Source organism: Ylistrum balloti, unplaced genomic scaffold (assembly GCF_031769215.1).
Source record: "Ylistrum balloti isolate Yb309-2 unplaced genomic scaffold, AGI_CSIRO_Ybal_v1 Utg370104, whole genome shotgun sequence".
NCBI lineage: Eukaryota > Metazoa > Mollusca > Bivalvia > Pectinida > Pectinidae > Ylistrum > Ylistrum balloti.
In genome coordinates, this window is record NW_026782129.1 from 1,547,873 (window position 1) to 1,692,051 (window position 144,179).

The 144,179-nt window shown below is 34.2% G+C and overlaps 3 protein-coding genes across 7 annotated transcripts; 2 read left to right on the forward strand and 1 right to left on the reverse strand.

The window, feature by feature from the left end:
- Positions 1–5,413: 5,413 nt before the first annotated feature.
- Positions 5,414–89,388, forward strand: LOC132550057 (CAP-Gly domain-containing linker protein 1-like). Of its 5 annotated transcripts, none has more exons than XM_060214056.1 (30): positions 5,414–5,497; positions 8,796–9,037; positions 9,912–10,035; positions 16,324–16,942; positions 17,527–17,782; positions 20,802–20,840; positions 28,815–28,874; positions 31,939–32,037; positions 32,849–32,994; positions 33,304–33,364; positions 35,336–35,440; positions 35,796–35,948; positions 36,427–36,543; positions 41,991–42,048; positions 42,514–42,597; positions 44,496–44,563; positions 47,102–47,190; positions 60,823–60,988; positions 61,654–61,869; positions 62,439–62,642; positions 62,782–62,940; positions 65,069–65,163; positions 66,461–66,581; positions 66,970–67,022; positions 72,327–72,444; positions 73,437–73,641; positions 73,889–73,941; positions 74,676–74,797; positions 75,388–75,557; positions 86,953–89,388. In XM_060214056.1, the coding sequence occupies exons 3-30, from the start codon at positions 9,912–9,914 to the stop codon at positions 88,275–88,277; spliced, it is 5,085 nt and encodes a 1,694-aa protein (XP_060070039.1). In that variant the 5' UTR covers positions 5,414–5,497; positions 8,796–9,037; the 3' UTR covers positions 88,278–89,388. The 5 variants fall into 5 exon arrangements, with proteins under 5 accessions (XP_060070039.1, XP_060070040.1, XP_060070042.1 ...); XM_060214057.1 differs by having other exon boundaries at positions 17,527–17,749; XM_060214059.1 differs by having other exon boundaries at positions 9,912–9,993.
- A 20,406-nt stretch (positions 89,389–109,794) lies between these two features.
- Positions 109,795–120,666, forward strand: LOC132550071 (ceramide glucosyltransferase-like). Its single transcript, XM_060214080.1, has 9 exons — positions 109,795–109,927; positions 114,948–115,086; positions 115,210–115,312; positions 115,495–115,596; positions 115,794–115,909; positions 116,205–116,383; positions 116,577–116,663; positions 116,879–117,068; positions 117,346–120,666. The coding sequence occupies exons 1-9, from the start codon at positions 109,827–109,829 to the stop codon at positions 117,505–117,507; spliced, it is 1,179 nt and encodes a 392-aa protein (XP_060070063.1). The 5' UTR covers positions 109,795–109,826; the 3' UTR covers positions 117,508–120,666.
- Positions 120,667–131,828: 11,162 nt separating this feature from the next.
- On the reverse strand, positions 131,829–137,208 carry LOC132550058 (uncharacterized). Its single transcript, XM_060214061.1, has 2 exons — positions 136,080–137,208; positions 131,829–132,925 (listed from the first exon to the last, which is right to left on the reverse strand). The coding sequence occupies exons 1-2, from the start codon at positions 137,155–137,157 to the stop codon at positions 131,862–131,864; spliced, it is 2,142 nt and encodes a 713-aa protein (XP_060070044.1). The 5' UTR covers positions 137,158–137,208; the 3' UTR covers positions 131,829–131,861.
- Positions 137,209–144,179: the final 6,971 nt, after the last annotated feature.

The window sequence follows — 144,179 nt, forward strand, 5'->3', positions numbered from 1 at the left end:
AGGTCGAACATACTCGATTCAATTATTACATGGTCTATCAGTGTATGATTTCCAGTTTGGGGACAGAATGTATAGGATGGACCAGAACACTTCCTTTGAACATTCACCGACATTAAATTAGACCTGTTTAAAAACTCTTGAAAACATACAGAACGAATGTTTTCTACAAATTCGCATACGAGGCCCTTTGATTTTCACATTCATATCACCAAGAAATAAAACTTTACCTCTCTCAGAATAAACTGAGTAAAGACATTCTGGCATCTCAACATTATTACTGAATACATCAAATGCTCTCGATGACGCTGGCATGTATACTACAAAACAAAATAAGGCCTTCAATGTTCCAGCACATGGTGCTTAATCTAGTCATGCTTGTGTTCATCAAGGAACACCGCTCGCGGAACCCACGGTCTCATGCCAATGTCATCAGGCCAAAAATGGCTGGCATTGATTATGTCGGCATCCTCAAATACAATATTCAACTGCGCTGAGGCTGTGGTCTTCCATCTATGTTCAAAATATCTTAAAAAGGTGACTCGCACCCCCGCTTTCTGTAGAAAGTCACGCATAGCTGACTCGGAAGCTATGTTCCTGTTTATACCATAAACATAAAAGCGGCTAATTTCACGACGGGTTTGTGTCTTATAACCGACCAATTTCCCAGACATGCTATGCCTATTTTTCCGAGTCGTATTGCAGACAGACGAGGGGAAGTGACCCTTTATTTGTTTATTACACTGTGACTTTGACCGTTCTGTCGTTATTTCCTGTCCGTTCATACCTACTTGTATTACCTGCACTATCTGTACTCAGAATCTCAAACCGATTCCTGCATTGAAGAGCCTGTTCTGTGGTCTGTCTCCTGTCCGCCGTAGAGTCGAAATTTACGTCTTGGGCTAAACCTGACGCTTGTGTTTTTGTCATATCATTTTTTCCTGTTTTACTATCCTTTCGAACGTCTTGTGAAAATCTCTTTCTTTAACTGTTACTTCATTTAATTCCTGTCGTAGATTTACAACTGAAGCTTGGCACTGTCCCACGTCGTAGTTAAGTTTATCAACCTGTTGTTCACCACACTTTGCTCTTTCAGTTACCAACTTAACAGACTTCTTGAGACTGACTATTCCATTTAACTTTTCATCGTCGAATCTTGACGCTATTTGTACGCAGTCACTTATTTTATCCCGTATTTGAGAGACTTCAGTACTCAGATTGCTCATCTTTTTTCCAAGTGAATTCTCACATTTCTTGAGATCGTTTTGCACATACGACACATTTATGTCCACGTTCTTTGCATATTTAGACAGTGTAGCACCTTCTTCTCTCAACTTATTGATTTCCTTTGCCATTTTTTCATTTTTTTTTTTTTTTGCAATAATCTCATCATTGCATACCTTTAGTGATGTTAAAGATTGACGTCGATCATCTATTTCCTTTGCTGTTTCTTGAATTGTATTCCTAAGTGTTTTTAATTCTGTTTGGTACTTTTTTGCTCTGTCTTTTGCTTCTCCCTTTTCTTTAAGAATGTTTCTTAATTTCTGTTTTTCCTGTTCATCTTTACTTTGCTTTCTCAATTCCATCAGTTCTCTTCTGATGATAGCGACAGCTTCCTTTAAAACTTCAACACCAGATACTTCCGGTCTCGGTCTAGATTTTACACTTTCCGCACGCTTATGTTTTACAGGCACTACCTCCATAAGATCCTCAGAAAATTCTCCTTCACCTGCCCGAAATAAAATGAAACAGTCACGTGCTAGTTTTTGTTCTAACGCCATAGCACCCGATTTACGAGCTTTGAGTCTTTTCCGTAGCTGTCCCTCTTTGACGGGAAAGTCATCCCTAGCGCTAGCGTGTTTGAAAAGTTCATATCTGAGCATTTCAAGGTCAGGGACACTATCATTAGTTAGGTTCCGGATATTGTCAATTAACAAATCTTTAGGCATTTCCCTGTTTTCGCGAAGAATGGCCTCATACCTTATTACATCGCTTGACTGTTCACGCACAGGCACGTATGCATCACACTGACTATCATCAAGTGTTCCATTATTATCGTAAAAAGTTCTGGACATTTGTCCGTTTTCCCAGTCCGACAGACCAACAGGATCCACCGATAGAAGTTCGGTATAGTGTGGTGTGTACTGCTCACTTTGCATGACATTGGTGTCGCTAGATCCCAATAGACTCATCGTATGATGTATGAAAACCCCATATTTTGGATCCATAACTTAGAATGCTATTCACGTGTGTATCAAAGACTGATTTTTATTGAATATTTCTGGAAGTTCCATTAGAATTAAGTTCCATGCACAACAGGTTAAATTAGTTTATAATTTCTAATTGGCAGTCGTTCTCGTCATTTCTCAAACTGCCACCGTTTCGAAACGTATTGCAAGTTAAGTCCCATTTTTATTTTTATTAATTATCTATCTATTTTTTTTATGTGTTTCTAAAGAATTTAGCATATCCTGTAAGCCTTCTGAAATCTCCGAGAATGTTACCATGTCATCTGCGTACATTAATAGGAACAAGTTTAGAGTAAGGATTTCAACCAGTTGTCAATCAAAATTTCATTTCACAATCATTTACGTACAAAGAAAGCAATAATGGTGACAGAATTTCCCTAGGGAGCAATCCATTTTCACAATCAAAATAATTAGATAATGAAACATTTTGCTTAACAAAACATTTAACACTACTATACAGCGACCTTATTAGCTTTAACAATTTTCCTTCAATATCTTCCCTTATTAACTTAAACCATAGATCCTGGTGATTTCAAATTAAACGCCGTAGTATAACCAACAAAACAACAGTACAGTCTTTTCTTATTTCTCAAAGTACGGTTAATTATTGCGTGTAATGCAAATTTAGCGTTAATAGCAGAATGTTTGAAGTCAAATTGAGTACCAGTTATTTTACTATATTTTAAGTCAAAGATCATCAATCTATCATTGAGCACTGATGTGGAAAGGTTTTGAAGACAACTAACAATAGTAATTCCATTGTAGTCATTTACATCATCAGCGTCCTCATTTTTGAAAACAGGGACAACATTCTGGAAAATGTTCATATCTAAGTAAACTTTTGAATAAAGTGATAAAGCAAAGCATTAAAACCGTCTTACATTTGATTAAAAACTCATTCAAATACCATCTGGACCACACGCCTTATTCGTATCTAATTTGTTAATTGCATTTAATATTTCACACTCTGTTATATCAACGTCCAACCCGTCAATTAATACATTTGGAACTTAATCTTCATGATCTTGCATAAACTCGTTAACATCATCATTCATATTTGGAATAGTTACGGCCAACGTTTTGAAAAGATTCAAGAAATCAAGCTCATTCAAATCACAGTTAATAATTAATTAAAAGTATATACAGCATATTTATGATCTCTATACAATCTCTTACATGTGATATTAAACCATGATTTATCCTCTTTGACTAATGCATTTTTTTTTACGTTACTGGAATTATTGCTAAATGTACATGGAATTCGGTAACGGTACTATTTATGCTATCTTCACTAGGATCAACATTACTGCGAACTTTTTTTGTAAATAAGTTTTGGACATTGTTGTGTAACGTTCTTTCCATGTCTTCAGCATTATCCTCGTTCCACTTAATCAGAACAGATGGTGCCATTGATGTTTCTGCCTCAGGGTGGTCATGTGGCGCAGAGGTAACGCGCTCGCCTTTCACTTAGCCGTCCGGGATTGTATCCTGGAACGGTCGTGAAAAGGTAGGGGGTCACGAGGGTTTTCCCCGTGTATCCCGGTTGCCTTCCACGGCAAAACCCCTCGCACGCTTACATCCGGGCCAACATGAGTGATTAGTATAAGCTGAAATAACCTATTTCGCAATTGTTGTAAAATAAATAAAGTTTATACTTATTTTCTGTCCCACACCCCTTCTCACACTATCTACTTTCACGCTTTGCTTTATCCGACCTATCTTTCCCAGCATTTCTCGTATGCTGTAAAACCGAATGCTTTTAACAGCGGTGATAAAGCCCGTGTTGTATTTGTTATATACAACTGAATCAAGTACTCAGTTATGCTGTTAACAGGTTTACAATGTTGGGAACTCTTTTCAAATAATTTAAATCTATTGTAACTAATAAGAAGATAGAAACGTCAAAATACTTGAGAAGTTCTAGACGAAAGATTCCATGTTTAAAACCATGTAATAACTTAAGTCAATAAACACATCAATAATTGATGACATCGGGTGATAAATTGTGACGTAAGGGAAAAAATAAATCATAAATCTAAATTACATTTACGAAAAAAAAATCTGAAGCAAATTTTATTTTTTTTTCTTTTCATTTCTTTCCCTTTTCTATGTTTTCGCCTATTTTACAATTAGTAAGTTGACCTTGCATATATAATCACATCACTTATTCAAATCATTCTCTTCATCGCCGAGAATCTATGTATTTCATGTAACATACCTATGTCTATTGACCATGATCTTAAGATTTTCAATGAAAGCAAAAGTTTGATACATTAAGATAGAATATTCTTAAAGTTACATACCATAAAACTGAAATAATTCAGTTCATGGACTTCGTCCGTTAGCAATGTAAGGAGACAAAATGTGAGGGCTAACATGATGGAAGGCAATATGGTTGAGGAAATACTGAAACATGTATGACAATTATATAGCTATATACGAGTTCTTATACTTCTTTGAAGTCAAGTCTGACTCTTTTCATAAGGCATTTATGGTACCTATGTTACCTAGTGTTTTGCTGGTTTTGTATTTACTAACGCGACAGTGAGTGATGCAGGGGAAGTAACTCGTAGAATATTTAACTCGTCCCAACAGCTATGGTGTGGCCAAGATCGATATACTGGCGTGTCGGTAAAATCGGGTTAATAAAATACCACCCCTATGATGTCGGAGAAGACAAGTTAATCAGAATTATTCTTATATCCATCCAACATCGGAGTTTATTCTGTTTGGTAGCATGGCCATGAAAAATCAAATTAATGCACATACATGCAGTAGTTGTAACGTTGGTAACGTCCATAAATCTGAGAGAGAATAAAAACGAAGAAAACTTTGTACATTTTATCGACATCTTCAATGTATTACTTTATATCCCTTATTCCATTTTTCCACCAACTTGATTATTTTCTCATGGCAGTAGTTTTAATACATGACATAACTACGCTATTAAACAGGTGAGTCATCAGCAATAACAGGGTTAGTGTTGACAATTAGTCTAACAAACGAGGATTGTTTCCAGACAGTCTGTCATGAGTCGATCACAAAAAATAGACTAAGAAAGCAGTTTTATTATTTAGTTACCTATCTAGAAACATATATCCAACAGTTGGACCCAGCGGAAAGACTTTTTTGTTTACACCGGAAACTACTTGATCGCATGCGCAACGACGAACTCATCTCTTGCAGCCATGATTCGTGTGAAAAATTCGGTAGCAGGGTAAAGGTAGGACCAAGAGCGAAATAATTCGTAGGTGAGTAGACCGAACACCTCTATTCTATGCAGTTGACAACTCGAAACCCTATGTTTCATTTGAATTCTAATTCAGAAGTCATCAGTGACTCAAACGGGACGAGACAACGAAAAACTTTTACAGATGTGGGGTCGGATGAGGAAACGGCCTCGGAGGTGTTCATCGAGAGAGGTCAATGAGTAATGTTCCTGTGGTGTTAGATTAACATGACGCAAATATTAGACTATGATTTGTATACATATTCAGCCAAATTTATTTTGGTCCAACTGTAAATGGTTTTATTTTAATCATTACTACACTAGAAAGTAAACAAATGTTAAGAGTGAAGTGACAGTTGTGAACTCATGACGTCAGCTTGACCTGTCGTCTGAGCATTCCGATCCTAACTTACATTACTTATGTACGTACAACGATATCACGTAAGTGTATCTACAACAGTGTATTATTCATGGCAGTACTATTATTGTCCCCAGAGCTGTCAAGTTCATCCTTTATCCTGAATTTCCCTTGTGGTGCCTCCGGCTATCCAACGGCTACCAGGAGCTATGTGATGCTAGCGACTGGAGAAAGCATGCCATTCATTGAGAACACGTCTCCTTCGCTGTTTATTAATTAACCCCACAACAGATGCTAGGAAGCTCTGCCCCAAAAAATAAATATTTCACGCAGTCATTTGTGGAGTAGTGGTACATGTGTTTTAGATGAGTCAAGCTCATTTTAAGCCATATGAAGGTTTACAGTGTATATGTTACTGAGGATGTTACAATGCAACAGCACCAGAGCTGTTAGCACTACCCCATTGCTAGTCACTCATGCACAAATACATATATACTCAGCTTCTATCATTCCTTATGTCATACTCTTTGGCTTAATTGCACCTAAACAGTGTAGAATGATTCATCCTTCTAGCTCTTTGTTTCATTGCACATGTATGTTTACGTGCAGTCTGAGTATATCAGCTGTGCTGCCATTACATAGTTAGCAGGCTGTCCTATTGCGATGCAGCAGTGCATTGAGATATTATTGTGTTACACACCGGTATTACAAAGTTCACATAGTATAGATATATAGGCCATAGTATATTAAGAAGATAATTGTTATCACCTAGTATCCAAATTCCTTTTGACCAATCGGTTTTATTGTGGTTTGTATACCATGGATATTGCATTTAGATTAATTAACAAAAGTGTAAACAAAACTGCTTTAATATAGTCAAATATACCTTGATTAAAGACACAGAATGATACCATTTTTACACTCTCATAAAAATCAAGTGCTGTTCAATTTCATAGCGACATTCCTACATAACTCCATTTTAATGTTAATAATCATTCCCTTTCCCATTATGTCCAGATGAATTTTTCATTTCACAAATGAAGTATTTAATCAATATGTTCTTTGTAATAATAAAAAGTAATAAAATACATTTCTGAGTTGCTTTGACAATTGAAGATATAAATTCTTTTTTTTTTTTTTTTTTTTTTTGCGTTTTCTATATTTGAAAATTCCAAGTATTCATTTTCATGCAGTCAGAATTTGTTTCCTAAGATCCTTGTTCAAAGTATACTGTTAGTTATTTATAGCACTTGCTATTTAACTACCAGGTATAATTACAATATCACTTCATGGGATACTAACAGTCATCATTGACGCTCATTACATGTGTTATAACAACATGTAAATATGCAAGGTAGGTCTAATTGTCAATTGGTTCGGGGATACACATGGCATGTTTTTACGCAAATTTTAATACCTGTTATTGATTTCTTTTGTTTCTTCTGACTAAATCTATGCTATTTTCATGACGTGATGAAAAAACAGGAATATCTTTAACAAATTTTAAAGAAAATTTTACTATATTTTTACAATTCAAGTAGACACGGTCTTTTGTAAAATTCAGATAGTTAAAACACTAGCTGTGTCTATTAATTATAAATTCTTTGTATTTTTTATTTTCTTGTGTAAATTTAGATACTTGATAACCCTTTGTCAATATGCTTTGTTAAACTCTTCATTTGATTTCTCTATATGAATTAAAAGGTCCCACTTTTATCTCAAGTTAAAAAACATTGTGGTTATGCTACAATGGTGATCAATCATGTATATGTCATTACTCGTGATCTGTATAATGTATATTATGTAGAATTACACAGTATTGCTCTGTAGAAAACCATATCAAGATTATGTATAATTAATGCTGCTTGCAAAACATTGAAATACTTTCTAAAATACACTTACATATTGCAATATATAAGTAACATTATATGTATATTTGTATATATGCATACAACAGAGAAACTACTGACAGTGGAGGATAAAATACTTTGGCAAATTTTCAAGGTGATCTACCTCTTTGTCAACAAGACAACACAAAAACTTGCAAAAGCAAGACATCAAACAATAGTTACATGAATCAGTAATTTTTTGTGTGATTTTTTTTGTGGTGAGTCCAGAACATAATTTTTATGAGTACAATTATAAAAAATATATATAATGTGGCAGTGTTGGTTCCCCAAATTTCATTGAGTTCCACAGGAAAAGCATGAAACCAGGGCTCAAATGTTTAAGTCTGAAAAATCACTGAATTGAATATACACAATATTCAATATCTTTCAATGTAAGTGGGTTTCATGTACATGTTCAATGCATTAGACACTGTTCACTTTTGCTCACACTTTTTCTATTGCATTGCTGTCTGATATCATATGATAAAAATGTTAACATTAACACCTCATTGTCTCTAACCATTATACCTACAAGCAACTCTGACCTGTGACACTGATTACGGTAGTATAATTATATATAATTGATTCACTTGTTCATTTAATAAATGACCAAAAATCATGGCCAGGCCAATTGTTTATATACCACAGGGAATTTTACACCTCTAATTGTGACTGTATGTGTTAATGATATAATGTTTACTCAGTATCGTTTAAATTTGCATTATATTATGACAGATCATAAGTCATATAAAGTTGTACCGTCTAAAAATTAACAGGTTACCTTCCAAAAGCAAAATTTTTAAAGTTGGATAGACTTCAGGTACATTTACATTGTACAATAGGACGACAGACTATTTGCTGAAAGGTATCTAGTTAAAGGATAGTTGTACCAGGTAATAGAAATGAATGTATCCTTCAGTGTCAGCTAGAATGACTGTTATAAGATAGATTATTTGCAGAAACAATAGTTGAAATGTATTTTTTGTTTATTTTGTGTCATTTCTGAGATATTAATTACATTCTGGATAATCTCAAGAAGTTTATGTTACATTTTTTTTTTTATTTCTTTGCAGTATTATGATTTAAACTGAAAAACATTACTGGGAGACAAAGCCTTTTCTCCACTGACCTGGATATACCTATAACATCTAAAAGTGCTAAGTGTGTGAGGTGGAATTAGATTTAAACCTGCTTATTGATGGTTAAAATTGATCTACCAGACCAGAGGTAGCTGCTACCACAAGAAATCTTGCCAAAACCAGACATCTTCTTGATGACATTTTCAAAATGATGGAGTGAAAAAAATTGAAAAGAGGTAATATTGCAATATATTATAACAATATGCTCATAATTCTTGATTTTATTTAATTCACGAAATAATTTTATGAAAATGTACAAAACACTTTGCTATATATTTGTTGATGATGTACATTGTATGTATGATGTACTGTAATTATATAATCAATTAATAATTATGATACTATGTCTTTTAAAAAATCAGATTAAGATATTATTAAAATCTTGACATTTTCAAATTTAGGTATTTAACAAGACATTGCTGGATTTGAAATGTTCAAAACAATATCTTAAGTGGTGTATTAATGGTGTAAGTTTGTGGAACGATATCAATTTTACTTGTGTTTTTGGAAGTGACTGATTTCAAACATTCTGGTGATGTCATAGATTGATTGAAAAGAAATTGCTGCAGATTTTTCTTATCTATTACTTATTTATGTTGGTTTTAATTCTGAAAAAATATGGATGTTGATCATTTCACAATCATATGATAACTTTTCTTCAAATAAATCTCAAACTGATTAGAATAAATTTCTGCAATTCAGTAAATAATTTTGATTTAGCAATATTTTTTCCATGTTGTGTGTCATTCAGGTCTGGCTTTGAAATTGGTTGAGATTTTCATTGTGATTATGCAGTGCTCTCCCCAGTAGTTAAAAATAAGCTAACTACATGAGTAAAGAGTGAGGTATTGCATAAATGCTTTACACAGCACAATTTATTTACTTATTTGTTTTGTTTTTTGACTGGAATCCTTTCAAACTATAATTTAATACAGACAGAATGTGAAATTGTACCTTAATTCTTGAAAATACTTCAAGAGGTCTTTGTTCGTTTTAAATTCACAGTTAAGCATATGGAAAGTAATCAGAATTATATGTTTCCTATTGCAGATGAGTTTACCTCGACCATCAGGGCTAAAAGCCCCCTCTAAGATTGGCAAACCTTCTGGTATGCCAACTCCACGTCCATCAGGTACAAGCATCCCAGCACCTGGCTCTGTGCATAAAGTGCAAAGTAAGCTTGCTCCTCCCTGCTTCTGTCTTCCTCTCCTTTGTTTGTACTTTCCAGTTCTACCTTGGATTACTTTCTTGCATCCACAGTGTGTGTTGTCACTTTTCGTGTGTTCATTTGCCATTGTTTAGCTTGCCAGTCAGTAAAAAAAACTTATTTAGAAGAAGCAGAGGTAAATAATCAGTATGTTTTTACAAAATATCAGTAAGACAAATAATAACTATTGTTAAGCAGATTTGCTAATGTTATGATAACTGTGAAAAAGATATTGCACTGCAAATTTTCTTCTGAACTATTTAAGAAACATATTTTTATGATAACATTTAAAGAAGTCAGATATTGAACAAATTTGATAAATCTCAAGCTGATTCTGTATATAGTTAAATATGCATGAATATGATTTTATATTTTTAAGATTTACAAAATGTAGAGTTCATGGTTATTTTAAATGATACATCAATATGATGCTAGAGCTATAGACATCCTTCGTCAAATATACCACATGTGTTGAATTATGAAATAATAGTTATGAACAGCCTGCATTGAATGTGATAACCTTGGCTTGATGCTATGAAAAATTAATTTTGATCTTAACAAGGAAAGAAAAAATACTTTTGGAAAACAACTGTTGTGTTTCAACTTTGCAATATACCTTAATTAAACTTGCCTAAAAGGACATCTCTAGATATACCTACATATACTTGAGGTCTCTAGTTTAGAGTACCAGTGTTACACAATTCATAACAATTAAATCAACAATACACATCCAACCTGATGTCATCCTGATATAATGCTCACCACACATATCCAGCAAAATAAAATCAAGCGCTAATGTTGCACCAATTGCAAGCTTGTAAGTGACCTTGATTATATATCCAGTAATTATATGAAGCAGTAAAGCACCAGTGATAAATTAAAGTAAACTGAATATCATTGTGTATTGTTTATACATTACATTGTGTTTATTATGTACAAAATTACCCGAGTATATGTAGTATATATTATCTAAAGTATTATGTCACCAATGAATATGAAATACATACGTTATCACAAGTATGTAATAGGATAATAAAATAAAATCATTTTACAATTTCTGATATATTTTCTTTCAAAGAACTAGATGTTATGAAGAAAGTGCTGCTCAAGTTTTCCTAAAAAAAGAAAGAACAAAAAATTTAAAAAAAAAAAAAAAAAAAAAAAAAAAAACGAGAAAAAGCCACGATGGAACTTAAACAGAATTTCATTATCAGTAATTGTACATACTAGCATGGTATCTTTATTGCAGTGGGGTTTTTGGTTGTTTGGGAAAAGAGAGTGTGTCTGATAAATGGGAATACATTAATGCCATTGTGTGTCTTGTTATATTAATATAGTGACTTGGTAGAAATACATACCTTAGGTACATCTTATCTAGATATTAACCCTGTAAGGCCAAGAAAGAAGACAAAAGGAAAAACAGGACAAGAAAGAAGACACAGGGGAAAAAAAGTTTGAATATGAAAAAAGTCAAATTGATGATTATTCATTTAAGAACCACAAATTTTAGGGGTGTCTATTGTCTTGTATTAGTTATTTCATTGAAGTCTTGCATGAAACTTGGTGTCGTAACAACAGGTTGTTGTGATAACAGCTCTTGATTAATTTCCAGCATTTTTCACAACTTCCAAACACTGAATTTGGCTCTAACCATTTTGTCAAGGTCAAACTGTAAATATGTTCTGGATTTTTTTTAAGGTATGATAAATCTGTTTTGAGATTGCTTTTTATAAAAAATTTATATGATTTATTTAAAAAAATAAAAAAAATGTAGTCATTTTCACATTCATTAGATTTTTTGTCCTTCCTCAGATTGAAAATTAAATTTTGAAATTGTGCCGTGTACCTTGCAGGCACTTGGAGAAAATTAGATTTTCATTTTCCTTTTTGATTGCTAAAATTTTCTTAACACTTTTGTAATTTCATGTCAGAAATTGAATGTACATATGACTTTGACAGAATGGGTTGTCATGTTTTCTAACTGTGTCTAATCCCTGCTGTATGTGTGTTGCTTGATTTGATTAATGCAGGTGCAATCGCTAAGAGTGCTCGCGCTGCAGGTATCAGTGCCGGAATTGCAGAAAAGTATGCTGCCGACGTCATGTATAACCTGAAAGGTAAACCCTGTCGTTGGTAGTCCTAAGGTAAACCCTGTCATTGGTAGTCCTAATGTAAACCATGTTGTTGGTAGTCCTAAGGTAGACCATGTCGTTGGTAGTCCTAAGGTAAACTGTGTGGTTTGTAGTCCTAAGGTAAACTGTGTGGTTTGTAGTCCTAAGGTAAACTGTGTGGTTTGTAGTCCTAAGGTAAACTGTGTCATTGGTAGTCCTAAGGTAAACCATGTTGTTGGTAGTTCTAAGGTAAACTGTGTGGTTTTTAGTCCTAACGTAGACTGTATTGTTGGTAGTCCTAAGATAAACCCTGTTGTTGGTAGTCCTAAGGTAAACTGTGTTGTTTGTAATTCTAAGGTTAACTGTGTCATTGGTAGTCCTAAGGTAGACCATGTCATTGGTAGTCCGAAGGTAAACTGTGTGGTTTTTAGTCCTAAGGTAGACTGTATTGTTGGTAGTCCTAAGATAAACCCTGTTGTTGGTAGTCCTAAGGTAAACTGTGTTGTTTGTAATTCTAAGGTTAACTGTGTCATTGGTAGTCCTAAGGTAAACAGTGTCATTGGTAGTCCTAAGGTAAACAGTGTCGTTTGTAATCCTAAGGTAAACAGTGTCGTTTGTAATCCTAAGGTAAACTGTGTTATTGGTAGTCCTAAGGTAAACTGTGTTATTGGTAGTTCTGAGGTAAACTGTGTTGTTGGAAGTCCTAAGGTAAAACATGTTGTTGGTAGTCCGAAGGTTAACTGTGTTATTGGTAGTCCTAAGGTAAACTGTATTGTTTGTAGTCCTAAGGTAAACTGTATTGTTGGTAGTCCTATGGTAAACTGTGTCATTGGTAGTCCTAAGGTAAACTGTGTCGTTGGTAGTTCTAAGGTAAACTGTATTGTTTGTAGTCCTAAGGTAAACTGTATTGTTGGTAGTCCTATGGTAAACTGTGTCATTGATAGTCCTAAGGTAAACTGTGTGGTTGGTAGTCCTAAGGTAAACCCTGTCGTTGGTAGTCCTAAGGTAAACCCTGTTGTTGGTAGTCCTAAGGTAAACTGTGTCGTTGGTAGTCCTAAGGTAAACTGTGTTGTTGGTAGTCCTAAGGTAAACCATGTTGTTGGTAGTCCTAAGGTAAACTGTGTGGTTTGTAGTCCTAAGGTAAACTGTGTCATTGGTAGTCCTAAGGTAAACTGTGTCATTGGTAATCCTAAGGTTAACTGTGTCATTGGTAGTCATAAGGTTAAAATGTGTTGTTGATAGTCCTAAGGTAAAACCTGTCATTGGTAGTCCTAAGGTAAACTGTGTCATTGGTAGTCCTAAGGTAAACCCTGTTGTTGGTAGTCCTAAGGTAAACTGTGTTGTTGGTAGTCCTAATGTAAACAATATTGTTGGTAGTCCTTAGGTAAACCCTTTCGTTGGTAGTCCTAAGGTAAACTGTGTTGTTGGTAGTCCTATGGTAAACTGTGTCGTTGGTAGTCCTAAGGTAAACTGTGTTGTTGGTAGTCCTAAGGTAAACTGTGTCGTTGGTAGTCCTAAGGTAAACTGTGTCGTTGGTAGTCCTATGGTAAACTGTGTCGTTGGTAGTCCTAAGGTAAACTGTCGTTGGTAGTCCTATGGTAAACTGTGTCGTTGGTAGTCCTAAGGTAAACTGTGTTGTTGGTAGTTCTAAAGTTTACTGTGTCATTGGTAGTCCTAAGGTAAACTGTGTTGTTGGTAGTCCTAAGGTAAACAATATCGTTGGTAGTCCTAAGGTAAATCCTGTCGTTGGTAGTCCTAAGGTAAACTGTGTCATTGGTAGTCCTAAGGTAGACCATGTCGTTGGTAGTCCTAAGGTAAACTGTGTTGTTGGTAGTCCTAAGGTAGACCATGTCGTTGGTAGTCCTAAGGTAAATCCTGTCGTTTGTAGTCCTAAGGTAAAATGTGTCATTGGTAATCCTAAGGTTAACTGTGTCATTGGTAGTCATAAGGTTAAAATGTGTTGTTGATAGTCCTAAGGTAAAACCTGTCATTGGTAGTCCTAAGGTAAACTGTGTGGTTGGTAGTCCTAAGGTAAACCCTGTTGTTGGAAGTCCTAAGGTAAATTGTGTCATTGGTAGTCCTAAGGTAAACTGTATTGTTGGTAGTCCTAAGCTAAACTGTGTCATTGGTAGTCCTAAGGTAAACTGTGTTGTTGGTAGTCCTAAGGTTAAACTGTGTTGTTGGTAGTCCTAAGATAAACCCTGTTGTTGGTAGTCCTAAGGTAAACTGTGTGGTTGGTAGGCCTAAGGTAAACCCTGTCATTGGTAGTCCTAAGGTAAACCCTGTTGTTGGTAGTCCTAAGGTAAATTGTGTCATTAGTAGTCCTAAGGTAAATTGTATTGTTGGTAGTCCTAAGGTAAACTGTGTGGTTTGTAGTCCTAAGGTAAACTGTGTGGTTTGTAGTCCTAAGGTAAACTGTGTTGTTGGTAGTCCTAAGGTAAACTCTGTGGTTTGTAGTCCTTAGATAAACTGTGTCATTGGTTGTCCTACACAGTACATGTATATCCACCACAGAATGCTATATTTTTTCAATACAGAAATAGAAAGCCTGTCCAAATTGGTCCCCACACCCTTAATTTCAACATGTTTTTCATTTTACTTAATACATGTAATCTTGAATATCTTACAATACACAGATTATCCTGAAGTAATGTTAAAGTCCACCTATAATTTATACTGCGGAGAAATTATGTGACAGAACTGCTACATAAACATCAATAATTTTGGTTAGGACAGTAGCCTGCTATATAATGTTAGTTATGGTGGAATGTATTACGTGCAGGCAGTTTGTTGAAACGGCAAGTGAAGTTTGCTAGTGCTTGAATTTCCTTTTTCCTGTGCATGTGGCTGTAGACTTTCTGTTTTCTTCAATGATGTTGAGAAAAGGTATTCTAGTGAATGCAAAGACAGATCAAAATGATTTGGCATGAAGAGAAGTGTTAAAGAATATGTAATGTTATATGACTTTACATGAAGATGGTTTTGAATACTTCTGACATGAATTTTAATTACTAATGTTAAGGCAACTTATAACCACATACTTTAATGATTTAAATCTGTACACAAATCAAACGGAATATTTCATAGTTTCAATAAATAAACATATGATATGGAAGGTATGTCATCAGTGATTGTGCAAGGCCTGCAGTTCATGATATAAGAAGTTCATTTGAAGGTGATGTAACAGGGATGATTGTAAATGGCATAATCAATATGACTTTGATAGAACTTGATCAAAAATTTTTAATTACAAATTAAATTCTTTGGAAATCAGTGTATAAACACTTAAGCCAAAATCAGAAATTCATTATTTATTTCATTGTTTGAATATTGTATATATTTCTTTGAATGTTGTTATTGAGTTATCTTCTAAATTATTTTCATTAAACAAATTTAGAAAGGAATTTTTACTTGATTTCAAAATTTGTTAAATTGATCACTGGTTAAATGAAGAACCTTAGTCAGGCATAATTATTTAGAAATATTCAGCCATGCTGTAAGCAGCCTGTTCTGATTTTTCTCTATTGATATTTTTTGTTGTATGATATTGGACATCAGTATTGATGATTTCACTGTGACATATTCAGGCCACTTGAGCATCTTGTTAGATACATGTGATATAATTAGTGATTATGAACAGATAATGTCCTTCACATCAGAAGTATAATTTTGTAACAGTTATATAGAAATATAAGGTTAAGAATAGAAAATAAATATATCCATAGATGAATGTCACAAATGGATTTCATGCTGGTACTATTACAGCTGATTTCTATCTATGACAGTAAAAGCCAACATAAACAAACAGAGGGCCAGGAAAAGCTTTGAAGTCTTAAAGAAATTTAACTAGTATAAAACATCTGTTATTGTAATATACATAGAACACTTGAGTTCACATACTGGGTTCTGTTGACTAACAGATGCATAAAATATAAATGTGCTTTTCAGATAGTGATATTTGGAAAAATTTAGGTTCATATTGGTTTATAGTGAGTAATACAAAGGTAAGTGTGACTTGTCAAAATATAAATGATTAACCATATTAGGGACTGTTGTTCACTGGAATTGAGATTTATTTAGGTGTAAGAATCAATTTCACCAAGTAGAGTGCTTTTGAACTTACCTGGTAACATTCTGTTTGCAGGCCCTGAGCTGCCCAACCCCCCACCTCCTGCTGATGACTTTATCATTGGGGACAGAATATGGGTGTCCGGCAATAAGCCAGGATTCATTGCCTTCCTTGGGGAAACCCAGTTTGCACCTGGAGAATGGGCAGGTGTTGTGTTAGACAAACTAGAGGGAAAAAATGACGGGTCAGTTCAAGGTGTTAGATACTTTCAGTGTGAAGCTAAACGGGGTGTCTTTGCCCGAATCTCAAAACTATCACGGACACCTAATCTGATGCAATCAACAGCTGCAAGGCCAGAAGAAAGCATGTCTGAGTCAGGACAGAATTCTGTTAAAGCAACACCAAACGGTTCTCACATGAGGCCCACGACTCCAAAATTAGGATTAACAGCAAGCAGAGGACCTTTAGGTTCAGCGTCTAGTTTAACAAAAGCACCAGCCATGACACTTGGAGGAAAACCAACATCTGTTGGGAGTAAACCAGTGTTAAAGATTGGTGACCGTGTGTTGGTTAGTGGGACTAAGATGGGCACACTCCGATATGTCGGGTCTACAGATTTTGCTAAAGGAGACTGGGCAGGTGTGGAACTGGATGAAAAGCAGGGTAAAAATGATGGTGCTGTGGCTGGCAAAAGGTAAGGTATATTTTCACTAAGAAATTACATTATAAACAAATAGCTAGTTCAATATCAGTATTTGAGTATATTTAAATTATTACAAGTAAATTCAGGAATGCCGGATTCCAAATACCTCATTCAGTATTTAAATGTTTGAAAACCAATAAGTGGTTTTCAACATTATTCTTAATAAATACTTGCAGTAACAAAATCTACTTGAATAATAAGTTAGAACATATATTATCTAATGGAATGTAAGCTTATCATTTTATAAGGCATTGAGTTGTATTGGAGAAAGTGTTGTATTATGTACATACCCTATTTCTAGTAATTTTCGGGGAACTAAATTTTCAAGGTTTACTTTAAAATTATCAAATTATATTGTAACAAAATCAAAACTGTGCAATCTGGACATAAAAGGACAAATATATCTCATTATTTCACTAATTAAATTTTTATAGTCACATTAATGTTAAGTGAAAAAATGAAAATATTGTTCCCATGAAAATAACTGGCTGTATGGTGGTCAATGGCTTTAATTACTTTTACAAGACAAATTCAGTTAAGTATTTTTGATACTTATGATTAATATTTGTTTACAGATACTTCGATTGCCGCCCCATGTACGGGCTGTTTGCTCCGTTACACAAAGTCACGCGCCTAACGTCTGGATCTGGGCCTGGCGTTGGTACAGGAAGCACCACCCCAAGCCCTCAGGCACGTTCTCTGATGAACACCAGTTTAAGGTTGTCTCGGGAACGAAGTGGGAGTCAGGAATCTGTCAGCTCCATCAGTTCGTCTGCATCTAGTGTGTCACGAAGCCGGGTAAGACTGGGAGTGACGTCCTTGAATAACCAGGTACATGCAGCTTCACTGATGCTTCTTTATCAAAATTCTCCAAAAATATCCTCAAAAATTTGATTAGGATCTGTATGACATCACTGGTTGTCATAGTAAGATCACATTCTAAATTGTAAATTTTTAAAACGTAGAAAAAATGAAAAAAGTTAATTTAATGATCTGTATGGCATCACTGGTTGTCATAGCTAGATCAAATTTTTGCAACATATATACCTCACACGTATGGATTTCGTCATATATGCTGATACGACACCAAATATTTCTTTGCTAATACTTTTGTGTCACTGTTGATGTGGAAGTAAGGGTTTGGCTCTGAACAGTAGTAGGTTTCATGGTTTGTGTTCTATGGAAAAGAATTCCACTAGTAGCAGCTGGCTCAGACAGATGTGTGGTTTTATATATGGTGCTTTCATGCATGATACAATGTATTATTGATATAACCACAGTTTGGTATTTTCTGTATCATCTTGCATAACTTCCATCATCATTCATCATTATATCATGGTTGAAGAAGTAGTTAAAAGGACAATTTATTTTGTAAGATGCATGTGAAGACGGTTCTTTTTGGAAGATTCACATGGAGTGTCTTTCAAACATAGTTCAAAAAAAAATTTGTCATATTAAAAAAAATTGTTTCGTAAGATACAGGATCTGATTCGTGAACAGCTTCAGAATTTTTTTCCTTCTCTTATCCTGTGAATCATTCAATGGAAATTACTTTGTTTTTATTAGTCTGTTTAATGATTTAAGGGTAAATGTTAAATATGGAGACTTGAAATAACATGGTAATTCGTAAAGCAATGTTTTATAGGACTGTGTGTGTTTAGGTTCACAGTAATATTGATAATCCAGCTAACACTAGTGTGTTGTTATACTATTGTGCCTGCATTAACCATGTATATATATCTATTGTTGTTTACAGCAATAACTTAGGATAACAGTATAAAACTAATCCGTGTGGATAATACATATTTATGATAATCATAAGCTAACAATGGTTTCACCATATTTAAATAACACTTTCATTTTTCATTGTGTTTAGTGAAATAGGAATTCTAAACTAGAAAAATGTTTGTCGATGCATGAAATGATATTTGTCAATATTTCAAATTAAGGAAATTCAGCATAAAGTTTGTTGAATTCAGTGTCGTTGAAAACTAACAATAATAATCCATTCACATGTTTGGCAATTATGTGTCAATCCCTTTTAGTGTAATGATGAACTGAAAAAATGCAAGATCAGCTGAAAGTGAAAGTAGAATGAATCTAAAATGAAAGTAGAAATTCTAGCTACTTCAGGTTTATATATCATCATCCTCACCCTTCATCATATATATGTATTTCATGTACTAAATGACCATCATTTCACACATATTACCTCACATATATCATCATCACCGCTATAGATTAGTGGTGTTTGTTGGGACCTACAACTTGCCGAGCCAAATCTCTACTTCCACATATATGTTGTAACCCTAAGATTCTAAGGAATTAATTAAAAATCAACCTCCTCTCACAATTTTTGAAATTTTGATTTCCGAAATGACCGTGTGTGTGGCGTGTGTAGAAACTTTCTCTCCTCACTTCCGGCCTATTTTCTTATCTTTGGACTGTTGCATTAGTAAGCTGCATGGCGTATATGTTGTTTTGTTGTATATAAACATGGTTTGTGAAAATGCATATAACTATTTCACAGCCTTGTGTAAAGATGTTGTGTGTTGAATGTGGCCTATATGTAGATATTTCTAGATAATTTCAGCATTAATAAGCCCACCTCTCCTCAGTCAAAAATTGATGGTGCACTTGCTTATTCTATTGTTCTGCATCAGTCTTGAAATTTTGTTACTTTTAGCACATATTACCAGTGATAAGTCCATATGTAATTTTACAAATAAAATAATTTCCAATAGTGATGCATTTTTAAGTATTAATGTTAAATCTCATTCTTTTCTTGAAATGCTTTTTCTTTTTTTATCTCCAAAAATACAGATACGCAGCAAATTTGATTTACAGTATGAAGTTTGAAAAATAATACGGATGACAAACTATTGTAATGATAGGAATATTGTATTTTAGATCCAACATGAGTAGAAATTACAAACTTATCACAAGGCAATATTCAGGAATCAGGATATTGTGCTTTTATTGAATACAATCAGTATTGGAATATCAGCAATACCTATATCCCTGCCCTGATAATAAGTATATATAAAGTGTTAGCCAGTCTCAACTTTTCTCCTATATATTGGCTGCATTAGAGGATCCTCATTGTCCTGGAGCATGTCATACTCAAATCAAAACAATTGAAATCATGTTTATTGTAAGGAAAACAAATTCCTATTATATTTATGTTATGCACATTGTACTCTTAACATATATAGAGATAGCATTTATAATGTGTACTTATTCAAGATAGCTTATATAAATGTATTTTGATGTGTATCATAACTAGATGCTTCTGAATTGATGTAGATCTGATGCCTTGTTCCTATTTCCAAACCTGGATTAAGATTTTGTACATACATAACTTTCCTTAAATCATGTATCCAGAAGTATGATTGAACGACATCTTGCTAATACATGTATATATGCTAGTATGCTATTTCTCTCTTTAAAAATATTGAATATCTAAAAAAAACAAATTCCTTCTGCATTGCACCAATAAATTATTTTCCTGTCAAATCTGTTTTCCTTAAGCTGATGTATGTAACTACACTCACAGTTTATCAGTGGAATTAGGTCCTACTTTCATCAAAAGAGCGACAATATTTTGTTATTTTTCAATTGACATCTACTGTCTGTATTGCAGTATTGATGCATAAGTAGTGATGTACATAAACCAGGATTCATTAACATTTTATACATGTAATACTTTCTCAGCATAGACTATAGTACTTGTCTATAAATATTGTATAGTATATTTTGTTTAAGGTATGTGATGCTGTGTTATCCTTCTGATCAATATGCTTTTTAGCTTGATATTTTGTTTATGAATGTTTTCTGTTTTATGAATCAGTTGCCTCTCCGTCATATCCAAAAAAAGTCACCATCACCGGTAATGTGTCTGGATACTTGTGGATTCTTTTATTTTGTTTATCTCTGGAGCAGTTTTGTTCTTTTTGTCTGGTTGCTTCCATGATCCTGCTGATGCTTTAACCTATAGATTGAAGGAACTGTTTGATAAGGATACTGTTGTGATAGTCATGGGAATTTGAAAAAAAATATATATACCTCTTTGAGTCTGATTAACAGCCAATTTCCTTTTAAGAGACCCCCCTCCCCAACACTCTCAATTTGTAATATAAATTGATATCCAAATTTTCATGGGGGAAAAAAAACAGTTAAACATTTTTTGTTTGGACTTTCTGTATTCATTTTCTAGTAAACATTTGAAGATTTCTACCAGAGCTAGGGAATGGTTGGGTTTTTGTCTAGACAGTATGTGAATATGTGACCTCTGCCAAAAATGATGAAACTCAGATGTGGCTATGTGAGTAGGTTCCCTATATGAAAGAAGACAAACTATGGCTTTACATAACAACATAGAACAGCAGTGTTTATAAATTGACTCCCAGTCAAGTCATCATAGAGATGTCTGGCTAGGCTATTGAAAAATCAGTTAGATCTACAGCATTGTTGTAACTAAGGATTCATGGTATCTAACTTCAGGTATGCAATACATTCCCTTCCTGTTACATGCAAAATTTTTTAAGTTCAAACAAAAATTAATCTTTAGGCTTTTTTTGTATAAGATGCTTACCATCTCTATGTATTTGACTTTTTAAATGAAAAAAATATTTGTTTTGTGACAAAGTGGTCTCCCAACAGACTCAATTTTATTTACATTATCTTATGAACAGTTGATGAATTAGGGTATACTTTTTCAAAAAAGGAAGTTGTGTTACTATCTTTGATTTGAGTTTTTTTGGCCCCTTTTCTCATCTCACAATTTTATCGTAATTTATGTGGTGCTACTAAAATGAAATTCCAACAGATTGTAACTTTTTCACATTTAATTAAACATATAATAAATAATGTTTTCAGGAAACACACTGTTAGAATATCCAGGCTCAGATTTATCTAAAGTCTCATTGTTCTTTGGTAAGCTCCTTTGTCCTATAGTAGGCATGCTTATTCTGCTGTCAGATTGGCCACATACTCTGATAGAGGTCTAATGTAAAGCTTAAATCTTAGACAGATGTATAAAATGTCCCTAATGTGAGATGTCACTTTTGTAACTTGAGACCTAGAGGATGCTACTGTTATATACATCATCCTAGATAGGTGTATAAAACCGAGCACCTGTTATCCACTACAGTGGAAACCAATCAAACCACCAACAGTATCCTTACTTCTGCATGTAATCCTTTGATATGATTGGTTGCTTTTAATGTTATATGGTTAGTGAAGTTGGCAGAGCCGACCTTTTTGCCTCTGGACAGACTTGCTAGCTATTTGTTTCAGTGCTTTTGATTGTGGAATGGTTTTATACCAGTGCAGCTAGTGCAAGGGTACCAATAAACTGTAAGACATAGAGTACAATATCTTCTTTAATATACAATATGTACATATCTGGTATGTTGTTGTCAATGTAATTCTATAGTACAATTGTACACACACTGAACCCTCCTCCATTTACTCAGCTGTAATTAGGCCTTTTTGAACCTTTTCTTCGTCCCTTGAAATTCTTTCTGCTGATAATGTGAAGATGGTGAGAATTCATTAAATCTAGAATGGAATTTGTTCTTCTGCTAATATAGTTACTGTGAAGACTATTTCATTACGATATTACAAGCCTTTATTGCAAGTAAGTGTTACAGGTGCTTGTAATGATGGTGCGAAATCTGGTCAAACCTCACAACCTATTTCAAATTTCCTGAACTGTATATATAAGACTCCCTCTATATAAGGTAATTTTTGCTAAATTTGTTTCCCAATTGTTGTAAAATCTGTAAAGTTTATATTTTCATAAAGTAGTTCCAGATAAATCAGTCAAACACAGATAACTTCTTTTGTACTTCACACACTTTTAAAATGAAGGAGTAAAATTTCAATTATTTCATTAAGAATTTCCTATTAAATCACTTTGGTATAACTCATGTTGTGCATACCTCATTTGCAATTAGTAACTGTTAACATCTATCAGATTTGTATTTTAGGCAGTAAGCTGATTTTATACATAAAATGAACATTACATCTGGCCAGGATGTCCTGATTACTTATATAAACCTGTCTCTAACCCTTAATCTCATCTCTAGATAAACAACATTTAAATATAGTACTTGGGTGTTAAATCTCTACTTTATGTGAATTAGGACTGGTTAGCATACTTCAGGTATTTACAAGTAAAATCCATTAGGTGGTTACTTATGAAGATAGTATAAAGTCAAGGTCTGTTGATATAAAACTGATATCTATCTTACCAAATCAAGAAATCAGATATTTATAACAGTTTGAAGATTAAGTTTATTTTTATCTTTTTCTCTTTTTTTTTTTTTTTTTCAATTTGTAAAGCCGGTAAGACTTTCAAATGTTAGTTTTAGGTTTTGCTCCAAGGGGGATAGAATTTAACCAAGACAGTATATTTTAGCTGACTTATACACCACTCACTAAAGAACCAATATTATGTACACAATCATCTCCCCACTGACCTGTAAACATTAAGTTTACATATCCAATCACAAGGAAAACTTATTCAAATTTATTTGTGAACTTGTTGAAAGAACTTGGCCATGTGGAGTAATGGTTTAGAATGCTAGCCGTATACACAGTCAGATACAACAGTGTTACAGATATCTGATCAGAGATCAGGATTTATCTTTTCGTTATAGCTCACTGCTTTCAGTTCTTCATTCAGAACATGCATTGGGAACTGGATCTTGGGGAAACTCTAGAAGAGTATGTTTACAAACATACAACAGTGTTCAAGGGTGTTGTAATTTAATATTATTTTATTATTTTAAAATTTTGTTAAAAGGAAACTTGTGAAAGTCCTGTTCAAATTATGGCGGAGTTCTTCTTTAATCATGATATAAGATAAAAAAAAAATTAATGATATATATTATTGCTTAGTATGTAGTTACTCATCATTGATAATCAACATGACTGCAGTACGTTTTATATTTTTTTGCAATTGAAATTTCTCTAAGTGAATTTTTAAAAATCAATTTTGGATTACAGCATAGGAATATGGAGAAATTAAAATGAAAATGGATTTTGTGTACAGTGCAGATAAATGTTATAGTGAAAATAATTGTTAACTCAAATAGGTTTTACATGTTTTAAACCAAATAACTAAAGATATACAAGAAAACCTGTTTTGTATCAACACATATAACCGTTCCTTAAATAACATTATACAAAGGCACAACCTGTTGTATTTATGTTAGGAATGTACAAAGGTAGGGTTTATATCATATTTAATATTCCCTATAACCAAGGTATGTAGATAATGTGAGCTGCTACTCTCATGGAACACCTGGCTTGGGTGTGGTGCTAGATTGATATAAGTACCCCGTGGATATTTACTGTAATGTACAATTGTATCACTGTCGCCAAAACAGAAAGTTTTTATAAATTTGCAAAAGTACAAATTTCATTGATTTTAAATCGAAGTTTTTTCACCTTTTTCCTATTTTGAAATACATAATATGTACTTTCAAATCTGGCATCCCCTACGATCACCCCCCAGCATCCCCTCCGCCCCCCACACCCCCCCAACCCTCCCACCCCCAACCCCAACCCCCTCTTCTCCAAAAAACAAACAAAAACAACACACATATGTATATTCACGGTTTTGTGAAATATCTGAAGTCCTTGGTCATCTGTTCGGTGGGCTTTTCTGAATATAACTACTATAGGAACATAAAACATTTAAACGTTTAAAATACTTTTTTGTATGTCTTAGATTATACAAATTATGTATATAAGCTTTTAAGTGTTTTGAGTTGGTTTTTCATATTGTCTATGGTAATGTATACTTGTATTGTGTTTACATAGAGAAATGAACAAAGACACATAGTCCATAACACTATATCAGTGTACATTTACATACCTGTGTGAAAGGAAATACACAGATAGAAGTAAAATGTTAGGAATGTTTGTGGCATGTCTTTACATCACAGACTTACAGGTCTCTTTCGCCTAGAGTAATGATAGCAATCCCAGCTTTTATTATTTAAAGGTTGGTCGTTTTTGGATACAGGTGTTTTAGTCTCTTAGATCTGCCTCTTTCTCTGGGCCATCCAGAATCTGCTATTTCTATTCATGCCAGCATATTGTTATATCATATTGAGATCGTAAAAAACAAAAGAATCTTTTTGTCTTAAAGTACAAGACAGTCAGTAAAAGATGCACATTACAACATCAATGTGGATAAGCTGTTATGTTTTCCGTCACCTAACAACAAAAGATTAGTCATAAGACTAAACTGTCTGACATCCATCCATCCATTTCCACCCATGAGATAGCAGACTTGTATAACGATTTTTAGTTTGTGGTAAGAGCTGGGTGTAAATTGAAAAAACAAAAGAGGTTTTTTTCTAATAAGTAGTTTAAAAGATGGGTGATATTATAAAATATTTGATATTTTTTCCAAAGCACTTAGATCTATATGATATTATGCAGAGTGTTACAACTCTGTTCTATCCCCCCCACCTCACACCACCATAACAATAACAATATCATGAGGATGTAATCCAGCTTCCATAATACATCTATCACATTTCATAGTCTAGATCTGGAGACAGTGTGATAGAGTTGTGTTCTGAATCATCTCTGAACAGAGTTGGTGCTGACAACATAAAGATAAAATCAATGGAGGATGATCGGAGAGTGATTCACAAGCGCAATGTCATGTAAAGAGATGTGCTTACAGTTAATACTCAGAAACAGCACTTTGTGTGAATCATACAGCTTTGTGCATTATTGAAATTTTCATTCTTAAATGCTGAGCTTTTGTGTATAATTCACAGCAGGAACATAGAGATTGAAAAATAACTGTCAGTCTTATATTACGATGAATTACTGCAATTTTCATAACACAGGACTTTTTTTTTATAAACTGAATGTACAGAGTAATTTATATATCAAGACTATCAATATTTGTATTAGATATAAGGGTATTGATTTGACTTGTAACTGGAAATTTTAGAAAAATAGTGACCATTCTTTAATTTCTCTGTACTTTTCCTTACTAGATATTTTGTCTTTACTAAAATCCAATTTTCAAAATGATGAACCATGTTTGTTTTCCAGCATTCTTCTTTGATGTTATTATTGCTATAGCAGATATAATAGCGATATAAGAAAAATTTGTACGGAAATGTTATGTATCATTGTTGTATTTCCCTACAACATGTGGTTTGCATGTCGCTCGTGTTTTGGCCTGTTGCTTTGTCCATGCTTCACTTGATAATCCTCACCCTCTTGTAATCTCTCACTTTTATATATATGTATAGATGAAAGTATTATTTAAAGTGGAATTGTTAAGTATAACTACAGAACTCTTACCTATATACAGGAATCTATAACTGTGTATATATTTCATATGTTTACAAAGTCTTGTTGACCTTTGAAAATAAAACAAAAAATGAGATCCAATGTCACTTTCCGACATTTACTTTGAAAATAAAGAATTATGGAAAGATTCCAACTCTGGCCAAGATCAATCCACAGGTATTTAGGATTTAGAAAGAGCATTTGAAGACATCAGAGACATAAATATGATATTTAGATTGAGTAAGAAATGAATATCCCTTTGAAAATTTGTGGCAGAATTAGCCTACAAAATCTGTACAATAATTTAATTCTTATTTACAAATCATGTAATTTGAATAGGTAAACAATTCCACTTTAAAAACGATGTTATCCTACAACAACACTTTTAGTGCAATAACTGATACATTTATATATATATTTGATATTATACAAACTGATGAATAATTTAATTGCAGTTTGCATGTTAAATAAAAAGTGTGTTTCATGTCTAATCTTGTAATTGTTTTTGAGGAAATTTAAGTAGAATGATAGTCAATGATACTAGTTTTCCTTCACAGATGTAAGATGATGATTTTCTTTACATTTTAACATTCAAGTGCCATAAGTAATACCAGTTAATTCCATGTAGACATATCAAGCTTAAGTCATTAAATCCTGAAGATAATTTGCTGCATTTTAATTGCTGTTATTTTAACTTTTTTCACTTTTTAAAAATATTTTTTAATTGATTTTTTTTTTCAGCATGAGTTATGCATGAAGAAGTTTAATGTGAAAATATTTTATTCTCTAGATAAATGTACATGGTGTATACAAAATCAGTTTAATTGTAAAATATATGTAAAATTTTTACTACAGTTCATTGTTCTGTTGATATTTTCAATGAATATTTGTTTACCAAGTTCACCAGATTCAGATTTAAAGTATATTGTTAAATAAAAAAGTACACTTTAAATGTTAATTATAATATAAGGTGTAAAGTTAATTAAAAACTTAATCAGGGATAGATTCTATGGTATATCATTTATGGTAATCTTTCAATAAAGATCACAATCTCCTTGTCTTCAGTTTCTATCTGTCTAATAGATCTAAACTAAAGTCCAAATACTAAAGATCTTTACAGATTGTGTGGAGTAATGCTGTTCTTAACTCCTTCATTTCACAAACTGATGTTTTGATTATGTGGTTTCTTGTAACAACACTTATTTTGGTGGTAGAGGTGGCAGTAAAAGATCAGGACCTAGAATATATATACCGATATGATGAAAAATAAAAAATAAAAAATGGCAACATTATTTCAGGGAAGATATAAAGTTATCTAAAAGTTAAGATTGCTAATATTAGCAACTCTTTAAAAATGGTTTTATTTCAAATACGATCAAGCTATGACAAATTTCTGAGCATAAAACTTTGTCACTTAGACGTTGTAGTTTTGGTCTTCTTTTAGGAATAGAAATAAAACATTGCATTAAATCTTAGGTATGAACGAGATTATAGCTGATAGTATGTATACCAAGTAGATTAGTTACTGTAGCTTATATATAGTTCTTTGACTCTACATAATTGGTTTTTCTTAAAAAATAACTTTGCATCTGTTAGATATTGTTAACTTTTGCACTTCAGGGAACACCTCATAGTTTCTTAGTCACAACTTAATCAAGCATGCATGAATGTAATTAAAACTATTCAAAAATCCTTGAAAATTGATTCAAAGTATGTCTATAAAATGAAAGTCAGGGTAGGGAGTAGGGCATGACCTTGTTGTGTTCATAACACAATAGTTGTAAGTTTATAGCAACTAGCTTAAATTAACCAACAGAAAGAAAAATCAGCTCTTGAAAAAAACCTCCAAAATTATGGTGTGATTTGATAGACTTCCCTTCATATAACTAGTTAAATGTATGACAATATTTCAGCAAAATATCAAATTAGGTTATACATAGATAATAATGAATAGATTGATGTTTGAATTATTAAGAGGGAGTTTTGATGGTAATTGGACATACAATATAGGTAGCATTTTCTACCTCCATTGATCAAGGGGAGATAACAATTAAATGTTGACATGATATATGATGACTATATTGAAATAATCAAGAGACAGTAACTATTTTTAACTTACCAGGTAGTCTTTTTACATCCATTAAAATGATCACCAGGAGGAATTTTATTATGACTGCATTTCCATTTCTGTTAAAATAATAAAGAAACAGCAATTATCTTACTATAAGTGGGAGATAATAATGTTGTTATCTGATTCTGCTGTAGAGTTACATACATGTATAAAGTAGTAATGTTGTATATACCTGATCTCTACTTTCTGTACTAATGCACTAAAGTGATGAAGACATGGTAATTAAGATGTTTAAAATGATAGAAGGGAGGTAATAAAATCATTTTTATCTGATCTGTAATTTCTATTAAAATGATCTAAGGGAGATAATAATGTTTTTCACCTGCCCTCTGCCACCTACATTAATGCCACTGCTACTAATGATTGGTGTCTGATGGGAAGTCTCTGGTATTAACACAGGCCAAAACCAGCCAGCGACCCAGCACTCTTAACCTTTCTGCCACCACCACAGCCCTACAGGTGAGTGATGGGTCAAGGTCAGATTGATGTCTTTTTGGATCACCTCAGTATACTTTAGCATATATGCATGGTACCTAATTGTATGTCTGCTGTCCATGTATATAGTATATATTTGTCGTAGATTGTTGAATTGGATGGTAGTAATTTAATCATCAAAATGTTTCCTTATGTTTCTGTTTTAAACAATGTATTTCTGTGAGATTTTTGGGATTTATCACATAGAAGTTGTGTTACGGTACTGTAGTGGTTTCAGTTTAGTAGTTTAACAGTATAGTGTAGCTTTTATTATTTCACTATATTGGAAACAGTAACATTACTGAACTATTGAATGGGACTTTTGAATTGAAAATAGCCTTTCTAATCTGTTGTAGAAGTGTTTATATGTATATCAATGCATGTACCAGGAATTTTCCTGTTTTAAAAATAAACTTCAAAAGACAGAACCCCCCCCCCCCTAAAATTCTAGGTTTCTTAGTAAATGACTGAAGGAAAATCAAATGATAATTCATATGTAAGTATTTCTGAAGTTTGTTTTTTTCCAATGTTAAGCTGAACTTGTTGGAAGCTTGTTACTTTACCTGTAGGTTTCCTTGTTGTAGACCTTGTTCTCATTTGAGAACCTGACATTACTACTTTGATTGATCAAGGTTTACATAGCAGGTGTCTCAATGAACAGAAGATGCCTACTCTTCTAGAACACCTGGTTTTTATTTTCCTTGTATTATCTCAGGCATCTCCATGTAAATCTTTCTTTGGTTAATATTTTGCCCTTGTTTTATGTATGGAATTTGAGTTTGAATTATGATCATGTCCTCATGTTGGTATTTTCGTATTGTTTTTCTGCATCTGTTAATTTCAGAATAAACCTACTTGGAGTCCCTACCAAATTTTATCTTTTTTTTTAGTAATAATCCCATCATCTTTGAGATAACCATGAAATTTAATTGTACTTATACATGGACATCCATATGAAAATAAAGCAAAATTGGTAAATCATTTATATTGTGAAGTTGAGATCTCCTTTCCCATTTGATTAACCATGCTAATATCTTCTTCCTTTTGTTGTCAGTGTCCTTGTAATGTCAATATTTCACAACTTGTGATGGTTATACTAAGCACACCTTAAAACCCAAACCTTTACAATATGATGTTACAAAATCACAAAGTTGCCTATCCATGGTCAGCACTTGTAATAATGGGTCCAGACCAAGATATTGACAAACATTGACATCTGTTTTCTGAAAATAGATAACCTGGTACTACAAAATAAAGTTTGTCATTTTCACAGTCATACTCTTAAAGGTTTCCTTTTATCTTGTATCAAAGAGGTCACAGGTATATTATGATCCATGACAATTTCAAAATCAGTCCAATTCTTATCTCTTAAGTAGAGATCTGAACTGTTGGATTTAAAGATTTAACTAACCCGTCAAAAAGCTGGATTTAATGTGATCAGTGAAATTTCTGTAATCAAGTACATATACAGTCAAAACAAATATTGAAACTATTGTCATACCCTGGGAACTGTTATACAATGTATTTTGTTTTGAAAAGTAGATTCAGTGGGAAAATGAATGTCAAAATATGGTGCCTGTACTTGTACTAAAGTCCAAATTTCAATACTTTTCCAACTGTAAGTTTAGGAACTGTCACCTCTGTGGGAAGTAGACAGACATTTGTCAATCTTAGATTAAGATTTTACAGTTAAGCATGATGTTTTCTTTTTAAAAAGTGGTAAACTGGTCTCCTTGGATGAGATTAATCCATTCAAATCAGAACTAAGTTAGTGATTATCCTAGTTTTTACATGAATATGTATGCATTTTTACTGTGGTTGTGTAAAGCTGAAACAGTGGTCATGCCAAACTGAATTGGTTTCCATTAGTGGTCATAAATGAGACTTCTTTTCGTGGAGAAACTTTCAAGGCTGTTTAGCTTTCAACCATTTGGTGTTTTTGTCAATAAGGAGAAAATGATTAAATATTTTCTAAGTTTTAAGTTAAAGATGTAGTATATGTAGTAATGTGTTGATGATGAAATCAACACTGGTGGAACACAATCATTTTGATTGAAGGACAAAAATAGCCCTTGGCAAATGTTTCCCCATATAGTGTGCCTTCTAAACAAAGGTTTTACAAGATCTGATTTGACCTCTTAATGACTGTCTTGTGAGACATGATTTGACTTCTGAACTGCTGTCACAGCTGTCATGCAATACTGAATTTGACCTCTAATAGATTATTGTGCAAAACATAATTTGACATCCGAACAGTGGTCAAACAATACTTGATTTACTCTCCCATCATGGGTAATCTGACACTTTATTGACCTCAAACATTGTTAATATAATAACATAATTATAACTCTTTATGTGATCACCTCATCTTTGACCATGCTAGTCTGAAAGTGACTTAATAGTTGCGTTTATAGACTTTGATTTCGTCTACAAACTGACATTACCAATTTGTCATGCTGAATTTAGTTGACACATATCACTATTATAAGAGAGAAATGAAACAGGAGGCTTTATCATTCAAAAAGCTTTAAGTGCATCCATATTGTAAATTTTGATCAATGGTCAAAATCTGTTCATTGTCCATGAGAGGAATGCAATCATTTATTGTTTAATGTAATGTGTTATGTATTGGAATATTAATGTGTATTTAGATACTGACTGGTGTACTTTTACCACGAGTGACATGATTCAGGTCTAATAAGAATGTAGAACTAATTAATTTAACAATGCCTGTTTTGATCTAATCAATTGTAATAACCACCATGGTTTTAATTTGTCTGTTCAAGCCTGTAATTGAATTAGAATTTGAATTATTCTAGTATGAATTTTTGTATTGTGATCAATAAAAAAAGAAAAAAATTTTAAAATGCGGATGCATGATTTGGAGTTAAATGTAAACAGACAATAAATGTAATAGAAAAATCTTGTGAGAGTTGATATTACCCTGTGGCATTTGTCCATATATTTGAGAATGCAAGAGCATTTTGTGCTTCAGGCTTCCCATTCACAATATATCATGCTATATTATGAATGTTTGCTATAACCACAGAAAGCTTTAAAGGAAAAAGAAGAACATATAGAACAGCTTCTTAGGGAACGAGATCTAGAGAGGGCAGAAGTTGCTCGTGCTGCAGCCCATGTAGATGAGGTGAGTTATCTCCCCTGGTCTCATTTTATGTTCCAGAAGATAACAATAAACTAAGAAAGGGCATGTAATGGTGATTTAAAGAAATCACTACTTCCTTGTTAATTATTCTAATTTTAATTTTCTCAAACCTAAGTAAATAATTTGTCATATGTAACTTCTTACAGTTCCTGTACAAGTTACAAGGACTTAAAAAATATGAAAATAACTGTAAGAAATAATTGAAAGAAATGTTTCATCATTCTTGTCTCTGGCAAGATCCAGTGATAGCATGGCTTTCCTGCTCACAACTTTGTCTGAAGGCACAGTATGTATGGTAACAGATAATATGGTTATGGGGGGAAAGTTAAGACAAATGAACCCACACAACAGTTATTTGATTTCATGTGATGCATTGATGGGTCAGAGTGAGAAGTCCTGGCTAATCAAAGGTTTAAAATGAAACCAGACATCAGTATAGGTGTTAACACTGTCACAAGTCTATGTGTCTCATTTCTGCCAATAGCAGTACATGTATATGCGAAACAAGCTTCTCCACTAATCTACATTGATGATAATAAATCTGCATAAAGAAATAGATGTACTGTGCCTTTTGTATATAGGTATCGGCTGAAAAAAAGACAGACACATAATGTACTTATAAGTGTATTGAAGACGGAAATTGAATAAGGTTCTGAACAGAGAGATCAACATAATAAGTGGAATTGAAAACATTAAAAATGTGGATCTCTCCAAAAGACATGGATCACAATTACTGTTGTATCAGCTGCCATGTACCCTTCATAATATATACTGTAATGTACTTTTTGTCCAGGCTGAGGGAGAACTAACATCTATGCGTGTCCAGAATGAGCGTCTTCGCGAGGACACAGATGATGCTGTGATTAAGTTAAAGACAACGATACAACAACTGGAGAAGGAGAAGGCAGACCTGCTTTGTAAATTAGAGGATGAAAAAAGGTACTTGAAGAAGAATTGAATTTTTATACAAAGTTAAAAAAAAATACTGAATTTCTGGCTGATATGATCAGTAGTTCAATATGATGAAAGACAGAGCTTGCACAAATGGATTGCAAATTATGTCAGGTTGGTTGAAATAAGGAAAAGATATTTATTTGTAAAACAATGTTCACCAGGAAACCCAGAGAAGCAGTTAGTGTATATGTTCGTCATACTAAAAAGTTTGAACGTGGATGCATCCTCTCTCAGTATAATACTTGAGAGTTCTTGAGACAAACAGCCTTTAAAAGAAAATGCCTTATATTACAGGAAAGTAGAAGATCTTCAGTTCCAGATAGAAGAGGAAGCTATCACCAAAGATGACCTAGAGGTATAAACATGTATATTTATAGATGACCTAGAGGTATAAACATGTATATTTATAGATGACCTAGAGGTATAAACATGTATATTTATAAACATAAACATGTATATTTATAAATTTATATTTATAGATGACCTAGAGGTATAAACATGTATATTTATAGATGTAGGTAAACATGTATATTTATAGTATATTTATATATGACCTAGAGGTATAAACATGTATATTTATAGATGACCTAGAGGTATAAACATGTATATTTATAGATGACCTAGAGGTATAAACATGTATATTTATAGATGACCTAGAGGTATAAACATGTATATTTATAGATGACCTAGAGGTATAAACATGTATATTTATAGATGACCTAGAGGTATAAACATGTATATTTATAGATGACCTAGAGGTATAAATATGTATATTTACTTATAAGTTTACGGTATGATCAAAATCAAAATTACATCATATTCCCTTTGGAAAGTTTCAGCTAATCTGAACAAGGTCACATGTCACCAGTAAGTGTAATGCTGAACTTCATTCCATACTAGTTTTGCCTCTGGTCGAGGCTTCATCAAGACAATTTTACATCAGTATCATACCCCTCAGTGTTTTTTGCGGGGTTAAATTTCTATTGTGACTTATTCTAAATGGACAATGTAGTAAGGACAGCTAAGCACTTTTATGTAAATAGCGTTAATCTCCCTGCATACTTTATGGGTATCTAAGTTCGAGAGCGGTACCCTATTGAAGAACACGCCTACCTGGTAACTGATGTAGGCTCTAGTCCAGTTTGATATTCCCTGTAAGATTTAATGATGATGAATACTTCTGACATTTGACATTCCATCATTTTGTCTGTCCTTGCTGTAATTTGTAAGAAACATCCTGATTCAGATCGAAGTGTGCAACAAAATGCTTTGAGTAAGTTCTGGTGTATGCCTTTGACTTACCATACAGTAAAACGTTCCTATCATCATTGAAGTAAGCATTACAATAGCAGGTTTAGATGATAACAGTAGAATAGTGCATCTGGCCATACATGGGTTTTCTACAGGTTCCTGTCTAAAATTTTCAGCCTAATTTTAGTCAGGAGCGTACCAACTATATGCCTGTCATAGATATTTGGAGTCTTGTTGAAGGTTAGGGCCATAGCTACAAAATGGTTACAATTCGGTCAGTTAGTGAGAATGTTTTACGTGGGAGATGTCTACAGGTTTCTAACTTTTCAACTAGTTTTCCTAAAATTCCACACATTCTCTCCACAGACCAATTGAATACCAAGATCATACAGTCAAGTTCATAGCTACAGAGTCATTACAGGATAAGAGAAATTGTCTTCTTTTTATTCTTTACTTAAAGATTAACTGTATAACCTACAATTTCACTTAATTTTCTTGACTTTACCTATAAGAACTTGATTTGAAAAGGTCAAAATCTCAGATTTAATTCCTGAGGATGGGTTTTTTTTATTTCTTGACAGCATAGCTCTATTAGTTTTCATGTTACCATATAAGGCCCGTGAAATCTGACATCCAGATTCATTGTATTTGTTGTACCATCTCCATATGATCTAGCATTATTTTGTTTTTATGATACTGTGATACACAATTTTATTTTCTAATATGCCTACTCTAGATGCTTTTTAAGGACAGTTCATCTTTACTATCGAAATTTTATCATACACATACATCTATTCATATGAATTATCAAACCTGTCAGCTTATAGAATAAAACCCTGCTGTTAAAAAGTAGTTAGACACAAGCAAAAAGCATAACCAACGAAGTCACAATTCACAACCAATTTTACATAACGTTTAATAACATTTCAATAAAAAGTTAACTTCAAACTTCAATGTGAAATGTGCACTTACATTAAAACATTAAAATAATAACATTGAAGTGACTTTAAAAGAACACGTTATGAACTATTGGCTGTGTAGCAAATCATTAAATGTAAATTTCTAACTTCCTCAGTCAAAAACAGAAGAAGAAGAGGCTAAATTAAAGGATCTAGAGAAATCTCTGCGACGGGAAAAGGAAAGGGCAGACAAGTTTGAGCAGGACCTGTTTGGTTTGAAGGTTCTTACTTCTATCACTGGCACTGAATCATTTTCTTTATACTACTGCTGTAGATTAAAGTAAAATTTGTATAGCCAAGTTTATGCCATAATTGGAAAATCATAGATGTATGAATTGTGTTGTTTTATTGTTAATTGTCTGAGATGCAGTTTCAGAAAAAGAAACAAATCAGAGTGATTTTTTCCATGGCTTTTTCATGACTTATTAGGAAACGGTATTTCTAATGTTTTTGTATATATGTTATTTTGATGATTTGTTTTGCTCAGCAGCAAAAGCATTTCAGTGAAGCAGTCTGATACCTCAGACTCTTGTATCTTTTCTTTTGGCTAAAGTATCCTTTTTCATTCATACTCAGGCCCTACTTAAGGACAAGGCAGAACGACTATCCGAAACTGAGGATCAAAATGTTGTTTTCCTGGATCAGATTGAGGAACTTACTCATAAATTATCTCAGGCAGAGAATAAGGTCAAAGGTTACGAGTCCTCAAGACTTGAGGAAGGGGCAAAGGTATTCTTTATATTTTGTATTTTTCTGTTTTTCGTGTTTACCTTTAGAACACATCTAAGTTATTTTTTCTTTTGAACTGATTCGGAAATCATAACTAGGACTCAACGCCAATGTGTACAAAAGATTGTCCTGTAGTCAGTACAACAGTTGAGTGTACTGATGATAATTAAAATGATTAGATTGTCACATCAAGTTGAACATCCAATACTCAATAGACTATTTTATCTTCTAGAATTTTTAATATACTACACAGATGATAATATTTTTTTCATCTTTTATACGGTCCTATATCTGACCAAATAACAAAAGGAAAAAAGGGAAATGTAAGTGAAATGAAAGTAGGAAATCACTGTCCATCATATGCTTTGAGACCATCGTTAGTACTAAAAGGGACCATTTCATAGAAATTGGGAACATGACAAGTGAATTATGTGTTTTATGATAGTAGATAATATTTGTGGCTTTCTTTATCCTACAGACCAGCCAAGTAAGCATAGAACTTGAAGAGAAGTCCTCAAAGGTAACAGAGCTTGAGGACACACTGTCATCCCGTAACCGTGAAGTGAAAGAGTTGCAGAATAAATTAAGTGAATTGGTGAGTCATAGACATACTGGCCGTTTATATCCTGTTATCTGCTGTATACATGTGTCGCAATGTGTCTGCTTTTATACATAGTCAGAGGTCTATTGTGTGTAAGGTGTGACTATTTACTGCTTTATATAAGTCTGTACCAATAGTAATTTTAATGTCATACACTTATTTGTATATTACAGATATTTTTTTTAATATAAGTTGTTTCGTGTTTTCTATTTTTCAATAATTTGGAAAGATTGGAATGTAGATTCACTATTCAAAGATGATTTAGTTTCACTAAGTATATTTTACATTAGTCGTTCAACCAGTTTAGTCGGTTGATAATTTGCATTATCAAATGTCTCATGAAGTTGGTTCACTTCTTGGTTTGACCCAAGGTCTGATTTTTGACGATGCCAAGGTCTGACTTGGTGTTTGCTTTTGTTTTGATTTAAAATGTCTGCTTGGCATGCCGTGCATACTCATTTGTTTTTAAAGCATACTCTGATAAAAGGTTAGTGGGGGTAGGGGGGTAAGGGGAGGATGTGTGTGTATTTGAAATAAACCAAAAAGGAAGATCTGTTCTTCATTTATTAAAATCAGTTTACTTACGTATATTTCAATCTCTTGATTTGGATGTTTTTATGATATAGTCTTCTCTTATTGAAAGTAATATTGAGAAGAGTAACTTAAGTTGACTTGTTATGTGTATATTTTATGTAAATATATGACAAGTGTTTGAATATTTTCAGATGAACTATAAATATTTCTCACAGGTATCTATGCTAGGAGACCTAGCTAAATCACTTGACCTAGGGTGTTCTTTTAGACACAAATGTGATCACTTGTCTGTCAGGGTGTTTGTAATTAAAAACGAAAATCACACAGAGTTATCTCTCTTTTTGAGATTTTCTGCCTTCTCTTTGCTGCCCTGCATTCCTTTCCAACCTCCTGTATTTGATTGAGTTTTTTACACTGTATTGTTGACTATTGTTCTGCTTTGCTTTGCTACGAAATGTCCATGTTTAGAATCAAAATTGTGACCAGATGTTAAGCATTTATTTTGTTTAGATTCTCAATTTGTAATAGTTAGATTGTGCAGAATTTTGTTTGCTTTTAGCTCCAGACTTGTAAAATGTTGCACACAGTTAAGATGAATTCTGCACGTAATTGTGCTATGAGTGATGTTGCTAATTATTGTAATAATTAAGGTATCCATAAAATAACTGCATGATCAGTAATTTAATTCTGCATCAGTGGTACAATATTGCCTCATTATGAAATTTTATGGTCATTGAATTTTTATTTTTGTTAACCTTATCAAAACATATTATATAAATGCTGTCCTATGAATTAAAATGTTTGTGCAGTTTGATTGAAAAGTGTAAGAATTATTTTTTTAGAAATATGGCTTGTTGTACATACTGTATGTAGGAAAGTGAAATGTAAAATAATCAGAAATATCATTGGAAAATCTGGGAGGATTTCTGATAAACTGCTGAATATTGTCAGGATTTTTTTTTAATTGATGTGATTTCAAATTGATATGAAATCAGCTTAAATTGTTCTAAATTCTCTGAAAAATAAATCATTAAATTAAAAAAAATTTTTTTTTTGAAAATCGATGTTATGTGTAATTATAAATCATACATTAAAGTACAGCATTAATGATTTCTGGGTTTATCTTTCTACAGAAGAAGATGATTTTAAGCTGATTTGTGCATTGGTTTGGTGGATCCACTTTTTTTTTTTTACCATCATTCCTTACCACAACCTTACGTTACTCTTGTGATCTCTGTCAACTCAAAGCTCCTGTTTCATTTAGGACTATTTTTCAAAGAAAATGTTCCTATCAAAATTATACCATAATAAACCTTCACTAGTCAAGTCATAGAAGTTGGAGGTATATTGTATGTTTTATCCTACTTTTGTTATATGGAAAAATAATCAGAAATACATAAGTTAAAGTTTTAGAGGAAAAAATGGCTTTAAGTCTTTGGTGATGAATTACTTTCATTTTTGTGCTAAGATGGAAAAAAATAAGAATTGATAGAATGTATGTTTTCAAGTGACCTGAAAAACATTTGGTACAATTTAACAGATTTGTTTTCCATAAAAAAATGTTTTTTTCAATTTATATTCCTTTATATTGATATTGTCTATGTCGACTGATCATATTGAAACTTTTGAAACAGGATGGTAATTATATTTTGGTGTTTTTTTCCTGTCTCTATAGCGATATGGTCTGTGTCGACTGGAGGCTTTACTTGACTGGGATCATGTTAGCCCCTAAGTGTGTATATACTAATACTTTGTCAGCACAAAGGGAAGGTAAGGGAAAGACCACAACACTTTCCCTGCACGGCACCGCACTCAAAACAGGTCCCCTTTCTGGCTTGGAGTAACTTCCCCTTAATTTTAATTTTGGTGTATGCTGTTATGCTGTTTTTTAGTTAATTATTCAGTTAATTTCTGTAATTTGTGTACAGCCAAACTTCATTACTTAAGTCTTAGATGCTGCTGAGATATATTTTAGTTAATATTTGATATATATGTGGTCTTGTATACCAGAGTTTGTGTTAAGACATGTATATATCAATAGGAGGTTATGAGGTTGCCCATTTATATCACTGAAGTTTGGTTGTATTATAATCTTGCTTTCTTCTGCATATATATTAGCAAAGTTATTATAAATAGTACAGCTTGCAAACATAATTTAAGAAAATGCTGTTCTTGGATCATAATTTATCAAAAAGAGAGTAAATTCTGATATTTGGTACTTTTGGGATGTTTTTGTCTGTCTCTGTAATTTGGTAATGTCAATCATATTTTTAGTTTGAAAGTATTTGAAACGTTAAAATATAACTTGTTTTATCTGGAGAATCAGAATGTAGGTATTAGATATGAGTTGTGTGCTTGGACAAATGTTGACTAGTGGGATTGACTGTGGTATAATGTTGTGATGGCGTAGTATAGTTAGTTATGTAGAGAAGTGGGATTGGGGAAGGGTGTTAGTATATGTGTACAGGACTCAGCTCATTTAACACACTGGACATGACAGAATGAATGAAGAGCTGGAATGAAATTTTAGTTGAGAAATAATTTCAAATTATTTTTAAGAACTTCATTGGAATTTCTAAAAAAAATCAACAAGAATTTGGCTGGTTTGTTCAATACACTCAATGTTATAGTATTTTTGTATGAATGATTATACATATAATAGAAAAATTCCTTGCAAGAAGAGTAGGATCTACATATTTGATATTTTTCTTGTAATACTGTCTGTTGTACTGTGTCCTCTTTCTGTATTTTTCAATCTATTTTCAGCTGCAGTGGCTGTGATTTTTACATGGTCTACTTGATAGTGAATTACCTGTTGTTTCGTTATTTATTTTTTTTATGATTTCGTATTATTAGATTTCCTAATTTATGAGACTTATTCAGGTTCTCTTCACATCTAGAGTATACTTCTGCTTGTTGAAGATGTTGCAGTGTTGACTCTATGAACTGTCATTAATTTGACCTTGGTCCCAATCAGTTACAGTCCTTTTTGTTAAGTTACTGATCTCTGGACAAAAGCAATATTATGAAAATATCAAGAATAATATATTAACCAGAAACAAGCATTTTGTTCAAAACCTGTTTGTAGCCATTCAAAATCTGAAATTAATTAGTACTGATCACACTTATGTAGAAAAATCAATTCTACAGAGAAACTGTAGTGAATAGTTGAGTCATTTTAATGTCTGGTATCAAAATTTTGCTTCAATGTTTGTTTTATTTCACCTTTTTTTCACAATTTCATCTTCATTTAAAAATTTTGTAGAACAAAAAAAAAAAAAAAAACATCAGCAGTAGAAACTTTCTGCTGCCTCCTTTGATACAGGAAGTGAGGTAAATTCTAGATATATTTATGTACACCCTGGCACACACTGTAACTTGACATACAAATTTTGTGAAAAGAAACAGAGTTTGAACAACTGTCACTGTGCAAGAAATAAATGATGGGGCTGGGCAATGAGACTATGTACCATATAGACATGTACGTTGTATACCTATCTATCAGCAATATCTCATTTATGAGAGTAATTTAAGGATTTCTTGGATTTTGATGTATAAAGCTATGCATGATATAAGTCTACAACTGAAATATCTTTGACTGATGAAACACACCTTACATGATGTTTCAGGTGAATTTCCATCAATAATGCAAGGATGCTTTTCCACTTTTAAGATTTCTTATCAGCAAAGAAATATTCTAAATTTTGTGTGAATTTTGATACACTTTTATCATGAAAAATATCTAACTTGATATATAGTCACCAGCTTGTGCGATTTACTTAATTATGCGAACAAATGCCTTGCTGCTGAATATTTACAAAGAGGGTGTTGGTAAGGCCAAGTTAAAAAGAAGTCTTGGGACTTGAGATGTTTGGAATAAAATTTGAAAGAAAAAAATAAAGTTTTCTTTTACATTTAACATGACATGAATAATGCTTGTTCAGTAACCGTTAACATTTTGAGTGTGAAAGATTAAAACTTTTAAAGTCAGCCTCATTATGAAAAAATTTAATATCTATTATCAATTTTTAACTTGGCCTTGTTTTGAGATAAAAGTCCAGAGACCATTAACAGTGCAAATATAGATATCTATGTGATATTTCAGCCACTCATTTCAATTTTAGAAAAACAAATTCAAATACAAAGGCAAGCTGTTACGTTTAATAGGTATAGATATATTGTAAAAAAAATTGGGGAGAAAAGCACAATGATCCAGAATTTAATCCGTAATTGAAAAGATGACATATTTTTTGTAACCTTTTTTCGGATGGACATGGGATGAGCTTTTTTAGAGTCTGCATATATTTTCCAATATTAGAAAATTCCTGCAGTTCAAACACATCAGGGAGATAAAAACGAAGATTCCTACAATTTTGAAATTTGAGGATTTACTCTATCTTTATTGTAAAAGAGGAAGTGTAAGAAGGTTTCTTTGTAAACTTACAAAATCCAGAAATGGTCATAACATTTACAATTTTTTGTGCAATAATGCACTGGAATTTTATATGAAGAAAGTTGGCTGAGATTGCATGGTTAGAGGGATGTAGAATTAACAGAAACAAATGTAAAAATCCTGTCTTTGGAGAATAATTTTAACAAAAGAAAGTTAAAAGAGAAAGAAAACTTAAAAGGAATGAGAAAAAAAGCAAAAGAAATCTTAAAAGGATGTCTGGGAGTGTTATCTTATTAAAGTAAAGCGAAAAAAATGGTGCGTACATATAAAAATATATCCTTTATTCTGCATAATAATGCTTATCTGCTTATCTTCATGTCTTAGTGTATATGAGTACATGGTTCTGGAAAAGGTTACTGAAAGCCAAGAAAAAATACAAAAAATAGGGAAAATTTTGGGAAGTGATATGTCAATGTTTTTCATTGTTACTGTAATTGAAACTTTTGCCCCCCAGAATGAAGAAGCCAAAACCAGCACAATACGCAGACAAAAATTACAGGAAACTATTGACAGTAAGTTCACCAATACTTTTCATCTCTGAGGGTTAAATTTCATTCTCACTGTTTTACTATAGATAGAGAAATACCATCTACTCAGATTTTAATGGTGAAGGAGTAATTTTAGGTTGAAACATCATAAGACTTCTTTACTTTCTACCTGTTGAAAGTACATACATGAGATTGCTCTTCAGGTCAAAGTCTATGATGTTTTCCAGATGTGTCAAGTGCTTCTGACTCTTAATTATTTCTGTTTTGTCATCCGCACATTTAATGTCCATTTCATGTTCTTGTTCACTTGAAGGAATTTTCTTATGATTTTCTACATAATCTGATGCTTTCAAAATATCAAATATGAATAAATTTGTAATGTTATTCATAATTACATTATCAAAATATAGGTATGATTATTCCCTAACTGGTGTTTCTAGAGGATTAGTATTTTTCCTAGTATGTCAAATTATCTGCTTTGTCTTACAGATTTGACAGCACAACTTGCAAATAGTGGTGATGCATCTAACAGTCTTAACACAGAAATACAGAAACTCAAATCACAAATCTCAGGTAAGTAACACAGAAATACAGAAACTCAAATCACAAATCTCAGGTAAGTAACACAGAAATACAGAAACTCAAATCACAAATCTCAGGTAAGTAACACCAAAGTAAAAAAAAACTCAAATTACAAAACTCAGGTATAATACAGAAACTCAAATCACAAATCTCAGGTAAGTAACACAGAAATACAGAAACTCAAATCACAAATCTCAGGTAAGTAACACAGAAATACAGAAACTCAAATCACAAATCTCAGGTAAGTAACACAGAAATACAGAAACTCAAATCACAAATCTCAGGTAAGTAACACAGAAATACAGAAACTCAAATCACAAATCTCAGGTAAGTAACACAGAAGTAAAAAACTCAAATCACAAAACTCAGGTATAACACAGAAATACAGAAACTCAAATCACAAATCTCAGGTAAGTAACACAGAAATACAGAAACTCAAATCACAAATCTCAGGTAAGTAACACAGAAATACAGAAACTCAAATCACAAAACTCAGGTAAGTAACACAGAAATTAAAAAACTCAAATTACAAAACTCAGGTATAATACAGAAACTCAAATCACAAATCTCAGGTAAGTAACACAGAAATACAGAAACTCAAATCACAAATCTCAGGTAAGTAACACAGAAATACAGAAACTCAAATCACAAATCTCAGGTAAGTAACACAGAAATACAGAAACTCAAATCACAAAACTCAGGTAAGTAACACAGAAATTAAAAAACTCATATTACAAAACTCAGGTAAGTAACACAGAAATTAAAAAACTCAAATTACAAAACTCAGGTATAATACAGAAACTCAAATCACAAATCTCAGGTAAGTAACACAGAAATTAAAAAAAAAAAACTCAAATTACAAAACTCAGGTATAATACAGAAACTCAAATCACAAATCTCAGGTAAGTAACACAGAAATACAGAAACTCAAATCACAAATCTCAGGTAAGTAACACAGAAATACAGAAACTCAAATAAAAAAAGAAATTAAAAAACTCATATTACAAAACTCAGGTATAATACAGAAACTCAAATCACAAATCTCAGGTAAGTAACACAGAAATTAAAAAACTCATATTACAAAACTCAGGTATAATACAGAAACTCAAATCACAAATCTCAGGTAAGTAACACAGAAATAAAAAAACTCATATTACAAAACTCAGGTATCATACAGAAACTCATATTACAAAACTCAGGTAAGTAACACAGAAATAAAAAAACTCATATTACAAAACTCAGGTATCATACAGAAACTCATATTACAAAACTCAGGTAAGTAACACAGAAATAAAAAAAAATCAGATTACAAAAGTCAGGTAAGTAATGCAGAAATAAAAAAATTCAGATGACAAAGCTCAGGTAAACAATACACAGAAAATTGAGACCCAACATCCAGCGGAAATTCTACAAATGTTGGTAGTCTTCCAGAGATGGATAACTAGACAACATCTGCCAGAATGTTCAGTAACCAATAAATTCTGCTGAATCTTCTGACAAATGTTGTCTGGTTACATCTACCAGTAAATCTTAAATAAGTAATGCATAATTACAGAATTTAACCTTATCCAGAATTATCTCACTATATGGAAATCTTTTTTTCAAATGTTTACTATGTTGAAACTAGATTTGTTCATTGAAACTGAAATCAGAGTTGTTTGTCACTGTACTAAAATGACCGCTGTTCAACAATATCGAAAATATTGGCAGTTCTATGAATTTTAAGTCAACTGTACTCAAATTTTGTTGATACCTTAGCTTTTTCATCAGCCACATTAAAATAACACCAATTATTAACACTAAACCTACATCTTGTCTAGTTTCTTTGATATGATTATTGTACAAACTGTAATGCATGACTTAATTCTTCTGTTTATTTATGTGCGTAGATTTACAACGACAACTGGACTCCAGCAAGGATAAAGAACAACAACTGACAGATGAGAAGAACCAGCTTGTAAGTACAATGATTACCTTTTTCATTTAACACCTGTATCACCACACACCTGTATCTAATGTAATAGGGCTAGGGTCATCATATATATATACTAAGTAGGGCTACATGTAAACTATAGGCCAGACATCATTCTAATGTCTACAGACATTTTCTATATCAAACAGTAAGACTAGTTTGCACTATTGTCTTCTTTCTGATCCTGTAAAAAGATGTAAAGGACCTTTTTTTGTATTATAAACTCAATTTGTGATTAGATTTTTTCCTGTCTTTGGTATTTCCTATATATATTCAGTAGAAGTTTCCCTCCTTCCCTGCTATTCCTATCATTGTAGGGTGGGTTGCTTTTGTTTGTTGTCCCGATGCTAGCAGAAACAACCTGAGTATACTGAGGCTTTTCACAATAAACTTGAGACAAATATGTGAAATATTATATATACACATTAAAAAAATGAAAGTTTTAATGATCTTATCATTATAACAAGACATGTTCTGAAATTAAATTTTTAAAGAATTATTTAAAATTACATGGAGATTCATAGTCACTTGTAAACTGTTTAATATATTTGTTGATGTCTTTTTAAATCTGTCTTTTAATCCTAATTATGTATGAAATTGTCCAACAGTTTAAGTAATAGACACAACAAATTAAAGAATTTCATTTTTTTGAATAAGTAAAAACAAATATCAGTTTTGAAAAAAAAAAAAAAATTTTTCTACCTGTAACATTTTCCTGCCATTCTATATTTCTATCTCTCCTAATGGTTGTGGTCCTGATGATCATCTGCTCAAGATGAAAAATGAAAATTTCAAAAATTATCATCTTAAGATTTCCAAATGACCAAAAATATCTTCAAAACTCATTTAACATCAACAGTGAACATTTCAAATGCTCCATTCTAGTTTCTGATCGTACCTATAAATGTTTGAAGCAATGAAATTTATTAGAAATAATAAAAAACCAAAAAGATTTTGAAAGAAAGGACTTATTAGACAGGATATTTCAAATTTGTTTGAATTAAAAATACTTTCCTTTTGATGTTGAATAGATAAAAGAAACATTTAGCTTTTTCAGTAAATTGTCTTTATTCTTAATCGAAAACTATAACAAAAACATGAACATACTGATTAGCATGTGAGACAGATCACCTCCTATTTCATCATCGTTAAGATCTTATAGGTTCCTACACATACTTTGCCTGTGGTGTTGTAAGCAGTGTTGTCAATGGTGCATTCTGTGACCATTTATACATACATATGTTCCATTGTATGGCCGTTTGGTTGGTCTGTGGTCATTTTGTACTCATTATTCTTGGAGTCTGCTAGAATGTATGGTCATTTGTTTGAATGGTATTTTTTGTATTGCTTATCTACCTTTCTGTGAAATTCAATTTTTTTTCAAAAAAATCCCCATTTGGGGTTTCATTTTCTAAAAATTTGCCACGATTTTGGAATATTTCATCGTAGAAAATGCATTTCTGTTTCTGTAAATTTAATATGTATTTATATGATATAACGTGTTTCAGCTTTATTTTGTGATTGTGTATAGCTAGATGCTTTTGTTGGTGTTTGATATGTAACTTGTAAAAATGTCTTAAAAGTGGGATAACGTTTCATTACAGAAACAGAAATGTATATTTGCCTGTATTTTTTTCAGCATATTTTGAGTTACATTATTGCAGATATTTTCTACACCAATAATTTGTTATTTTCTTTACGTTGAAATATTTTGCTTCAGTTTAGTTTTGGAGTTTTTGGTTATTTCTTTACCCGCTTTTGTTGAGCTCCTGTGCCCATGAATGGTTGCCTCCCCTTGATCGTATCATCCTTTGCTGTCATTGCTTATAGTGTTTTATATATGACAGGCTAAGTTTATGTTCAATTCATTTTCATTCAAATGACGCTCAGTCAGAACAAGCAAACACTTTTCAATTTCTTGGTAACTTTATTTCTTAAAACATCAATATATTCTTTTGAGAGAAAAAGAAGTTTTGACATAAAATATCATAGTGTTAGCTTTATCAATTAACGTCTTAGGTATAAATTATTATATCAGCTTTGAATGAGAATAAATCTTCATATTAAGATACCGGGTAAAGTTACTTTTTAAGATATCTGAAAATAGTAAAAAGCATCTAAGTGTTAAATAAAAAGGTCAAGAAATTTGGGATGTTTGTCTTACGTTAGATAGACTAAGAAATCGTCATCTAGACTCTTTCATCCCTATACTGTTATTGTAGCTTAGACATTTTTTCAATGTATGAACCGCACTCTTCACTTTCTCAGCAGAAACCAAAGTCTTATTACGACCCTTCCACACGCCATTTTATCAGGTAACCTGTTAAAGAAAATAGACATCTCTCTGTAGCGTCAACTATAGTCAGATTTTTCTTCTTTCTTTTATTATCATTAAAAATTAACCCATCATTTTCACTTAACATCAATCTGGGCACATGATCTCATTCTCATAATTATTAATCCTAATTCTAATATTTTTATGATTCATCATTATGTTTCTGCCCTGATCTTTGCCGTTCAAAGGAACTACAAATGAGCGATATGATGAGAAACTCCGGTGATAGCTCAAAACGTCTTTCTCTGATGAACGATCAACTCACAGAGAGGAATAGGTTAGTCTTGTTTTTGTGCATCACTTTTGTTTGTGTTTGATTGTTTTTGTTTGTGTTTCTTGGTTTTGTTTGCTGTGGCATTATTTGATTATGTTAAACCTATGCAAAAGAACATCTAATATTTGGTTTCAGAACAAAAAAGAGTCTGCTTTCTGACTAATAATTTTTTCATATTCATACATATATCTTTTTTTTTATAATTTAAATTAATCAAGTATTGTCAAGATTAAAAAAATGTTTACTACTTAAAAGTATTATTACAAATGCTTTTGATTCATTTATTTCTAATACCAAATTATATAATAATAATTAAAAACTAAATTAAACAGAGTGTTACCTCCCTTATAAGCTTTCATGATTGTGTTCTTTTCCAAGGGTTGTTTTAGCTATTGGGTTTGTGGTTGATTTATAGCACTCCTCTTCAGAGCTGCCTGTTTTGACTGCATGTTTCCATGTGGTGTTTCATTGTCATTCTTTGTTGTGTACCTTGTCGTTGATTGTCGTGTACATTATGTGTGTTATGTATCTTGGCAATAGCAGTTGTATATAAAACTTCACCAATATAATTTCTGATGAAATTTTCTTTTGAGAAGCTAAAAAATTGGCAATACTTTTTGGTTAAGCTTTACTTTAGCAAAATGCTTGTTTTCTAATTTATTTCTTTATGTTTAATTCAATTGACCAAATTGATTTCTTATTTTGAAGAAGTTGTGGAACATTGTTGAATTGGAATTCAAAACAAGTTCAAGTTCACAAAAATAGTGGTTACAAAAACATTTGTTAAAATTCAAAATACTTTGTATAAGCAGAGTGGTTACAAAAACTGAAAATATACTTTGTTTTGTACCTATGACAATATTGCATTTGCTGCAAAAGATACATTTCAGACACAGCTTTTTGTTATTTCATTTTACAGCTGTTCAATATTAACAGAGAGCTAACATACGTTTGACATTGTGAGATGTAAACTAGAGCCAGTGCATATAACAGCCAGGTCTAACTGTGACTTCCTAACATAACCTCATTCGTACAAAATACTGGGAAGATCAGTTTCGTATAGCACAAGTTTGATAACTTATTTATCAGGGTGCCATAATTCTGGGTCCAGTAATTACTTATCAGGTTGTACAGTTATATCTCATGGTTTTGTTTATGGTTAGGAGTAAAGTTTTAAATATGACAACAGCTAGAATATTTAGAGGAAGAAAGAAATAATAAGAATGCTTTGCAAAATTGCATGTATTTTCAAAATCAAGGTATGGAATTTTGTTAACACTGAATTTTTATGGCACAAATAACCTGTTCATGTAAAAACTAACAAATGATTGTATATGTCTATAATTGGCACAAAATGTATGGAATAAGATACACTTCAGATATGATTATAGACACTTATACCTAATTACGTTATACATTGCACTGCTTATCTTATTACCAGCATTATAACTACTTAAAAAACCTAAACCATGTAACTTTACTCCTGATTAAATGTTGGTGAAGGAATTTTAAAAAAAAATGACATATATATTTAACATAAAGGTGTTGGAAGCACTCTACATTCTTGATAACAGGGAAAAATAAAACTGATCAATTTCAGGTAAAGCTTACTGAAGATCAACGTCTTGGAGATGAAAGGACAATTATATTTTACCATTACTATATTCTTAAGTTATAATATGTGTTGAAATGATGATGCTGATGAAAGCATATTTCTCAGTGTATTTAGGATATTGAAACTGGTGATTATATAAGAAGATATCCAAATTATTATTCATGTATATGTAAATATGAATGTACAAATCATAATAATTTATATATGATATGCTAAAAGTTTGATAGACTTTTCTCAAGCAGATTTAATTATAAGTTGATTTATGTGAAAGTACTTTGCTTTTAATTAACAAATTCAGAATGCTGGATTTAATTATAGATTTATTTAGATGAAGGTACTGTGCATTTGATTACCAAATTAGGAATGTAGGGTCAGTGACCTTTGTCAATCCTGATAACTTGAATTTGAATAAAGTTTTATTTCATATTTATCATAACGCTCCAAACCAAAGTAATAATGAACATGTAAGAAATGGGTTAACAGGTACATGTTGAAGCATTGGATGGTTAGAGTTGTCTTTAAGCTCTCAGTAAGTCAGATAAGGACTTCACCAGCAGCTTCAGCCACTCTTCATCATTATCTAATCAAAGGTCTGTCCTGTTACATGTCAGGACTGTAGAGTATATATGGTTGGTAAAATCTAATACACTTAGGACATCACGGTTGAGGCTTGTATTGATTTTACAGACTGAATCACTGTGTGTACTGTGTAAGACTGGAATCTGCAGGTGACCTCATTCCAGCAAAATTCATGTACAGCAGACTCCTAATTAAAATTAGAAGGCAATGTTCCTGGTCATGTACTAAAGTTATGATGTACTATGACTGTACATTAGTCTGATAAGTACTGGGACCGTCTCTTAAATATATATCCAAGATTCAGATATCTGGATGTTTCTGGTGATTATGTAACATGGTATCATTCCAAGCTTCAGATATCTGGATGTTTCTGGTGATCATGTAACATGGTATCATTAAAGCTTCAGATATCTGGATGCTTCTGGTGATTATGTAACATGGTATCAATCCAAGCTTCAGATATCTGGATGCTTCTGGTGATTATGTAACATGGTATCAATCCAAGCTTCAGATATCTGGATGTTTCTGGTGATTACGTAACATGGTATCATTAAAGCTTCAGATATCTGAATGTTTCTGGTGATTATGTAACATGGTATCATTCCAAGCTTCAGATATCTGGATGTTTCTGGTGATTATGTAACATGGTATCATTAAAGCTTCCGATATCTGGATGCTTCTGGTGATTATGTAACATGGTATCATTCCAAGCTTCAGATATCTGGATGTTTCTGGTGTTTTTGTAACATGGTATCATTAAAGCTTCCGATATCTGGATGTTTCTGGTGATCATGTAACATGGTATCATTCCAGGCTTCAGATATCTGGATGTTTCTGGTGATTATGTAACATGGTATCATTAAAGCTTCAGATATCTGGATGCTTCTGGTGATTATGTAACATGGTATCATTCCAAGCTTCAGATATCTGGATGTTTCTGGTGATTATGTAACATGGTATCATTAAAGCTTCAGATATCTGAATGTTTCTGGTGTTTATGTAACATGGTATCATTCCAAGCTTCAGATATCTGGATGTTTCTGGTGATTATGTAACATGGTATCATTCCAAGCTTCAGATGTCTGGATGTTTCTGGTGATTATGTAACATGGTATCATTCCAAGCTTCAGATGTCTGGATGTTTCTGGTGTTTTTGTAACATGGTATCATTAAAGCTTCCGATATCTGGATGTTTCTCTTGATTATGTAACATGGTATCATTCCAAGCTTCAGATATCTGGATGTTTTTGGTGTTTATGTAACATGGTATCATTCCAAGCTTCAGATATCTGGATGTGTCTGGTGATTATGTAACATGGTATCAATCCAAGCTTCAGATATTTGAATGTTTCTGGTGTTTATGTAACATGGTATCATTAAAGCTTCAGATATCTGGATGTTTCTGGTGTTTTTGTAACATGGTATCATTCCAAGCTTCAGATATCTGAATGTTTCTGGTGTTTATCGAACATGGTGTCATTAAAGCTTCAGATATCTGGATGTTTCTGGTGATTACGTAACATGGTATCATTCCAAGCTTCAGATATCTGGATGTTTCTGGTGTTTTTGTAACATGGTATCATTCCAAGCTTCAGATATCTGGATGTTTGTGGTGATTATGTAACATGGTATCATTCCAAGCTTCAGATATCTGGATGTTTCTGGTGATTACGTAACATGGTATCATTAAAGCTTCAGATATCTGAATGTTTCTGGTGTTTATGTAACATGGTGTCATTAAAGCTTCAGATATCTGGATGTTTCTGGTGTTTTTGTAACATGGTATCATTCCAAGCTTCAGATATCTGGATGTTTCTGGTGATTATGTAACATGGTATCATTCCAAGCTTCAGATATCTGGATGTTTCTGGTGATTACGTAACATGGTATCATTCCAAGCTTCAGATATCTGGATGCTTCTGGTGATTACGTAACATGGTATCATTCCAAGCTTCAGATATCTGGATGTTTCTGGTGATTACGTAACATGGTATCATTCCAAGCTTCAGATATATGATTGTTTCTGGTGATTATGTAACATGGTATCATTCCAAGCTTCAGATATCTGGATGTTTCTGGTGATTATGTAACATGGTATTATGATGTATTCAGGTTGGATATCTGATGTAACAAAGTAAGATGTATATGTTATATTCTGGCTGTTATTATCTTACCGTTTAGGGTCATGTAAGAAATGTGAGAGACATGTCACAGCTATGACGATATTGATACATGACTGTAGTTGTTGGGTTGGGAAAATTATTGGTCATAACTGAATAGTTTCTTGCACTGAAAAAATAAACAAATTATGTCAGGCCAAGAAGTGTGGTTTATCATGATAATCTGCGAAATGTCTAGGATGTGTTAGTGCATTGCTCTCTTTACATTGGTTCTCTTTGTTATTGTTGCAACTTGAATCTATTTGGAATTGACCTGATTCATCTTGTGCTTTTAGAATTGATTGGCTCTTATTCAAAATTAAATCGTGCAGAAAAGTAGAATATATTCAAGGGAAATGTTTTAGTATGGTTGAAAACCGTCTAAGTCCCAAGAGATCCTGCATGTATAGTCATAGTGTACCAGGCTGTCTCTCATCCTTAAAGATAGCGTATAGTTCCAATATAACAGTGCTGTGGTATATCATCCTGTTGTCAGTAATGGATCTTGTCTGACAAGCCTGACTGCTGATTATAGTGTGATAGCTGGCTATGTTACACTTTTAAATAAACTGTGTTCCAGAATTGCCAAAACAGATCAATAACTACAACATAGATATAAATAAAACGTCGGATGAATGTAAGTTTTGTACTTTTGATTGGCGTGTTTGTTTTATGTTTAGGAAGAAGCCAGCTGGTTGATGTCAAATAAGTAACACTTTCAAACCTTTCTTCAAAGTATTTTTCATCATCTGCAGATTCTTTACTTTATATACTTTGGTTAGAGATATTGGAATAAAGCTCTAGGCTCCAATACCGAGTTAAGTTTTGATATCTAAAAGGTTTAACAGGAGGTCAAGGGTTAGATAATAGAGATGATTGGGCCTATTGCAGTAAAACAGGAAGACTTTATTATTGCTCCTGTTCATAATCAATTTTCACTGATAACCAAATAAAGGTAAACCAAACACCATATCAAACTTCTCAACTAACTCAAGTTTTGATACCTTAAGGTGTGACAGGAGGTCAAGGGTTAGAGAATAGAGATGATGGGGCCTATTGCAATAAAATAGGAAGACTTTATTATTGCTCCTGTTCATAACCAAATAAGGGTAAACCAAACACCAGACCAAACTCATCAGCTAATTCAAGTTTTGATACCTAAAGGTGTGACAGGAGGTCAAGAGTTAGAGAATAGAGATGATGGGGCCTATTGCAGTAAAACAGAAAGACTCTATTATTGCTCCTGTTCATAATCAGTTTTCACTGATAACCATATAAGGGTAAACCAAACATCAGACCAAACTTCTCCACTAACTCATACATTTAGTGTAGTATTTAGCCCTTTCCATTTTCTTGCCACTCCTCATTGTTGAAGCCATTTCTTTCCTCTACTTTATTTCCTAAGGCCTCTTACTCTCACAGTTTTACTACTGTTCCATATTGTTTATCTTGGTGAATAATTGGGAAAATAGTGAAATTTCACAACTGCCCACAATAGAGTGGCCGTTGTAGAGTGCAGTTTGACTTTTCGAGAATTTTAAATGACCAGATGTAATTACCATGGGGCTGAGATATTGTGATTTGAAGGTCCCCACTTGTACTGAGTGATTCTAGAACCAAGTGTTTAGCTGATAAAAAGGAACACTCCAGCAGGACATTTTTTATGTGTACAGAATCCTTGTTTCCTACAAATTGTACTCTCCTGGCGGATAGTTCTGATGTATTGCTGGGACTTTTTACACATACACCACAGACTAATCTGTTGGTTTGTAGGAATATCAATTGATAATAAGGAGGAAAAAAGACTATATTTTGATTAGATATGCTCTCCCAAATAAAAAGCCATGGCAGATCACTCAGTTTTTATTGTTGATGTGGACTTTTGACATTGGAAATCTACCACTGTACATAACACTCCACAAATTCAGAATAAAAAGGTCCATATTTGTGTGCCACTTCTGTTTTTGACATTATTATCTACACTTGTTAGCTGTAACTAGATTTTATGAAAGACTTTTTCAGAATATTAATTCCTACACCTTGATAACATTATAGGGCAGAGTCCATGTGTTAGTGTTTCCCATTGATCTGATCCAAAAATTTTTTCATCATGATAGACCTTGAGTTGTGGCTCTGTTACCCTAATGCAGAATGTCAAAAACTCATCAAATCTATGGCTATATATAGAGGAATGCTATATGTACACCATTATATCAGATATAGGTCACTGTGACCCGTGTTCTCTTCTTCACTGAATTTTATTGTGCTTCACATTCAGCACAGTACACCCACGCTTCAATTTTGTTACTATTTGATCAAAGTATGAGCAAATCAATACATGTTGTACGAGTATTTTTCAGTTAAGTAAGGGAAGATGATACATATTGTTTGACATTGTCATACCATACTCAAGCATATCTACCTATGTAGAATAATGACTACTGTAAGTGGCAGTTCAATCAGCTTGCAGTATGAAATAGTTTAAAAAGTGTCATTATGTCAGATTTAGAGAAATATACTTGCTATGCATTATTTCAGAAAAATAGAATTTTATTCTATAGAGACTTAATGTTCTGTATAATGTGTGAATCTTAAGCCAGATGTTATATATAGACCTAAACTTCCATTGGATAACATTTCTATTGAATTCGTGAATTAAAATGATAATTCCTACTTTACAGTTAAGTTTTTCTTCAGGGGATAAAACACGCTAGCTACATTTGTTGTAAGTATCATCTTAGTGGGATTGATATGATTGTATGTCAGAACTGGAATAGAATCTTGAAAGTTCCCAGTGATCAAACAAACTAGAGGCTGTTTAATTGCTTTTACAAGGTTACAAGGCATCTCATATAGCATGTAGACAAATAGAGTTATTGTATAATACTGTAGACTAGTTACTGTGCCATTATATTTTAGTATATATCAATGGATGTTGGTAGACTTTGAATGATTTAGTTTCTTTTACGAGAATATCAACGAAATATTAACTACAGATAGAAGTTTGGATAATCAAATTTTAGATATTAATTTTTGGCTCATTCTTGATATAATCAAACATTTGTGATTGATGATTGTTCTTTTAAGGACTTTCGATAATTATATCGTTTACATGAATGGAAGTCATTAGTTTGTAATTCAGTTAAAGAGATATTTTGACTTCGGGATGTAATTTAAATCTAATAACGTAGCTGTTTAGACAAAATATCTAGGAAATGCAAAATGTATCTGCAATAGCCACGTAGCATCAGAAACTAGACACCTTGATAATTAGCATGTGATCAGTCACCATGGTTACCTCAACCACAACAGCATGCATCAATTACTTCAGATATGATTGTTATTGAATCGACTTATTAGTATTGTAGTTTAGAATAAGATATTGATGTGCAATTGGAATCCTGGGTTAAAAGAGCTGTGTTTTAGTGTTATTAATGTTTAAAGACTTCACACAGCTCTCATCTAGTACTTCTTGATCTCTTTACATTTCAAAATGTTACCATTGTTAGAGGGAAAAAATAGACATTGTGTGTGTGTGGGGGGGGGGGTGTTAATTCTTTTAATCTTTGGGTACTTTCCTTTACGAAATCCCAAAGTTTGTTAAACTCAGTAATACTGTAAAAGTCTGGTAACAGAGCATATCAAGGGCAAAACTTCACTGTGTGTAGAGAAGTGATTTTAAAAACAAAACAAGTGATCATTTTACCTGTCTGAGTGGATAGAGAGAGATGACGATTACTTTTGTCGTCTCATAAGACCTCTCATACTTACTGCTTACATTTTCTGTCAATTTTGAAATACATGTCAAATAAAAATTATAAAATAAAAACAAGGAAAATAAAGAAAGTATGTTATTTTCAATTTATAGTAATTGATTAGATGGAATTCAGTGTATATGACTCTATGCTGAATGGAAACAGCACTATAGTGTGACCTTGCTACATGCATGAAGATATAGGTTATTATAGACAATAATCTGATTTGTATCAATTATTCACATTGTACACAGTATTTGGGAGTGATGATATTTCATGTTTGATTAATAATTCCATACATATAAACAGGACATGATTAGAATATTACTGAACGTGCCAACTAGATAGCTTAAAACAGGATCAAGGTCCAAGGAGGAATGTCATTCCTTGATACTCATACTTATTCTCATACTAATTCATGATATAAATTCTCTGTAACTCAGTCATTCATTTCAGGATCCCTGACTTCCCTTCAGGTGCATTCTCAGTGGCATTGATTTTCAGATATGAAGGTAAAAGGTCAAGGTCACTGTTGCTACAGTTTCTATACCTAATTTTGATGTCTTCGATGATAACTTGGCTTATGTAACCTCATATGAAGATCCATGATGCAAGGTTTGATGCTGTCTTACCCATAGCTGTCTGTGTCTGTTAGGAAGTTGAGATACAAACTGGTCTGTGCTGACATGGTTGTGTCCATGGGCAAGACACTTTACCCTGATTGTTCTGGATGGCATTCGGCACGTCATGCATATATTGTTCAGTGAGGTTGCCACCAGCTGACCTTTGGAGGGTCTGCCTCATTGGCACTGAATGAGGGATAAACCCTACAAAACAAAGTTGATGTCTTAAGTTCAGATATCAAGGTGTCTTACTACATGAATAATTGAAAAGTAGTTTCTGCACTATAATTTGAGTTCCCTTTTGCAAATCTAGTTTAAACCAATGATGTGTTCTCTCTGAAATCGTTTGCTTGCAGTTACTGTTCAGATGTGATGGTCATTGGTCAGATTTCTGTTATTATGAATAGAAAACTTTCTACACAATATAATTTGTTGCCTTTGCCTAATAAATCTCAAGCCAAAAAAAATATTTTTAGAATTGATTTGGGTGCCACATGCATTTTGATAAAATAATTGTGATAAATTACCATTGGAAGAGAGTTCATATAAAAAGGATAAACTATTTTAACTATGCTCCTGCCATGTTAAGATGTAGATGAGGGGAAGCATCCAATATAGAATCATTGTCATATTTACCCAATAGTATCATAACATCAGGTTCATCCTATCATATTAAGGTGATCATAGGTCAAGGTTAAAGTGTCAAAGGTCAAATTATGATTTGGCATGAGAGCATTCATTTTAAGACATTTTCTAGTTTATTAAAAGAATACTTGAATTCCTGAAAGATGTGATGCATTTTATGTATTGAGAGTTTTTATATTGGTTTTACAAAAGATCATAGAATTCATGAATAAGGGTCACCACATCAATTGATGAAAATGTTGATCTCTGAGAAAATAAAGCATAAGAACAGATATGTATGTACTTATTCCAGACACACAGCTCAGCAGTGTCCACAACGGTAGGAATCCAGTTTTTCAGTGTGTGCCTAACTTCTGCCCTTATTTGTTTATAATGTTTTGCACTTGATGAAGTTTTCAGGAAAAAAAATGTATTTCTTCCAACTTTTAAAACAAAACAAAAAAACCTGACTAATTATGCCTGTAATGTTCACCTCAAACTCTTCACAGTGATTTTTCAGAATTACACATCACGATATAATAAAGATATCCCTCAGAGTTCACCTGAAGTGTCACTATTTTCTGAACCTTTGCAGTTGAAATTTTCTGAGAACTTACTTTCAGTTTTCAAATGTTGATTTTTTCCTTGGTGTTCTTGTTCAGTTGTTAAACCCAAAGTCTCAATTGAACAACTTTTAGTTTCTAAATATTGCAAACATTTTTTTACTAGAATTGGCTTGCCAGAAAACAAAATAATATTCTGAAAAGCTGGTCATGTGCTTTCATAAGGGAAGATAACCCACATTGTCACAACTACTCTTTTTTTTTATTTCACAAAACATTGCCAACTCCTATTAAAAGTTTCTGTCAGATTCCAGACAGCTTCACACATTACATTTATAATAATGATATTTATGAGTTTAACATCAAAATTAGATCCATGGATCCTTGTTGTATATGTTTTCTGTAAATTCATACTTTTTAGGTCGCCTAAGCCAAAGGCTCATGGTGACCTATTGCCATCACGATTTGTCTGTCGTCGTGCGTCATGCGTCGTTAACTTTTCACATATTTGACTTCTTCTCAAGAACCACTGAATAGATTTTGACCAAACTTGGCACAAAGCATCCCCATGGGAAGCCACTTTAAGTTTGCGAAGAAAAAGGGTGTGGCCCCAATAGGGACCTCAGGAGGGGGAAAAAGGGGGTAAAATTAGGTAAATCTTTAAAAATCTTCTTCTCATGAACCAACAGTCAGATTAAGTTCATATTTGATATTTAGGGTCCTTACTGCATGGTCTACAAAGTTTGCGAATGAAAAAAAAATTGGGTCAAAAACGGCCCCACTGGGGGCACTCAAATGGGTCAAAAAATCAACTTTGACCAATTTCAACCAAATTTGGTGGAAAGCATCCCTTAGTGAAGGACATATGTTATTATGTTGAAAAAAGTGATTATGTCCCCTTTGGGGCCCATAAGGGGTGATATGCTTTTCCCTTGCCCTTTTGGAGTAAATAGCTGATTGGCCAATAAGAATATGATACTTTCTTTATCCAATGAATGAAGCAGTCTCATTGCTTCAGAAGGTTAAAAGGTCATTATTGATAGCTAAATGTTGTCTGAACTTGGTGAAATGAAACAATGGTAACCTCATGAAACTTAATTAGTATAGCAAATTAGCATGGTATATAATCAAATTTTTATTTATCAATTTTGCAGACTATAGAATTGGATTAGGATAAAGCAACTGATATAAGAATAGTAGAGAGTAATTTGATATAATGTAGGTTTGGTGCTAATATACTAAATGTTCATTTAATATGTTATATGTTGTAACTTTTCAAAAAACAAAAATCGATTTCATTTACAATTTAACTATAATTATTGAAGAACATTCCACCTGATGTTACAAGCACAACGAATATGGCTGTTTCACTTTTGTATTGCAGGCATTATAATCAGTGTTCAAATAATTTTTCATTCGAATTATAAAATATTAAGCGAGGAAACTTTAAATAGATTGGCTAGAATCACAATTGTCTTCAACCTTCTGTCTGAAGATAGAGCAGATTGATGTATTGATCCCATTACAGTGTTGCGGGGTTTCCTTTCATACCCAACATCAGTTTTTTGCAATCTCTAGAGGGTGAAGGAGTTTCAATGTCTATTGAAATAGGCAGAATTGAGGAGCAGATTCACTCAACGTAGCATGCAATGGATGTTTATATAGACCATTCGATCAATTAACATTGTACACATTCTCTCGTAACTCTCGCAAACTGTAGTGAAAAATGACAGAAAGGAAGTAATTTTATTGTAAATTTAGTTATATAACTGGAGCAACTGCGTTACTTCAGAATTCACCATCTGTTAGGGAAAAAGTAGGAAATTACAATCCTGGAGATATTACTCTGTATTAAATGAATATAGGAAACTTGTATTCTCCAGAGTCTCAAATGCAAATTCATTTCATCATCTTTCTTCCGCCCAGGCAACATGTAGTAGAATCTCTTGCTAGGTATCAATGCTTAATTGAACTTGTGACTTTTGAAAGAAGCCATGGGATTATATATATTCAACAAGACAACATGACAGAGAAATGATACCTTAGACAGAAATGTACGCTATGCTGTAACTGTCAAGGGGACTTTGTACTTTTGCTGAAGATCATTACTAGCTACAGCCATGACTGGGAAGTGCTCATTTCAGGGCTATACCAATGATTTAATTGACTAGGAGCAGTGAAACAGAAATTTTAAGTCAGGAGTCATTATTGTTCAGACAATCACTTTACAGAAGTGTGTTGTAATGCTGTGCCATTCTAAAGTCATTCCAACAGCTCATTATTGACAATCAGAGGTTGCTGGAGAAAAAAACATTGTCAAGGTATTTTCGATTATTGGTGTGTATGTACATTACATATGCTTTCGTTTGGATTCCACATGGATGTTTACAGATAGGAGGATGATGATTATGTCAAAAATCATAATTGTCAACAGAACTTATTAATTGTATTTATCAACAAGGCTTTGCCTCTACAGTAAGTGTTGTTCAATATGAACTTCTTGACCTCTCCTCTTCTCTGCTATTTGGATGTCTCAGGTGGATTATTGAAAGAAATGATGTTATACTGATTTGGTGAAAATTGATTTAATGCGAGATTGTTGGAGAGCTTGACCTTTTTATTTATTTTACATTGATTTTTCTTTCTGGAAGGTTTATATTTGTTTTGTAAATACAATCAGGGAGTCAGGGATTGTTTGGTGAACTCAGTGTAAGACATCAATTTGAGATGGTTTTAACTGTAAATTTGGTATTATATTTGTATCAGACTAAATTGATTGATACCAAACTAATAACAAAAAAGATTTTTGTAGGTAAAATGTTCTCTACCTATAGGTTTCATTTATATAATGCTTCTTGGAAATAATATGTGAACATTTGCTATATTTCTCATAGAGATAATCAGGAAAGATGCCATGCTTTAAAGTTTGGTGAAAGATAATACTGATCAAGAAAATACTTCAAAATCAGATCGCTTTTACTGTACAAAAGTTTTGCTGGAAATATGTTGATAGTGATTTCAGGAACCAATCAGAATAAAAATTAGGTCTCAATATTTAAAGATTACAGGTCAGCTATTATTGATTGTGATATGGTTCCGAAAGTGACGAGGTTTATAGAATTACCTGTGCATTATATAAACCTGATTGACTGCCTGGTATATATACATCTGTACTTACTACATGCTACATGTACCTGTAACTCAATGGATGGCAAAATGACTTACCAGCGTGTACTGATTCTACATGAGAGTCGGGGAATGTATGGATGATTTTCGTATTTTGTATATATGGGAATTGGTGGTGACAAACTGTGTTTAAATCTGATTTACACTTATATCAATTAGTATATTGTGATGGTAGGTTAGAAATATGATGGATAGTAAGAGACAGAACATAACTTCTGTAAAATGATCACCATTACATTATGTCATCAGCTATGAAGAAGTGAAACTTATGTTGAAATTTATGCTAATTTCATTTTTTTTTTTTTTTTTTCTATCAAGACATGTTATTAAATTCATCATTTCAATTCAAGGTAAGTTAAAAATTCATAGTTGAGAATCTCATCACAAGACAGAGAGATTTAGATATAAGAATATGTGACATACCTGTGTATGTGTATCTTGTGTAGGTGGATGTGATCGTCACTAGCTCTGTAAATTTTCATTGAAGTGATTACTACCATTTATCATGGCTATGTCTGCTGTCATTTTCAGAAAAATTCAGGAACTACAAACAGACTTGTCCAATTCTACTCAAAAATGGGGAAGAATTAACGATGAACTGACACAACTTCAATCGGATAGGGAAAGGGAAAAAGAAAATTTAATTAGTAAACATGAAGAAAATATTAACACATTTAGGAGTCAAATTGAAGACATGGTAAGTGTAAATATATGTATGGTCTGTGTTTTTTAATTTTACAAAATAGATTTTTCTGGTGTTATTTCATTTAAATTTTATTTTCTGCTTCTCAAATACAGTAATTAAATTGAAAAGTAGAAACAGCTTGAACCTTTGTTTTCTTCTGTTATAAATTATACATTTTCAAATTTACATTATTTTGTTATTGAAATAAATAATCATCAGTTCAAGCAGACCTAGAAATCAAATTCATTATCGTTAAAATTTTGAAGACAGCTGTGATTAACAATTGTGAATTAAGTTAAAAAGCTTGTCCTTGATGTTAATTGTAAATGTTCTTGTCATTTTGAGTTTAGAAACTAGTGTTCAAAATTTTGGCTAGTATGACATGTGTGTTGTGCAGTTGAAAGAGTGACATTTGTCAGAAAATGAATAGCAGATTCAAATAATGTGATTTGAAATTTTGATGTTGATATTTTCTAAACATTGTAATGAAATGTATGTATTTTTCTGTTATATAATTGGTCCCTCTCAGCTTTGTGGTCTATGCAAATGAAAAATATATAAATTTGGAATGATATTGGGCAGTCGCTATTGTAACTGACATAGTAAGAAAATAGTGATTTTAGTATTCCTCACAGTCAACTAGAATATAAAACAACTACTGAATTTGTATTTCTCAGCAAAGAGCCTTGGATAAAGCCAACAATAAAATGAAAACAAAGTCAGAAGATTTTGAAAAAGAAAAAGAAGAAGCCATTAAACGCAAACAAGGGGAAATCAACAGCCTTAAAAAACAGATTGAACAAATCAGGGAGGAACTTGACAAACAAGAAGTCCAGACACAAGCACACAAACGGGTGTTAGACACCATTACCATAGAGAAAGAGGCTCTACAGGTAGGTCAAAGGTCAAACACTGTCAGACATCATTACTATAAGGGTGAAGGCTTAACAGGTAGGTCAAAGGTGAATTATGAAGTCTGTCATCAATATTATAAAGATGGAAGCTCTTCAGGTATGTCAAAGGTCATATACTGTGTTAGACACCATTTGGGAATGAGTCTCTACAGATAGGTTCTTTCAGACACCATTACCATAGGGATGAAGGCTTTACAGGTAAGCCAAAGGTGAATTAATTACTGTTTCTGATCATCTCTATAGAGGTGGATGCTTTGCTAGTAATTAACCTTATTAAATATGGCATAATGTAAATTGATGTTAGATTGAAATAATGTTTTTGATAATGAATGGTTTAATTCAGTTCATAGTGATTCAGTTTTAAATAGAAAGATGCTGCATGGTTCACTTTATTTCTGAAATTATAATTAGAAAAATTCTCAATTAAAAAAAAAATAGAATGCTTCCTCTCATCCTGTTTTGGAAACCTTGGGAGGTTTGATTTGACAGATTCTGATGCAGAGGTGGTCAAATGGTTGTATGTATTTATTATGCTTGTATATCTCTAGTTTGAGAAGGAGAAGGCCGAGAAACATGTGAAGCGTCTGGAAGGGGAGAAAGAGACGTTGAACGGCAACCTTATCCATGCTCGTGTAGAGGTCACTAAAACACAGTCAGCTAATGAAAAACTTGGAGCAGAACAAACCAACCTAATGGAGCAGATCTCGGACCTCAAATCTGAGATCGATAAATCTAACAAGTCGAAAAAGGAGGTATGTGTTTGTCAGAGACATGAAACATTCACAACATTTTTTCAAATATATTATTTATATATAAAACATCTTTTGTTTCCTGACAATTTTGGATGATAGTGTTATTCAGGGTTTATATTGTTTCCTTGTTATTAACCAGTTGCAAAAACAGAAAGATGATGCTCAATCAGAGAAAGACGCTGCTATTATTGAAAGGGAGACTCTACAAAGGGAGGTAATAGAGGGCAAGGTCACACTACAACAAAAAGATATGCAGATTGAGGAACAACAGAAGAAATCAGATGAACTTCAGAGAGAGGTACTAATTTAATATGACGTCAGGTACTCTTCTCCCACACTCCTCAGTTGCGTTCCCTTGAATCATTAAGAAAATTTAAAACTGGCTTCTCTTAAGAAAAGATACATCAAACATGCTTTGATGTGGCCACATATAATGACAGCCAGATGTTAAAAATTCATGACAATAAATTCCATTTTTCTTACTATAGAATAGTTAAAAAGTATTACTCAGGTGACCAAGAATCTTTCTGTAATATAGACAGTTATCTCAGCCCTTAGGATAAGAAGATTCCGCCGTGCGCCGTCCGTAAACTTTTCATTCAAACGACTTCTTCTCAAATACTAGAAGGTCGAGGGGGCTAATACTTGGCACAGAGGATACTGGCATGGAGCTCTACCAAGTTTGTTCAAATGAATGACCTTGACCCACTTTAAAGGTCACAGGGGTCAAATATGTTAAAATCTTTAAACAACTTCTTCTCATTAACCAAAAGGCTCAGAGTGTAGATATTGGGCCTGTGACATGCTGGGATGAAGGACTACCAAGTTTGTTCAAATGAATGACCTTGACCCACTTTAAAGGTCACAGGGGTCAAATATGTTAAAATCTTTAAACAACTTCTTCTCAATAACCAAAAGGCTCAGATTGCTGATATTGTGCCTGTGGCATGCTGGGATGAAGGGCTATCAAGTTTGTTTAAATGAATGACCTTGAACAACTTTCAAGGTCACAGGGGTCAAATATGTCAAAATCTTTAAATAACTTCTTCTCAAATACTAGAAGGCCTAGGGGGCTAATACTTGGCCCATAGCATGCTGGCATGGAGCCCTACAAAGTTTGTTCAAATGAATGACCTTGGCCCACTTTCAAGGTCACAGGGGTCAAATATGTTAAAATATACAAAGGACTTCATCTCAATAAGCAAAAGTCTATGAGTGCCGATATTGGGTCTGTAGCATGCTGGGAGGAAAGGCTACCAAGTTTATTCAAATGAATGACCTCAACCCACTTTCAAGGCAAATATGTTAAAATATACAAACGACTTCTTCTCAACAACATGAGTGCTTATGCTTGGAGGAGAGGCTACCAAGTTTGTTCAAATGAATGACCTCAACCCACTTTCTAGCTTTTTGTCAGATGAATGGGCCTCTTGTTGAAGTTAAGTACTGGGCAAAAAGTCTGTTACTAAAGTTCAAAAATATTACCAATGGGTTGAGATATCTGTGTCAACATTACAGAGGTTGGTGATTTGTTAATCGTAACAAAGACACATTGAAGCGTAACACAATTATGTAGTCTACAGTTTGATGAAGGTATGGTTCTAGATACCTCAAGTCTTGTTAACTTATCCTTATATTGTTACTTGATTCTGTCTTTTCTGTTGGTCTCTTTCGTCTTTAAGTTTATAATATTTGTTAAATACTGTACATGTTCCATTTCCTTACCTATGATACTTTGTTAAATTACATGGAGGCCTAACATTGCATTACATTTGTAAGTTGTATTACATTGAAGATTGTATTACATTGTAAATTGTATTACATTGTAGATTGTATTACATTGTAAATTGTATTACATTGAAGATTGTATTACATTGTAAATTGTATTACATTGAAGATTGTATTACATTGTAAATTGTATTACATTGTATTGATTGTAAATTGTACATTGAAGATTGTATTACATTGTAAATTGTATTACATTGTAGTAAATTGTATTACATTGTAGATTGTATTACATTGTAAATTGTACATTTAGATTGTATTACATTGTAAATTGTATTACATTGTAGATTGTATTACATTGTAAATTGTATTACATTGTAGATTGTATTACATTGTAGATTGTATTACATTGTAGATTGTATTACATTGTAATTGTATTACATTGTAAATTGTATTACATTGTAGATTGTATTATGTAAATTGTATTACATTGTAGATTGTATTACATTGTAAATTGTATTACATTGTAAATTGTATTACATTGTAAATTGTATTACATTGTAAGATTGTATTACATTGTAAATTGTATTACATTGAAGATTGTATTACATTGTAGATTGTATTACATTGTAGATTGTATTACATTGTAAACTGTATTACATTGTAGATTGTATTACATTGTAAACTGTATTACATTGTAGATTGACAAACTAAGAATGGAGACAAGCCAACATGAAGAGAGGATATCACAGTTATCAGAGCAGGAAATGACCTCAGGGGCATTACAGGAACAGCTGTAAGTTATATCAGTACTGTAGAACAGGATATCAAATTGTAAAAAAAAAGGGTATAGGTTAGAGAAATCTGGTGTAAGACAAGGGTGTAGGGTAGAGATACCCAATGGAAAAAAAGAGTTTGTAGGGAAGAGATATCTGGTGTAAGACAGGGGTGTTTGGTAGAGATATCTGGTGTAAGACAGGGGTGTTTGGTAGAGATATCTGGTGTAAGACAGGGGTGTTCGGTAGAGATATCTGGTGTAAGACAGGGGTATATGGTAGACAGGGGTATATGGTAGAGGGTGTTTGGTAGAGATATCTGGTGTAAGACATGGGTATATGTTAGAGATATCTGGTGTAAGACATAGAGATATCTGGTGTAAGACAGGTAGGTGTGTTGGTAGAGATATCTGGTGTAAGACAGGGGTGTTTGGTAGAGATATCTGGTGTAAGACAGGGGTGTTTGGTAGAGATATCTGGTGTAAGACAGGGGTGTTTGGTAGAGATATCTGGTGTAAGACAGGGGTGTATGGTAGAGATATCTGGTGTAAGACAGGGGTGTTTGGTAGAGATATCTGGTGTAAGACAGGGGTGTTTGGTAGAGATATCTGGTGTAAGACAGGGGTGTTTGGTAGAGATATCTGGTGTAAGACAGGGGTGTTTGGTAGAGATATCTGGTGTATATGGTAGAGATATCTGGTGTAAGACAGGGGTGTATGGTAGAGATATCTGGTGTAAGACAGGGGTGTTTGGTAGAGATATCTGGTGGTGTAAGATATCAGGTGTAAGACAGGGGTATATGGTAGAGATATCTGGTGTAAGACAGGGGTATATGGTAGAGATATCTGGTGTAAGACAGGGGTATATGGTAGAGATATCTGGTGTAAGACAGGGGTGTTTGGTAGAGATATCTGGTGTAAGACAGGGGTGTTTGGTAGAGATATCTGGTGTAAGACAGGGGTGTTTGGTAGAGATATCTGGTGTAAGACTGGTGTAAGACAGGGGTATATGGTAGAGATATCTGGTGTAAGACAGGGGTGTTTGGTAGAGATATCTGGTGTAAGACAGGGGTATATGGTAGAGATATCTGGTGTAAGACAGGATTATAGATTATGGATATTCAATGTAAGACAGGATTGTCTCTCTAACATCTGATACTATGACATCTAAATTACAGTAATCTTACGTTTGGGCATTTGTTTCTTAGAATTAATTGCTTGATTATGATATGGATAAATAATTGTTTCAATGTTGTTTTTGGTTATTAATGTTTTATTACCAAGATGAGATATATAGTGGTAATGTTGTTGTTGACAGAGAAGAAAATAAGACAAAGGTAGCCCAGCTCCAGACAAAACTAAAGGACATGGAGGCAGAGAGAGACTCTATGAAGGCACAACTGGAGTTTGCCAACCTGGTCACCGAAGAACGCAAACGGGTACAGTACTTATATACTTATATACTTATATATTCACTGTATTTGAATATAAGACTAGAAAAGCTTGTGCTGTTTCTGTACTAATTAGTTGGGTAGTAATTTTACAGGTACCTGTATATAATGACATGCATTATTGAATGATATACCTTTCTTTTAATTCAGGACAGCATATCATCACCAAGTTTATTTTAGTTTTCACAATAAATAAAACATAATGAAGATTAAAAAATCATCTTTGAAAGAGATATTAAACTTGATACCTTCGTTTTGTAAAATGATCCAGTATACAGTTTGTTCCTGCCGGTTTTGTACAGGTTTTGTTCCTGTATATACATGCTAAGAACGTACACGTTCATCAAATAAGGATGCTTTATTTTATTTTCCACAGCTTGAAGATCAGAACGTCCAACTAACTAAGGATATGGAGACACTTCAGACGCGGTATGTATTCTGGTGTTTTATCAAGCTGACTATCCCTGTATGTTTTCCATAGATGTGCTAGTCACTGACAGAGCACCTCCCAGGATTAAATCAAAGATCTCTCATCATTTGTTATTTTAAACCTGTCTTAATAGATTCTGACCGTCAGTTTTTTTTATTATCCCAGTTTGTTAAACAGTTGGAAATCCCTTAAAGTTCACAGATATTGTCAATCTATTTACTTTTATTGTACAGTTATTGAAATTGTTACATTGTAAAAAAGAAAGTCAAAAACTTCTTAACTGACAGAATGAAATTGAAAGAATGAATCATTTAAATTTTCTTGCAAAATTTTTATACATCATTTGAGTTAATGCAGCAGAATATTTTAATTCAAACAATGAGTGATTATTATTTTTTCTTACACATCTCATCTTTTGTGTTTATAAATTATTTGAAGTTCGTACAGCTTGCATGGTTTGGCTTATACAAAATATTTATACTTTCATAATAGACAATACATGCTGGATTTTACATAAGTTTCCATTTCATGTAAACATTTGTGAAACACATTCATGGATTCTGTTGATGTCACTGAGCTTCTGATAAGCTCAAATGAAAAAAATTATGAGGAATTTTTATAAAATTTCTGATATGAACTGGAAACTTTTTTATCACAATTTTCAGAAATATTTTTTCATGTTGTAAGTCTAAAGTCTGCCATTTCATCTTTCAATATCTAATGTCTCCATTGTTAAGCCATAATCTTTTCATGCCATTGTATAACATCGTATTGCATGAGTTTATATCAAATTATACAACAGATATCATATGCATTAAGCATTGAGAACATGTGCTGAAGCTATCAGTGGAAAGATAGGTCTGTAAAGGTAGATAACTCTTCATGACTTGTTTGATCCTTATCCTGATAATGGTATCATTTATTTTATGTTGATTTTCTAGTATTGGAAAAATCAGTAAATCTTAGCAAACAATTTTTGAGTGAATTTTTAGTAATTCTACCATTGTTGATAAGGAGTTATATGTTTAGTGCTTATAACCTTGTGTAATATTTATGGCCTTGACCTATATATTTTGTTGTTGTAAGTAGTTATGTAGACATATCTGCTGATGATTGAATAAAAAGACAAGACAAAACAATGTTGTATAGACAACAATTTATTCTGTAAATAGGAAATTCTTCCATGTACATGTATCTCTGAAAACATGAAATATCAGTTTTTTTGTTTGTTTTTTTGGGTTTTTTTTTTTTTTAAGGGCTGTTCCTGTATAACATTCCAGTGTAACAACTACTTGACCAAAGGGAATAAATCACTTCTATCTATGGGCCCGTTTCCTACTTATTACTTTTAGGGAATTATTGAATAAATTCTATGGTGATTCCCAATAAAATACAACCAAGAGTCCTTGGGTGGGATAAATGTTTTACTGAAATAATTCAAACTTTTCACTGTTTAGATACTCTTTAGTGAATTTAGTTTTGAATGTTATGTTATGAATGGTTTACAAGTAGACAATTTTCAGTTATGTTAGTACCCAAACAATCAACAGATATGTAAGAACTTAAAAATCAACAGATATAAGGACATTCTACTTGAACCCATTTGTATAAGTGTCATAATAATATCTTGCTAGACTGAACCCAGTGGGATTTGACACAAAATTCCATCATATGATACTAATTCTTAGTAATAAAGGATGATTTTTATTTGGTTTTAAGATAGCTAGTTTAAATTCATTTCAGTTTTAGAAAGTCATTCTCAAGGTAATGAAAGAGAGAGCGTCTTAATAGTGCATATTCATCTATACTGTCAACGTGTGGCTGTCTCTCTGTGTTGCCAAAGGGATATTCACGTGTGAAATTTCATTTCTTTTCTCTTTGAAGAGATCAAAATTTTTACAATGATGATACATTGTTTACAAATTCATCTTAAAATTTCACATGAGAATCTCTCTTCTTTCTGATGTAGTGTTGGACTGTATGTAATCACCAAAACAGCTTGATTCATAATGTAGAGATGAGTTTTGTTTATGTAATTCTCACTGTCTAAATATATGTACTTGTGACATCAATGTCCACTCACATTTACAATAGAGATGTCGTTGACTGGCAGTTTTAAGACTACAGTGTCATTATATTAAAAATGATGAGGCTTTTCATTGTGAGTCTTAGATAAAGTAAAAGTGTGTCAAATTGATTTTCACAAACATTATGTTAAAATTTACTAAAATTAATTGAATTAAAAGTCTTACAAGGTGGCTCCCAAAGACACACTATAAGACTATGATTTTACAAGTCTGGCAGTCTTGTTGATATCTAAAAAATTATAGGTAGTTTTTGAAACTTGTTTGAATTCATCATCTAATCATGATGATACCAAGACTAACTCTAATTCTGTATGTCTTTAGTTAGTCATAACAAGTATTGTTTTATTATACTCATCATTTGATTACCTGCTTCATGGAAAGTTTTATATGTTTTCTGTTATTTAGATATACATGTAAAATTATATCTTTTATTTCTACTTGTCTGTGGGATGTACCAATGCTGGGGTGGGATTTTCCCCCCATTTACCACAGCGTGGATAACAAATATATATGATTATACTTGTTAATAGGCTATTCTAACAAAGCTCTACAGTTATTTTGTTATATGTCCATGTAACACAGCAATATTTGTCTATCTTTACTGTTCAATAATACATCTGTATACATACACTGGTGCTGGGTTGAACTCTTACCTGATGTTCACTGATATCTCTTAGAGACAAATTTGCTTTAATAAAAGTCTTGTAAAACACCAACTGGTGTGAATTATGTATGACCTATTTGTGCCAATTAGATCATGGCTGTCAAATCTTTATTTAGAGATCTTCATTTAATTTAAATACAAAGGGAGTACTAAAAAAAACAAGGGATTATGCAAAATTTTGTCAGCAAATATTCTGTTTCAAGTTAGACCAATATGATGTAATGCCGTGCTGTCCAGTCCAAGTGGCAAAAATAAGTCTTTATAGTGTTATTTACTGAAAAAATTGTATGGTTCTAAATGAGTGGATTTGAATATCTCAAATATTACTTAGTGAGAAAATTTTGCTGTTCTGATGAAACTTCAAATTTTTTTATCTCTCTTTATCAAACAGATCTACTTTATGGAACTTACCAATCGCATAATAATTTTCTTGATAGAATTAAATTTTTCTAAGGTTATACTTCCCCGCTCTCAATACCACATATCAATTCTGTACCTTGGGTTTTATAAAACTTCTTGACACGTCACTGTTACTCATAGCAGATTGTATACAAACATCAAAAACTGACAGATCACATTAACACTGTTAGACAGAGGTACCTGTACTTTGAAAATGATCACAGAGTCTTCTCTGAGATAAAGCTAGTTGATTTACTCTTTATCTATCTCTTTATTTCAATCAAAGCGTTAATTTTATCATATGATTTCAGGAATCAGTATCAGGTTGTGCTGTGATCAATTTATGTTAGCTACCTAACTTAAAGATTTATTCTCTCTAGCAAAAATCCAAGAGTACAGAATAGATATGTAGTATTATATATGTAGAGGGTGGCCTTTGGATATGGAAGATGCTGTGTGGCTCAAGAGCTTTGTATGGCTGATGTTTCACAGAATTCTCTGTTACACTTACATGTTCAGTGTTAAGTATTTCACTGCATTCATAGCTGTGTTCTATTTGTTTTATCTTCACGGATCATCATCTCTCTCTACTATTGCGGGTAAGACACGATCACATTAAATATTGTATGTTTCTCTGCCTGCATCACTTTCTGTTCATTGTTTTAAGAGAAGAATCATTTTGTTGCATCGATGCTGTAGTCAATTATTTCTTTTCGTTTATTTTTCAGCATGGTTTTTTTTACATTGCTAAATTTTTAGTGTTAGAAAAGACAATTATATATTCAATATCCTCATTTATTTTCCACTTTGTAATGTTCCTTCCTGCAGTATTTTGATGGAAGTAATTATTTTTTCCTTACACAAACTAACTCAGCTAAATTCCTTTACAAATGTTTAGCTGATAACCCTCTCTGCATGGTAATTGATTCCTTTCAGTAGATTTATACTGTGTTATATATTTTTCTGTAAGGAATCTTCATTTTTCTTTTTGTGACAACAAAACCAAAAACAAAACAAAGAATGACTTATTGATGATATTTTAGTCCTATGTTATCTAGGTAATTATTGTAAATATTATACGTTTTGATTAACTTAATATGATCCGTAAATTTTTATTATATATATCAGGATGTATACATGGTGTATAAGTAGATACAACTGAGGTCAAATAAAAACTTATTTTTGTTAGTTTTTTCATATAAATAGAAAAATTTAGATTTTTTTTTTCACTTATGATCTGAAATGATTTAATATTTCACCATTTTTTATGAAGGTTTCAGGATAGTTCTAAAAAAAAATATGTTTTAGGTAATTCCTATAACAGTTATAGTATTAGAACATTTAAATTCTTGACTAGAAGATACTACTGTGTAGCTGCATATATCATAGATGTATTGAAAATATACCACCTTAGGCATTAAGTTTCATTTAATCATCATATTATGTGAATTTATGAATATCTTAAGTTATTTTTAGTTAATTGCATGTTGTGTTGCTGTGGTGTCTTTAATCTACCTTCTAATGAATACACATATAATTTATCACAAAATTTACTTTGATTTTTTTTTTAAATGAATACTTTAATATATATACCATCACAAATATATACACATGTTACAATATTGAATAAACTTGCATACATATACAAAATGCAATATTTGACTTGATAATGTATAAACATATTTGGGCATTTTTTAATTAGACTTAATATGAGATGTTTCATGTTATAAGAAAATCTGTGGCTGCATGGTCAGAGAGTCACATACCATAAACCAATTCCTGATTAGCACCCTGTTGATGTCAAAGATTGAAAATGACCAACAATAACTTTTAAGTATCAACATTCTCCATCTGTTGCCAAGTTCAGCTATGAAAATCCTTAATGGTCCTCTGTTTGTACAAGGGATTTAGGAATTTATGTATCTAGCATTTGTCTGTACTGCCATTACAGGGAATGGTTCTAATTCAAATTTCTAAAATTAAATTTGTTTTTTAAAAAATTTCAGTTGTTTTACAGTATATTTTGATATATGAGTATAATATAGATTTTATAGAATTGATAACAAATTGGTCAAAAATAGCTCATTATAGATATATTGGAGGCAATCATGGTGTTATTGTTTGTACACATCAATGTATCTGTCTATCTACAGGTTTAGTAAAGAGTTGGAAAAACATGACGCTGCAAAAACAAGTCTACAGACCGAGCTTGACAACTCTTCTCAGTTGTTACAACAGAAATGTGAGGAGGTGGACACTTACCAAAAACAGGTTACTCTCAGTATATCTCCTTTCAGCCAACAGTCAAAGAGCCACAAATGGCTAACTGTATTGATTTCATATCTGGTTATAGCCTTACAATTCCAAGGATGGTAGAGTGTTTTAAAGTGTCATAAAGTTAAGGGTTCTAGTCAGTGTCATTATACAAGTAGCAAGTATTCAGATAATATTTTGTGAAAGGTTGAACATAAGTTTATTTCAGTTTAAAAAAAATTGATTTTGATATTTCTGCTTGTGACCAAAATTTGTGAAACACCAGGTAGTTTCGGCATTTCCACAATTAGTGCAGTTCATGATAACAGCCAGTATCGGATGACTTGACAAAATTACGCTAGTTAACAATTCTGCAGGGATGTGACAGTTGTTTATATTGCAACCTTTATAAAATAGAGTTGACATAGTACAGTCCTTTCACTAGAGGTACTGCTGCCATTTAAACATCTCATTCTGCCTCATTCCATTTTACTTAATCCTGTGGTCAATTAAATATTGGACGGTAACAATCCTAAACTATAATGCTGTATATTTTTATTTGTGTTTGTTTTGATGGTACGTGATACTTTGTGGACAGCTTACATGAATGATGTAGTACTACTTACCACTAAGAATTCAGGATAAACTGTGTTACTTCAGATTATTGGCCAAGATTTCTATTCTGCTGTTCTCATCTGATTCACATCATGCTTAATGGTATATAGTACAGGTTGCATTTATTTATGTGTGAATGTTAAAGTCAAGTTTTATTTATCATGATCGCTACGGCTTCTGTGACAAGGCACAATGTAGGGCCAATGTTGATGAGAATTGCAAGTTTAGTTTTCTTGGTTTGAGATATGGAAATGGAAATGTTTTTTGGGTTGAAACAAGTGTAGGTGGAGAGGTGAAATTGTCTCATCTATCCATAACATGCACAGCAATTAAAAACAAATCAATGAAATGCTTATCAGTAAATAACTGTGCATACCTTATCTTTGCTTGAATAGATTGCAAATCTGAAGAATGAGAATTCTTCATTGGAAGTGTACCGGTCATCAGTGTCGTCCCTGGAGGAAGAGAAGTTGGAGTTTAAGAGTGTTATCAAGAGTCTGGAGCAGGCCGTTAAGGATGCCAAGGCAGAGGCTAGAGCTGCAGCTCAAGAGGCAAAGAATGCAGTGGAACAGGCCAATGCCAATAGTGTGGCAGTCACAGGTAGGTTAGATGTTAGTTAATAGGTCAAAAGGTCACTGAGGCACACAGTCCAATGGCAACAGATGTTTCAAGTAGTTTATAGATCAATTGTCAAAGTAAACATTTAAGGGAGGGGTTAGAAGATAGATAAAAGTTGTTTTGGAAAATTTGTTAATTTTGAAACCAAAATATAACGATTATTTTGATATGTGTGGGACCAATAAGTATCAAAGTTACTAATTACTGTTTATCTCTGGGTACAATGCAGGTGATGCTCTGACTACAAAGCTTCAGGAGGAGAAGACAGCCATGGAGGGACAGGTGAGTCACACCTATTTACAATGGTTACACAGATTTCATAACTTTAGGAAGATGGTTCAAGAATTAACTTAAAATTGATAACCAGTTACAGAAGAAACAAATTTCCTGATGTTCAAGAAAGCACCATGGAATCATGTTTTGCTAGACATCACTGTGTTCTTGCTAGAATCAAGTAACTTTCTTTTGTCAATTCTAAGTTTTCCATTGAAAGAGCAATACCAGCACTTGCAAAGACTGACGGGCAAAATATTTTGCTTTAGTGTAAGAAGGTGAGGAAATTAGTGTTGTAGAAAAGATAACTCTTCTTTTGAAAATTTCAAAACCATTCATGTGTTGCAGTATTTATCTTTGTTGAAATTGAAGTGTGAATTTTGAAGGCGCCTGAACCCTTCAGATGAGAGTTAGGTGGTAGGACTTTAAGGGGTGTGAACACAAACGACAAACAAGCTGCTGGGCTTGTTGGTCTATACATTTGTTTATCAGCTGAATTGTGACATTTTGATTTCCCTATAGATGTGTTTAGGAGGCTGGGCCTTTGTTTTGAAAAATAGAATACTTATGATGGGATTAGGGTAGGAAGGTCACAAATCTATTTATAGAGATTTACCAAATGCTGTCATTAAATTTTCTTTTGAGGAAGGATATAACTATCTAGGTATTAATTACCCTTGTAAAACATTTTTCAATATGCCTACTGGCAAGTGTGATTGATGTGAGTACATCTTGTTTAACAGGTAGATTTCCTCAACTCTGTCATTGTGGATCTACAGAAGAAGAATTCTGATTTGAAGATCCGTCTTGAGGCCATGGAAGTTGGTGTCGTAACCAATGGAAACAGCAATGACTCTATGGAAGTGTGAGTTATTGACCTTTGTCTCGTCATGATTGTTATCGTTGAATTTTTTAGGTTACAGAAACCTCAGGATAAAGGAATAATTGACTTTGATTTGGTATGCTCTTTTGAACTTTTCCCGTCAGTCTTCTATGATGGCTGTTAGAGCGATTTGAAAAAGTCTAGAAAATTTCCACCAAGAACACAAGCAAATAAAGAGGCATAATCTATATATAGGAAGTTAAATTGGGTGGTCAAGTTGTATAGCAGTAATGCATTTGTGTTTTACTTAAATGTCAGGTTAAAATTCCAATGCGGACATGAGAAAGTATGGGGTTTGCCTGCCCGAACACTTGGTTTTTCCATACATAGTGGGGTTGCATCCGACAGTAAGGCCCCTTGCATGCTTCCAATTGGGCCAAGAAGAGTGATTGTTATAAGCTGATAGCTTGTTTGGCAGCTGTTTTAAAACAAATAAAGTTTATATGTATTTATATAAAGTTAGTTTTCCAATTGTTTTGGGACATTTTAGAAAAGTAGACATCTTTTTCCCAGGAATTAAGTACTAGGTAGATTTATCAATGTTGTTATATATGTATCATTTCAATTAACAGGACTCCTAAAGCAAAGGCGCCCCCACGTCTCTTCTGTGATATTTGTGATGTGTTTGATGAACATGACACGGACGACTGCCCACTTCAAGCCATGGACTATGAGGAACCAGCACCCTCCCAACACCATGGTGACCGCAAGCATATGCGATCCTACTGTGATATCTGTGAAGGTAAATACAACTTATGACTAGCTATATTACAGGGTAGGGTCAGTAATAGGAAAAAGTAGAAACGTTGTTATTTAGTATTCTGAGGTAACTTTGTATCGTGTCCATACTTTAAATTTGAATCTATAAGATTTCCATATTTTTGAAACCCCAAGTGAAGTACAGGATGGTTTCCCATTATCCTGAATTTATCATTTCCATTAATTTCAAAAGCCGTAACATAGTTTGCTCCAAAGGAAAGGTATGTTATGGTATCCATTATGTGATATGACTATGAGCTACACCATAGGTAAAAAGCTATGTGTTTTTTAAGCCAGGGAGCTTAACAACAAAAGCAACAGATAAATAGTGACAGAGGCGACAAATGATTACATCTTGATGAAAGATATACTGCTCAGTGCAGTGTTTGAAGTAAGAAGGAACCTAAAGCCTTACTTCAAACTACTGTGACACAAACCTCGATTTCATCTGTGAAAAACACTCGGCACAAGATAGTAAACTCTGTGTATAGTCTGAATAAAGGATAAATATTTCTATTTTTTTTTTTTTTTTTTTACAAAATTCAGTGAAATAATAATACCACAGTATCCACCATTTACATAATCACATAACATCCCTCAGGTTCTCCACAATAAGTGTTGTGTAGTAAGGATGTGAATGCAACACTAAACAGACATTATTATGTATTACTTTGAGGATGTATCTGTCAAGTTAGTCTCCGTGATGACAGGCATGTTGTTGGGTGTGATTCTGGGGTTAGTGATTATGCATGGTGTGCCACTGCATCCAATACTTACTATGTCATCACCATATCATTTCTCATTCCTCTCATAGTCCAACCGATATACTCAAGTATCATTTCTCATTCCTGTCATAGTCCAACCGATATACTGAAGTGTATTGACTCTAGTCACAACTATAGCTTTTTAGATTCTGTCTTTATTTCTGTCTTTTTCTGAAAGATGTTTTCCTTCTCATAATACTTCAAAGTTAAAAAGTCAAGACTTTTCCCACTCAAAGCTGTAGAAATTGACCATCTTAAAATGTTGACAAATACTGTTTGAACAGTTAATTATGTAGAGTTTGATTTAATATCATTGAAGATGCTTTTATACAAAAACTAGCAGATATAGCTTATATGATTATGAGATACCAGAATGAGGAAGGCCTATTTATGCTAGAACTGATGATTTGATCCACAGAGTAGGTCCTTCATTGCCATTTTGTGCAGTCTGTTGAGTTTGCATCACTTCTCATGTCTGTTATCATCTTTCTCATCTGTGTATAAACAAATATAAACAGATATATTCTATTATATCATGATTATAGATATATTCTGGAAGCATTTATGATATATTAACCAATGATAATAATTAAAAGGATTTTTCTTACTTCTATTTAGTATGAAGGTTCAGTAACATGTGATATATTTGTAGTGATAAGATATGTTGATATCATAGGCTGGTTTTTTTATACGGAGATTGAGAAATTTTGGATTTTAGAAAATGATGGCTGAGTTATAAAAAAATGATCCTGGAAAAATCATAAAATGAATTGGTTACATGTGATTGATGCTGGGGTTAGATGTGTCATTGTTCATTATCACATACACTGACAGCATGGGTTTGTTATAGAATTACTATACATGGAAACTAATAGACATTGCTAATATCAGTGATTTTACATGAAAATTAAGTTTTTCTACATGAAAACCCATAACTTCAGTTTGAATGATTTCAAAAGTCTGTATTCCTGAGAAAACATGAACAAAATGACAATTCATAGTATTAAATAGAAAGTTGTAGGCCTTAAAGAATTATGACCACTGCACTTCAACAAATTCTAGTTCATCCTAGCAATCATTCATAATTATTTGGATTTAGTCCACAAAATTATAAGATGTTATTTCTTGATAATTGTTTACAAGATCTTTATATCATCATCAACATTTCCATGAGGATCAGAGTAAAACCTGTACCTTAAAAGTTTGAATTAATTTACACCAGATGGCAGCATGTTAGGTTTGTTTAGATAGAAATCACTGATATTGGTCATGTTGTACCAGAGATTCCAAATGGAATGTGTACTTTAGCTTGGTATTTATGCATATCCTTTACTACTTTTTGCCTTGCAGTGTTTGGCCATTGGACAGAAGATTGTGATGACGAACAGACATTCTAATCCAATCAGATGGTTTGTTACAGCATGAGTAATATTTTAATCCAACCAGATGGTTTGTTACAGAACCAGTCCGATTCCAATCCAATCAGATGGTTTTGTTACAGAACAAGTTTGAAGTTCTAATGCAGCTATTCTCGTTTTCAACCTGCAAATTTAGGCCTTGCTCAGAATTACGAACAATGCGGAGGACATTCAGATTAAATTGGATTCCCTGAGTTACTTCTGAACCGTGCCACCTAGTCAGTCTGTGTGAGATCTTGGGTCTGTGTGTAACAATGCATCAGACTACTTGTAGGAAGTGCTGAAAACCAAAAGAAAACAACAACTTATTATGCAATTGGCATTAATTGATTATATTAAGAGGAAAATACTTAAGCTCATATAAAAGTGTTTTAAAATGGAAACCACCCCAGAGTTCTGCTGTTGTAGAATACCAACTACAACAATCAAAGACTGTTGACTTTTTAGAGAATGGAAATGATCCATCTATTCCAGTACTGACACCTGTCTGCGTTTTGTGCTGTTTGACTTCCTAATATGAAGTTCAATTTCACTTATTTTACAAACTGACTTTTGACAACTGCTGTCATTTATTGTTGGCTTTTGTACTTATCAAAATCCAATTAACAGCATGTAGCTCTGTATTAATTATATTTTAGCAAATATGAAATGAGAAAATATTTAAATCTATTTATGTGTTGATGAAGTGCCATGATGTTGTATATGTTAACTAATTGATTGGAATAGTAAATTTGAGGCTCAATTGAAAAAAAAAACAAGCTTAGAACATTCCACTTCTGAATAATGCTTGGACAGATCTCTTTCTCTTTCTAGAACAACTTACCTACTCTTTTTTTCCATTTCTTGTCCCAAAATTGATAACTCTATTTACAGAATTTGAATGGATATACCTTATACACAATGTCCTTGTTGTAACTTTTTTCACAGAATTAAACAGGTTGTGAAGATATTTTTTCATTAGAAATATTTTATGCTAAGCTATTTGTACATTAAATTCAATACTGATTACGATTTTGATGCTAGTATACTTGCTTGAATAAATCTCTAGAATTATGCGATATTTGTTTCGGTGCTAGAATCAACATCTACCCATTCATAAGATTTTAATTTTAAGCTGTAGTAATTCTATGAAATTTTGGGATTTTCCTGTGACATATTCACATTTTAGATGGAAGTTGTCCTTTAGAAATTTTCTTCTGAAATGAATATTTAAGAGAAAACCTAAACATAAGAAATGTTCATTTCCAAGCATCTCTGAGTGAGAGAATATAATCCAGGTCTTTCACTGTAAAAAAGCATCAAACTGATGTCATCACTAAGTATATTTGACTTTAATGATATGAAATTTGAAATCTTACAAAGTAAATTGAATTCCTGCATCAGAGTTTTTCTTGTGATGTAAATCTGTCATCACTATCTGAGTTATTTCCCTTGCATTATACATTTCTAGGTTTAAGTTAATATTTGAAAACACAAGTGTCTTTATGCGAAGACTTACAGTATTATGATTTTTATGGCTGATTGTATAAAAGCTTTATTTAATCACTTTATCTTTTGTAATTAGCGGCAAAATGCATTCCTTAGAAATACGACAAAAATTGGAAATCACAGTTCTATAAAACAGATGTGATTAAAGCAGACAATATCAATTTGATTGATTTAATCCAAAGTTATTGTTACTTTTATGAGGTGAAAGATATCCAATGTAACTGATTTAATTGTGCATTTAAGAAACTATTTCACAACACCCACATCTCTCAAAAATGTTTTAGTGATGTATCTCTTTGAAATTATATTTTGATATCCAATGGTTTTGGGACCAGAAGATATGAAATATTGTCACTCGTTAAAAGAAAGATACAAATGTGCATTTGTCTTTGAAGTCCTTTTTCATATCATCCTTATTGTCATTGCATGGACTAGAATCTCTGATCATCAGAAGAGACCAGTTCTATTCAGAAGCTGACAATTTAGACAGTGAGTGGATGATGTGTATTACTGCTTCTTTTGTGTGTTACCTGGTTACCAAACCAACAATGATAACTGCGTTAAATAGATAATTTGGACCAAGTTGAATAGTTCATTGTCCTTATCCAATCAAAAAAATGGTATCAACTTTTGAATTGTTGAATTTTAACAGTGAAGTGTAGTTGATGATAGGAGAATTTTGATGAGATCTATTTTTTGCATGTCTTCAGTATGTTCTTGAGAATGTTTTATATGATTATGTTTGTAAGATAACTTGGAGCTTTTCATTTCTTAATATTAAGACCATACAATTTTAACCTTTAGTTTGTAATATGCCCGTAGACATGATACTTGAATTATCTTGGCAAACTTTTGCTAACATGTGTATTATCTGTGATTTCTATTGTTGTATTACATTGTTGGAGATTGATTCTTAGAAAGGAAATCATGACAAAATCAATTATTGTCTAATGTGCTGAATTCAATTAAAGTTTGAAGATGAGGAAATTCAAAAATATCATGTCAAAAATAGAATAATATATTGTCCTTTTCATTGGTAAAGATAAATACCATTTAAGAATGAAAGGGTCTTTGTTAAAAGGATTGCATGTGCCAATATCCCTGTGTACTTTGAGAGCATTACGATATGCTAATCTAGCTTTATGTTGGTCGTCATATAATCTTGCTTAAATAGCACTAAGTTTTCAGCATGTTGTTTAATCAATCTACAAACACTAACTCTCTTGTCCACTTAACTCACAACTCCTGAATACAAACCCCCAGTTGATATAAGATTACGATGAATAATCGTGGTTATTATGGATTTTGTAAATGTTACCACGTTTAGTCTTCCAATATTGTCAGTTCACTAGTCTTGATTATAGAAATCTGTTCTGTCTGTGTATCATCCTTTAAACCATATATGTAACTTATTATAACTTAACATTGCACTATGTAGTCAACTGTTCTGTGTTCACTTAATACACATATATTACAAATGCATATCTCAAAACTTAATTACCTTACTTGCATATATTACTGACACAATTTCTTTCTTACAGCCGTATATAAAACTAATTACATTTATAAGTTATTACACTATGTAGCTTATATATTCTACCTCAAATGTTTCGCCTCCTCCATGGTTTCTTAAGGAATATGTGTAATTGTAACATTGAATCACAACCTCCCAGTACCCATGAACACAGGCCAGGATAATAAGCCTGACAGGTCGTTTTTGTTATCAGTGTATGAAATAATATTAAATTGTAGATGTCAGTACTTAAATATATCCTTGGTCACTTACTTGTTTCATTACATCATGTATTCTTCTTTGGTAAAAAAGATCGCCTCACTGAAATATAACAAGTTATTAGTGAAACATCATGTATTAAATTGTTCACTTGTAGAAAACAATTGTTAATACTGCATAGTAAATTTTTACTGTAAAGCTGGTAAATTTCACAGGTCAAAATTTTTTCGCAATTCTCTTTTAAACCATAGAATTATATTTGAACAAATTTATATTCTACAATCTGAATTGAAAATGACATCTAATCCATGTCTCATTATTTAATGAATTAAATTTTCTTTAACATCTTTATATATAGTGAAAATATCATCCCCACAAAAATCACTGATGTTCATAAAGTACAGTACTTAATTTATTCAATTGAGGAGGCATGATATGACCTTAAAGGATTGTATTATAGTGTATAATCATTTGTAGGATATATGAGGTAGACTTACAGGTAGATTATATATATTTTATTTTTTTTTTGCTTGTTATAATCACATGTATTTAACATGAATGAAATGTGAAAAAATAACTGAAAAGACAAAAACAATGTGTATAAGATATCACACTGTAACTGTAAGTTTTGATACCGTAGGCAAGAATCTAAAAGAAAAATATCTAGATATTGAAAATAAAAAACATCCCCAATTTCTTAGATAAACATTGTAATTGTAGTGTAGATCTTTTCTATCAACTATTGGACAAGGTCAGTTACAGGTAACCTGTTAAATATATTCCCACGTTAGAGGATTACCACCCCTGGAAAACTTTAATCTGCCTAACTATTTCTATACTGTAAAATGTATGTCAACAGTAAAGGCAGGGGATTACTGGGACAAGTTGTATACTGACACTCCTATTATAGTAAAAACATCAGTGTCAATGCATATGATTCTACAAAAGAATCCATTAAAAAACACGTTAATATTGACAATATCAGTAGTTCATAATTCTGTTAGTAGGTCACACAAAGGCACATTAAAACTATTTGGTACATACATACATACATCTAATACTGTGTAAGGTTAAGGACAGATTCACTGCCCACCTTATCTGCTAATATTTATGACTTGAATTTTCAAAGCCAAATGGATATTTCTAAATGAAAGTAGAATAATTATCAGATATATAGGAGTATTGAATTACTTGGTTCTAATTCCAAATAATTGATACCTAACCTTTAGAAATGTTAAAATAGATTTGTTGGCTGTACTCTTAAATATCATTAGCATAATGATTTAAACCTTTCAGATATGAAAATATTCTAGTTTGTTTATAAAATCATGAAAGATACAATTAAAGGAATTTCCTATCACCACTAGCTGAAGGCAATAACTACATCCAAAGAGGGTGGAGGTGAGATGTCTGTTTTGATTGAGGGTATGATCACGATCAGTGTTTTGTTTGACTTTTTATAGGACTATTTCAATACCTTTAGGATTAAAGATGAAGTGTGTATGTATAAAAGTATATTTACCTAAACCCTGTACAAACAAGTCTTTATGAAACATATTTGACAAGGCACACACGTTTTAATGTCATTGCCTTGTTGGATTATGGTTTTAAATGTAATATGGAGTGTATTAATAATCGGCACTATATTTGTATTATGCCGACATTGAACTTCAGATGTTCTCTTATGAAATACATTTAGCTTAGAATTAAAAGAAACATAGTTCAGGGAAAGCAATAACATTATTTAAACAATACAGAATAGTATTTGTGCTTTCGTCCCTTTATCAACCTAAATAGTATAGACCATAATGTTGTTCTGATATACAATATTGATTACTAAATTATTATCACATTATGTCATACTTCAAGATAAGCTTTGACAGCTTTAGGTCTATTAAAAATGATAACATCATCAGGATAAAATAAGGAAGTTTTAATAAGCAAAAAGTAAAAATTATTGGACATGAGGTGATCTGTAGAAATGAAGTTTGAAGTGGAGTATTTGAATAAATACATAACAATAACTGGTGCCTTTGTAGTTAGGGTTAGGGCTAGGGTTTTGTAACATTGATGTAGAATATAATTACAAAATGTATCCTAACTGCTATAATCTTAACAAGTTTACATTGTGCTGTTTAATCAAACAGACAACATGTCCTAGACCTGATAATGATATCATTAATTAGACACAAACAAGTGGTTTTTTATTGTTTTAATTTGAAACATAATTGAAATGTGATATTTTATTTTTAGCAGAATTATGGAGAAGGTTGCATGTCTTTATTTAAAGACCAAACAATATACTGACTATAAGTGATACCCATTATTGTAGAATGATAAAGAGTATCAGTCTGTGCTTAGTGAATACCATACAAATTTCATAGCCAATTTCTAAATATTAGTGCATAGTTATTTATTTTTTTCTTGTTTTGCAGTTCTAAATATAGGTTGATTTAAGAATATCCTTCCTGACAGATTTGATGTCAGAAAAGGTTTTTGACAAATAACGCACCCATATTTAGTATTTTGTATGGTAGTGGGAAACATAACATGTATGGGGATTTCTCTTTTTATTTTTAATCACACTTTGTTAAAGGATTAATGCCACAATATTCTTTGTGAAAATAAGTAAAAGAAGTGGTAATGTATTGTTATAAGTGCAATCAAAAATAGCAGGGTTCTTAAACTAAGGATTAGGTAATGTTGCCATTCATAATTATGATGGAACATTCAATTACTGTTTTAGATGTAATAATAGGATGTTTGGTACATTTCAATGATGTACGTAATGCAATATTCTCACAATCGACCAAATCTTTTTTTCAACAACAGAGATCACTCATCTGATGTTGGTAAACTTTATATATCAGGGTTATTTTTATGACAATGAATTAAATAAACACAATGAAAATATCCCATTCTACCTTAATAGTTCAACTTTCATACAACACAAATAATCTGATTAATAGTCGTCATTTAAACTGCTGGATGTGCTGAGCTATCGGTGTTGTTAGTGTGTGCCTTCCATTGCCCAGCCATTTTTTTCCAAGTGAGCAAATTATCATAGATAAATTAATTTTGTTGGTCTTTATTTTCAGAATTTGATTTGATGACTTGTCGTTGATTTATTAAATATCAAAATTAAGAAATTTTTGACTAGAAGAAATTTGAAAAAAAAATGTGGGGAAAAAATATCAATAAAAAGAGTGCATGCTGATGTTTTAACATATCCTGTCACACTCATACATTTGTTTGTATTAGAACTGTTAATAACGATGAATAACGATGAATTCAGAATATGTGCATGTGACCTGTATTTTTCGCTTCTGTTGAATTGGCTATGGGCATGTGTGATGTTCTGCTCTGTAGCTTGTTGTTGACTTGACCATTTAGATGATCTATATAAGTAAACTATTTAATTGACTGACTGTGATTTAAAGGGTGATGTACTACGAATGTAAGGTGGCCCTAATATCGCTACCTGTATTTATGAATGCATTAACTGATTTGCTTGGGAATTTTCAAGTTTGGATTACACTTATTATAATCTTGCGAGCTATGTTACAGTTATATAAGTTTTGAATTAATGTATTTTTTGTTTATTTATGTTTTTGACTAACACATCGCGTGTAGGATTACTTATTGTATATACTATCATTGGTATAATTGCGACATCTGCATTTGTATGAAAGCTCATATATGTATCATGCATGTCAAATCATGCATAAAATATCATCTGAAATACTGATCACGTGTTTGTCTTGTTCTTTATTCTACATTAGATTGATCTGAAAACATGAGTTATAACTTACAACATATTTACATCAGAAATATCGTTCATCTTTCTCATTAAATATAAACAGCAGTGTGAACGAATTTTTTTTCTGGAATGAACATTTATGAGAGAAAACGAACAGAATTACTTAAATGATACAATGCAGACACGACACTATAAGTCCTGTTAACTTGATCTTTTGTCATGATATAGGACTTTAAGATAAGTTTGGACGAAAATGATGACTTCTAATAATACCACTATGGCTTTACATAAGTCATGCAACACACGGAAGTGAGTTGATCTGTCATTAAATTTGAAGTTCAGTACCTGATTCAATATGTTTATTAAAGTGTGTGTTTTGATAATGTCATCCTTTAAACTCTACCAAAATGATAACTGGAAGGATTTGATGTGTTATTGTATAATTTATGGTCGATGATTTAGGCTTGCATTGCATATTCTCTAAATGGATTCTGCCTACCACAATTATCAATATTTACACAAGACAATGAGGTTTTGCAAAAGTATACTGTCTTATCAATACTTAACCTGTTGTAAATGTACAATCATTGCTTCTATCCCAAAATTTTATATGAACATGGTTTAAATGTGAAGAGACATGAAATCTAGATTTAATGTGACACATATATATATGTATTAATAGAAATAAAAGCAATTATTTGCTTTTTAAACTATTTGTTGTCATGACGCCAAAATGATGTCATTCTTTCGGTTCAATGCTTATAAGGTCAATTTCGTTTTTAAATGTTTTATAAAAGTGTGTGATTATTAAACGCAAAAAAAAAATATTTTCTTCCGCTGCATTCAAAGTATGTATATATAATTTACTATATGTAAATAAACATTTTTAGCACGTGCGGAGAACAAGTAATATGTAGTTAACACAATGTTAACCCTACTTGTAGCAGATTCGACTATACACAATGTACAGTGACATTTGGTTACCTAGAAGCGGAAAATTACCTATTATTCCGTTTTCTATCGCATGCAAAAAAATATGATTGTTACATCCAGACATGCGCGTTTACACTACGACAAACACCACGCTAATGTACCACACGGGGTATATCCCAATTGTGAATTGTGTGTTGAAGATCTGACCCCGGTAATTCTAAGGCTGAGTAGAGCTAACCAGACCTGTGGTTTGTGAAAATTGTCAAAGATGAGTTAAACAATACGGGAACAATTTTATCTTTTCACGGTTGTATATTTGATGAGATAGGTAAGATTGATATATCTTCAATGTTACCTTAGTCTTTAATGCTCCTGTGTGCAGAGGCAGAATTTTAACTGGTTAACTTAACTAACGTTTGAACAACCGGGACCTGGAGTAATGCTCGCTGTCAAGGTTGTATAAAAAGTTTCCAGTCAAAAGTTGGTAGATGATGCGAGAAAACGCAATTCATCATATTTTTGTGTAACGTAATGTGAATCTTTCATTATTAAAGTCACATGCTACAACTGTGATTCGGTAATCTACACAATGTAGGCGACTGGGAATGTATCCGAGTTTATGTTGACATACTGTAATATGGAAAATAAGACGTTTCGTAACTACTTGCATGTCCGTGAGGTCTTCAACCCTAATAGAACAATGCTGTAACACTGGCTTCATTCTACCCAATCATTCGTTAACTTAACACTTATTTGATGTTAAGCACAATACCTGCAATAATTAAAAAATGTAACAATTTCATATGGCTCTAGATATTATACATCTAGAACGAAATGATAATAAAACGCTACATATACATGTAATATATATACCCTAATGTACCATAAAGCAGGAAGGGACACGGAGGAAAGTTGAAAATAAATATTTATAAAGTTTCCGCTTGTGTATATTTAAAAAAAATCTATTTTTGCTAACTACATCATACCTGGTCTGTAGGCGTAAATTTTACTGCATGACAACACACAGAAGATTCTGAAATAAGATATTTGCTGTAGATACATCAGGATTTTTGTTAATAATAAACATATGCCTGGCTTTAGATCATGATTGTGTATAATTTTATCTCTTGTTTACTCCCTGTTAAGATTATGTTTCCGCATATATAATCGTTTAATCAGACCCTATAAAGTACACGGTAAATACTTTACTTAATTCCAAAAATAAAAAGAGAGTGCGGTCACATTTATGCCAATTTTCATCAATCATTTATTTCATATTTCAGAATTTCACGAACCTTGTGTCTTGCCAGATGGCATCGTTGATGATGTTTTGAGTCCAATTAAGGTCAATGTTACTCACGCCCGTGATGTCGACAACAATGGCGGCCCTCTTGAAACTACCACACTCATAGGTGCTGACAAAAATGATCTAGAACATGAAATACCGGAAGAACCTGAGGATACAAAAAGTGAACACGACGGCGAACATACTGACCATAGTTATGGCCATGATGAGGGAACACATTGTGATATGGGTATTTATGAATCTCTATTGAAACCAGACGATACGGATGCACAGTATATCTCAGATGAAGACTTGATTGAAAAGGGAGATTTCGTAAAAGGTGAGAGAGAAGACAGCGAAGAATATCTCCAGGAATCTGATGAATATCACATACCGTCTAGTTCACCTGATGACGACGTCGAGGTTGAAAAATCAGACAAAAACGACGATGAAATCATCGAATCTGGCGACCATAGAGAAGATGCAGATGCTGATTTAGAGGCTAGATATGTCGATGAATCTGTAGACGAATTTCTGGAATTAGAAAAACAGTTAGCGGCAGAATGTGATCAAACGGATTCGGGTATTCCATCAGATATTGAACACGGACCGGAAGAACTAGCTACAGGATATGATGAGTACATGCAAGCTATTCAAGACCTCTCTAGTCAGAAAAATAAACAAGATGAAGAAATTTCCGATTCTGATGGCGAAGCCAATTCAGATGGTATAAATGAGAATGAATATGCTGACACACAGTCAGACCTCCCTCAGAACTACACCAAAGAAACGGGTATTGATAAAATTGATAACAGTGACATAGAAGAGAGTGTTGATCGACAAGCAACTGAATACCAACAAGGACAAGAGCTGAATGACGTGAATGAGGAAAGTAATATCGTTTCAATGGAAGAGGAAAGGGATGACAATACAAACCAGGGGACGATGGGGTATTCGTCGGAACCTCATGCAGACTTGCAGTCGGGTATTGGGAGCATTGACAAAGACGGTGCTATCGACACTGAAAAGGACAGCGAGTCTGAGTCTTACCAATGTTCTTCAGAGTTAGCAGAAAGCGCGGCAAACATGTCAGACTGTGATAAATCTGCACTCCTTGAAACAAGGGATCTGAAAGATGAGAATACAACCGATAAATCGGCCGATGGGGAACAACGGGAAAAACAAGACCATCTTGATACAGATGTTGAAAAGAATGATAACGTTTTAGAAAGTGATTGTGAAAAGCAAGGAATGGAATGTGGAAGCTTAGGTTCGCCCGAGTTTTCCTCCGATGATAAGGAGGAGAAATGTAAACTTAGTTAAATGACGATTGAGAATATTGTGCCTCCTATTATTAAAATATTTTTCTTCCTTTACAGGTTTGCTCAAGTAGATGTGTCTATTTTCGTATGCTGTTATTTCGTTTTCTACTTGATCAATTCCATGAATTTATTTTTGTTTGATTTGTAAACTTTAGAAGAGATTGTTGTGATATTTGTTAATTGTCGTTTTATGATAACATTGATATTTCATCACAAACATATATATTTATTTCACTTATGTTGGATGTAACTATTTATATTGTTCATATAACTGTGTATTTCTCATTGGTATTAACGATATGGTAAATCCCTACTTCTTTGTTAATAAAACACAACTGCTGACTCATTATAACAACAAATTAGACCTCTACTGTTTCATTAAGATTTCTTTTTCTCACATACTTAACAGGACGACCCCATGGTTGTTAGAATGGGAAATATCTTACATCTGGCACGCGCTATGACGTTGCCCACAATAGTGTAGCGTCATCATTGTATGTAGCGTAATCATGTTGCTAAATGATGACGTCATCACATTTCATGGACCATTGTTTCACAACAACTTATTTTTATTTAAGTTTGTGAGAAAAATAACCAAAAATGTTCTTTGTTCCGAGGACAGAAATATCTTAACCTTCGTCTTAGAGTTTGACTGGCCAGCACTAGAAAAGCATTATGGTCTCTTGCCAAACTCTGTAACTCGGGGCGGAATAATCCGTCCCAGGAACAAACTCATGTAAGACTCTGTTAAATTAGCCCATTCTGTTCTAGACATTATTTATGTAACGCAGAATTTGTACTCAACATTAGTGAATTGCTTCATGCTGACGGACTTGTTTAGGTCAATGTTCTAGATAATATCATTGAAAATGTAATGTTCAATTGAAAGAGGTAACAGCAGCCGTTACAGTTTGATAAACAGGTGTTACAGTCGTCGTGAAAATACCAGGTAGAGCTCAACAATAATCTATTGTTTTTTTGTCGAATGTTCGTATTTATATATTTTATACATTTGAACTAACCTGTGATGTAACATGATGTACAAATCTACTAGCATATAAGTTTATAATTTTCAACCGAGATACTGATATCAATAAAGAATCATACCCTTGTATCATGTACGAGTGTGTTTTTAGGTCATCTGGAAAAGAAGGGAAAGAAGCCATCGTGCTTCGTCAGTCGTCGTCCGCCGTGCGCCGTCCGCCGTGCGTCGTCAGTAAACTTTCATTCAAAAAACTTCTTCTCAAATACTAGAAGGCCTAGGGGGCTAATACTTGGCCCATAACATGCTGGCATGGATCCCTACAAAGTTTGTTCAAATTAATGACCTTGACCCACTTTCAAGGTCACAGGGGTCAAATATGTTAAAATATACAAACGACTTCTTCTCAATAACCAAAAGTCCATGAGTGCTGATATTGGGCCTGTAGAATGCTGGGATGAAGGGCTACCAAATTTGTTCAAATGAATGACCTAGACCCACTTTCAAGGTCATAGGGGTCAAATATGTTAAAATATACAAACAACTTCCCTTCAATAAGCAAAAGTCCAAGAGTGCTGATAATGGACCAGTAGGATGCTGGGATGACATGCTACCAAATTTGTTCAAATAAATGACCTTGACCCACTTTCAAGGTCACAGGGTTCAAATATGTTAAAATCTGTAAACGACTTCTTCTCAGTAACCAAAAGGCTCAGAGTGCTGATATTGGGACTGTAGGATGCTGGAAGGAAGGGCTATCAAGTTTATTCAAATGAATAAAGCCCACTGTTTTAACAGCAGACTCACTGTTGTTAGAGTTTGGCTTGCTTTTTGTTAGATGACCGTCAAGGCCCATGGGCCTCTTGTTTGATTTCGTATTCAAATAAAGACTACTTTCCGTATGTTTGAAGTCCAGAAAATCGTGTTAGTGTACATATTCATAAATACTTGTTCGTAGCACACCATGAATTAATGCATAAATCTCAATAGAAAAAAACCCTCGTAACGAAGTTTTAGGGGTTATACTGGAGTCTGTCTGTCGGTCGATCTGTCGTCCGCCAACTCCGCAAAACTCGTATGTTGAGAACTACCAGCGTTTCCAGCAGTTCACATAAATTAGCCATTGGTATCAACATTTATTTTCATACAACTTTACCATTTTCTATATACTGTGTACGTTATTCATTGACACAGCAAATCGTTTACTTCATCTTCTTTATTTTAAACCCCAATATGATATAATTACATAGTTTATTTATGCATTAAGATATTTGGTGAAAACATTTACAACTGGGACATGTGTCACACTAATTTGAAAAAATAATACATAAAGATATTGACAATTTTTCTCGTTTAACCTGGTTATGAAATATAGATCCATTTTATCAGAAAATATCACGTATGTTCTATTTCAATTTAATTCCCTAAGCTAGGTCACAAGTTTTATATTGTACGACCAAATTATTTTCTGAACATTACTTATAAACCACAGTTACTCCGTTTTAATAATTCAGCCTTATTTATTATATCTGTCGGATCTAATGTAAAGTTTACTTTTTATCAGGCTGGCAGGACGATTGATTTTGAATAGGTGTTGACAAAGATAAATAATTCATTGAAATACAAATACGGCCTGACTTTAAAATTGACAGATCAATACATATGTCTGACACATGTTTAAAATTTTTAATTTGTATGATAACAGTGTCGTGGGGTTAGACCTTCTGTCTTCACCAAGCATGTCTCTGACGGGATGTCGCAACGTGACCGATGAGTCCTGATAAAAGGTTCTTTTGTAGTCATATGCTGTGTTAAGTACGTTTACGTAATCATGCTTAATTCTACAGACAATAGACACTGTAACATTCATATTTCGACACTGAAATTAGGTAACAATACAAGTTATTTCACTTTATTTTCTTCGAAATCTCTTAAATTGGTAATTAAGATATTTTTGGATTTGATGACATATCAGGTACATAAGAGGTAGAAAATTGTCGGAAATAAACGTTTCAATATGGGGCCAATAAATGAATTAATGTTGCCTAAGTACATTTAAGTTGCTTTTCGGACCATTTATAAAGAGGTTACATATTTTATGAATAATAATGATAATTGTACAAAAGATACACACAAGTGAATAACACATTTTAATACAACTTAAGAGACATAAGAATAACCGAACAATTGATTAAATTTGCATCATAATGCTGTTTCTTCTTCTAGGGATCGTCAGGGATACCAAGAACCTATGTTTTTGCCATAGGGGGCGACTGAGGAAAACTAAAATGATAGAAAGGAAATTAGACGGGGAGGTTCACTAGCCCCATTATTCAATAAATGAAGTGATGATCTCATCTTTTAAGAGCAAGTATATGTGTATGTTTTGAACCGTGGCACTATTCGAATGAATCGAAACGTAGCATGCAGGTTACGGAAAACCTCGGGTGCTTAACATCTACCAACAGTCAGCAAGGTCTATTATCTGAAATCTCGAAGATTTTACAAGAGACTCACAAGTAAATGGCATCCGAAGTTACGGTTATCAGTGGAAAAATATTTTACCACAATCATATCATATCAAATAATGTAAGAAAGAAATAATGATATCACAGTACCATTGTCAGGCAATGCTTTATCAAAACTCCAGAAACTGAGTCAATAGATCATATTTTTACTGTCGCTAACGACCATTTTTTTTAAAAAGACTAATTTTATTACAACAGTAATGAATAAATGGACACATTCCTTTCACTTAACAACATAGGCTAACGCTATACCGATTGAGTTGCCGCGACACCTTTGTAAAAGCTAAACAATGAATACAAAACAGATTACTAAAATGCCATAAAATATATATTTATGTTATCAGATATTGTCAGATAATCTTATATTAAAATATTCAAGGGTTGTAACCATAATTAAAATGATGGGATTACTCATAACTTATTCATATGGTGTTTACAGTTACAAATTTTGCTAAAATACAACTTGTTTTGAAGAGTATCACTAATTCATTATCTAGGTGCTATGACAGAGGATCGCTTGGTACAATTAAATCCGTGTGTAATGCAGGACTCTGGTCATACACTGCAGCTCCAACTGTGCCTCAGACAAAATCAATGATAGTTCATTTACTAGGTAATGATTTGACGCCAGCCGGTATGGATGTATTACTGACATTACAGCGAGTGCATATATTCTATACTAACCCAGATCAGTTTTCCATTTGTGACTGGACGAGATCATACAATGGATTGAAACAAACAGTTTAATCAATTTTTTTTATTTCTAATTGTTCATATATTTTACAATAAACTAAAACTATTGCAAGCTGTTTTGTGACACAGGAAGTTTCTCTATAGCAAAAAAATTATCGGAAGATCTAAGGCAATGGAATACTTATAAAAATAACTTTTCAACATGTGGTTCCGTTGTTTTAAATTACTTGTAATAATTTGTATGTATAAGAAAAACCTTGTCCTGGTTTTCACGTTGGGAACAATCTATCTGAGAGTCTAGTTATAATCTAATGCATTAATGATATCACAAATGTAATTCATGGAATTCATAATGAAGTAAAACATGTCAACCGTTCGCGGCAGATGACCTTTTTGTACAGAGCTATTTTAGTATTTTAGATATCATTACATTTGACCCAATTACGTGTTTTTATAAATAGGACATTGTTGTATAACGTAGTCAAATTAAAGAACATTTGTTATTGAAGTAAGTACAATTTTTCCTTACGTCACATTCAGTCATTGTACGCCTTCAAAACTCATAACCACACTCTCATCCATTACAAGTAAGCCAATGAAGGAGTGAGATTTGTAAAGATTTGTGCACAATTACATGAATTATATTACTACAATATAAGTCTGAAATATCTTTGATTATTAGTACATTAGAAATTACGGATAAACTAATAAAAGGCTGAGTTTCAATATATATATAGAATTCTTTATTCTCCCCTGAAAAGAACTATCCTGCAAATCACTAGTTACGAGAGCCATCTCCAATTAGGTAACATTAGGAGACGGACACGTTTCCTGGTAGAATTTTTTCGCTTCCGTTCTGTAAGTAAAAATTCTCGACGCGGTATCATGTGTAATAGACGCGCCCATTTCAGTTATATTTGCTAGAAACCCCATCATTTATTGTCAATATTCTTAACATAGCTTTGGAGAAAGTGATCAATTCATTTTAATTCATACACAGAACTGTAAAATAGACATTCAAGTCTTTTTTCAACAAACAGAAATCCACACAGTATGGCTGAATAATGAAGTACATTGCATCATATAGCTGTTTCGTCTTTCTAGGACTCTTAAGAGATGCAAATGGTCTCCAGTGCTAAAACTAACGATAACCAACAAAAAAAAAACCTAAATAAAACGGACAAAGTCAATGTTAAAATATAGATCAGAAGGTGTAGAAAACCCATAATTCGTTGTAAAATGAAATTTAATTTTTTGTGTCCTGATCGGTTTGAGGAACTTAATCCAATTCCCTTCTAATACGTCACTCGACTGTATGTTAATATCATTTCAATAAAAATAATAATAACATGACTGATTTATAGAGAAAACCACTAAAAGATTACGTGATCTGAATATTGATACATTATTGATACATACACAGCCATGAACGTACAATCTGGAATCCTTCTCTTTATTATTATTATTACACGATTATAATATCCTCTATGATGACATTAGTTTTCCGTACTGATTTCTTTTTCTTTCTATTGTTCCACACCCCTACACCCCTTTTTTAGGAAATAAAGTTTTGTTTGCACAAAGCGTGGTAGAATCGCTGATGTAAAATCTAAGTGTGCGTTACCTTCTAATTAGTTCCAGATTGTAAGTGTATCTTTAAATTTCAAAACGTGCAAAAGCTCCTCAATATATTTAATTAGAATAACCTTAGCATCGCACCTTTCCATTCGAATTTAGAAATAATGACTTTAAAGTCCTTTCAAGTCCCGTCATGCTAAAGGCCTAAATTGATGGAACAGAAAGACGCGAGTCAGGGCAATCAAAATTTTTCCATAATTAAAGGTGTATTAACCCCACCATTTTATAAACATTACAATGTATAGTACTATATGGTAAATGTTTCTAGTCATCTAACTGTCACATATCTATGAATAGATAAAGAATGTTATTATAGTCTCGTTTCGTGGAGTTGAATATGTGTTTGAAATTCGTTAAGACATAATTGTCAGATTTGAATTATTGTATGGATCAAACAGCACTGAATGCAATTTTTCAGTAGTGGCATGTGACAAGGATTTTAATAGATTCTTATAAAATAGAACAGGTTTACCATTACTTCGGAAATACAAACATATTGATGAATAATATACAAAAACCTTTAAAACTACACAAATGGTTGCATGTCTGTTTATTTCTTTGGTGTGGTCTTATTCAATTTAAGAGCTATCAATATATTTTTTAATACGCCTAACACTTCTCTTTCAAAAGAATCAACTGCTGTCTCATCGACCAATGCTAATTATACCGAGATCCTAAACCACTTCAGTCTAGCTAGAATGACTGTTGTTAGCAACATCGGAGCTACATAAAATAGGTGTACTTTTAAGGTCGAGGTCAGAGGAATCTTACATACATTGAAATGTTGAAGGGGTTTTTAGCAGTTTTCCCCATAATGCAACGTTACTTTTGAAATTTTCCGCATAGCGCATAATCTGATTAGTTTTCCCAATCCAAGTAAATAAAGATTTTTACTGTAAATTTCCCGATAACAAATCGCATGTTCTTACTCAACGTCCCTATAGTGCATGTTCTTACTGTTGTATGCATCCCAATAATACCACACGCGCTCTTTTTATGACATCCCATAAAAGGCATATTTTATCAGAACGCGATTTTTTCTGTATACTCTAACACATAATGTTTTCTCTCTAGAAAGCGTGATCAATTATATGATGCAGCTAATTTCTTTATTTAATTTTTTTTCTTATACACTGTGCATATACCATCATTGATTCTGCATGGAAAGGGACTTTTCTCTTGTCTTGTGCAATGATCTCGCTGTAGCCAATTTTCTCTGTGTATACTAGTATGTAAATTCTTTTCACCAAAGACTTATTTTAAGGACCATGATGATATAGATTGGTATCAAATTTGGTAATTATTTTGGGAAACTTAGCCAGACATTTACGTAGTTCTTTGGCCGGGATTTTAAACCTAGGTTCCAATCTAGACAGAAGATCAATACATTCGATAATAAAACGTGTTCAAGTATCCTTTATTGATTTTGGTTCGGCTCCAAGTGTGATTTTGTTGTTGAGTCTACACGGAACATTTACTTTTTTCAAATAGAATCAATCAAACTTCTGTAATCACAATACACCAGTAGGTTTTCTTTTATATAGGTAAGTATATAAAGGACATCAATTCACATATTCAAAGTTCCTCCGAATGTCAATTATGAACCTGTAAGAAGCAAAGTAATCTATCATCAACTCCACCATGCTACTCTCAGTGTGGTGTATGGAATGGTGCTGCGTCACCTAAGAGACTAATATATAACGTCTGGAAGCACTGAAAATCATTTGATGGAGTAGATTATCTACTTAACGATAAATTATAGATCACGAGGACATGGAAATTATTCTTTACAGCCTCAGAGGCTTTATACGATCTGTGATTCTGGAATTTCTTCTCCGTAAATGATAATTTTAATATTTCAATCAAAAAACAAAAACGAAAATCATCAAAATCATCATTCAAACTCAAATACGAGAATGAAATAAAATATTGTTATGTTTTATTTCTTTTGTTTCATAATGCATACACCAGAAAAATATCTGGGGTCCGCGATAACTCGGTCGGATAGTGTTGACACTCCGGGTGGAGATCCGAGTTGTGTGATAGTGTTGACACTCCGGGTGGAGATCCGAGTTGTGTGATAGTGTTGACACTCCGGGTGGAGATCCGAGATGTGTGATGGTGTTGACACCCCGGGTGGAGATCCGAGTTGTGTGATAGTGTTGACACTCCGGGTGGAGATCCGAGTTGTGTGATAGTGTTGACACTCCGGGTGGAGATCCGAGATGTGTGATGGTGTTGACACCCCGGGTGGAGATCCGAGTTGTGTGATAGTGCTGACACTCCGGGTGGAGATCCGAGTTGCGTGAGTTGCGTGATGGTGTTGACACCCCGGGTGGAGATCCGAGTTGCGTGATGGTGTTGACACCCCGGGTGGAGATCCGAGTTGTGTGATGGTGTTGACACCCCGGGTGGAGATCCGAGTTGTGTGATGGTGTTGAAACCCCGGGTGGAGATCCGAGTTGTGTGATGGTGTTGACACCCCGGGTGGAGATCCGAGTTGTGTGATGGTGTTGACACTCCGGGTGGAGATCCGAGTTGTGTGATAGTGCTGACACCCCGGGTGGAGATCCGAGTTGTGTGATAGTGTTGACACTCCGGGTGGAGATCCGAGTTGTGTGATAGTGCTGACACCCCGGGTGGAGATCCGAGTTGTGTGATGGTGTTGACACTCCGGGTGGAGATCCGAGTTGTGTGATGGTGTTGACACCCCGGGTGGAGATCCCGTGATGGTGTTGACACCCCGAGTTGTGTGATGGTGTTGACACCCCGGGTGGAGATCCGAGTTGTGTGATGGTGTTGACACCCCGGGTGGAGATCCGAGTTGTGTGATGGTGTTGACACCCCGGGTGGAGATCCGAGTTGCGTGATAGTGTTGACACCCCGGGTGGAGATCCGAGTTGTGTGATAGTGTTGACACCCCGGGTGGAGATCCGAGTTGTGTGATAGTGTTGACACCCCGGGTGGAGATCCGAGTTGTGTGATGGTGTTGACACCCCGGGTGGAGATCCGAGTTGTGTGATGGTGTTGACACCCCGGGTGGAGATCCGAGTTGTGTGATGGTGTTGACACTCCGGGTGGAGATCCGAGTTGTGTGATGATGTTGACACCCCGGGTGGAGATCCGAGTTGTGTGATAGTGTTGACACCCCGGGTGGAGATCCGAGTTGTGTGATAGTGTTGACACCCCGGGTGGAGATCCGAGTTGTGTGATGGTGCTGACACCCCGGGTGGAGATCCGAGTTGTGTGATGGTGTTGACACCCCGGGTGGAGATCCGAGTTGTGTGATGGTGTTGACACCCCGGGTGGAGATCCGAGTTGTGTGATGGTGTTGACACCCCGGGTGGAGATCCGAGTTGCGTGATGGTGTTGACACCCCGGGTGGAGATCCGAGTTGCGTGATGGTGTTGACACCCCGGGTGGAGATCCGAGTTGCGTGATGGTGTTGACACCCCGGGTGGAGATCCGAGTTGTGTGATAGTGTTGACACCCCGGGTGGAGATCCGAGATGTGTGATGGTGTTGACACCCCGGGTGGAGATCCGAGTTGTGTGATGGTGTTGACACCCCGGGTGGAGATCCGAGATGTTTGATAGTGTTGACACCCCGGTTGCAGATCCGAGTTGATTGATACTGTTGACACCCCGGGTGGAGATCCGAGTTGTGTGATAGTGTTGACATCCCGGGTGGTGATCCGAGTTGTGTGGTCGATGCACCCTACTTGTGGCGGTTTGTGTTTAACAGGAAGATAGGAGACGGGCCGATCTGTGTTGTTGTGGTTGTGTTCTTGCATATCACATTTAACGTTAATCTCGCTGGGTGACATGCGACGGTCCTCCTGTTTGTTGTTCACTGCGGTAGTCAACTGTTACTTCAATTTAACCATGCCTCGAAATGACCCAATCTCTTCACGGAGCGATAAAACCAGCAAATACAAACGAAAATAACTAGCGGTGAATTGTTTCATGAGAATTACTTAGTCATACATTTTGATTATTAAGGAATAGTGATTATCGAGATCCAAACATGAAACACATGAAAAAAAATTACCTGTGTTCAAACGACTAAACTTACTTTGACCCTTGCCTCCATTACACTGTAAAAATGTTGATTTATTGGTGTTGTACTTATCATCAGGGCTATAAACAGAGGACATCTCGTCTGATAGTCTGGAGATCCTAAGTCTTGTAAGACGCTAAGCGGTTCTTTGGTATATTGATAGGTAAGTTTTACCCACCCACCTCCCTCCCTCCCCCCCCCCCTTCTCTCTCTCTCTCTCTCTCTCTCTCTCTCTCTCTCTCTCTCTCTCTCTCTCTCTCTCTCTCTCTCTCTCTCTCTCTCTCTCTCTCTCTCTCTCTCTCTCTCTCTCTGTGTGTGTGTGTGTGTCTCTCTCTCTCATACATCTTATCACAAGGGTGTTGTGGAAAGTACAGTCATCGGTGTCGTCCAGCAATTAAACTACTCGATAAGTAAACTACTAATCTACCGTAATGCCTTTCCACTGAATACGATATAAATATTCCCATCTGTAATCCCAAACAACACAGAACATAATTGATAATTTTGAAATATTGGTCATGTGCGTCACTTTGGTTTTATTTTTAAATGTCAGTCGTGACAGTACTTGGCAAACTCTTAACGGTCTGAATGTGTCGGGGTTATATCCTTGAGTATGTTGTGGTATACATTGACAGATATGAACATGAATTACTAGATAAGGTATGATCCCAGTTGAGAGGTCTATACTTATGTATGTATACTTATTTAACTCGACACACGATTGCACATGGTTGTTATCACAAGGATTGTCTTCAAAATAACATTAAATCCTATAAATCAATAGATAAACCACAAATTTTAATAAAAGTCAAATTATGTAACATTGCAATGTTTGGCATACCTTAGCGGATGAGATCTAGGTTTATTTTGACAAACTAATTTTAACTCTGCCTTATACTGTTGCGGTGGACTGCAGACTTGGTGGTTAAGTTATAATGATCGTTAAATAGGGCTACAGATATCTATATTGACACATAGAACGTAATAAATATGATGATAAAACATACAAACTGGTGTTAATATAAGGATCATGTTCTCGAGATACGATAGGCTGTTTTTCATATATGTACAAAATAAAGTTTGGAAATATATATATGTAAATAAATAAATAGATAAACAAACAAGGTTTCCTGACATCATTTATGTTCAATTTTAAAAAGAATATTACAAACGACAACAGTGTATTGGTCTCTTTCGTTCTTTAATTGACAACAATATTTGAAGAAACAGTAAAGAGTTAGAAATATACAAAATTCATAAGTCGAGGATGCATTACTGATTGATGTTACCAATAAATGACACAATACTTAATTTGTCCACCCCAAGGTCTATATATCTGAGTGCTACAAGTCGAAACCCTTGAGGTATTCATCATGACTTGTTTACATGATTATATCTATATACATGAAGACATGCAAAAGGCCTTCGACGTCCATCGATCAAAGAGATGATTGAGACACCTAAATTTACACTACCACTCTCTATTTAGATTTATTTTATATTCTATGTATGTGATGTAATTTATGTAATATTGATATCTTGATAAAGGGACAGGTTGCCTCGAAAATTGGACAACCTACTTGTCCGTACTGTCGTTATTACTTCATTGATCATATATTTGTTTGTTAGGATCCAGTACCAATATCAGACCGTACCGTCGATATTACTAACTAATTTACTAGATTCTATGTTATATATATATATAATCCATTCGAGACATATGCAAAGGAGCATATTTGAACGCACATTCGAAATGCATTCATAAATAGAATTTCGGTTTATACCAATCATTCACTGCTAAGCGAACTACAAAGATGCTAAAAAGCTACAGAATATTGCTGAGGACAACGTGGTGAGATTGTAACAAAATAGAAGAATTCATGGCCGGTCATATGAGACACATGATAGGCAAGTTATTTCTTTATATTCCATATTCTTCTAAACGACACTTCAACACAGATCACACTGTCACAGTGTCAAACTGGCCAAGCCATTGTAGGTCAAGTAATAAATATTAGATCAGCACATAAATGTTGCTAATGAAAAACATATGGCAGAAAACAAATAGCTTACGAATGAAAGCACGAAAACGTAGAATATAATCGATGAATTAATTAAAGATGTGAGGCAAATTAACATTGATATCAGTAATAAAAAGATGTGTAATATCAATAAAGAATTTTTTTTAAATGGAGCGGAGATATTGTTAGATATCCGTTTATGACCTGTACAGCGGTTTAGTCAATTTTATTGCAAACAAAAGACACATGGATTGGACAAAAGGAAAGCATTTCGAGTTTAAAGTGAGATTACAGTGAAATAGGAAATTTAAACTGTGTGTGTGTGTGTGTGTGTGTGTGTGTGTGTGTGTGTGTGTGTGTGTGTGTGTGTGTGTGTGTGTGTGTGTGTGTGTGTGTGTGTGTGTGTGTGTGTGTGTGTGTGTGTGTGTGTGTGTGTGTGTGTGTGTGTGTGTGTGTGTGTGTGTGTGTGTGTGTGTGTGTGTGTGTGTGTGTGTGTGTGTGTGTGTGTGTGTGTGTGTGTGTGTGTGTGTGTGTGTGTGTGTGTGTGTGTGCTAATTGTTTTGGAGATGTTCCTAATCCCCTTGATATTTTTCCATCACTCATTAAAACATTCACGTTATAGGTGTAATGAACGCATACCTAGAGCTTAGTACAAAATGAAAGTTACATATGTAATTGACTGTTACGTGGACTACACTTCATACATCGAGTGACCGGTTTTTAAATGTTAGTACGTACAATAAAGTTTATATAATGTTACATTTGGTTAGTGATAAACTCGTTTGTACGTCTATAGTGTAAGACTTCACAGACCATAATTAATGATATGTGACATTCCTTTACACTTACTAATACAAATGATTCACAATAAAGAAGGACGGAGAGAATGGTATAAAACTCAGATGAAACCTTCATCGTCAGGTTGGTCTGGCGAACATTTTCATTTTACTACTTTTTGCCATTGTATAGTAATACTTGTTCTACATCCACACACATTAATACACACAGACTGCAATACATGAACTATTCTTACTGACGCGGCAAGCATTGGTTTTGCTGTTCCAAGAACTCAGCTCACTTTGCATTAAGAAAGTTTCTAAGCGAATTTGTTAAAATGTAGGGGTACATTTTGTCTATCTACAATTCAGGTTCATCCTTGATGTGTGATATGTTAAAATATTTCTATTGACGACTAGGAAAACTATGGATCCTTTTCCGCTGATTGAGACACAACTGGAGAAAGCTAGTTAGCAAAAGTATTACGTGTTATATGACCATAAACTATTTCTTCATTCATTGCTTTTTTTAAGTCTTGTGTAGGAGACAGAGGAAACACGGAACTACAGACATCTGTTCGTCAAAATATCTCACGTCTGGAGCAAGAGTCACAGCTAAAAAAGAGAACTAGAACTGCTGTACACGTAGATGTCACAAGTAGTCGGCATTTATGTAAATACATGACTGGTCCCAATGATATATGTATTTTCTATATCTGTTAGATGAGAATAGGGTGGTGTGAAAAACATTTGTTTGTTTGAAATAACTGTGTAAATGTGCACGACGATGAAGGACTCCCTTTTGATTTTTTTTCTTTCCTAATGATGTTCAGAAGTTTATGAAAGTCTCGTGTACACTTATGTTGTATAAGTGCATCTAACGCTGGCCAAAAACGAGTGTGTCAAATAAATTCACTCGTTCCCCAACACGTCATGTATAGACCGGGCGCACTACCCGAATATAACTGTTGTTATCGTATTCACACACGTTCGTCAGGAAGTGGTGTTTGTTTTGTTTTGTGTTTATTCATTATTTTTAATAGCCCATCGAGAGTCATTAAAGGGAAACCGTCCAACAGGCTATAGCAAATAAAATGGTCATTGTAATCCAGTTAGATTTACTTTTAGTAAAACATATTAAAAAACGTTCCTGCCATCGCATCCAGTCTTGTAGCCGGGAAGTAGGGTTTTTTCCAGACTTAAATGACACATGTTGCACACGCATCGTTATCGCCTCTTACAGTCTGGGTAGGTTTAAAACACCCAATGGATTTCTTTACTTCTCGAGTGGAATGTTTGCAATTGGAAAAAAATGTGCATCGCGCATTGCGTAACCTTACAGGTATCACTAAAATGTAAAACAAAGATGACTCACAACCACAGAATACATTTTTGAAGATAAGACGCCTCTCTACTACTAATCCTGTTCCCTTTTGACTTATTACTCCCACAACTTCGTTGAAATTACAAACGACATGCGATAGTCTCTGTGTGTTGGGAGATTCATTTCGATTTATCAGCCACAAGATTGGTGATTTCTTAAGACGAAATACAACAAACTCAAGCAAAGGACTGTCATCAAAACCAAGCACGCGAAAATGTGAAATCGGTACTAAATGCCACCAATTAAATTGCAATTCCCCTCTTCATTTCCATATTAAAGCATAGTATAAATGGTATCATTGCCTTACCCTGTTGATAAGACGACAAACAACCAAAATCTGTAAGGCTCGATGTTTATTCCTGATTTACCATGACATTGAAATGTCCTTCCCAGTACATACCGTCCACTGTTGTTTTTTACAGACAGAAAATCTAAAGTCAACATTACTTTTGTAGGACATCTTGATATGACAAACGGAAAAGTTACGCGAGCGTAGGCTTTGTATACTGTCTTAATTTACACCTGTGATCCTATGCCTGTTAAAAGCATTGTTAGCTTTACAGTTGCAATATTAAAGTTACGTATGTGATCCTTGAAACTAGCAAATTGTAAATTTTAAAAATACATGGATAAGATTGTTTAATTATATGAAACGTATATTTAATATAAGCGTAATGCTGTTCAGGAAACTACCTTTTTAAATATTATTGTCATTCTACTCAAAATACAAACAGCTAACAAAATTTGCGTGTAGTTAGAAGAAGTGTTGCCAAACGTACAAAATCCCACACAGGCTGACTAAAATAGACCCATCTCTCATTCATTGTATGTTGTTACTACGTACCTGAATTTGATAGCAAATCTTGGGTTTCCAAAACATTTCAATACATTCACTGCAGTAAGGTGTAAACAAAACGAGCCTTTGATAGGCCGGTGATCGGATTTCTTGTTCACTATCTGGGGTGTTCGTTTTCGTGACTATTCACATATGTTGTCTTGGGGAAGTGAATGATAGTTTAAACAATACATCACTGGAATATTTTTATACTTACTTTATCTTTTCTCTAATATTTATGAATTGATGATACAATTATATATTATGATCAATTTTGTTATTTACTTTTAATCTTTTAAACATTGTTTTGATGTTTTAGGAAAATACATCCTACATGTTATTTCAGTGAAATGTTTTTCAATCAAATTTTAGATACGTTTGGTGGCTAACATTATTCAAGTTTAGCTTAGAAGAAACAAGAGTAAATCCCACATAGATTTATGGTTAATATGTTTTTTGTCAAACATAACTTAAACTTTTGATCTTCGACGTAGTCGTGTATTTTAGTCTCTTAATTGTACCCGAGGAAGAAGACAAAGATGAGACTGAAATACTAGTATGTTACAAAAGACACGCAAGTGAATAGCACCTTTTTATTCAAATTTAGAATTTGATACAGTAGAGCAAAACAATGGATTTAACTGCATCATACAGGTGTTTCGTCCTCTTGGGACTCGTCCGTGATTCTAAGGGCCTTAATTTTGAAACGAACGAGGGGACCGAAGAAAATAAAAAATTAGCGAAAGAAAAATGAAAAAAAACCCACTTTTTTCCCAATCCGAGAAAGCTCCAGGTAGTACCAGCAACCTTTTGAATCCATGAAGAGTGGGGAATCTGTTATGAATCAGTCATTGTACATATTTTTTGTCTCTGTTGAAAGGGAGAAGGCCATTAAGGAACCTTGCCAATCCAAAGAGAACTGCACTGTATGGCCAAAGTTTGCATTTTAGGTTAACTTTTATTATGTTACTTTGCTAGAACCCTATCACGGTGTTCGTCTTACATTATTTCCTATGGGTTGGTATAACGTGTATTTATGTGAACACTGTTGTAGTCAACCTGTAAGAAATCAGGCCAGATCCAGATCGGTACGTGTAGCTGGAACAATGGCAATATCTATTTATGTACTCATTTGACGAGCATGTGCTTTCAATTGCGGCCTTTGAAAAAAAAAAATATAAAAGGCAACTCACTTTGCGCTTTTGGCAACTCATATGCGCCTGTACCTGGAATTCCAAATAACTTTAAACCAGGAATATCATCTACATTATCTTATTTCAAATTTGGGGGAATGGTAGATATTAAAAGATGACGGTCTTTATAAAAGTTACATACTCTGATGGTGATTGGCTTTATCTGCAGGAGAGGTAACACATTCCACCGATAGAAAAAAATGTTACCTTTCTTTTCGTGCCCTCTTTAAAGATGCAATTGGCATTATATCAGCCTGTCAACAAAGGATTAATGTTAAAGACTTTGTGTATTGGTACATTAATACTGTTTGGAATCTACTTACAATCCCTTTCGTTCACTGAAGGTATAACAATATCTACCGGCGTAGGATCAGTGTATATCAGGGAATCTTTGTAACAGGACCGGTTGACCTCTTGGTTCTTGTAAATTGTCGACAACAACTTCACATTTATTTTCAAAGAATGCATACTTACTGTGGCGTCAACACAGAATTATTGAATCTTATATGAGTTTGTATTTTCAAGTGCTGACTAGCCAAACTCCTTCCTCGATTATATAGGGGTCACGACCATGTTCGCTTTCTGCACCCCTGCAACATGTATGTCATGGCCAAACTGAAGGTTTCATGTGTGACACCTTGTGGACAGGACAAAAAGACCAGTTTGATCCTTTGATGTACATTAAACGAATCTTGAGTTCGCATAACGGTATGGTTTAAAGGCTTTGAAGTTGGGTATCGTTCCTTTGTAACCTTCTAAAGGAGCGTACCATACTGTGGTAGGTCAGTTTTTTTCCTGGCACCAATCAAATTACTTTGCTTGTGCCTTCAATTTTGCCATGATATGTTCCAGAGGTGCAGTGAGCGAAAGTGATCGTAACCCCCGGACGAGGATGGTCAAACTCTTACGCGAGGGTTGATATATCCCTGTCCGCGAAACAGATCCATCTTTGATTATTTTCCCTTTACTTGGACAATAACTGTAATAAACTTTTAATTCAATGTTTAGAAACCTACAGTATTCATCGTGCTGTCAGCAATATTCAAAGAAATATGAGTCGAGATTGATGATGTTATCAATTTGTGCTATGCTTTGATGTTCACAAGACAATGTATGGCTGGTAATTTTCACGAGTAAAAATTTTCAAGATTTTCGAATAAAACTGTTGAATGATAAAATAATTTCGCGGTCTGGATTTAAAACAACATCGAATGCACATGAACCTCATTATTTTACGGATTATATGTTCGCGATCACTCTAAAGTGCTCCAAAATAGCGAAAATAACCATCCACCGCTAAACGCTACGTCCAAGTCTGAAACGTCACTACAGAAAAGTGCGAATTCAATTATCCTCGCCGCTGTGGCCAAACTGCTCGAAAAGGGCAGAGGCTCGTTTACTATTGAAAATACATGACGAAATTCGTGTATCTCACATGAAATGAAAACGACGCTTTTGCAACATGCGTTGGAAAAAAATAGACTGACTCTAAAACTATATTTGCGATGTTCATGATTTGTATCTTTTTCTTTGGAGGCGTCACAATCCGTATGACTACAGGGACTTTTCGCAATGCCGAAATTCAAAACACAATACATGTGTAAATATTTCGAAATTACATATACAATACATGTGTAAATATTATATGGTGTTGTAAATAAGTTTAAGAGGCCCCTACAATGTGAACTGCTAATACGATTAAACACCGTTTTACACAAAAACATCATCAATCCCATTTGCTGACAGCCGACAATGTCTTGAATTTTTAAAACGATGTCCATTATGCTTGCGAGTTTCTATGTGTAGGTATATACGACACTATTTATGACCCTATAGCTATATTTATAGTTATATCTCATTTTACCTGTGAAGGTAAGGATGGTCTCTCATTGTGAGAAAGTCCGCGAACCACACAATGACCTGTAGATGCGTGTAAACAATGGCTCAGTGATTCGTCAGTATTGCTGATGAAAACCCACCCCCATCATCGCTCGATCAGGAAGTTTTGTCAGCTTAACTGCATTTAAACGAAAATTGAATTCGTATATTTTTCCATTCTTGATAATCAAAGTTGATCAAAAATCATGCCACCTGAATCAGACAATTGATCTGCAACAACGTAGCCCAATGTGTCCTCATGTTTCTGTCAGCCTCTTACAAGAAATCTGTAATTTCGAAATATTTTTTTCGCTTGAAAATGTTCATCTTTTCTAGAGCTGTATCCTGATAAGAATCAGTACAAAGTATAGCCCAACCCAGGTGTGTATCAAGTTCATGTGAATACCTGAAATTTTCAGAATCATTTACCTAAAAAGATTTAAACATGTGTTCTTCGAGAACAGAATATTTCTTAATTGAAAATTTATATCAGTTGATAGGTAAAAATAAAAGACATCAAGCTAACAAATCTTGATGTTACTGCATTTTCTACGCTACATTCCGTGTGGTATGTATGGAAATCGTTACAGTAAAAATTGTCAGCTTAATTTGAAACTTTAAAAATCTCACCACTTATTATAACGACACTACATGCTTCAGTGAAAGCCTAAATCAGGTCTGTGGCAACACATAAAGACTTGTAATAATATGTTGAAAGTATAGCAATTGTTTAGAGCGAATACAGATGGAATAATGTACAGTTTTCGTTGTAGGAGCCTATAGTTAAAACAATGGTTCAGTTTTTTCGGATATGACAGTTGCGTTCCGTCTGCCTCGGGAGAGTTTCCGAACTAGGACATAGTTGAAAGAACGTTAACTAGCTCCCTGAAAAACTTTCGAATGTAGCACCTTTTTTAAATCGGCGACGATTACATATATGAGTATTCACGGCACTGCTGAATGTAAAAAAGAACGCTTAGCGATATTTCGGTACGTGCTACGGGAGATAGGGTATGGTTTCCAATAGAAATGACTCAAAAGTTACCGAGTGTTTTGCACAATGTATTGGGTTTGCATGACAACAACCAATCGGTATACTTCTCTTCAAAGAGAAAACTTAACCACATCTGTTTAATTATTCTGAGTTCATTGTATTAGATTAAATACTTTGATTTCGTAAGACGTGTTCCTTTATATTTTTGTTCATAGTTTTTTTTCTGTTGTTGCTGCTGCTGTTGTTTCTGAATTGTTTGTCCTGGTCAAAGTGTTTCGATAGTTGGTTGGTTGTATTGTCCCCACGGCTCCTCCGGATCCAGTAGTCAGGTATCGTCTCACCGACGAACGTCAGTGTCCTGACGACGCGAATCAAAGTGTTTCGATGGCAGGGCAGGGACAGCATTATGTGCCGTGCACAGTAACCAGTATAAATGTCTTTATTACACATTTCAAGAGTTATGACGAAAGCTCGGTATTTACTATTAGAACCATATATCTTACACATACACTGACCGATAGTACCTGTCTTACTGGTCACTGACATCACAGGTATCATAAATGACCTGACGGGTACTGTTATGGACACTGTGTTTGACCTAGTCACTGATATACAATTGTACATCAACGGGTAGCATCATGTCCAGTATCCTCTCCTAACTGAAGTTTTTGGTTTCTATAACATTTAAATGTTCTTATATCATTATGTTTTATTGTTTGTTGGTGTTTACAAGGATATATATACAGAATAAAGCTTTGTTTTAAAACTTTCAAGCTAACCTCCTTTCAGTAGTTTATCTGTAGAAGTTGGGAGAACAAGTTGCCTTACTAGCCTCTTTTAGTGCGAATTTCTATTTTGTCAAGCTTACATTTTCTTGTCAGTGGATTTATAAAAAATGTGATTTGAATATTTGTTTGAGAGGTTTTTAGTTATTTTACCTTTTTTTTTTTTGGGGGGGGGGGGGGGGGGTTCGTTTTTGATTTTTTTTGACATTTTTATTTCTATCAGGAGATCAATTCAAAAGCATTCTCGATACTGATGGGGTTACGATTCGCTCTCACCAGAGAGCGAAAGTGATTGTAACCCCTAGAGTATCGAGGACACTTCTGTGATACCGAGGGCGGTTCAAAAGATGCAACAGGACTGACTTGCAGTTATTTCGATACTTCTTACTCTGCAACATGTTTGTAAATAATTTCTAACCCTGCAAAACGATTTCTCTTTCGACAACTTAGTTGCCTATAACAATTCAGATAGCGCTTATAGCGATTACGATATATAGGGATTGCAGAATACTGTTTCTGGTCAAAATTGCGGCTGAGCGTAAATAGCTAGAGTGACATTTATGAAACAATGTCTTCATTTCAAAATTGTATTTGTATGTGTAAAGTTTTAAAATATTAATATAAAGATTGGCAGGACTGTCCTTGGTTCCTCTGTTTAGGTCAATCTTTTATATCAACTGCACTTGGTACACTTGAAATAACAGCTTTCGTGTGTTCTGAAAGATCACATATTTTCTTGTAGACAGTTTCATCATCATCAGCAGCAGCAGCATCATCATCATTGTAGTCGTCGTCGTCGTTGACTGAATTAAATGATACCAGGCCCCACTTGTATAAAACATCTCAACTTGAGATTTCTTCAAGTCGAGATTTTCCTCAGCTAATATCTCCTTGAAAATATCTTGTATGAAAATTCCTCAAGGAATTTCATGACATCCTAGCCGATGCCTTCCTCCTGTTCCTTGAGAAAATTTTATACAAGCCGTTTTTGAGGAGATATCAGCTGAGGAAAATCTCAACTTGAGGAAATCTCAAGTTGAGATGATTTATACTAGTGTGGCCTGGTATCTCAATAAAACAAAGCATGCGATAGGTCTCTTATCTTTTATTTAAAGTTATTTTGTATAACCTATACATGTATAAAATTGGAAAGACAACCTTGTTAACCACACGAATAAAACTTGTATATGCCCATATAATGGATTCCTTACCATAACAAAGGCATGTTCTTACTAATATTTTTCTGGCATTTAAAAAAATCATGAATGGACATTGCATTGACAAAACATTTCTATATAAAGTTAATCATCATTTTAATATCAGCCTTTAATCTATATATCTATGTGCAGTTATGTTTTTTATTTGTAAATATTGCCCCTGTTTACCTTTGTATTTGATATGACGCATGTGCCCCCTGTATATAATGTTGAAGCTGCATGTATGGGGTCTCTGTTGATCAAAACTGAGCCTTGGAGACCGCTGTCAATACACTTCTTGATACACACCCACGGCGGGGAGCATACATTTTCACTGCAAGGCTTATCTAAAATAAAATATAGCTTTTAAGTATGAATGTTGAAATATCATATAGAATATGATATTTCATAAATATATCATGCAGTAGAGCTTATATTTCCAAATAATATATTTAATTTTCTCTCTCTTTCACGACTGTGGACCATAAAAAACGACTACTCGCAGAATTGCGCATGTACTGGTGACGTCACAAATTACTTGTTCCTGTTAGATTCAGTCGAGGCAAAACTCCAACGAGGGCACAATGTTATGATGTCTATAGCAGAAACTATTTTATTTATCGTCGCAATTGGTGTAATTCTAGGATGGTTGTTCGTTCTTTTAATGCATATAGTGGCCCTATTCTATGGGTAAGTATAGTTTTGCTTTAATCCTGAAATATTCAACAGTCGTCAAGCAGTATGACATACTGCTGACCGGGAAGTTGCCGAGTGTGAATGAGCTGTCAACTATCGTAAAATGTGTAGGAATGATATACGGTTTGTGATCTTTTTCAAGCGACTGAACTTTCAGTTGTCATGGCATTTACTGAAAAAAGGCATTTCTATTACTTTCAACTATGTACGATTGATAACCCGATCGGTACCGGAATGCAGGGATAAGTTAACGTTATGGGCGGGGACACCGGCACAAGTCGAAACGCTAAACCCGTAGCAAAGACCTTATTTCACATTTAAGTCTTCAGAACATTTACATATGATTAAAATCAAATGATATGCTTACATTTAATCCGAATAGTTGTATGAGAAATACAGTAAAGAAATACCAACACCCAAAAAAGTAACCACACAACCCACTGAATCCACACCTTAAAAGCTTATGACCTACAACCATCTTGCATGGTCCATTGCACATTTACTACGCTAAGATGAGTGTTTACCTGTACCGGGTTTATTTTCTTTCTAACGTTTTTAAAATTTACTAACCTCTTAAAATCAGGATATTGATTTATCATTGATTCATGGCATTAGCTCCTGGCAATTTTACATTGTAGATGATAGAATAAATAATTTATAATGGTTGTCTCCACTGTATCTCAGTTGAAGATTGGATTTGGTCTTCGCATGTCTGGTATAGATGGTAGTACATTTATAATATCGAAGCTTTCAGTAGCTCTTACCTTTCTGACGTAACAAAATGATAAGTTATCATCAGTTGTCTGAGGTTACATTACATGTATATGGGATTTTCTATTGTCATTTATATGTTTTTACAGTATTCTCTGTCTGTTCGTAACTATACTTGTTGGTGAATAAGATGTCAGTCTCGCCATACATAGTAGTTTCAACTTCAACCCATGAAAACAATTAGTTAATTTGTCCCAATAGGACTTTTTATTATACATTTATACTTGCTAAATTCCAGTTCGTACTGTTTCAAATTAAATAACAGGGTTACTAAATGAAGTAATTTGAAATTACTTTTAATTTTATCTTAATTTTGTTGATGTATCCCTGTACAAAGTACATCAAGGTATATATCATAGTATTATAACATTCAAATTTGTAGCGTTATCTTGACAGTTTTTATCAAATTTGTCACCTTTGGTGAACTGACACATGTTATTGATAACCAATTTATTATGTATATTATATGTATTGACGCACAGACTGGTTTGCATAGGGTTAACACAAGTTATCAAACTGTGTATTTAATTTGTCTACAGCTGTGCTAAATGTCTGTGCTGTCATGTTTACATTTAATTTTACTACACGCTTGATTCATACTAGACATGCATACATTGCCCTACATCATCATAACACAGGTTGATTTATCCAAGTACATATTTACGATCATTTATCCAGTTAATTGTGCAAGGCATGTACATCTTTAAATCCATATTTCAAGCATTTCCTCTTGACATCATGAGATATTAGCATTTAAGATATTTCCATGTTGGATATTTTTTAATAATTTCACTATACTTCATAAAGAATGAAAAAAACAATCTTGAGTTATTTACACAGTAGAAATACTGAAATTTCAAGCTACATTTGCTAGTATGTCTAATACAAATATCTAAATTATTGCTTTATAAAATAATCTCAGTTATCTGCAGCTTCAGTTATACACAAGTCTTTATGGGCATGTAGTATGTGCGCTTTTCAAGGAACTTAAGTTACATACACAGCTATATGTTGTCACATGACTTTAACAAGAACTTCCTTATCTACTGTCCTCTTCACAGATGAACAAACACAACTTCTTTTCAACGAGCAATGCAGAGCAGCTTTTGAATTCCTGTTTGTCAAACATGTATCATTTTAAGCCCTTTACTTGTCTAGCTAGGATTGGCAGCAAGTCTAAAAATATCTTCCTTTATTAATCCTCTTTTTGGTAAAACTCACTAATCTGGTGTAATTGTAAGTGGTATCTAGTTTCATGAAGTCACAGGGCTGCTATGATCGCTAATATGGAATGGCAATTATTGCAATATAAAGAATTAATATCAAAAGAAATAATTAAAAGATAATTTAACTTAAAGGATGGAAGGACATAATTACCAGGCATTGGACTTAATATTGTTGGATATTAGAGGTGATAGTCTTTGAGTTTACTATGCATTGCTTTTATTAAGAGGTAGACAGGTACAGCAAAGTGTTGTTAATTTGCAATATTTTTGGATAAGATCTGCAGCATGATGGCTGGATCATGAGTGAATATATTCTGTGGTGGCTGACATCATCAGTGACTACTAAGGCTCTTTTGGTGAGCTGAGGAGCGTACAGTTTCACATCATCAGTTTTGGATGCACATTTTGATTTGTTTGGAGATCTAGGTTATTTATGCATAGACATAGATCTTCTCACAACTGCAGTTGTTATGCTAGTGCATCGATTCCAAACTTCATACATATTGAAATCTCATGAGTGGTAGATATCTGGGTTAAATAATCTAAGGTGCACAGACTTGTTAAAAGCATAAATTTGTCTACACCTTCATTAGGCTTTAAAAAAACTTCTTACTGATAAATAGATTCTGCACCTATTCCATCAATGTTTTCATGCATTTTTGCAGATTTATATCAGCACTGTAAGCCAGTGATCCAAAAAAGGCAAAACTCCTTAATTAGTAATTGTTTGTGTTCATTACTCCATTAGGTGGAATCTCATTGTTTGACATATAAAAGATCCTTAACATATGTCCTTTTAATTTTATAGTTCATTCACAACACAATCGTGTATGAACATTGACAGTGATTCACACATGTGATGAGTCATACATTTACAGGACATCATGTGCTATAGGAACAGGTGTTCTCATTTGATCATAAAGTCTCGTACATGTATGCATGTGTTATCAAGCATAGATATTTGTCAGCTTTTAAAGCTGTTTTCAGCTGGATTTAGAAAAAGAAATTAAATTTCATATCATAATTGCTGAATGTATCTATGTTAAAGTTTAGTAGCATTTAACAATGTTGTTGATAACAAAATGAAGATCTGTATGTATGTCATTTCTTGTTGCCCTGATTATCTTATTGAGTACCTGTAGCCATCTGTTTACAACGATTAAAAATTGTCTCATGATGAAGGGAAAGAAATGTGTGGCTTTGTTACCCGGAAAGATAGTTGCAGGCCACAATAAGAAATTTGGTTATATTGTATTGTTTTAAAATTGTGTCAGATTTAGCTAGTTTGTGTCCAATACTAAATTGTACTGTTGCCTTGTAGTTGTAGATCAATCCAATACTGAATTTTATTGTAACCTGGTATTTATACAATGAGCTCACTCTGAACTAGTTAGATGAACTTGACATGTGGATATTTTATAAACATAGCATTTTGTTTACATTGTTGTAAGACTCATAGGTACAGACGAAACACTCCAAATAGCAGCAAAAACTGAAGGCCATTGTCACATACCAATGTTTTCTCAGTCATATTGAAAATTTAGACATTTCAAAAATTGTGCTTAAAGTACTATTAGTTGTTTTAGATATGTTTCAGTCAACTGAAGGTGATTCCATTAGGAAAGACAGTCCTTAGTTATGATTTAAAGGAAGATGGTTACAACAATGGTTGATGTTACACTAGAATATTTATATCTACATTTAATTTACGTTTTTTATTTATTCAGATAAAATTTGAATTCAGAAGATTTAACGATGGAAAAATTAATAAGAAATGCTTAATTTGTATGATTTCCAGGTATAGTTCAAACTCAAAGGATCAATTATATATATATATATATGTCATGTTTCTTTCAAAACTGAACATTTAAACATTAGTTTTTCAAAACAAATTTTAAAGATTTTTATCAGCATTTAAAAAACATCATCTTAAACTAGCTTTAAAAATTCTTGCTCTCCTTTGAAATGATAAACAAGTTATCCTACATAGCTTTCTATACATACTATGTCCAATAACAGACCAAATTATTATCTATTTCAATCCTTTGATAATACATGTATTGTTTAAAAATCATTATTTTCTGTGAAGCTAACTTATAATTGTGGTTTTTATTTTATGTTGATTGGAATTTAATTATCTGTAGTTATAGTCGTGAAAAAAATTGTCTGCTCTAAATAGTAAATGAATGACCGACTTACTGAAGCATGACATTGTATACTTGTGTTACTCTAAACCTATAGCTACCATATCATTCATACATGAAACTGACCTGATTTAATGACTGTATCAATACACTTAAGGTCACGGCCATTTAGCGGGTTTTAATCACACCTGTAAATACATGTTTAGTTGTAAACCATGTAGGTGTACAACTACAAATGGCTATTGAATACTGAATACCTGATCTTCAGTATGTCACATTGTACATTAAAATAAGAGATTGTAATCAAATCCGAGGTGTCTGTCGGTAGTATTGGGACAGGAATGTGTATTGGCTGGTAGTCCATACCAACAGTTAGACAATCCTACCAATGTCCTATATTGTTAAAATGCTTTACTAACAGTTCTTAAGGAAGCATTATATACTATACCAAAACTATTTGAATGATGAATGAACACAGATTTAATCTGACTTCCATTTGTTATAAATGTACTGGTGAATTAATGTTATATTTTCTACAATTTTAATGAAGATATCAATTTACATTCATTATACATGTATCACAAGGTTGTCCAACTTTTGGGTAATACAACTAGACCAGAATTTCTGTTCTAATTGTCATTATATATACGGTACATCTGTTTTATATACATGATAAATATATTTTAATTAGAAGCAGAAGTCTTTGTATCACTTCTTTATCGGGAATTTTCCAGCCAACAAAACGGAAAAAATGATCAACACACTAATATCATACATTACCTACAATTGTTATCAATTTTACATGTAAATAATCAACTTTTAGCAAAATTTAACCATTATAAAGTAGTTACACTGACTGTGTTTGTCTTCCAGACGATATCTTATGCACCGCGTTGTGCCCCAGCCCGACCCAGAGAACCTCCATGGGGTGTCCATCCTGAAGCCTCTCACAGGAGTTGATCCTAACCTCTACAAAAATTTAGAAACATTCTTCAATCAACAGTACCCTGCTGTAAGTCAATGATACATGTTTATAATTCATAAAAAAATGTTTGGAAAATTGTTGTGATTTATTTACTTATATTGATAAGTATGTGACATGTGTTTTAACATAATCTTTTTTTGTTATTTTCAGTATGAACTTCTTTTTTCTGTCCAAGATGAAAATGATCCTGCTATTATGGTGGTTCAAAGTTTAATACAAAAGTATCCAAAAATCGACGCAAAACTATTTATAGGTGAGTGTTACGTTGGATGTAGTTAGGATCAACTTTCGCATTGAATATGCTACATGTGTGGCAAATACAGGACGTGTATTTCTATCTCTGTCTCATTTTTGATTATCATCTTATAGACTGGCAACTCTAAAGCATTTCACTGAGACTTTCATAAACTAATGAATGAAAATTTTATTTTGCAGGTCTAAGATATGTTGGTCCAAATGGCAAAATAAATAATATGGTTAGAGGGTATGAAGCTGCAAAATACGATTTGATTGTTATCTCCGACAGCGGTATCAGTAGTAAGTATAAGGTTATTAAACACTCATTACGAAAAAATTCAGGTTTCTTAACATTTCTTAAAATCCTTGTAAGTGATTCAGTTTGAATTTTACAAAGCTGGTTGTGAGAGAGTATCATAAACACAGAAGATAACTCCTGTTTAGTAATACACCATGTAAATAGAAAGCATCTGGTTAACTGGCTTACTTTTCTTCAGTGCGTCCTGAGACCCTGATGAATATGGTCAGCTTCATGAAATCAGATGTTGGACTTGTTCTCCAGATGCCATACACAGCACATAGAAAATTTGGATTTTCATCAGTATATGAACAAGTAAGTGTTGATTTATTTCTTAAAATTACATGTTATTACTGTATAAAATTGGTGGTAATCCCATGACGGGTAATAAGCCTACCCAAATTTTTTCGCTGTTAAATAAAGTCATCAACAAATTCAATTTCAGTATTCTGTAATAAGCCCGGCCTGCGACTTTTTGTGAGAAATAATAGAAATATGAATGTGAGTGTAATAAAAAATTCAAGTTAACTGATCAAAAAAAAAAATTGAGGGTGTTTCCTAATTTCCATTTTGTTGTGATCGTCAGTAATAGTGTCACTTGCATTTTCAGGTATATTTCGGTACATTCCAAGCCAGAAATAGTCTTGGAGCTAATGCCGTTGGGATAAACTGTTCCACCGGCATGAGCTGCATGTTTCGTAAAGAACTCTTAGAAAATGTGGGAGGTCTTCAAGCCTTTGCCAAGTACCTGGCAGAAGATTTCTTCATTTGTCAAGAAATTGTCAGACAGTAAGTTGAACAGTTTTATACCAAATGGACAGACTACTTTTGGAATCTTTGATTTTATCATTTTACATCATTTTTTTTTTTACAAAACAAGTGTTTACATTCTGTTTGTTTATTTTACTTGATGAAATAGATACACAATCTATATACAACTGTTTAATATGATTTTGATTTCTGCTTTTCTTGGATATTGTAGAAAATACAAGGCAGTTTTATGCAGTCTACCAGCAATACAGAACTCTGGCAACTGCAGTGTGGAACACTTTCACAACCGCCTAATAAGGTATGATATCGTACAGTAATGCACAAATATATCATTTTTTTTGTTTCTTTTTCCAACAATGTTTTTGTTATTTCTGTAGTTAGGACTCTCACGTTTTAGAGAAATTGATTTCATTGCATTTTGGGAAAGAAATTAATATAAGTTTGTTTTCATGTCCCAGATGTAATGTAAATATGCATATTATAGTTGAATTATTGAATGAAATATTGTTGCAGGTGGTCCCAGCTTCGTGGAGCTATGTTACCTCATCTCATTGTGTTGGAGCCCTTGTCTGAATGTATGTTGATGGGTGTGTGTATATCTTGGGCTTTGGACTTTCTGTTCAATGTCAGCCCCATGGGCGTCTTCCTCCTGCATACACTCATGTGGTTCCTTAGCGACTATTTTCTCCTGAAGACAGTTGAGGTAAGGAATTTCCTTTTTCACAAATAGCTGTTGACTCTCATTTCTCTGATCTGATGATAAATGCAAGAATCAGATAATTGTATTTTATGTGTGAAATATTGCCATCCTGAAATTGGTTAGTGAAAAGGACTCATTTTAAAATCAGCTACATATTTCTATGAATTTAAATATGGATTAACTTTTTATGAAGAAATAATTCAGTTTAAGTACAAACAAAACATACTTTGAAGTTCCAAATTGATTGTTTTCTACAAATATACTGTGTTCTCTTTTTTAGAATGGACCACTGCCTTTTTCCAAATTTGAATTTTTCGTCGCATGGATTACAAGAGAAGCACTTGCTTTTTGGTTGTCTCTGAGGAGTCATAAAAACGGTGTTGTTCAGTGGAGACATAAACGTTATAAAGTGCACTGGGGAGGGTCTGTTTCAGAGATTTAAACACATTTCATTTATCATCGTCATCATCATAATCATCATTTCATTGAATCATTGAGGCCAGTCTTCGCCATTTGTGGAGTATTTCATGACCAACACTTTTAAGTAAGGAGACTTTTGGGATTATAAACAGATTTGGAGTCATTGGTTTCCAACAACAGATGAAACTCTCTCATGAAATTCTTCCTTTTTTTAACAAGTCCATTATGAACACAAAGGCTTGATAAAAAGTGATATTGAACTTTGTCAGAACTTCAGTGTGTTTGTAAAAAATCCTCGAGAGTATATGAATGGCATACGAACTTGAAATCATCAGGACATATCTTGCTTTGTGAAATCTGCTGATCTGGAGCTTTTAGTGCAAAAGGAAAAATTCAATTTGCTGCATACAGCATGAAACTTGTCGTGTAACATCTGCAGAGCCTTTTTTTAACAATTGACTTGTGAAGGAAGCTGAAGAGTGTGTTTTGGACTTTATTTCACAAAGTGATTTAAAAGTATGATATGAAATCAAGTAAAAAGATATCAACATCCAACACCAGAAATGAATGTTCAACACCAAGGTGTATCTAAATGAGAACTGCATGACTTCAAATTGAGGCTACATGTTGATACACCATGCATTGCAAAGTGGTTTTAAAAATGTTTCTGAGAATTTGTTACTATCTTTAAATGTTGGCTTTAATCATTATAACTCCAAAACTTTTTCTTTGAATTTTTGAAGATGAATTATATTGTTAGTTGATATTGCACTTTCTGTGCCATATTTGTAATGTTGGATTTGCATGTATTGGGTTTTTTTCTTTGTTTTTTCTCATAATCACAGGACAAAAACAGATTTTGGGATTAAAGATTCTTAAGATCTCTCATATTATTGTCAATAACTGGTTAAATGATAAAATTTTGAATTATTTAATATATTTTTGGAAAAAATTATTAAAATTGCGTAGGCAAAGGTCTTTACAAAGTTAACTGGTTGATTTACTTTTTTTAAAGAATTTTAGCATTAAGCATGAATTATCCAATAATACTCAGAATTGCAGATCTTAATAAAACAATGAATTAGAAATGAGATGCATCATAAATCTTTAAAGAAAAGCAATGTTTGATAATCATGTAGGTAATCAATGCAAATTGTGTGAAACTGCAGGACAAAGGGAGGTAACTTCAATAACAGTGCTATAGCTTGAGACGATTAATTGTACTTAAACTGTATTTGAATTATGTTTCATACCTATTTACCTGTCCGATTCTGTTGGTGAGGACCCAGCAGAGATATGACGACAGTGTGCTGATCTTTGATCAATGCAATACTTCAGGACAGGGTCAGCAAATGGCTCATTTTCCATGATACACTGCTTTGAATAATCTTTTATTAAATTTGTCTCTTTGATATTTAAAATAAAATTTGGCATAAGAGCGTTTAATTTCAATTAAATAAACATTTAAGGTATATAGTAATGCTATTTTTTTATGATATCTATACTCAAATAAAAAGTTAATCATTTTTTTTGTTTCGAAATCTGAAATAAATTACCTCTTAGTATGGGGGATCATGCTGAATGAAGCAGTAGAATTGATAGTATTGTTTGTCTCATGGCTATGTAAATATTTGTTGATTCTGTCCTACACTTGTCCTCATATGATTAATTAGGTGTTCAGGCATCTTATGTATGTGTATATCCTATCCCATCTAGTTTTCCTTTTCTTACTGTGTCCATAATTTTTCGACTTAGATAATAAGGTCAACTGCAAGAGTGGTTGTAGCACTGGAAAGATTATTCAAGTTTAGATTCGGACTTCATATCTTATTAATTTTTTTTTTATTATTTTGTGACACAAATAAGTGAAAAATTCAAGATAATAAATTGATGGATAAAAAAAAACATGCTTTTAAAGAAATACAAAGTAATCTTCCTACAGATGTATTGTATGGCAAAATAAAGGACTATTTTGTTTTTGGCATTTTTACAAAATTTACAGAAATTCAATATTTATATATCTTATTTGAAAATGGTAAATTAATGGTAGATTAATATGAAAATCCTAATCTATGACGGGGATTATTTACTCCAGTTCCTTCACATTCTGCTTTGATTTGTTTCTAATTTCCCCCAAAACATTATTTTTGAGAAAGGTCATCATCTTCGGAGAACCCCTTGTAGATTGATACTGTTGGTAGGAAAAAAAATCTGCTGAAAATTATTCGTGTTTGGACTTAACAGCTTTAATCTATAAGTGCTGAAATCTACTGCACAATCAATATTATGCATTAATGGAAATCCTGTTTACCATTTTTAGCTTTACACTTTAAAACAATCATGTATTGATGGGATATGTTCTGTCTGATTCACGATGTGTCTTTGTCGATACTTGCATCCTGTGCAGTGTTTTGTGTGGATGCATTTTACTGTTGTTATTTATTATGTGATGAAAGGGGTAACGGATGATTATGTGTTGTAGCTGGTTCCATAAACACTTCTATGATGTCTTTCCAACTACTTGTATGGGGTATATTTTTCATTCAACATTCCACGAAAGGTTTTGGTTTCATGGCAAAATCAGAAATAAATAAGAAAGAACAGCACAAATAGTGTCACCAGTGATAAGTAAATCACAGATGCAGTGTTGAAGTCGCCAAAAATCAAAATGACAAATATGCTGTAATACTGCCGATGTGGAAAGATGGAGAAGTGTCAAATTTGAGTATCCATAGCTCAAGTGTTACTATATACATTTTGTCCCAGACAGTACATTTAATGTATAGATGCTGATTTAACAGCCCTTTCCCCAAGGCTTATGACTGTCCCATACCCTACCCCAGGGATAGGACATGAAGGCTTGCTGTGTTCTGGGCAAGAACTGTTTCAGTTTTTACTTTAAAGATATGTTAATTTAGGATCATACATTTTTTCAGCTTTAGTTCAACAATATTATTTTTCAAATTTTCCTTTTATTTTTATACATTTTGTATGGTAATGATTCATATGGCAGTGAATAACATGCTGGTTATCGGTGGGCATGCAGCATTGCCTTGAGGTGCTGTACATCTGTACATTTTAATTTCTGATGCCTGTTATTTACAAGGCAAGTCACTGTAGGTATCAGTTACCATGGAAATAGATTTGGTACATGGAAAACAAAAGGTTTGGTTCATGGAAACTTGTATTGAAATATGTAATGACGATGCATTTTTAATGTATATTGAATAATATATTCAACATATATATTTCTGCATATTGAATTCTTCTGTTCAGGTTCTATCGATACATTGAATGTAATCGGGTACATTTGATAAACTTAAATTCTTTTAGTTACACGTCTGTTGTTTCACAAAATACAGTCCATGTTCGTAACATATTTGCTAATCAGTCTGTGCCTTTGTGTACTGTGTTCTCTTGATAACTTCTTGTCTTTTTTTCTTGTGCAAATTTCTGTACAAAATGAAATTGATCGTCATTGTAAAGTAAGCTGTGAGCACTTAATGTATAGACAAATGCCTGTCCTGTAATAATGCATTTAATTGTTACATAACTTCAAATTCTGTAAATTAAACAGGTAATCTCATTGAGGCCTGTTATTGTGATAATTTATAATTAAAAATTTATTCGTTTATAATCTAATAATAATTTTTATTAATTTGAATATTTCAGAAGTAATTATGAGGATGTGCACTGTTCTTGTTTATGAAATGTGTACAACATTGTAGGAAAATATTTCTAAGGCAAAATACATGCAAATAAAGGTTAAAAAGGAAATTATGGTTTTATAACAAGCTTTTTTTATGAAAATAAAAACAACTCGTAATGCAACATTGTGTTTGTTGTGAAGTTTTGCTATTTGGTATCTTTGAAAATGGCATGTTTGTGTTTTTGTTATTTACTTTCATTAATGATATTTTGATGAACACCAGGAACAAAATCTTGCAGGTAATAGATGGAATCAGAAGGGATTCATGTATCACTTTCATATAACTTGAATATTTATTGGAGGAGGACAAGAAAGTTTTTACAAAAGAAGTGATACTGATCAAGATGGGAGACTAGGAGTTTAATCTATCTATATATTGATATGACAATATCTATGAGCCAAAAGGTCTTGAATCACCTATTTGACTCTTAGATAGCTTGGATGGATGATCTCGATCATTCTAGGATACATTTTAATAGGTACAATGGTATAACTTGTCCATCTTGTGCAATCAAGGCAGTGGTCAAATTTTGAAGTAATAATTCAACAGGAAGTATGAAATGTACCAATTTTTTTCAATGTTTCTCTTGGCAATTTTATTCTATCCCTGAAGAAAGTGTAATGAGTCAATATTTTGTATCCTGACACTTTTTCAAAAATAAAAATATAAAAGATAATGCCTCTTAAATACAACATTTATAGTTACAGAAGTATAACATTCAAATATAGACAAGAAATCTATCAAAAATATTGGGAAAAATTGATATACCACTTATGTGTAGAACTTTAAAAATATGTACTAAGGACTGGTGAAAAGTAGGTTAAAGATTGTCTAAATAGAATGTCTAACTTAGCTTATAAATTTAAGACTTGAGACGTCTTGAACAAACTTTCGTTCATTTTTACTTACCAAAAATCCTTATTTACACACTTATCATGAAAAAGCTACCACAGGTGAATGGTATTTAATTGGAAACCGGGTCTATAGTTACGGGAGAACGTATTCCAGACTTTGAATGGAATGTTTTCGCCTGATGAGAACGTTCATCATAACAAACAAGACACAATGCAGCTCAGCATTTAAAAGTGAATTAGAAGTGTACCACCATTCGAACCACAGGATTCTGTAACCTCCAAATTGTCAATTTTTTCGGTATTTTTTAATAGGACTTCGAACAAGAAGTCTCTTGGCAATGCTAACTGGACCCATTTTGGTATAATTTATCCTGACTGTGTTTTTTTATTAGATGTTACAGTATCCTTCCCTACAAATCTATTGGAGTACCAATGTATTTTATATACAACAGAACACTCGTTTATTGGTTACTTTCTGGTTATTACAGATTTTTGCTAAATCAGATCCCAGATTTTGAGGATTTTAGGTCTAGGAAACATTTAGGTTCGTGAAATCGAAGTCAGCTGCCTTAGCGCGAGCTTGGCTTAAAACACATAGTTTCCACTAAGTTGTCATCCTGGATACTCCAGAAGTTACGACCACTGTCACTCTCTGCACACCAAGGAACATGTCATTGCAAAACTGAAGGGTCCATGTGCGACACCTCATTGAAAACACGAAAAGAATAGTTTGATCATTTGATGTACATCAAACGAATCCCGAGGTCGCATAACAGTATGTTATACTGGCTTTGGAGTTGGGTGTCGTTCCTTTGTAATCTTCAAAAGGAGTGTATCAGCCTGTGATTGGTCAGTTTTTTTCTTGTAGAACGAATCAAATTACTTCGCTTGTGCCTTCAATTTGACATGTTCCAGAGGTGCAGAGAGCGAAATTGATTGTAAGCCCTAGATTATGGAGGATGCTGAGTTCTGTTATATGTGTGATGGTTCCAATTCTCCTACTCTGGATATGCCATTTCTAGATAGTATTCGTGTTGTGTCAACCTCACTGGTGTGGCTAGATTCGATATTTCCGTGATAAATGTCGACAACTGCTGGAGAAACTTAAACGCAGGTTTTCGAGGTTTCGAAAGCTTTCACGATGGTGAAGTGTGGATTTTTATGGTCGACATTACGTGATCTAATTGAGTAATATGCTATTTCTTTGTGCGATATGAATTTCAAGATAAAGTCAGATGTATTCAATGCTATTATAAACACGGTTCTCATTTTGAGAACGTTAATATGACTTTGATTCACACATAGATTCATTCCTCAATCTGACTTCTCAAATGTTTCTCTGTAAATTTTCCATGTTCTAAGGTTGTCATTGCTTTACAGATTAGTGATGTACAGTACAGTTTTGTGTTATCGGTCAACCATCGTTGATATTTCTATAAAGTAACTTACGAATAAGGACCGATCTATTATGTTTTCCAAGAAAGGTCGATATTATTATTAATTCATTAATAGACTACGTAAGAGAATAAACGGAACGAATACATACTGCATATGACATATTTTTTAGAATGGATTAAATTCGTTTGGTCTATCAGCCTATATCTATTTAGGAATTTAAAATCCAAATGAAAACCAAACTTATGTCGGTATACAAAAGCACTGAGAAACAGTTTAATTACACCTACACAAGTATTTGTGCCCGCTGACAAAGCACATAATAACTGTCTTGAACCTTGTCAGGAAAACATCAGTGTTCAAACAAACATAGGTGTGATGGCTTGATAAGCAAGAGAAATTTAGATATATATCAGTTTTCCAACAACGAAAAACAGCTAACCATACTTCAGTATTTCAATCTTCTAGATTACCTTCTAGTGATAGGGAACGTTTATATCAGATTCGGAACTTGATAAAGCCTGTGTAATCGCTAGCCCAGCCTTTAACATTTTTCAAATATTAGTATTGTGATAACGGACTTATTTTAATATTGAGTACACAGAAACTGAATTAACAGAAAGTGGATTTTGCAGAAAGTTGTTATGACTGTTTGTTATATTGTACCAAGAAAACATCTGGAAGAACATTGTACTTTTTCATCATGCTTATTATCATACTTCATCGCAAATTTCACTTTCATTTCAGTAATAATTACCATAACTTTAGTATGCAAATACAGTACCTACACCCATCTTTGTATCCCAACAACAAAAGATTCAAAAGAAAAACAATCCCGCCCTCCCTACGATCCATGAGCCATCACGGCAGGAACGCAGAGTGATCTCCCTTCCTCTTACCTTTATGGCTGCCGACGAGTGCGGAGGTGTCTGAGCTAAGTGCTTTTCTTACTCCTTCTCTTCGTACTGCCATTGTCGTTTGAGTATATTGTTACTCTATTAGTAGTCTATAAACCCATCTCCCAACTTATATTGTGAAATTAAGTATTGTCATTTGTTTATTTTGACCGTATTTCCGGCCGTTTTTTCCTCCACGTATTCGAGTGCGTGACTACTTGTCTCGTTGCTCGGATTTGCGTGAAGTTGGAATTTGTTTTCTTGCTGCTTTGTCGGCCGTGTTGTACGGCCGTTTTATTTATGCAGTGCAATCTTGCTGCGTACGGTAGGCTTTGTGCTCTCGTTCGTAGTTTTTTGATTGTTCGAGAACTTCGTTTCCGGCCGTGTTTTTCCTCCGCGTGTTCGAGTGCGTGACTACTTGTCTCGTCACTCGGATTTTCGTGAAGTTGAAATTGTTTTCTTGCTGCTTTGTCGGCCGTTTTGTACGACCGTTTTCTTTTTTTTGCAGTACAATCTTGCTGCGTACGGTAGGTTTTATGATCTCGTTCGTAGTTTTTTGATTGTTAGAAAACTTTTTATCCTTGTTTTCATTGTTACAATTTTTTATTGTTTCGATGCTGGATAAAGGTGCCGGGTTTACGTCGGGGGTCAGCGCATGGATGTTCCTATTTCTATAGATAATGGGAACCCCATGATACCTGTCCCATTTGCCGACATTGCAGCCAGACCTCACTATGTGAACTTTGTTTGCACATGGAGTCTGCTGCTTAGGCTCCCATGCCTTTCCAGCTAACTTTCCGCCGGAAGAGGGATTCGTCCTCTTCTTCCGGTAAGGGAAGTAAGCTTTTTAAGACCTCCCTCCTGAAGTTCTGAACCAGAGCGTTCCTGCTGGGGGTGCTCTCATTCCACCGAGCTCCGCCCTTCAGCAGGGGGTGGCTCCCCCTGTCCAGGTGCGTCCTGGAGTAGGGGGGGGGCAGCCCGACCCTGACTCGGCGCAGTCAAGGGTCGAATTGGCCGGTAGCTCTCGATAGGTGGCGGTGTTACCGTCGGAAAGGGACTTCCGGTCGAGGTCTCTGATTCCTTCAGGGACCTCGGCACGCCAGGTGGCGTCGTTGGTGGGGGCTGCTTTGACTCCGGAACTGTGCCTTCGGGTATAGGGTCAGGGGCCACAGACTTTTTGTCAGGATTGTCTGTGGCTACGGGGATTAGTGACACTTGAGTTCACTAATCCTGGTGTCAGCGCGGGGTCTGTTTTCCCACCCTCACAGGCTTCTGGCTCTGGGACTTCCGTCCCAATCCAGATTTCCCAGTGCAGGGTTTCCCAGGGGGTTTTCCTCCAAGGGTTTGGGGCTTCAGGCCAGGAGTCCGGTTTCCGGTCTCCCTTTCCCCCGGGCTCAGGGAGTAGGGGTGCCTGCGGGCACTTATTCCTGGGTCGCCCAGGCCAACCTGCGGATGGTTTTGGGTACCAACAGTTACTCAGCAGTTACGGGCTTAGCCCGTACATGTCTGGGTTTCCACCTGGTGGGAGTGGCGGTTCATCCTGGTCCTTTGGACAGGATGTCCAGCCCCAGACTCAGGCAGGCCATCTTGGCCAGTTCTGGGGTCACTCCCGGCCCGCTGGACCGTTCCCATTCCCTCAGGGGTTTGGGTTTTTACCCCATGGGTCTTCACTCGTGGAACCCATAGGGGTTGGTCTCTCCTCTAGGAGATGTTATAGCAGTGCGGAATCCCCCCAATGTTCTGCTACTTTGGGGGCCTTGTTGGCCGGTCCTATAAAGGTTTGCCAGACCTTAAGGACTTCCGCCTCCAGCGCGGACCCGTCGGTCTCCTGTTCCCAGGGGTCGGCTTCGGGTCTCCGACCCAAGCCTACAGCTACAGCTGTTGGTCGCGCTGCGTCCAAATGCCATAAAGAGGAGTTCCCCTCTGCGGAGATGGCTCCTCTGGCGGCCCCTGTTCCTCCCAAGGGGACTTCGGTCTCTATTGAGGAGGAGATGGACATCGAGGGTGCGGGCTCGGCAGAGGAAGACGATGTCATTCATCTTTCTCCTGGGCCAAGAGGGTTCACAAGGGGAAGATGGCCCTGAGACTGCTGAAGCCGAGGCTCAGCATGTGCTTTCTGGGATGCGGGTCCTCCGGGCCAACATCTCCCGGATTCTCAGGGCGGAGGTTTGCCCACCGCCTCAGCATCGTCGGCGCCTGAATCCTTCAGCTTCCGACTATGCCACACATGATGGGCAGCTGGCCTCTCAACCAGCACAGCTGGAGTTGAGACAGCTGGCTGCCTGGCCCGGCAAATCAGTGGACAAGGTGGTGCTCGATCCCAAAGAGCACCACAGGATGGAGAGAATGTTGCACCTCTCCATCCAAGTTCTGTCATACATAGACTTCCTGACAGTTTGTCTATACAGGGTATCCGATTTGCCTGAGTGTCGGTTATCCGAGACAGAACAGCCGACATACAGGACACTGCAGCCTTGCAGGTTCTCTGCTCGTCAATGCCGTGTTGGCTAGGCAGTTTTCAGTTCTGAAATTCCGCCCAGTCCAGTAACCCTACCGTTTCCGCTTGTTGAATGCCCCCTTCTAGGGCTCTACCCTGTTCAGGGGAGCTCTTCCTTGGGTTCAGAAGGATATGAAGGAGGACTCGGTCGCCTCAGCACTTCTGGTGAAGAGGTTTCAGGCTGAGAAGGCCAGTGCCACGCAGGGGTCAGTGCCTCCTAAGAAGAAGGCAAAGTCTTCGGCTGCTCAGTTTTCTGCACAGCCCAAGTCCCAACCTCACTTCAACGGCAACAAGGGGAAGGGTAGGAAGGGTAAGAAACCTCCTGGGGGCAAGAAGAAGGGTTCCTGACTATTTCTGCTTCTTGGCCGCGAAAGGCGAAGGGTATGGCCGGGTGGACGGTGGTTCTCCTTTCCCGGGCTCATGTCCTTCTCCCGCAGGCTCAGGCTCCGGGTGGGCAGACGATTCTCTGGTCTGGCAGGGGCTCGATCTGCCCCATCTGGAACTCCCTGTGGGCGGACGTCTCTCTGCTTTCCTTTCCCAGTGGCAGGATATTACAGAGGACGCTTGGGCTTTTGTCGGTGGTCAGGGAGGGTCTAGGTATTCCCCTTCTTCAGGATTCATCCCTCGCCTCCTGGCCGTTTTTTGTTTCTTTCCTCCTCCCGGGGATTCAGAAAGGGCACGGGTGCTCCAGGAGGAAGTAGGGACCATGCTGCCAAGGCAGAGATGCCCTTGGGGCTCACGACAGCTCCTTTGGTGTTCACCAAGTTGCTGATGGTGTTTCCTTCACTCACGCAGAATGGACGTCCACATCTATTTCGACGACTCCCTCATGCCTCTTTTGGTGTGGGAATCGTTAGTGAAGGACACTCGTCTGGTCCTGAAACTCTTGCTCAGAGTCGGCTTCATTCCTTCCAGAGAGAAGTCAGAGGTTCCTTCATATTAGGACTTCTTCTTCCTGGGGAACCATTTTGACATGGTTCGGGGCTTAGCCTTTCCACCTCTGGAGAAGTTTGAGAAGGTCAGGGCTCTGGCTCTGACTTTCATCACTTGGTCGCTTGTCCAGGTACATTGGTTCCTCAGTTTTCTGGGGTATCTCAACTCCTTGGCATATGTGGTCCCCCTAGGGAGGATTCACATCGGACCTCTCCAGATGTTCCTCCTGTCTGACTGGGTTCTGTCATCCAGGAGGCCTGGATCCCGCTTACCCAGTCGGTCAGGGAGTTCTCTTGCTGGTGGACCATTCAGGAGAACGTTTTCCACGGGGTACCTCTGACCAAGCCTATCCCCTCTATGATCCTGTTCATGGACGCGTTCATGACAGGAATGTGAGCTTACCTCGATGGCCAATGCCGCTTGGGGGAGTGGTCTGGCGAACAACTCTCGGAGCACATCAGTGTACTCGAGATGAGACTGTTCATTTGGCTCTGCAGTCCTTTAGGGGTATCCTGCAGTCCAAAGTGTGGCTACCGACAACAGTTGTTGCGTATCTGGAGAGACAGGGGCCACCAGGTCTCATGTCCTGTGTGCCCTCTCCATCCACATCCTTCTTCTCTACCAGGACATGCAGTTGACCATAGCGGTCAAGCATCTTTCTGGCAGGCAGAGTGTGTTGGTGGCCACTCTCCAGGCGCCACCAGCCGGTGTTGACGGAATGGCAGCCGTGTCCCTTGATTTTCAAGGGGAATTGTCAGGCGTGGGACAGACCTATTATAGACCTGTTTGCCACTTCCCTGAACAACCAGCTGCTAACCTTCCTCTCCCCGGTCCCAGACCGTAAGGCGTGGGCTGTGGACGCCCTTTCTCTGGAATAGGAAGGGACGTATGCATATGCATTCCCTCCCTTCAACCTGGTGGGCAGGGTTCTACAGAAGTTCTGGGAGCATCACTGCTCCTTACTTCTGAGAGCCCCTCTGTGGCCGAGGCAAGCTTGGTTTCAGGAGCTCTTGTCGTTTCTGGTGGAGGAGCCCTTGGCTCTCGATCCCGTCTGTTTTGCCCATTAAACAGGGGCAACGAGATATCTCCTCCCAGTCGGTTTCCAGGTGGGTTTGCCAGGTGATTTAGTATGCTTACGAGCATTTTGATGATCTGGCTCGGGCGAGAGCGAAAGCGCGGTCTCACGAGGTAAGGGCCCTTGCTTCATCCTGGGCCCTTCTCTCAATGAGTCCTCCTTTCAGGAGGTCATGTCTGCAGTATTCTGGCAGGGCAGGGATACCTTAACAGATTTTTATCTGTGATCCCTAGCTTCCCACTCAGAAGGCCTGTATTCATTGGGACCTTTGGTGGTGGCATAGTCAGTGGCTGGGCCTCCTCGTTAGCCCCGGGCCATGTCTTTCCGTACGGCGGCATGTGGGTACACCTGCTCTTTCACAGAGAGGTCCCTTCCTTCACTTTAGCACTCTGTTCTCCCTCCCTACTACTTTGGTTGTGCTGAAAGGGCTGCCTGGCTTCTAGTCACCACTACGGTAAGACGAATTCGCATACTAAAGTTATGGTAATTATTACTGAAATGAAATTGAGGTTTTTTAATGTAAAACCAATTTTCATGATGTAATACTTACCATAGCTTTATGGAGTCCCACCCTATCCTCCCCTCTTCCTTATCTGCCTGGCTGCCCCTCTGTGGGGTTTACGCCATAAAGGTTATTAGAGGAAGGGAGATCACTCTGCGTTCCTGCCGTGATGGCTCATGGATCGTAGGGAGGGCGGGATTGTTTTTCTTTTGAATCTTTTGTTGTTGGGATACAAAGATGGGTGTAGGTACTGTATTTGCATACTAAAGTTATGGTAAGTATTACATCATGAAAATTGGTTTTACATTAAAAAACCTCAATTTTCAGCATATCATGATTTGTGCAATTGACTTGGAAAAATATATAACCTTTCTCCAAAGAAGCATATCTTGCACTCGACGTACCCCACGCTCATTACCTTGTCCATTTGTACCGTTGCCAGGTCTACAGTTCTCATTTTGAGAACGTGATATTCTTTAGTTTGACTATATTAGTTCCATAAGTGAAGTAAAAGACGCTTGCCCCTTCTAATCACCTGGTTTTGTTTTCGTTATATGATATCAAAGGTACGCATTCTTTTGCTGTATTTCAAAGGAACGTTATTATGAAACCATCAGAATATCAGGAGATGTGTTTAATTAAAAAACAGTATTACCAATGTCAAGAACATGTTCATGCATTTTAAAGAAATGACGAATATACATATTTAAGATAACAAAAACTTTATTCTGGTATTATAGCAAGCAAATGAACTAGTTCTATTAATGCATAAAATACTTATTAACATGGTATGCCCTTGCATACCTTTTTTCAATAGTTGAAAATTTCTTTGTTTTAAATAAAACTTGACACAAAAAAGCAAGAAATATATATTTTTCACATGAGTCCTTTAACAGTCTCCGGATATTTCTGTTAATTCTATTTTAATATTAGTTGCTTTCAATCAATCCTCAGACATATCATGAAAATAGAAGCGCGCGAAGATAACATGATTACAGTACAAAATGACAAAATAATCTGCATATATTCAGGCAGCCTCACGGTCTACCATTCACTGCAACCTCAGCCACAACTTAGTGTATCGTTTCGTTCACTACACAATAAAAATGTTCATGCATATGTTGTGTACACATGAAAGTTTAGCATCGAAAATAGTTATAACTGATAAATATTTATGTGTTAACTGATAAAGGCAAATGTGATTAGTATAGATACACTGTAACGATAATATCATGTGTATTTCTCCAGAACAATACGTAAACATTGTAATGGCATGCATATCTATGGATTTTGTGTGCAGCATTGCATCCTCATCAACACAACAATGACTATTATTGATTTCAATTTCCCCAATTATCACTCATTTCTATAGCTACTTGTGAATCATTAACATACAGCCTGAAATTTGGTTTTGACGACTGGTCACATTGATTGGAACACTGCTCTGTTGGTTCCTCATGTATTGAAACAATACTTTACCCTGCCGTCTTACCAATGTATAGTACAATACCAAAGTTCTCCGTTGCCCAGTTGATGTATGAAACAAAGTATTATCGGCATTACACTGTGTGAAACAATACAATGGCGGTTGTGCATTGTAAGGAAAATACACAATTTGAGGAACAATCCATTTTCCGGTTATATATTTCTAGGGAAATTTGATTGTGGTTCCACACCGGGAGGAACAATAAAATGGCAGTTGCACATTATGAGAAACAATAAAATAACGATTCAACATGGCAATAGACCATGCAACTAGAGAACAATACGCGGTTGGCTCCATGTTGCGTAAACCAATTTACTGTTATATCCACAGTGTACTTTTCAAAACGTTATGTTGTTCCTTTCCATGCTACATAATAAATGCTGATATTGTAATCAAGATTTTGGGAACTTTGGCCACTTAATTGATGTTTAGAACAAATTATGTTAGTGATTGACGTCCAACATATGAACATCTCCAACTTCCACCGAAAAAGTTGTCGATAGAAATTGATCGATCTACTACACCGTACATGTCAAATACATATCGACCGCAAAATTTATTATCACACACTAGAAACCATGTGATTCAGTTACATGATTTTCTTACTTATCTAAACATTTCGGTAGGAAGAATGTTTTAATATCTCTTTTGTCGTTGTCATGGGGCTGCTTGTAAACTCAGTTACATATAATTCCGCGTACACGATTTTTTGTTTGCATTGCAAATTGGCGCAACCTCCGGTTATTGCTAATAAACAACATACAGAACTTGTAAGCGATATGAATTATGCGCAAAAAAGCTAAGATGAGATTACAGCTAAGATATGCCTGTTTACCAAATTAATGAAAAAACCAAGTTTCTTCTTTATGAAACACGAAAACGGTGTATAAACACACCATTATTTACATGAACAATAATTGTATATATTATAATTTTGTAATTGTTGCTAAGAGTTCTTCCATAAATGATTTTAAAACGTCACTAAAAAACCGACAACTTTTTTTTAAAAATTACAATACACAAATATTTTACACTGCTGTTATTTTCTGACTTTCATTTTCATCGAGAAGACCCACCCATATAGCACAATGCCTTGCCCGTTCCCGAATTTGTCTTTGCATCAGATCAAAACACATTGCAAGCATTGCCATACCGACGAGGAGATATATAGTACATATGAACCGCTTCTCCTGACTTTGCCACGACTCAATGTTATGTCCTGGTACCACGTCACCAAAACCTATAGTAGACAACGTGATGAAACAGAAATAAAAGCCAGTAATAAAACCCCAGCCTTTCTCCCATAGCCCAAATAACAGACTCCCTAAAAGGTTATAACCAATTACTACGATCAGACAAACCCATATTGGTACATCCCTCTGCAGTTTCTTTTTCTGCTTCACTGACATCCCTTTATGGACCTCTTTTTGTTTTTTGTGCTTCGCCATCAATGGAATATCGCTCGTTTCCCCCTCCCTGTGTTGTGATTGCTGAGACCCCGCGGCAGATCGACATGTTAAGTCAACATCTAGGCTGTCAATAGACTTCGAAAGATTTTTGTCTTTACCCTCGTCACAATAAATATCAGAGTTACAAGCCATGTTACATGACATGTGTTCATCATCAGGGGACAGTTCATGTTCACTCCTTCTGCATTCCGAAGATATTTCCGAATGTTTACTGAATCCACATTCTGGCACCACTCGGGCTTTCAGGTGTTCACAAGGTAATTCGGTATTGCAAACAACTTGACAGACCTCACATTTCATTTCGCGGTGCAAGTCATGTTCTCTTTCATCGAGCTCAATTTCTGAGTTACTGCGTTTGTTCTTTCTGCATGAAATACGCCTTAAAACCATACTGAATGGATTGCGTCCATTTCTCTTCTCTCTTGATGCAATGTATCTGCTTTTCAAATAAGAATATAGATTTTCTATTTTAAACTCCATTCTGTAGAATAATTGGCGAAATGTTTGCGCCATAACATTGCCGAGGTTTGCCAAGCAGAGAAGCGTGAGAGGTATACCTATCATGGCGTAGAACATGGTGGCGACCCGTCCTCCGGCTGTCTTTGGCGTGATGTCACCATAACCTGTACAAAAGGGATGAAAAAAACTCAAAATATAAACATCTTTTTTATCTAGTGGACTGGCGAAAATAATCTTTATTGGAAAGATCCAGCTGAATTAAGGTTTTTATGGAATCCAATTTGAACACCTGGTTCGTGATAATGTTGAAGTAAAGTATTGAAGAAAATAGTAGCTTTGAATTCTTTATATCTTAGTCTGTTCTTTTAAATGTCATTACTAAAACGTCAAGGGAAAAGCCAGACATATGGTTTCTTAATGTTTCGTTCTCTTAGGAAAATGATTTTCCTCCAAATTCTGTCCATATGTTTGTCATTGCAGAAAACTCAATTGATGCGAGAAAAGTATATCCCAATAAATGTTGTTGAGAGATGGCGTGAAGTTAATAAAATATACACATCATAGGGTCAGTGTTTTCTTTTCTCTAAGTGTGAACTTTTTTCTCTCTCATTCATAAAATGCAAGATTCCATAAAATTGTTTATAACATATACATCAAAGCATCCAACGTTGTTCAAAAAATAATGATAACTTATATGATTTGTGACAAGGGCAAAAGTGGTTCGATTGAAAAAAACAAAACAAAAACTAAAAAATGAAAAAAACCTTGTTGATATGCGTTGAGATGATAACACTGAAAACGTTCTAAAAATCGGATTTAGTATTGTTTATTTTTACGTGAACACTGTTGAGCACATTAAGGTATATGGAATCTTGTAAACTAGTTTGCTGAACACAAGTAAATAATGGAGAAGTTTTATACATATTTGTCTTAATATGGACAGTTATATTGGAAAGACATTGACATTCTAGATCTGAAAAAAATGCGGGGAAAATAAATAAAACATTTAGTTAACATCAAATTTATAGACACGATCACATTTATATTAATACCAATTAAGACTGACATAAGACGCAACTATTATGAATACTATAAATCTAATGTAACAGCCAAAATTTGATGACTCATATATTTTTAAAGACAAACGCGGTCAGGCATTAATATCCATAAAAATGAAATGGAAAATAGTAATGTATTGATTCATTCTTGTTTTTGTGCAGATTGCACGAAATTCAAGATTGAAAAAAACTTCTCATCTGTCGAACTATCAGTATATGCACCAAGGACTGCCTTCATCAAACATTATTTACACAGCCGAAATCATCTACCAGTCGGTGTGATCTTATGCATACTATGTTATATTGCTCTTCTCGTAAACTTTATATCAGAAATCTCTTACTCCCTAATGTCATTACGAAGCCTCATCAATCAAATATATAGACATATATCGATCAAAAGTTTGTCTCAATTATTAATTATATTCCAGTGAGATTTGTATCTCGGTGACTGTCACACAAAATATAATTAAATGCCGTTTTGTAAATAACGTGTTGTCGATAAATTGCGTCAGTGTCTGTTTGATAATGAGCGCCTTTCTGGTTTAGACGCCGAGTTAGGAGTCTAATCTTAATCTAAATGTAAACAAATATAAATGTAACAACAAATTTATCATCGACAGATAACGCTATGACTTTCTTGTCTTGCGTCCATTTTAATACGCTTAATTTGTTGCCATGGTGACAGCAACATTACAAGTATGTATGACGTAATGCTTACTGTTGAATGAGTATTGTTTGAAACCAGATTCTATATAAAGCAACAGTATCTTGGGAATTTGAATACTGCAATGCAATTACAATTGTTTTAAGGAATCCCAAGACTTCTAAAATTAATAAGTGCATGTGTACTGCACGATGTTTGCGTTTTAAAAGAAATTATTCAGCGAAAACATTTGCAGAAATAATGATTTAGTTTTTTGCTGTGAGAGATAAACGTTTTTGCGTTAACTAAGATATAATGTTAACTATGATCAATTAATTTACGTATAGAGTGTGCTAGATGATACGGAATCGACCGACTTTTCCGACTGTACTATAAGAACGAAATAGTGTGACGAGATGGTTAAAAATACACGTTCGAAAGAGAGTAGCAATGTACTGTAATCGATTTGGCTTCGTTTAGCACTTGGTCATAGTGGTAGTCATCTCCACTAGGCTAGAGCAAGATAACGAAAACACTGAATCACAATACAGACACCTGCTATAAACACTCCAAGAATGTACAGATCCACAAAAAAGGAACCCATAATGGTCCACAGTGAACTACACTGATTCCATTGGTTATGCTGTCACCAAGTCACTAGCAGACAAAAGGATTTAACTACTTATATTAGTACAACAACAACAGCAGCAACAGCAGCAGCAACAACAACAACAAATTCACCTGTGAGGACGAAATGGAAGACACTACTCTATTCCTTGACATCATTCCAGTAAAGAACGGTGACGGTGCTATCAAAGTATCGGTATACAGACAAAAGGCACAGATGGACCCTTGTACATCTATGACCAAGTGTTTAACAAGACGTAACCTCATCGACTGCAGCATATCGTTACCATCTTCTTTACGTCTTACCTTTTCCCCGTGTTTCCATCCAGTCATACTGTCTTAACCCATCTACCTTAGTGTACACATAATATAGTACAACCGAAAACCGCGCTAATACCGTTTCGCACACTTCATACGTCCGGGCTACATACGTCATTGCTAATACGCTTCACATTTTCTATTTGTCTGATGGAGGTGACAGTGCTGACATCGAAACGTCACGCTCAAATTTTCTACTGGCTGTGTTATAAGCATTAATTTTGCGGTTGACTGTTTCTACTCCTTAAATGCCTTTTTCTTTTCTTTTAATGTAGAATTACAGATGCAGAACTTTGACAAGTATCAATATTAAATGATTAATGATGAATATTGAAATAGCACTGTCTACATCAATAAGAAATGGCTTATTAATTTTTGTTACATCATTTAAATATCATTTAAATTTGATAAAGAAGCAAACTGAAATCAAGGGATATACTGTTTTGGCTTGCCTTTTTAGGGAATGCCTCAGTACATGCAAGACGTTATGCCTATATTTCTGTGTTGCGTGTATAAAAGTGAAAAATGTAATGGATGAATTAAATTCTTTTCTTCAAACCTAAACATAAAGTCTTTATAAATCATAAAACATTTGTAAGAATTTAGAAGAATTTTTAATGAAAGATATTATGAAACCGAGGACAAAATTTTCTTAGTTACTCCTCTACTTACCAATTGTAGTTATTACTGTAACTGAGTATAGGAGAGCTCCAACGAATGTCCAGTCATGTTCTTCTTCTACCATGTCATCCACGCCATTCCAGCCTTGTTCCTTCGTCTTTGTATAAAGTTCACGCTGGAATTTGATCATGATCTCATCAGCGGTATTCGTCCACGCTCTCTTTTGCAGATGATGTAATTTATTGACTATATCTCTTATTTCTTCCATTCGTGCTGAACGAATTTCGCTGATAGAAGATCGTATTTTCTTTTCATTCCATGCCTCAAGATTCTGGAAAATTATTGCCCCTAATATTGCATATCCAATTACGATACAAGCTAAGCCTACATTAGAGACTGAAAACACAAATATTCTTTTACACACTAAAATACATGTATTCTGTAATTTGCTTTTTCCATCATCGACGTCATCGTTCTTGTCGATAGCATTAGTATCATGTCTGTCTTCATTGGGAGATGATTGTTGTTCACAGCCATCAGGAAGAAGTCTTTGCCCAGTGACAGTGTCAAAAACAACAAGACTTTCTACTGTAACATCTTTTGTGGAATTCATTTTTGAGTTATGGTCATATAAATCGTCTAAAAACAAAGTCTCCGAAGAATGTTGACCTTGTTCGTGTGATGAAGTGTCACAGTCTCTGCAACGCTTATCAACATAGCCTAGAATGGTGTTCTCAGGTCCAAGTCTTAGTGGACTCCCTTCACAAGAGTATATAAAACTCCCTTTGGGGGATTTACTCTGACTGACGTGAGAACTTGATCGCAAGAAATGTCTGTTACCTGTCCTGCTGTTGCTATCTTCTTCTTCTTTCTCTTCATTTGGAATATGATTTTCATCTTTTGTGTATTCGACACGAGACATGTTTTGCTTCGAAACATAGAGTGTGGCGATTGAACCGTATGGTGTATTGGAGTTTTGATCAGAGGCATTTGGAACATCGCCATTGTTGTTTCCTATTTCTAATATGTCTGGGTTTGAAACGCTATCTGGTTCCCCCAAGGAATGGATATCACACTCTGAAAATTCCTCATGAGTGGCAATTGGTGCTGGCCTCGAATATGATGCCATTTCGATGGTGTCGATTCTGCCGCAAAGAAAAAAAAATTCTGTGCAATAGTAAACCAACTTCCTCCGATGCAATAAAATGCACATAAAGCAAGGATTAATTATTTAGAGGTATTTGTTCTATAGAAGAAGCGAAAGCAGGACATTGAACTTTGAAGTATTATGTAATACCAGCAGGAATAGACAGAATATGTATATATAATTATTGACATGCTAATCACTCGCATGTCGTGTAGTGTGGCATTAACTCTAGTACTCGGTATCAATACAAGTTGAAAAAACAATAAAACATAACACTGTATCAGCAGACGCCATCTATTGTATGGTGAAAATGTAAAATGCTGTTGAAACCTTTTTAGGTAGTCAATAGCAAAAATGCAAGATCGGCAAGAAAACCTTTATCATCTATTTTTTACTGGCCAGTAATACACAAATAATGACACTTCCTTCGGGTCGATTAATGTTTCCTTTATCAATTTCTAGATGTATGAGAGAATACATTCTTGGTTGAAAAACACAATTTGATAGTAGTGAGCATCGTTTCGTAGACAAGATCTAATATAGAAGACTCTGTATGAGCCTAATTTATGATATAACCATTTCCGTTGGTTGATGGTACTTTCTTCATTATTGAATGAAGTCTCAAATTATATCAAATTGGAATTTCAGAGTAATCCTCTCTTATCCATCATGCGATAAAATGTTGTAAACGAGTTGATGGTGATATAGCTTAGAATAGCTAGTTGTGAACAATATTATGATTGCAGCAAATTTCATATCATACAAATAAAACTTATGACTTCTTTTTTAACGATAGATAGCCATGCAATATAGGAGACATACATTCGTATAAATACACACTCTATGTGAAAGTATGACAATGATTTCTGTGCATATTTGATAGAATAGAAATACAACAAAATCTCATCTAAGAAAAATTCTTGTTCGAAGGATCACTTTACACTTACATGTTTATGTTCAAATTTCTGTTGGTGAAATTCAGTTTTTAAATCTATTAAACCTTACCTGGAGATGACGCATCCAGTTTTGTCAGATCTGGCGCCAGCTTTCACTCAACTTCCACTCAATTGCAAATGTTCACATCTCGATATACGCTTGTTACTAGGTCGCCCATCACTAAGCAGTTGACACAACACTAAACAACTCCTAGGAGGCACATATTGCATTTCCGTTATTATCGGTTACATCTAATCATCCCGCTGACAGTATGGACATTCGAACGTACTGTTTGGGGACCTCGTACACAGAATATGTTTTCATCTGTTTACCAACACAGCTTATAAACTATTCATACTTTGAGGAGAAAATGTAATTTGTAAATCGACGCATTCATGGTCAAATAACGTTATGTGACAAAATGGAACCAACGCCAAATGCAATTAACAATTTTAAAGTCATGAATAAATTATGTTTCTGCTCACTGGTATTAGTAAGTGTATATTAGACCTCCAACATTTTCAATAACAACAGCATATCAACTCTTTATACAAATCGTGTGATGTCGATGACCTATACTATATTTATCTGTATGGTATGGTGAATTGGAAATGGTTTTGACATTTACCTCCGTTATCACCACTAACCTATACCGATGGCCATCAGCCATTATAGATTATAATAATCCTACAATTTTCCAAATTGTAACCGTTCATCTATAACCTACAAGAAAAATTGTTCTCATTCAGAGAGAAGAGAAAAAACCCTACATTACACTAATGTAAAATCTAGCCATAGGCTTCACAAAAAACCACATTTAGTGATCATTATAAAACCTTCATGCATGCTCTAATACCGCATTTCCGATTAATCTCGGAGTGGAGTGTGAACAAGTCCTGGAGATAGCAGTATCGATTGAAATGTATCCCTAATTACCTTTCCTATTGAAACTATTCATGTATTAGGCTAACTCTTCATTTTGCGGAAGGGATTGCTTTACTTAAATCCCATTGGAATTGACTGATAACATTATCAATAATAATGTATTTTTTCCTCTTTCATATGTTTTTTTTTTTTCATTTTTGCGCTTATTGCTAATTGTTACATTAGGACATTTTTACCTAATCCTGATTAAGGCGATTTTATAGAAATTGATTTTGAAATCCTATTTGAGTTGATTAGTCGATATGTATTAACGGTTAGATTTAACGTTTAAATTTATCTTTATTTTTTCATCTGGCATAAAATCATGTTTCTTCAAATGCATTTAAATAGTCTTTTTTTAATCAGAATACATCCGGTCTTTATTTATACAGCGACGAAATTAAACGTTTGGATCATTTTCGAGTCATCTCACTTTCATCAGATCAGGATATCCACTTAACGACTGTTGACATGTAAATAGTCCACACAAATCTCCAGCCAACTACTATGTAGTAAAACATTTTTACTGCGGAAAGTCAAAATCAAAGTTGACTAATCTGTTATATTCTGTAGCAAATTGTCACTATATTTTACCTACATTATATTTAAGAAATATTCTGTATTGATATGATTTTCCATAGCAAATATTCAGCAAAAAACAATGTATCATATAACAAGATATTTAGCATTACTGTTCCCTTTGGGAAAGAGCGACCCAACTACTGGAGCCATTTGGAAAAGTAGATAACACAGCTACATCATACCATTTAATAGATATAAATACCCCTTTTCAAAGTCGGTAAAACTACTGTAAGTCACAGCTGAAAATATATACTGTATTCCAAAGTAAAACGTCGACTTGACAAAAATTCCATTATAAACATTGCTTGTGGCGATTACATCTGTTCACATCAATATGAGTCCATTCTCCTCTCTTCATTTTGACAAGGCAATTCTAAGTGTTTTACGATCACCCAAATGTCTGCAGGATGTATCCATCCGATTCTTGGTATTGTCATAGAGGAGACCCGAATTTTGGTTTTACATATTTGATGCTTAGTTTTTCACAGCATAAATAAACGCCTTCAAGATAGCGGCTGACAGTTCTTTTGTTTACTTCAGGAAAAAACTATACAAATATATCACAACTTGTTTCCTATTTCATTAATCCATATGCAACATTTTTCTTGTTTTAAAAGTCCACTTCATACAGAAGCTTTCATTTCAATAGGAGTTCACAGTTTTCTGCATGAAATGATATACTGTCCTTTTACTACACTATACATACGTTTTGACGGATCAGTTTCCGGTATTGGGTGACTAACGATAGATGCTTTTGTCCATTCTGTCAAAATATATTGACTAATGCCTATTATTGAAACTGCCACAGAGAATGCATTATCATCTGTTCTGGTTTATCATTGTTGTATGTGCTGGCTGTGTGGCAATATTTGATAAAATAAGTATCACTGCAGAATTGTCCTTTTGTGTATACGTCAGCAGTATTGATTTGTTTTCTCCTCCTTACGACCGGTCTTAGCTGGATGCCATCATTACAGACATATCTCTACGAAGATAACTTTTAATTTCTCCAGTCACATATTGTAGGTTCTGCTTTCATAAATAAACATAAATGATAGTATTTGACTTACGTTGATATTTATAGAAACTGCAACTTTGTAACAAGACACCAACAAATGTTTACTATCAAAATATTTTGTTGTTGAATGTGATGGAAGAAACGTAACGTCAACTTCCCTAATGATAAAAGTAAATGTGCCACTCTAACTAGCATTTAACAAATCCACATAACTTCATATCACACAAGGGAATGTACTACAACGTCTTTGTGTAATGATGGAGACAATTAAACTTCCGTATAATCTCCAATAACTTACATCAATCGAAACCTTTTGCTGTGAGTTTGTCAGTTGCCGATATTTCGTTCGAAAATCGTAATATTGAGAATAGCCACTTGAATATTGAATGAAATGCAACATGCAAACACCATAGGTTGGGGAGGTAGTGATGTTACTATATATAGAAAATTGTCACGATGGATTTAATTGACAGCTCTGTTTAGTACAAGTTCCTTACTTTTTTCTGAAAAAGATAAGAGTTGAAAACAAAATCATTTGAACGTCATGAATGTATTTACTACGGAAGACTGATAAGCGTGCTCTTGGCTAGTTAGAAAATCGCATCAAAATTGTACATCAATTATCGATGTCTGAAAAGTATTTAATGAAACTCTGGAGTTCCCAGGAGATATTAAGATGCATTTTAATTGTGGAAAGCAAAGCGATGTGCCAGGGCAGTTAATTCAATATTGTATCGTATACCCTCAATAAACAAACAAGAAACATACTAACTTATTTCCCATAATCAATATATTTCCGCGTCGGTTCCTTTCTGATTCCCGAAGGTTGTTCATCACAAATGTTAATTTCAAATAAACATGCGTATTTCATCTCATGTGGCTTGAACCTAAGTTGAAGTCATTATCCATAGTCTCCTTGCTGATTTATTGATAGTTAATACAACGTGATCTAACTGATCGTAAATATAATAATTCAAAAATAGTTTATAAATATGACTACAAATGAGTTTCCATTTTTTGAAACGAAGATTATATTTTTTTCTGGCCTTGTCAAGTTTCATAAATCCCGTATGAGATTAAAAAACGGATTTATAAAATTGTACAAAACACACACAAGTGAATAGCACCTGTAAGATACATTTAATCACATCACTCCAGAAAACTAAAAAGCAACCTACCTCCATCCCCAACCTACAGTATTTACATATCGCAGTTGATTCGATATTCTGTTCCCATGATCACGATTTGCCTGCAAGAAGTCGTAAACTGATGGACAAACTCATAACACAGGGTTTTCAAATGATGTAGGTTCATAAATTTAAGGGGAAGGTTTACGATCGACATAGTTATGTATGTTGACCGTAATCCTTCCCCGTTTTTTGTGAGGTACGATACTGGACGTGTTTGATTCTCGTTAGTTTTCCTGTTGGTCCCGTTGTTATATATCTTGTCCTCATTGGAGAACGTGACATTGCTTACTTGGATTGGCCAATGTTTACATGGCGGTGGTCGTCGATGAAGCAGAAGAGACTTACTCTTTTAGAACATCTGATCTTATTCGCCTTGTACTTTGTCAGGAGTCTGCGTGTACATTTTTCCTTTAAGTGTTTTTTTTTCTAAAACAAAACTGTGACAAAATCAAGCAGAGCCGCCATCCATTTTGCTTGACCATATGCGAATTCTATGGATAACAGGCCAATTATATCATATACTAGTATCAGAGCTGGGAACTGAATTGATAAATCATATTGTGTATACCTGTACTTGTTATATACTTCCATTCTGATGAATTAAAAATGACCACTGATAAGATTAAATGTCATCATGCTAATTGGTTTCCCACTGGCCGTGAAAGGATTCACAAGAAATCTTCATGTTTGGTATTGCGAAGAAAAATATCGACACCTCGAACGTGTTATAAGTACACCAATGACGCCAAGCATTGTGTGTTCTGAACGGTCTAGAAGATCAAATTTTTCAGCATACGATACATTTAGTCTTACTGTTGTAGACGCTGACTTTAGTATCCGAGTGTACCTAATGTTATTACCAAATAAACAGTGCAATGTGATCGGTTGAGACACTTAGTAGATAAGGTGCTTATCTTAGATTTTTTTTATCTATCATTCAATAGGATGTGTAAATTCCACAGACCATTTATGCTGACAAAACGTTTATTACTATATACCTGTAATTATACTATTTGGAAATTAAATGTTTATTGTTTCATGTTTGCTAGTATTATAATGTCTTTAAAAAACACGATCATGAACATGTTCATTTTATCTGCTGTATGATTCTAGTGATGTATATATTTAGTTTGAAATTGTTTGTTTATTGTACATGAAATGTAAATATATAATTGAATTATATCATAAACGCATGTATTATTTTGGGCCTCAAATTTCTTTTCCCTTCTAGTGACGATTGGAAGAAGCACTTTACAATAGCATGACATGATACAATTACGTCAATTCATTGTTTCCTGGATTACTGTTAGCGTGATACACAACTGGTTTGTTCGTAGATGGGTAAATGAGGAAGTGCTGTATTTCACAATATATAGGAAAGCATCTAAGTCACTTAGAGTTGTCGTCCTTTAATCTTACTTCTGACAAAACACCGCATTTCATATTATGTTTATTCTTTTGTATTCTTACGCATACAACTGTTTATTCAAATAGAAAGAAAGTGTATGAAATCACAAAATATTTTCGTTGATTTATGTTATGTTATGGAACACGTATCCGGTAAGCAAACGATGAAAATAGAATCAATATTCGATTCACAATGTCTCCGATCTTCAGAGGAAACCAATCAAGTTTTCTATTGTTTAGATGAGAGCAATCCTTATTAATATACTTTTGAATAAAATCAGTTATGCCTTTTTAGAGAAGAAATCAATCAGTTTTGATATTCTTTAGGGAAAAGAAAAAAAATCAATATTGCTTAGGGGGTAGTATGTTTATCTTAATGCATATACTGGAGATTAGATAATGAATGTTGTCGGTTTAACACGTCTCGTTTTAAAAACCAAAATGAAAATAAGCATATTATAACCATTCTGAAATGATTTGAGTGAAAAAAGTGATGTATATACTGCAATATCAACGAAATACAACACAAACTAAGACTTTTCTTGGAAACTGTCCCTCGAATGTTTTCAATATTGCTTAGGGGGTAGTATGTTTATCTTAATGCATATACTGGAGATTAGATAATGAATGTTGTCGGTTTAACACGTCTCGTTTTAAAAACCAAAATGAAAATAAGCATATTATAACCATTCTGAAATGATTTGAGTGAAAAAAGTGATGTATATACTGCAATATCAACGAAATACAACACAAACTAAGACTTTTCTTGGAAACTGTCCCTCGAATGTTTTTTAGCCAATTAAAACGCCCCTTTTAACATTGGATGACAGTTTGGTAAAGTTGTTGATATATTTGGGTCATATTATAGATTAAAACGTTGGAAAAGACTTAAAATGTTTATATACGTGGTTTATCTATCAAAATTGTTGTTTATATTGATTCCTGGT

Excerpts from the sequence above, each read along its gene's own strand:
- LOC132550057 (XM_060214056.1), top strand. The coding sequence starts at position 9,912 with ATGAGTTTACCTCGACCATCAGGGCTAAAAGCCCCCTCTAAGATTGGC. Across the intron at positions 36,544-41,990 it reads AGAATAAATTAAGTGAATTG|AATGAAGAAGCCAAAACCAG; the intron begins GTGAGTCATAGA and ends TTTGCCCCCCAG. Across the intron at positions 42,049-42,513 it reads ATTACAGGAAACTATTGACA|ATTTGACAGCACAACTTGCA; the intron begins GTAAGTTCACCA and ends TTTGTCTTACAG.
- LOC132550058 (XM_060214061.1), bottom strand. The coding sequence starts at position 137,157 with ATGGCATCATATTCGAGGCCAGCACCAATTGCCACTCATGAGGAATTT. Across the intron at positions 132,926-136,079 it reads TACAGTAATAACTACAATTG|GTTATGGTGACATCACGCCA; the intron begins GTAAGTAGAGGA and ends CCTTTTGTACAG.
- LOC132550071 (XM_060214080.1), top strand. The coding sequence starts at position 109,827 with ATGATGTCTATAGCAGAAACTATTTTATTTATCGTCGCAATTGGTGTA. Across the intron at positions 115,313-115,494 it reads CGACGCAAAACTATTTATAG|GTCTAAGATATGTTGGTCCA; the intron begins GTGAGTGTTACG and ends TTTATTTTGCAG. Across the intron at positions 115,910-116,204 it reads TTTCATCAGTATATGAACAA|GTATATTTCGGTACATTCCA; the intron begins GTAAGTGTTGAT and ends TTGCATTTTCAG.